This window comes from Lepeophtheirus salmonis, chromosome 5, assembly GCF_016086655.4.
Source record: "Lepeophtheirus salmonis chromosome 5, UVic_Lsal_1.4, whole genome shotgun sequence".
NCBI classification, from domain to species: Eukaryota; Metazoa; Arthropoda; class Copepoda; order Siphonostomatoida; family Caligidae; genus Lepeophtheirus; species Lepeophtheirus salmonis.
The window spans coordinates 31,454,899-31,586,982 of NC_052135.2; the positions used below are offsets into that span (position 1 = coordinate 31,454,899).

General features: G+C 32.9%; 4 protein-coding genes and 3 long non-coding RNA genes across 8 annotated transcripts in view; 3 read left to right on the forward strand and 4 right to left on the reverse strand.

Moving 5' to 3' along the window:
• LOC121118922 (uncharacterized) overlaps window positions 1-9,716 on the reverse strand; it is a 10,488-nt gene extending 772 nt beyond the window's left edge. Inside the window, exons 1-5 of the mRNA XM_040713522.2 lie at window positions 9,492-9,716; window positions 7,825-7,910; window positions 4,243-4,427; window positions 1,239-1,559; window positions 1-1,179 (exon numbers count right to left, since the gene is read on the reverse strand). The exon at window positions 1-1,179 is cut by the window's left edge and continues 772 nt beyond it. Coding sequence (XP_040569456.1) covers window positions 1,413-1,559; window positions 4,243-4,427; window positions 7,825-7,910; window positions 9,492-9,565 — 492 coding nt within the window. The 5' untranslated portion in view covers window positions 9,566-9,716 and the 3' untranslated portion in view covers window positions 1-1,179; window positions 1,239-1,412. The remainder of the gene's footprint in view (window positions 1,180-1,238; window positions 1,560-4,242; window positions 4,428-7,824; window positions 7,911-9,491) is intronic.
• Window positions 9,717-19,726: 10,010 nt separating this feature from the next.
• LOC121118710 (uncharacterized) lies at window positions 19,727-20,809 on the forward strand. Its single transcript, XM_040713300.2, has one exon. It carries the CDS (start codon window positions 19,727-19,729, stop codon window positions 20,807-20,809), a length of 1,083 nt encoding a protein of 360 aa, XP_040569234.2.
• A 5,408-nt stretch (window positions 20,810-26,217) lies between these two features.
• Window positions 26,218-35,314, reverse strand: LOC121118679 (NPC intracellular cholesterol transporter 1-like). Its single transcript, XM_040713268.2, is given in 12 exon segments — window positions 26,218-26,589; window positions 26,650-26,812; window positions 27,423-29,360; window positions 29,469-29,919; window positions 30,615-30,823; window positions 30,825-30,914; window positions 30,972-31,321; window positions 33,634-33,720; window positions 34,024-34,219; window positions 34,287-34,475; window positions 34,539-34,660; window positions 34,714-35,314. Coding segments are annotated over 12 exon segments (4,278 nt in total). The 5' UTR covers window positions 35,105-35,314; the 3' UTR covers window positions 26,218-26,497.
• A 10,045-nt stretch (window positions 35,315-45,359) lies between these two features.
• LOC139905571 (uncharacterized) lies at window positions 45,360-47,396 on the forward strand. Its single transcript, XR_011780441.1, has 3 exons — window positions 45,360-46,669; window positions 46,883-47,156; window positions 47,229-47,396. It is a non-coding gene; the product is annotated as an uncharacterized lncRNA (long non-coding RNA).
• A 14,593-nt stretch (window positions 47,397-61,989) lies between these two features.
• LOC121118923 (uncharacterized) lies at window positions 61,990-63,523 on the forward strand. 2 transcript variants are annotated; one of them, XR_005864614.2, is made up of 3 exons: window positions 61,990-62,442; window positions 62,804-62,929; window positions 62,982-63,523. It is a non-coding gene; the product is annotated as an uncharacterized lncRNA (long non-coding RNA). The 2 variants fall into 2 exon arrangements; XR_005864613.2 differs by having other exon boundaries at window positions 62,004-62,442; window positions 62,818-62,929.
• A 10,498-nt stretch (window positions 63,524-74,021) lies between these two features.
• On the reverse strand, window positions 74,022-99,829 carry LOC121117241 (potassium voltage-gated channel protein Shab). Its single transcript, XM_040711614.2, has 4 exons — window positions 98,165-99,829; window positions 89,177-89,357; window positions 74,487-83,290; window positions 74,022-74,417 (listed from the first exon to the last, which is right to left on the reverse strand). Exons 1-3 carry the CDS (start codon window positions 99,200-99,202, stop codon window positions 82,404-82,406), a joined length of 2,106 nt encoding a protein of 701 aa, XP_040567548.1. The 5' UTR covers window positions 99,203-99,829; the 3' UTR covers window positions 74,022-74,417; window positions 74,487-82,403.
• Window positions 99,830-115,275: 15,446 nt separating this feature from the next.
• LOC121118593 (uncharacterized) lies at window positions 115,276-118,300 on the reverse strand. Its single transcript, XR_005864505.2, has 2 exons — window positions 117,467-118,300; window positions 115,276-117,386 (listed from the first exon to the last, which is right to left on the reverse strand). It is a non-coding gene; the product is annotated as an uncharacterized lncRNA (long non-coding RNA).
• Between the last annotated feature and the right edge of the window lie 13,784 nt (window positions 118,301-132,084).

A 132,084-nucleotide genomic window follows, 5' to 3' on the forward strand; every position in this document is an offset into this window, starting at 1 on the left:
ATGTTTTGCTATTGAAAAACAGGGAAATTAAGTACTCTAAAAAACTTGACATGTTGACAGTGGTGGGGGGGAACTGTTCTCAGTAAAAAAATGAAATGTTTACAAATGGTACAAACTCTTTCAAGTTGGGCGCCGTGAAGATGAAAATGATGAGCCTCACTCTGGACGCCCAAGCACGTCAATAACAGATTAAAACGTTTAAGCAGTGAAGAAAATTGTTTTTGAAAACCGTCGAATTACTATCAGGGAAGTTGCTGAGGATATTGACATAATGGTTGCCTCGTCCTATAATTTTTTCAAACTTTTTGGACATGAGACGAGTGTACGCAAAGTTTTTTCTGAAACTGCTTAAGTTTGACCAAAAGAATCGTATCACTTTTTGACAAAAAAACAAAACAAAAAAAAAACACCACAATAATGCCTCCACCCCTATATTCACCGAATTTAGCCCAATATGACTTTTTTCTCTTCCTAATATTGAAGAGACCTATAAAAGGATGGAGAATTGCAACGATTGAAGAGATAAGGACTGCATAGCTAGAAGAGCTCAAGGCTATACCAAAAAGTACTTATGAGAAGTGCTTCGAGGATTGGAAAAAGCTTTGGCTTAAGTGTATTGCATCTGAGGGAGAATACTTTGAAGGGAACAACATAAATATTGATGAATAAATAAATATTTTTTCCTACAGAAATATACAGTCACCTTACTTTTTGAACACACTTCGCATATATACTCCTTCAACAATTGGTCCCTAAATTCATTGTATAAAATAACCTATTAAACTGATTGTTTAGCCACATTTTTGTCATTGTGTTATATGGAAATATTTATTAGATGTAAGACAGGAGTAAAAACAATCAGTGTAGGAATCTATTTTAATTGAAAACTATTAAAATTTTGAAAATTTGGTGGAGATACACATTATAACAAGTGACATATAAATATAGAACGCCAGAATGATGTATTGAAGAATCAAATAAATTACACATTCGATATGATGGATTATTCATATTGTGAAAGGATTCATGCATTGAAGAAGAATCATAATATTTCCACTTCGTGATGATCCAGGATGTGTCAGAAGAAGAGTCTGTGGTGAGACAAACTACATTCGAACCACATGCTGCTGTATTGTATAATGATCATTAAGGTATATAGTCAATAAAAAAAATATTTGTCTGCAAAAAAAAACAATAATTAAATTACCTATATGACATATATAGAATATGAACAATACCTATTGATCATAAGATCATTATAAATTGAGTTAAAATATGCATACGCATATATCAATATACTAAATATATTTTTTCGCCCAAATGGCTCAAATAGTCCTTTGGCGAAATGTCCTTCGGTAAAATGTATTCGGGCATGTGTCGTAGAACCTTCTTAACTACGAAGAAAGAGCTTTTTAGAAATTAGGCTCACTCTTCATTTCCTTTTTTTGAGGTTCAGATACTTTTATTCTAGCAAGTGGAATTTGGGTTGATCCAAGTTCGAATTTAAAGCTGGATTCTCTCTTTTCTCCATGACAAGACACATAACTAAGAACGGATTCCTATAAATAAATTATAAAAATATTACAATTACGTTTTCACATTAATATGAATTGAATATGAATGAAACGGCGAGTGAATTATTATATTGCCCATATCCTGCCATAACACTTATTAAAATTATAAAAATACTCTAAGCTTTAGTAGCCAAAATTGGGTTGCATATAAAATGGTCATTCATTTAGATGACTATATATTTATTTTTCCAAAAGAAGAGAACACTTGAGCAGGACAGTATTAGGATCTTGAGAGAAGTGTGTTTATTTTGAATTATGTTAGAAGGAAGACATTTTGATTAAATTATTATTTATTATATTTTTTTTGATGGACTATTTTTATGCGGGCATTTTACATTTGACATTTCCTACATTATAAAAAGTACCCAGACTGCCAGAAAAAAAGGATAAAAAAGAGAACATGTCTGGGCAAAAGAAAATGGCTGGTCACTTACTTTGCATTATATTTATAGGTATCATGTGTATTTTGAGCATAAGAAACCGAAAATAAGCATGGACACCCATAAAATTTGAAGAACGTTTTAGAGGAGAGCAGGTTAGCAGTACAAACGTTTATTTAGATTAGCTACTAGCAGCTGTAACGAGGGGAATGGGAAGAAGGAAATCAAGAAAGACAAAAGGAAAGAATGACTCCACTGTCGATCTTCAATTCTACTCTGAGTCCAACTAGACGTACAATTAATACTCCTCAACAAATTTTTAAGGTTACATTAACAATTTTTTATGAGGACACAGGAATGTTCAATCTAGTTTTGAATATAATAGAATGTAGTAGAAAAGGAAGTTCACTCCTCAGGAATGAAATTATAATGAAAACTGGTCCGAATAAGGAAATTTACTCTTCAGTTTCCCATCTCCAAAAAGCTAAAGGAAGCTAAAAAATAAACCCGATTTTTATGACTATTTATGTGTATCTTAGGTAAACTTGCCATAAATCTTAATACATATGGGAAAAACCACGGAATATAAAGAATGATTGCAGATAAGAAGTAACCGGTGGGATAGAAGTTGCCGTCCCTGTTTTATATGTAGTATACAGCTAAGCAGAGAAAACATCCTTTTTTTGGGAAATAATTTGCGTTCTACCCGTTTTGATAAAAATTACTACATTAAATGAGGATGAGTAGTGGACAATGAACCTGTTTAATACCCGGTACGATTTGCGTACCGATGCAAAACTCAAATGGATTTTAAACAATAATTAGGACAGAAAACATTATAAAATATGGAAAATCACAGCTTAAAGCAAAGATGACATCCCAAGCAAATGAAGCCGCGGAGTAATTTGAATTTTTGACAGAATTTCAACTGTCTCTTAATACTTATAATTTGAGATCTTGTTAGATGTTGACTGGGCGCTCTCTATCTACCATGTCTATTATAGTAGCAACACCTTGTTATCTATATTGTATCTCAAAAACCTTTCTTCATAAAGAAACATACAAATCCATAAAGATAAAATACATTATTAAATTTTTTATCTGTATTGACAAATCAAACCAAAATCAAATGGATGTTAGTATTGTTTCCACGGTTCTTATTTAGGACCGAGGACTGTGTCCCAGTCAAGTCCCTCTTGTAAATCCTAAAAGAAAAGAAAATCAATCACTTGTGACGTCATCAACAATTATACTATTATATAACTAAGTAAAAATATAATATGTTAGGATTATAATACAAGCAATAAATATTTTTTGGAAGATAGTTGCAATGCTCTTAGTACATATATCATTATATCTTATTTGGCGTAATAAACAATTGATATTTATTCGAAAAATTTAAGGAGTGCCAGTTAAGGACCGGTTCCAAGGACTGACGGTCCTAAGTAGTGTTGTATCGGTCCTTATTTATTCGGTCCATTCCAGTCTTAAGACCGGTCCTTAGGTCTGTCAATCATTGGCACCGGTCCTTGGAATTTTTCTTAAAAATATCGATGTTTTTTTAAGTCAAATAAGATATATGAAATATGTATTAATATTAATACTCATATCTTCCAAAAAATAATATATTTTTTTCATTATAATACAATATCCCTACAATAATACGAACATATTATTTTGATACTTAGTTATTTAATTGATTCTATAATATAACAAAATAATTAAAAAAATGAAAAAATCCCTCATTGACGTCACGAGGGGGGATCAATTTGATCTTCTTTAAGGACCGACAAGTGGGACTGGATTGGACCTTGGTCCTAAATAAGGACCGACGTAACACTAGTCCTAAGGATCGATAGAACCACTGCTAAGACTTGATTGCACCGAATAAATAAAGACCGACCCGACACTAGTTGTTAGTAACTTCATTCCAACTATGTTATAATTATTAAAGTATTGTTGGGAATTGTTCACAGATTAACAAGAACTAATTAAATATTCAACAAATCAACGTTCAGAATACAGATAATGGGAAAGGAAGTAGATAACTCGACCATTAATAACAAAATACAATGTAAATTTCTCGATCATAAAGAACAAAAACAATGAATAATTAATTGGTATATTAATTGATTAACAATTCCTAGAATTATCTCGAAAAAGCCAGTAAAACTAGATATTAGGGAATAATAAAGACAAATAAGGGATTTTTGTACATGGAGAATAAGTAAAAAATAACATTTCCCCCAGAAAAGTAATGGAGAATTAAAAGTATTTTTGGGACCTACCTCTGGAATGCTGATGGATTCATTTTTGATATTACATAGGGAGATGATGAGATTGGTGTGAAGAGATTTGAGGATAGCCTCCTCAATATCCGCTGTTAAATTTAAGTCCAAGCATTTTTCTCGTATAATTTGTCCATCACAAAAGCTTCTCAACTCTCTTGTTCTATGTTTTTTTTCTACCTCAACTGTAAGTGCATATTAATTTGGGTGTTAGATCGTTTGATCGATATGTCAAGTTCATATTTATAGTAGAGGGGGTCCACAGAGAGGACTGGAGGGGCTGTAGCGCACCCCTCCAAATAAAGTAATTTTTGATTTGGCCAAGAAAAAATTATCGCTTTTTAAGGAAAAAAAAAATATTGGAAAAACAAAGATAAGGATTTATTTTCTAAAAAAAGGTCATTTTAATAAATTCTGGGCCGTAAAAAATTGTTAATAATAAATAAAAAAAAGCCCGCCCCCCTGAAAAAAAAAAAAGAATCATGTGGATACCCTTGTAGTGCAAGAAAATAAACTTCCTTTTAAGGCCTAAAAGTTCTCCGATTGTACAGGTCTATAGAGCGTTTTCATGTGACGTCATCATTGTTGACATGGGCCATATTGAAAGAGGCATAGATAACCATTTTATTATATAGTTTTGTGACTGTTTAACTAATTATTGTTTTAGCGATCGTCAAAGATGGACACCAGCCATATTTTACAGTTTTCCTTCAATACAGGGTGTTCAGGTAAATTTGGACCACCTTTAACTGTATTCTGATCAATAAGGGAAGTAAGTAGTGGTTTGAAATTTTATATAAATGTTTTTAATGATACAAAAGAAAAAAAATCAATGAATGTATCCGCCATTTTCGCCAATCATTCGCTCGATACGAGGCCTAAGGGATTTGCAGGGCTTGTCCACGTCCTCGGAGGTGACTTTGTCTAAGTACACGATGACGAGGCTTTAAAGGAGTCGATGCTGTTGTGTGAATTTGCAGAGACCTTTCTTCCTAACTCCCCTATAAGAAGTTACCCATGAGATTCATATCGGGGGATTTAGAGGGACAGATGTGAGGGTCCCGAATCTAGCACCTTCTCTTCTTTCAACAAGTTTTGGATGTTACAAGCCTTATGAGAGGGGGCTGAGTCTTGGCCAAAAAGGAACTCGACACTTCAGCTTTTATTCAAGGTACCACTTGGTCAGACAGGAATTCTTAGTACCTGTCAGCATCATTGGGTTAATTCATTAATCGAATAGTGAATGTCTCCGAATATTAATAATAATCTGAATTCTTTAAATATAAACTAAGAGGGATTGCCCCCTAAATAGGCCAAACCACCTAACTACATAACATTATTTTACCGTATGTACAATCATATTTGCATTTTATTAGTTTCTATAGATTAGGACAGGTGTAGTTATTTGTACTTGGTTTCGGTCTGAGATCGTTATAACCTTTGTTGGACTTGAAATTGGTCTTGATCGCTTTATTTTTAAAGTTTCAGTCTACAAGGTCGTTCGGGTAAATCTGAACCAACTTTAACTGCATCCTGATCAATAAGGGAAGCAAGTAGAGTTTTGAAACTTTATTTCCAAGTTCTAATAATATCAAAGAAAAAATTATTGGTTCTGTAAGGTATAAAGGATTTGCAGGCTTTGACCACGTCTGCGGGGAAACTTTCCCCCAGTACTTGATGATGGAGTCCTTCGAGGAGTCTATGCTGTTGTGTAAATTGGCAGAGATCTCCCCTCCCTAACTCCCGCTAACAGAAGTAATCCATGGGATTCATATCGGGGAAGTTAGAAGGTCAGGTCTGGGTGTCCCAAAATGGCACCTTCTCTTCTTTCTACAAGTTTTGGGTCTTACAAGCCTGTGAGAGAGGAATGAGTCTTGTTGAAAAAGGAACTCAACACCATTGGCCTCAGCTTTCATCTAAGGTATCACTTGGTCGGACAAGAATTCACAGTACCTGTACCTGTTGGGATCCACCAAAGGAAGATTTCGGTGGATGACACTGCCATTAGTCCCAATGAACACCAGGGATCGTGATACTAGCCAGAAACTTGGTATTAAAGTCGTGGGGACATTAGCTCTCTCTGATGTTTTTGTTTCGTCAATTCTATTCCAGTAATTTTGATATCAAAATTGCACCCCCCTCTGGAAGGCTAAGTGTCGAAAATATAGATAAAATATGGAAATTGTCGAGTCCATCACTCATGTAACCAATTTCAATTGCTTAGATTATAAACATGAATTAAATCCATTAAAAATAATGGATTTCTTTTTACTCACCTTATATACCTTAAAATATGGCGTTACATCGTCATACAATCTTTTTTTAAATAGTGTAGGCAATAAATTAAGCATTATATTTGCACGGATCAGCAGATATGTATTTCTCTAATGATCTAACTTTCATCATGTCTAATCTATTCAAAGCAAAATTAACTGTACAAATCTAGCCATTTCACAGGGATTTTCATTAATATTACTTTGATTTAATTCAAATATCGCACTCCTTATTTTTAAAGACATTTGATGTACATCGTTACCTTTATTGTATCAAGTAATCTTTCCCTGAAAGTTTACAGAAAAAAGACCAAAATCATTTGGTGGTAAGTTAATTTGTCCCACCTATGAAATTTTTATTTTATAATTATTTTGAACTGTAATACTGGGTGGTCCATTGCAATCTAAACACTTACTAATTCAATGATGAATGAAGGGTGAGTGATTGAAATTAAATCGTATTTCGATATATTAAAGCATAAACAATTAGTTACAAAACAAGCCAAACTTGAGCTTTATAGCTTATGTTCAAGTCGAGAAAATGACACTTGTACACTCTTTTTTTGACCCTTTTGGGCCCCATACAACCCGGATGACAACCCCCTCGACATTATCTTTTGAGTGTATGATAAGAGGAAGGCCTGCAGTGTCCTTCATCCAAACACTGACCCTTCAAAGCCACTGTCAGCCAGTACTGGAACGCCATGAGAGAGGACTACATCAACAGGTAGCTGCCGGGCCTTTCGTGGTCGCCTGGCAGCCATAATTACTGCTAAGGGTGGCTGCATTAGTGATTAAAACAGCTCAGGCACATATTTATTTATAGTTTTAATTTTGTTGAAATTCTTTTGTTAAATAATAAATTATATCTTGTTGAAGTTTAAAACTCAAAGTGCTCCAATTTTAATGGACAACTCAGTAGCTTAAAATGAGCTAGTTCTAATATAAGCAATCAACATTCAGAACACTGAGTAAGATAAAAGAAGAAGAAAAACGACAGCTGCAAACAAAATACACTATATTTTTGTGTTGGACCTATATCTCTATGAATAATTGTAATCAAGATTTATTTCTTAAAATATTAACTTTGATCTCCTAAGAGGGCTTCACCACCAATTATGAGGCAATTTATGACGTCAGTGAAAACGCTCTATATGACTCTGAGAGTATATATAGTTTTTTTTTCCAAAATTTGCGTTTAATAATATTATTACTTTATTAACCATTACAGTCCTGCTACTTTTTGTCTACATGGAAAAAGTTTGGTAATTAATGTAAATAGATCTTGAGCATTTTCGATCGAATGAACCTCTTTTGAGCCGAAGATGGTTTTTATAGCAGACACTCAGGAGTAATAAAAAAAGCATAGAAAATATGATAGTAATAAGAACCAATCTGAAAAGAAAACAAAACGATTCTGAATTTTAAAATAAAAAAATGAATAGACCTGATATTTAAAATCAGAGGTGGAATAAAAGTCGATATTTCGGTCCTACTGTCTAAAGTACTAAGGTGTATGAAAAGTTTCTGACTTTGACGTGAAGATGGCAGCACTCGTAAATAAATGCTGATCACATCTATTTAGTATCTCTTGACAGTTACTTAGCAAGGTTTCCGCCATTTTTGAGGCACAGTTGTTATATAACATGTGTTTGAGTGGATTGGTGTGAGTGTTTTAGAGAAAATGGACAAAATCGAGTATCAAGCTGTCATCAAATATTCAGCTGCACAAATTCCTCTGTGGTAAATGAGTGTACAAAGCCCCCATAAAAAGCCCCCAACTCAACTTTGATTTGCGTATGTGTATTGCCTTTCAAAAATAAATATTTAAATACAGCTTGATACACAATTTTGTGCATTTTCACAAAAAAAAAAACCACTCACACTAACTCAGTCAAACGACAGTTACATAAGAACTGTGCGTCTGTTCACAAGTAGAAGTCCTTGAAACTTTTAATCAAGCTTAGTTGGAGTTCTCAGATTTTCAGTTCATAGAGTAAAGGCTTTCTTTCAGTAAACATAAATTATTTATCTATATTATTAAAAACAAAGTTTGTCTTGATGTCTCCCATAAAGCCATTTTTATCGATTTTACCTTCTTTAAGGACCAACAAAAGGGACTGGACTTCGTATGTACCTCTCATGAATAGCTAAAACCAATAAATTCTCTATTGTGAGGAAATATTTTATAAATTGGTTTGAAATCTAATACAGTCTCGAGTCTTAACTTTCCACTCTAAATTGAGTCTCAAGTCTTTGATTATGAGATTGAGTAGCGGACTCAATTCCGAGTCGAGAAGGTAGTCAGTCCTGAGTCCTTTGTTTCATTGGGGTAAAGGAATTAAAAAGGACTTTATTTAAAAGGCAAATGGTGTTCTGAGATTACTCAGGATCATGAGGGGAAAATTAAATTAACTATATTTTGAAAAAAAAATATATAGATTAATGTAAGATATTTTGAAACAGTTTTTTATTTTACTTTCTTCGTAAGTACATTTTCAACACGTATTTTTTGTTTCACTTACAACTGAAATATTTTATGAATTTATAAAAGGTCCCAGGACTTATAGTATTTAAAAAGATAATAATATCTCCTGGCGGCAAAAGAGTCACCTTATATGAAATGATCAAAAACATTTGATTGCGTTATTTACAAATTATATTTTACCCTTTGAGAAATTTAGTGAAACCCATTAATGTTGCGTCAGTCCTTATTTAGGACTGGACTGAAAGTTAACTGGGAGTTACTTCCAGTTCACTCTCAGCAGTCCGGTTCAGTTCAATCCTGCAGTTCAGTCCTAAAAACTTATAAAGTTCGGTCCTTAATGGCATCACTCAACTTTATTTCTTCTAATTTTAATCAGTTCAAGTACTGAGAGTCCGAGGACCAACAGTCTTTAAGGACCAGTCCTAAAACTGGACCGAATAAATAAGGACTGACAAAATGCTAGGGGGGGGGGGCAAATTAATACTTACGCGGAGTAGCCCAGAGATATTTCATTTTCGGATGTATCTCCTGATATGATCACTTCGTCCATAGAAGAAGTCATTCCATTTTCTTGATTCTATATATCCACGATTGACAGCTCTCTAAACCGTTATAATAATTAATGTTGCCTTCCCGTACAATATTGGATTGGAAGGTGTAATAATATACAAATATATTATTAAATATTCCAATGAGAGGCTAGTCCTAAGACTGAGAGAGGCATTGCAATTATACTCTCTTTACTCTTCTCTTGGTGTTTTTTTCTTTTTTTTTTACATACTTGTTCTCATTCGGTGGCCACTGTTTAACCTTATGAATAAGATATTAGTATTATTGAACATTCTAAAAAAGGCACTAACGCAATGAAGGCTTTGTAGGATTTGTATTTCATTAAATAATTAATTAATTTTAAGTATTTACAGTTGAAAACAATTTTCTGAGTATTAATTCGAATGTTTCAAAAAAACAAATACATGTTGATCTCTACTGTGAGGGATTATGAATGTATACATATTTGTAAGGGCTATGTCAGGACATCATAAAAAATCAAGACTTAGAAAAAAATCCCCCAGAAACTTTAAATCTGCCCCCTCCCAACATGGTACACCTTAAATCCGTAAAATTTAAATTTTTTTCACCCCATAAAGGTACATGGATAAAACTTGCATTAATTCATAGTACTATGTTAAAACATCCTAAAATACCAAGAGGGAAATTATTTGTCAACCCCCCTCCTTAAAAGCCCTCAAAAATATTGAATTTACGGTTTATTTCACACCATAAAGTAGATAGACAAAATTTGCATTAATATAGAGTACTATCTCAGGGCATTATAAAAAAACAAGACTAATGACAAATTTCCGTCTTTAAAAATAAAGACCAACCCCCAAAAAGTACCAATCCCTCACCCCTGCTTTGTTTTTTCTTTAGGTGCATGTTGACGAAGATGACGATACTTGCAGGAAAAGTGATGACAGTAACGAAGAGAGTTTAAATCCACACTATCCCTCGCAAATGTCTTTGTAATTTTTAGTTAATTTGTATCGATATAGTAGTTTATAATACAATGTGTAACTTAAAATATGGTGAGATTGGGATTGCTATAATCACCTGAGAATGCATTATCAACATATTGATTTAATTTAAAGGGAGTACTTTTTGGGGGGTCTGACATAATTTTACAAAACCGAAATTTGTGGTCACTCTTGGTTTTTTAAATTCCCTGTGATAGTATTAAACATAAATGTAAGTTTTGTCTATGCAATTTATGGGTAAAATATCCGTAAATTCAACGTTGTTGTTGTGTTGTGTTTTTTTTTGGGGGGGAGGGTCTGACCTCACTTTTCCGACGGAAATATTTTATCAGTCTTGGTTTTTTACTATGTCCAAGTACATTGATGCAAGTTTTGTCCATGTTCCTTTATGGGCTGAAAAAATGTAAATTTAATGGTTTTTCGATGGACCTTGTGTAGGATCTGACCTGAAGCTTCCAACCGAATTTGTTTGTCAGTCTTGGTTTTTAATGATTTACTAACATAGTACTATACATTGGAGCAAGTTTTGTCAATGTACCTTATGGTTAAAAAAGCATCCAGAGAGGTTCTGGAGGCCAGATCCTACAGAGGGGTCAGATGACAAAAAAAAAAAAAAAAATCAATCAATGTTCTAGGTGGCATAAATAATTTCAGGTGGTCAAACCTTCTGTACCTTATGGGCTGAAATAATCCGTGGCAGGCTCTCAGACTATAAACCGTTCCATATAAAACTGTAATATACAGGCACAAACTTTAAAATTTCAAATGATTTTAGAGTTGTAGATTGTAAATATTTTCTAGCTTTTTTTTTTTGTAGTTTGCAATCTGAGCAGTAACTTTTTATTTTCCAAAGCTGCTGTCATTATTCTTTTATTCCTGAAGAGGAGAACATTTAACTAATAAGTTCATCTACTCATGAAGATTTGTTAGGGACTTATAGGTTTAAGTCCTTTTTGAACTTAGAGTAGATTTGAGGATCGACATTGTAAAAAATTCTGGCTATGTCCTTGCTAACAACGTAATGGAATTAGTGTTGATTTCCTTCCTGCAAACCGGCTTTAATACAAATACACTCAAATGGAGAGTAAGTCAGGTACGAATGTTATACTATCACATCAGTTGCTAAATATTAGCGATGGAAATCGTGTGTAATATGGGCATGGTAAAAAAAACAACCGAAAATCAACCTGGACACCCTGAATATTTGAAGAATGTTTTGGAGAAGATTATCTACAATCAGCTGTGACAAGGGAAGAGGGGGAGAAAGAAATAAACTAATTTTTTTTGGCAAGAATAGCTCTGATGTCAATTCCTAGTTGTACTCTTATTCCAACAAGGACATGTAATTATAACTCGGCAAACAATACTCAAGTTTACTCTCCATCTTTTATGAGCACACACGAATGTTCAACAAGGTTTTGAATATGATTGCACGTAGTAGGAAAGAAACTTCACTATTCGGGAGTTAAATAATAATGACAACAGCTAAAAGAAAAAAAATCATTCTCCAGATTACGAGAATTGAGGATTGATATTGAAATAATTCCAGCCTATATGTCCTTGCTGTATAGGGAGTGGGATCTGTATTTATTTTCTTGTTGTCATGGCTACTTATAGCTGATCTAATTAAACATCATGACAGCAAAGCCGCTCTTCTCCCAAACATTTTTCAGATTTATCAGGATTACCATTTTTATTTAGTCATTTCTGGATAAGTGAAACTTGCATTTTTCAGATGAAATTTGACTATATCTGGATTTTTCTTTTATTTAAAAGTATATCATAAAGCAACCATTTTTGGATACTTATGTAAATAAGTAATTTTGAAACTCCCTATTTCGAGGCAACCAGTGTTTGATTATATCCTGTTTTTGACAAATCATCGATGATTTTACCTTACCTTTCGGAGAAAATATTTTTTTGTGGGGCCCTCATTATATTGACTGAAAAATAAATGTTATTAATTAATTTTAAAAACAAGCAAACATACAAAACACAGATTTTGGCCTCGCCTTGCGATTTGTATTTTTAAAAGGGAATTCACTTGAATTCCTATGAATTGTTTATTTTATCATGCATTTTAAAATCAATTTATACCAAATATAGTTGATAATTCTTCTTTTAGAGTGATATTTTAACACACACAAACGCGCGAATGATTGACTAATGAACAAAAAAGAAGAAAGAGCACACGCATCAACCGTTTTTCCTTTTTTATTAGCTATATTTAGTTTTTGGTTTCAAACATCCCCTCTTAACTCATCAATATTGAGTAACTACGTGAGTGTACTCATGAAAAATGACGAGTAACACTGAGGTGTTTTTGGGCAGTTTATGGGCAAAGTTTGTCCGTTTGACGACGCCTAACAAATCCGAGGAATGCTGGGTACTACGGCTAGTAATATATTTAATATGTTTGTTCGGATATTTATTAAGAAATTATTCTTGTTTTAGATGTTTGCATACATATATCTCTATAAAAATTAGTGATAGGACGATTCCAAAAAAATCAGGATGCCGATACCTATGCCATTCTAGTACAAATTACCGATGACAATCTTTTAATATTGTATTGTAAATAATAGTAAAAAATACCATTTTGTTATCAGGATTTTTTTTGCAGGGGCTTGATTTTTGAATATTTTTGAAAAAAAATCCAAAAATTAAAATTTGTTTCTATAATTTCTAAAAATAAATTTTTTAGAAATTTTTTTCAAATATTAAATTTTAGGAGAAAAATTTAAAAAATATATAGTTATTCACATAAAAATAATTTTTTTTAATAAATAGTTAAATATCAGTAATAAATAAGAATTGGAATTTCAAATTCAACATTATTTTCCCGATGCCGATTCTCTGATTCAATTAATCGTCCCATCACTAATAAAAAAACAAAAAAAAACAAAACGAATTAAAGAGTTGGTTGCTATCATTTGAACGAGGGTATAAAACTAAGATATACTTTACAGTTGAATGACTATACACTTGCACGTAACATAGTGCATTTGAGGGTATATCTATTGCAATGACTAATCATACCATTTATAAAAAACTATGACCTTGACTGACCTTATCATGTATTATCGATGGAGGTTTTGTGGTTTTACTTTCTAGTGTTGGTTACAGGTACAAACATAATTTAGTGCTGGGGTTCGGTCCGGAAATCCTAAACTGTTCTGATTTTTGTTGAACCGAAAAATTTAGTGTTTTAAAGAAGTTCAGTCTAGATCGGCCCAAAGAAAAAAATTAGAATGATTTTATTCAGTCTCGACACGATAATTCACAACTGAACCGGCTAAGTTTAATAATGTCTGAAATGCGTTTGTAGTATACACTCACACCTTTAAAACTCTACATAGCATGATCCGATGTGATAAATAATGAACCAGATATACTTATGTAAAATAAAAAGCGGAAAATACGAAATTAATTTTTGCCCTGGTCTTTTGAAAAGTCCGTGCAAAATCCTAGGAATGACATTTCTGGCGCATATTGAGGTCATGTTTAGATAGTAGTATCTCTTTAAAAGAACATACAGCAACTTTCAGCCAAATCAGTCAATTTCTTTCAGTTTGGTATTCGTTTGAATCGAGAAATCGACCGGAAAGATTAGAGTGACTGTTTTTGGAATTTGCAAGGAATAATCCTCATTTACTATCTGGAAAAGGGTAAAATTATTTCAGGTGTATATTACCTTAGACCATTTGAAAACTGAGTTGTAAGAAAAACTCCTACAATTGCCCCACAGTTATTTCCACCAAGACAACACACCAGCTCACACCTCAGTAATTGTGGTCGCAAAATTAATAGAAATAGGGTTCCAACTCGAGATGCACTATCAATCTCATGCACCTTCACTATTCTGTCATCCATCCCCATATCATGGATTTTAACAATCATTTATGGAGTAATAACCTCCACAGGGCGTCCAGAACGTTAAGCGCATATGCCAACTCCTAAAATTTGGAAACAACTTTACAAATTGTTCTAATTGAATGTGAAGAGTCCCCATAATGTCTATCAAGTTTATTTTTAGTCTCTGGAAGCGTTTTGCATTTGATAAAGTAATGTATAATCAACACACGAAATTATTTTTGAAAATTACTCCACTTCCTCGAGTTAAACTAATGCCAAACAGAAAGAAATTGACCGATCTGGTGAAAAGTTGGTGTTTGATCTTTAGAGAAATGCGACTAACTAAACATAACCTCGATACTCGCCAGTAGTGCCAACTCTCGGACATTGCCGGACTTTTCAAACGACCCTCGTATATGTGTCAGAAAATGCAAAAAAAATACATCTTTCGTTTTCAACAATATGAATTTTATTCAAAAATCACTTATAATAATAACACTTTGCTTTAGAGACGAAGCATCTTTATTAAACCTACATAATAACACCAATTTAAAGCTCTGTACCCCAATATGTTCAAAAGTTATTGTCGATTATGTATTTTTAACATTTTGTGCTACATTGACCTTTACCTCTAAAAATTTAATAGCCTTTTACTATGACCATATTATGTAATCTTCTTACTAAGTTAGATCAAAATCGACCTTTAAATTTTTGCCATAATCCTTGTGATCAAAAGACAAAAAAACAAAGGAAGAAACATAACCTCCGTTCAACTTCGCTGCCAGAGGTAAATAGGAAAAATCTAAAATCTAAGCTCAAATTAAAGTTAATATCAAAAGAAATTGATGGTACGGAGTAATTTGGATTTTTCGACAGAAATATAACTTCCTCTTAGTTTTTAAAATTTGAAATCCTTTCAGGTTTTGAGTTCATAGAGAGCGCCCTAGTCTTTATTTGTGTACATCAAACAGTTCTTATTTGCAGACTTGCAGTTTTAATATATCTTTCTTTTTCTTGATCTAGAACAAAGCAAATTGTCTAATCAATTTTTTTCCCTTTGCAATTCCTTAATTTTACACACAATATAATATCGATTAATTTATTAATAGAATAGTGAATGTCTCCGAATATTAATAATAACCTGAATTCTTTCAATATAAACAAAGAATACCCCTATATAGGTCAAACCACCTAGATATATATTAAGTCCATTATTTCACTGTATGTACAATCATATTTGCACTTTATTACTTACTATAGATTAGGACAGGTGTAGTTATTTGTACTTGGCCTCAGCCTGAGACCCTTATAACTTTTGTTGGACCAAACTACCTCTGCGTCTCCTCTAGCGTAAATACTTGTTTTGAAGAGGATTCACCCATTCAAATGAGGGTCTAGAGGATCTTCTATCTGGTTAGATTCTTAAGCAGCAATTGGAACATTGCTATGGATAGAGACGACAAAGAGTTCTCTTGTCTGAGATACAAAAAATCTTTTGAGGTCGTTAGCTAATGAGGTTCTTCACTCACTCTGCTGGGTAAGAGGTCACAGTAATATCACTGGAAATGAGGTGACTGAAAACTGGAACTCTGGATCAACCTCTTACCCAAATTATTGGAATCCCGCGTTCATATCTTAAGGAGAAGGTCTCTGCCTATTATATAGACAAATGGCAGACATTTTGGTCGAACCTTGACTATTGCCGTCAAAGACGTGCAATGCTCCCAAGAGTTAGATTTGGGAGGTGGAAGCATCTCTTGGATTTTCTAAAGGAAAACTGATCTCCTTGATTTAGTTTATCACTGGGCATTGTCTCTTTGGCCGACACTATCATCTCATAAACCATTAAGTTAGGCCACTATGTCGTGGGCGTGGTTTAAGAGATGAAGAATCCCATCATCCTGTTTATGAGTCCTCTAAATTTATGATTGAGAGAACAGAGCTTTTAGACGATATTCAACCTTTTCAAAGACATTCCGTCTCCAGCCTTTGCACTTTTTAATGAATTCTGATATCGGCGGCTGGCTGAACAATACACCATCCCTAGAACTCGTTCAGGACGGACCGCAGTAGGATACTTAGTCCAGCAAACTATTGCAAGGACACCAAATGTTAAAATTTGTTTTACATGTGCCCGTACTGATTGTACGTATTATTTGAAGTGTAGCAATAAAGTTTTTTTTATTATCCTACTTGTTTTGAATTAAAATTTGTGTAACTAACTTAGAGATAACGCTCAACCTCTCACTTAAAAACTACAATAACTAATTAATTTTTTTTTCTTATTGTTGGGGATTTAGTTAAAAATAGTCTGTATTTACCTAAACAGACCTGTAGACTAATTTTATTAATTGATTTTTTTATGAAGTAATGCTTGTTTTTGAATTTTGACCATAAGTTCAATTACATAATATTTAATTTAAAGTGTTTCAAATGTGTACAATAGGTCAATCAGGGATGGGGAGAAAATTGGTCCACGATTTGAAAACGATTAAATTTTGATCTATGGTCTAGACCAAAGTATCGCTCCAAATCCGGTTAGTAAAAATTACTCAAGGCCAAAAAAAGAAAAAAAAATCGGTGAGGGACTGAAATTTGACTAGTTTTGTATCAAGTTCAAAGGTAAATTAATTTGCAAAATGTGTTTGTATGGTTTTTTTAATTGGGAACCCAATACATGCAGTAGTATAACTCAATTACAAACAACGTGATGTTTATGGCATCAAGAAAAGACAACACAGAACCTGACATGTTTTGTAAAATATTTAGATATATGTTCAGATTGATAGCTTTTGACGATGAAGGTCGTGTACATGACACACAACACAGTCATTGTTGCATCTCAGAGCGAATCCAAATTTGGATGAGAGGTGCGGCAGAAATTCTTCTCCATGACGGTTTAAACTGCAAAATCCAGGGGATTGAAGTCAGGGCTGGATAAGGAAGACATGGAATTATGCCAGATGTCTCCCATATTGTTGCTGCAGAAGTTTTGGTTTTTCTTGGCTGTACGGGGATATAATTGACTTCTTGATGCTGTAGGCAGTCTGGATAGAGATGTCAATGATCTCTGCAGTCTTCTTGGCACTGAAATCTGCGCGGAGGAGATCGGACCCGTGTTTTTGTTTTGTTTTTTTCTCCGACATTTTTACACTTAGAGACATTGTATAAAAACAAAACTGATTAATTTTTGTTTCAGCTGTTGTTTGGTGCGTAATGAAGCCTCGTAATTAAAAATATCTAGGATACAGTCTTAATTAAATGTTACTGCAAGCTTTGGGCTATCTTCTGTACTATTTTTGTGTTTGCTTATAAATGAATGACTTTGAAAAGGGCCCCTGTAATGGATAGAAGGAGAAACTGAAGAGGGGGGATCATAACTTTCTTGGAAATAAATAAATAAATTTATTTTTTAGGGAAATACATACTACTCAGGTATTAAAGAGGGAGGAGGGGGTTCATTATATGTACAAGAAAAAGGGAACGAGACAAGTAGGAAATGCTCATGTCACATAAAACTACATAACTAGTCCTACTTGCGTTTCTTGATAGTTGAGTAAGGTGGAGGAAGAAGGAAGAAGAAGACAGTGCTTAATTCATCGCTGTTTCCCCGGAGCGAAAAACATATTCTATTAAATTGTATAATAAAAGAGAAAGGCATTAACAAATAAGAATAACAATAAAAGGTGGAAAGTGTCCTTCCTACAAATTATATTATCTAGTGAAATGCTATCTGAATCCGTACTTCAATCCAACAACAGCAACAATAACTTCCATTCTATCAAGGGGATTGGGAAAAAAAGGAATCAGGCAATTGGAAAAATATATAGCTCTGTCTTTCCAGAAATACCATATCGATCACGCAAAAAGGCAGAAACTAATTGGTCACGCTATCATCCATCAAATTCCCGGAAATACAAGACATCCTCTCTCAACATCCTCGTTTCAGTAACTCCAGAAGAAGGGGATGCAGTTCAAGAATCATCTAGAAGAATAGAGGACATTTCTGGTGGGGATCAAATACTCTATAATGAAGGAACACAGTCAGAGTTGAATAGAATTGAAATAACGGATTTCGATTCCGTGATTGATGAAAAAGAGGGAGAAGGGTTTACCTCGGAGGAGGTTGAAGAAGAACTCTCACTTAAAAGCGGATACCGAGCCCCTCCAATTACTCCCATAGTTACTGTGAAGGAATATTTTGAGGAAGAGGATCAGGACTCTGGGTTAGGCAGAAATGAGGAAATCCAAAAGTCCGATGAGGAGAGTGAAGGAAAATCAGAGGAAAAGTCCCAAGAAGAAAGTTGCAGGAAAGTGATTGAGAGTCTTTTGAGAGGTTCAAATCTAAATTTACCTATTCTTTAATAAAGAAAAAACCAATGGAAATGATAATTAGGATAAAGGCATATTAATTATAGGTTAAAATCAAATAGGAAATAAATCAAACACTTTATTTACTCCCCGTCGTACTTATTTATAGTATGTCTGTATGTTCATTAGAGCGGTTTGATTTTCAACCTTTTTTGCATTTCGATAACGGATAGCTCAGAAAAGTTGTCATAGGTTATAAAAACTACTCATGAAAAATTGCATTGTCCTACAAGGCAATTTTTAGGTCGCACATCTCTATCAAATCATGAAAATTCTGAAAACCCTTTATTTTGTGAGTATAGATACTAAATAGACATTTTTAGTGTTTTTTTGTATAAAATAATTTTGATAGACATTTTTCAAACCTATGAAAGTATTTTTCCTTTAATTGTCCTATGGAATAAAAAAAGAGAAAAAAATTAGAAAAATTTGATGATTGACGTATTCGCGCATCCTTTTTTTACTTTTTTAGAAAGGAAAGATCAAAATTTTCTTATCATATTCTCTCTCTTACCTCAATAGGCTAGCTTTGGAAAAAAAAACACTTCCTAAATGTTTTTTATAGGTTTGAATAATGTCTATCATAGGTTATCAATGAAACACAATGATTAATGCTGTGATTCATTCTTCATTGACGAATTTTTGTCTCCTTTCAAACTTTGAGCCAGATGTGCTACCTATAATAGATGGCATCGTGGAGCTATAAATTTTGCATAGATTATTATCTTATTACATGACAACTTTTCCGAACTAGCCGTAATGAAAATTCGAAAAAGGTAGAAAAACCAACCACCCTAATGTTCGTACACACATATTTCATGCAAAGAAACCATTTTTCATTGCTTTGATGAGGCAAAGACATACTTATATTTAAAGTATTCATATCTATTGCAATTCAAAATTTGGATTTGAACGTCGAACACAACTAACAAACTATTATTCATTTATTCCTCACCTCCACGATGAAACGAACAGTCCATCATCATCATCACCCCGCGACAGCCACTTTAAGAAAATCTTCAAGCGTTCCTACTGTTGCTGGTAAAGATTCTTCCTTCTTTCCAAACTTTGATTGGAAGGACTCGGATATCAAAATCGAGGATGATATCATTCTCCGCCAGCTGACAGCTCTTCATTGGGCTATCACAAATCACGATAAAACTCTTTTGACGCATCTCTTCGATCACAATGTTGACTTTACTCCCCACCTGAGAGGGGTTACCGGTCTATCTCTGGGAGTGTACCTCCATAACCAGGACATGGTCCTCGAAATCCTCACTTGTATGTCTAAGTCACGTCAATTAACACGAGGTATTAATGTCCTCTCAACGGATAACGCATGTCGAAAAGAGAGTCCACTCATCACAGCAGCCAGAACTGGACAGCTAGAAGTCGTCATGGATCTGGTTAAATTTGGAGCAGATACAGAAGTGAGGGATGGTGAAGGAAGAACTGCGTTGTGGCATGCTATAAGGGAAGAACATGAGTCTGTTTTTTATTATTTGACCAAAGTTGCCAAGGTGTATTACACAAGTGGAGACTTCCTCTCTTGCCCTCTCCAACTAGCCTGCAAAACATCTCTTCTAAAAAAGTCTGGACTTCTTATGGCGCAACATTTGATCCGACATGGTGCAAATGTGGAATATGCAGACATGGCACTTCGAAACGCGTTATACTGGTCCATTTATAATTGTTCAGGTGATATGATTGTCTTCCTTCTTAATGCAGGTGCTATAGTGAAACCCTGGTCCTGGTTAGAGGATGAGTCCCTCCCTGAATCTGTTCTGAATGACAGATATTATCATTGGAGGATAAGAAGAGCTAGAACGAATCCCCGCTCTCTCAAAGTCATCTGTAAAACATCCATCAGAAGTTACTTATCCTCACTACACAAAGGACATTCCATTATCTCGGCAATTCAGTCACTCAATGTGACAAAGGAGCTTAAGAAATGTCTTTCCTTAATCAATTTTGAAATTGATAGTACGTCTGGACAGCGTAGGGCCAGAGAAAAGCTTGAAAAACTCTCTATTGAGCTAAAATAGTTTACCATAAATGTATTTTACTTGTCAACTCATGTATTAAAAATAAAAATTAATTAAGTACATTGTCATTTGAATTTGAAAAAAACAAAAGCTACAATATACATATATTCCAAATTTGAAAAAATAGTACATATATATAACAAAAGAAATTACTAGGTGGAGCAAAAGTTTAATCGATATAGGAAGTTTAAGACTCTCTTGCATTAATGTACACATAGTTACCTACATGGGGTATGTACCTCTACTCTGTTTTGTGTTCATAGAATATTGATTTTACTATCCATGTAGATAGCTTGACGTTATTAAGAAGTATGCATTCTTACTTGTTTTTTTTCTTTTTTTCAACTCCTTATAATCCATGTAATTAAAATAACTTGTAGTTAAACGGTACTAATCATTAGATAGTGTGGACTAAAGATAAGATTGATTCACATTTTCTCAGATCCGTGTCGGTACCAATCTCATCTTGCTTCGATTTTCAGAAGCATTTTAATCAAAATACGGACTTTAATGAAATGGGATCTGGAGTACGGTTACATTTTTACTGATTAAGGATTTCGAAATAATAAATAATCCAATTTTATTACTATTTGAACATAATTCCTTCCACAACGAAGTTGAATTATGGTATTCCCTGTTCGTTAATTAGTTTGGTACTAGGTAATTTTGCCTGCAATTATATTTTCCTCCCTATATTTTTTCCACTTATAATTTTGCCTCGTGGAGATTTTACCGTGTGGCGTATTTGCCGCTTCTTTATATTATCGGTTCGAACTTAAGTGTTGTATCTTGATCAGATGAATTACATAGCTAGGAGAATAAGAAAAAATATGATTGTTTATAAACCATTGATTAATGAATTTTATAGTCAGTGCTGTTCTTCTTTGATTTTGAATTGTATCAATTTTGACAATCCATCATTTTTTGGGGATTTCAAACATTATACCAAAATTGAAGATTTGCTTAAATACCACGTAATGTTGATATAAAATTACAACTACGACAAATATTATGGCTTTACAAAGTTCATGTAAGTTGACCAACGGGAATTTTTCATCAAAAATGATGTTCTTCACTACATTAGGTTGCATGATTAGAGCTTGTTCTCCTCCAAATAATAATAGCTAAAGCTGGGCTACATAGTCAAATATATTGTTTGAGATTAGAAAAAGAAAAATGTTTTCTTTTTTTTATTATTATTTATTCATTCTTTATGAAATCGTTGTTGTGATCACATCTCCTTCTAAAAAAAGTTTCCGCGTACCTTTGTGCAATATTATTAGTAAAATGCTTTAAAAAAATTATTCATTCGTCAAGATTGAAATAAATGGAAGATATTAAATTTTTGAGCTGCCTTTGGGATGACAAAAAAATGTTTAGTCAAATATGTCATTTTAAGTACTCTTACAGCCCCATATCTAGAGTCAAACGAAACTTAATGTCCTTATACCACATCAAGAATATGAGCACAGACGAATAACATCTGATTCATGATGATTCTGACAACTCTAACTTTAACAACGACCTCTGAAGGATTCTTGATTCATGTAATATACCTTTTTCACCATGGAGAACCCTAATTTATCGAAATTTATGGAGAAATATGCCGATAGAACCTTCTCACTAAGAAGGACACTACATAGATTAATGAACATTGTCAGCAAGAATGTAATCTCCAAAATGAAAGGGAAAATTCGAGATAATAATATTTTCATAGCTGTTGATGAGACTAAAGACAATCGGGGACGATCAATGACAGCTATGTTGAAGGGTACATTGAAAAGAAAAATTAGAAAAGGAAGTTCATTCTTTAGGAAGTAAATAATAATGACAATAGCTTAGGAAAATAAAATTTACTATTCAGTTTACCAACTCAAAAAAACAAAACGTGCGAGCCAAAAAATACTCCCGATTTTCATCACTATTTTTGTGTATCGTAGGTAAACTTGGCATAAATCTTAATACAAATGGGAAAACCCCGGAATTCAAAAAATGATTGCGGGTAAGAAGTAGCCCGTGGGCTGGAAGTTGCCGTCCCTTAGTTTATAGTATACAGCTATGTAGTAGAACTTTTTCTGTAAAAACTTTTCTTTACCAAGTGTTTATTCATTTAAAAACGACCGTGCCATTTGTATCACATCCTACTATTGATCAAATGAATGCAATTTCACCAATATTCATCAACAAAGATTTACACCGATAAAAAAACATTATGGTTATTGATCAATCAATATTATGCAGCAAGTTCTAATAGGAATTTTTTTATTAACCCCCATATTACATTATGTCGATCCTCAACTCTACTCTCAAACCAGCAAGAACTTACAATTACAAGTCAGCAACAAATCTTCAGGGTTACGCCCCGTCTTTTATGAGCAGTAAAGTTTATGTACATATCTACTGGGTATAGAAAAAGTACTGAGACCTGTCTCTAAGCAGTCATTAGAATATTCATCAGCCTCATTGACAGCCTATAACCGCCTCCGGAACCCCATGCACACATTGACAACGTAGTACTTTTTCATGATCCTCCACTGCAGGTTAACGGAGGTCTTTAGGGTATCAATATTCGGGTGGCAGACTTTACAGGCCTTCTTCTGAATTTTCCACCAAATGGAGTAATCCAGTGGATTCAGGTCTGGGCTCTAAGGGGGCCAAAGGATATTAACCAGAAGCTCATGTTGCTACCCATCCACTCTAGTACAATATTAGCTGTAGAAGATAGAGTCCTGTCCTGCTGAAATACGTACGTGGCCTTGTTGGACTTCTTCATGGTCTTGGTGATCTATGGGACCATATTTTCCTTCAACACTCTCAAATAGCTGGCCATGGGTAACCGGCATCCAACAAGAAACCCAAATTGGAGGCACTTTTTCTACAATTGATGCCACAACCCCCAATATCATCACACATGCCGGATGTTTGGTCTTGGTGATTGTCCTGATGTTGTTGTCAGCCTTGCCGAAGTATACCATCCAATCATTTTTGCATTAAAAGTATTTTCATCAGAGGAAAAAATTACCCGGTTGATACTGTGCTTCAGATCACTCAAGAGTTGTTGACATTGGTGAAGAATTCTTGTTGAAGTTGGTTAGGAGGGGGCACTCAATTCTTCTAAGCAACCTTCATCTAGCGTTTGGGATGGCCTTGCCCACAGGAGACCGATGTACCTTCTTCTTCTCGGTGTACTCTGACATATTCATCGTTGGGTAGACCTTAAAGGCCTCCATGATGTCTTCAGGCTTCACTTAGGTCGGTCTTCCACTCTTGGGTTTGTCCTTGAGGTCTATCCCATAAGCCAAACGATTTCTGATCCCGCAGACTGTGACCTTACTGACGTTTAAGGCTTTCATGATTAATTTGTTTATGATGGCTCTTCTTGCCTCCATCGTAACATATTCAGAACTTTTGTTTACAACATGTACATCAATCAAAGGCTTAGAGTCTAAGCTATTCAAAAATAATCGGCACTTAAAGATTTAATTAAGAACACCTATTCAAAACTGTATTTTTAGAACATCTCATTAGTTTTTCTACACCCGGTATTCGACACTAGCATCCTCAAGTAATCTATACTTATTTATATTTGATCTGTCTAAAAAACTAGAATGATGAAATCCTATCAGTTTGGTTCTATTAAAATTTGTCAGTACAATGACCATTGCTTATCGGTCTTTTATGGTAACTACAACAGCTGAAATAACATAGTTAATAATTATGTTATTTCAGTTCTTGAATTTTTATCATAACCTCTTTCAAAGAAATATGTTACCTGAAGTTTATAGTAGGAGGTGTGGGGCTAGAACGTATAATACTCAAGTATTATAATTTATATTTTCTATTTAAATCATTCATTTTTTTCTTGGTTTTTTATATGAATTTTCAATTATAGCTAGTAGTGAACCTGATCGACATAAAAATAATAAGGAGGGGGGAAGAATGATTAGGAAATCAGTTCTAGGACCGATCCAATACTAATACTTCTCTATACCGGCTCAAGGAATATTAGATAGAGTCTTCTATGCCCTGCTACCGGATGAACGATTGAAATACAACACATGCAAATTCAATAATTCATGAGTGCTTGAAATTAATTTTATATTTCGATAAATTAAGGCATAAGTAATTAGTTACAAAACAAATCTCAGCTCTCTATCTTACGTTTACAAGTCGAGAAATTGACACTTGAACATAATCGGCGAATTTCCATTCGTTGGGTATCTCCAGTACTACCGTCTACGCCGTCAGCAAGTCCGAAACGTTGGAGAGGAGGAGAATGAGAGGAAGGCCAAACTGGATACGGAGGAGTTAAAGAAAAAAGCCCAGGCCAATTCCCTCAAGTCCATGAGGGCCCATCAAAGATATCTTGGGTTTTTTGCATCGGTTTGTCCAGAGAGCTATAAAAAAAGTGGGGGGAAAGAGTCTTGTGAGGGTGGAGAGGCCACTTTTGACACCAACAATGCAAGAGTCTCATCTTCTCCGTTACAATACACTTTTTTAAGAGTCTTTTTGTAACTTTTGAACTCTTTTTTTGATACGTTTGGCTATATACAGCCCTGATGCAAAACCCTTTAACTACACCTTTTGTGTGCATGTCGAAGGGAAGATCTGCAGTGTGCGTCATCCGAACACCAAGGCCCTCAAAGCCACTGTCAGGCAGTATTGGGACACCATGATAGAGCACTATATCCACATTGGGTGGCAGGCCTTCCACCACCGCCTGGAAGCCATAATTGCCGCTAAAGGCGGCTACATTTATGATTACGAGAGTTCAGACACACGTCTATTTTTAGTATTAATTTTGTTGAAATAATATTGTTAATTAATGAATTATATCTTGTTGAAGTTTAAAATTCAAAATGTTGAGATTGTTAATGGACCACTCCGTATATACCAAGATGTAAATCGTCTGTATTTTTTAGCTGGCCCTCTTTTTCGTAATTAATAATGTGAATCATAAATTTTCTTTCCCTGAGATATTGTCATTAATATTTAACTCCTGACTTCCTTCCTACTACATTAAATTTTATTCAAAACCTGATAGAATATTCGTGTTTGCTCATAAAAGACTGAGTCATCCTCAGAATTTGTTGCGAAGTTATAATTGTAAGAATAACAATTATAAATCCGCAATAACTTGCTGCACTCAGAGTAGAATTGTGGATCGTCATCGGAGTAATACTTGCATATGTCCGTATTTATTTGCTTCTCCGCTCCTCCCTCATCATAGTTGATTGTAGAGGATCTAATGAACCTTCATGACATTTAAGCTGCTCTACTCCTTAACTTTCATGATATTGTCAGGTTTAACATGTTGATTTTCGGTTTTTTGTTTAACATTCCCGAAATACACAAGATTTTCGGGTTTTCCTCGCTAGTGATAACGACAGAAATAAGTAGACATGACATTGGATATATAAAAAATATATTTAAATGCAGATCCCAATGTTCCTAAACATTTAAATGAGCTCAAAAATGGTTGAAGACGATAGAGTATTTTTTGGTTTAATGTGTTTGGACTATATAGATATATATTTAATTGTTGCTATTTCTTCAGATTTAAATAAAAGTATGTATGTATGTATGTGTATTGCGTATGGATCGATGCAGACTTTCAACACATCTGCAAATATTTGTTTTAAATCGTTTTTGGTTGAACAAGGAATGAATATGGTGTAGAAGCAGAATTCATTTGAAAATATCCGCTTTTGATTGCGATAATCCTGTTTTTCGTTTTCTTAGTTGCATCATTTCCATCTTGGGTTGACTGATGGGAGGTCCTGTTTATTGGAATAACAAGTTAACCATGAATTTCATTTAATAAGGTGTGTTTAACTTACCAATATAGCTCAAGAGAACAGGTAGAAATATGAGGCCATGCGCAGCCCCAATAAGTACAATTCCCAGATACATTCGAAAGTAAAAAATAGAAAATATTTGGGAATTAGCAAATGCGAGGACAATAATACCACCAAATTTTGTGAGGGTGATTCCTGAGAGAACCTATAGGACAAAACAAGTAAGGAAAAAAAAATGAGGAAGGACAACAATAATAACTATTACTAATGTTGTGTTGGTCCTTACTTAGGACTGCAGTCCCGTCTCGTTTCGGTCAAGTTCAGTCCAAAAAACTTATTAAGTTAGGTACTTGTCAATTTATTATTTTCAATCAGTTTTGGTATAGCCCGAAGGACTGAAAGAACTGGACCTAAGACTGAACGGAACTCAGGAGCGTCCGGAGGTGGTGAGCTCAAGGGCTGTACCCCACCCCAAATTAAAGATTTATTACTAATTATTAAATTTTTCTTTTGGTCAGAATGAAATTTTTTAAAGGAAAATAGGTGCAAATTAAAAAAAAAGAAAAAGAAAAAAAAGAAGATAATTCGAAGTAGCAGAGCATAATATTTGAAATTATTTTCAAAAAAATTTAATATTTTGTAAATATGTATGGATTTTTGAATTTTTTTCAAAAGATTTTAATATTATAGAAAAATTTCAAAAAAATCCAAAAACCAAGAATCACCAAATAGTATATATATAATCCTGTGGACGCCCCTAGGGCTTGATCAAACAGTTAATGACCAACACAACACTAACTGGTAATACTACTTACAGAACTACCCATGTTAATAATGGTAGACTTAGCTCGAAGAATTTTCGTTTCTTCCATGCTATGAGTAAATGCCTTTGCAATATGTGAGCAAAATTCAACAGAAATACCAACTGCCATGACTAAATTTACGAGACTGACAGCATTTAGAGAAATGTTCCAAAAATACATCATTCCCATTAAATTGATCAGAATCATGGCTATGACAACAACGATGATAATCGAAGTTAGGAAATCAAAACCAGTGAGAATGAAAGTAACAATGGAAATGGATAAGAATGAGACCAAAAGAGAATTAATGGTATCCGACCACATAGTTAGATACTGCTCATAAAATACATAAAATATAGAATATGGAAACACTTTGACACCCTGACTCTTATCCGTTAAATTTCCATTAATTGAATTCTCTATTTCTGAAGAAAGTCGCCGAGCCCATCTGAGAGCTTCATAATAGTCCTTGGGAGTTTTTAAAATTGTATGAAATGTCATGAAATTGCTTGCTATAACGTTGTACTGAAAGAAACTCTCATTATCCTTTTGCGGATGTGCTTTAAGTCGCACAGACTGACTATAAGCAGCATGTCCAGCTTTGGGACATCTTTCCCCAGGATTATCTTCCAAAAACCATTTCATATATCTGCGAAATGCTTTTGGTCCTGGCCTCTTAAGGTCTATTGCATCATCAGAGTTTGGGCACTTTATGCAGGAATCCGTGGCTCTCTTTGATCTACCTTTCTTTGTTTGAACACTGTTTTGGTTGTCATCCTCATCTTCATAGTAGTAGAACTGATCATATTTCGAAAACATGGATTCAGGAAGAACCCCATTTTTGCTACTGTTGCTTTCCTCCTTTTCTTCTTCCTCATGATCATAGTCATCAAAATCATTAACACTATTTCCACCGAAAAAGTCATCATTTTCAAAGAATTTATCAATAAAACTGAGTGCACTTTGTGCTTTAGCCTTACTTTCTCCATTAGACTGACATACACTCATATCCACCGCTCGATATTTACAACAACTATCATCAATTGTCCAGGCTAAATAATCATCTATCCATGACTGCGCCGGAGCAGCAATATATGTTTTTTCAGGTTGTTTCGACCAAAGATTGATTAGAGAATTGAGAGATTCATCAGAGCAACCCGCACCACCGCAAAATTTGTTTTGTATTCCAGGTAATGATAGATCCACATTGGAGGAATCAACTACAAAATAAACGGGTGGTCCAACTGATAGATATTTCTCAATGAAAGTAAAATATTTCAAGACAAAGGAATCGTCTGGCATAGAGAGTTTTTGATCAAGACCTACTTCTATTCTTGGCGTTACAGCCAGAGATGTACAAAACCAACCAAAGAATATGATAACAACTGCAGCCCTAACCCATTCTTTCATGACAAATGGGGCATAAAAGTGCTTAAAGAGTTTATAGACGACTCCTTCTCCTCCATTTTGTCGAACATTTTTCTTTGATCCTCGAACACAACAAATTATGTCATAGTAATTATCATTTTGTCGAGCCATATCCAATGATATCAGAGAAATGAAGCAAGTCACTTGCATCAGAAAGTCGATGAGTAAAGCCATTCCTGCATATAAGGCAAATGCTCTGACAGCTGGCATGTCTGAAATGGCTCCAAGAAAGAAACATGTTGATTCTGTGACGCTGGTTAGTAACATAGACGGAGCAACCTCTCCAACAATTCTTCCAACATGCTCCACATGAGTTTCCGTAGCGCCTCTTGGATCTCTTTGACAAGTTTGCACCATTATAAAAATGTTATCAACTCCCACCGCCAACACTAGAAATGGAATTATTTCAAAAATAATGAGAGTAGCTGGTACATCAATAAATCCAAAAATTCCAATTGATGCAGCAACAGACAATAAAACAATGATAACTCCTCCAAGACCAAGAGTAATTTTACTTTCGACCTGCAAGAAAGAAGAAATTACATGAGTTTTCAATATACTTTAAAAACATGCAATGTAACAAGTGAATAAAAAAGATTCCTTTGCTCAAGCAAGTGAATGAATAAGTACCATAAATCTTTTCCACGTTGTATTTTCTCCCAAAGAAAAGGTAATATAAATAAACATAATTATGTAGGACACAGCAATAGTCGATATGTCGCCATAGGTTTCTTTTGCAAGCTCATCTTCTATAGACCTTTCTGATGTGAATGCAATATCCATATACTTTGTATTCTCAGGATTTTTAGTCCACTCAAGCATAAATTCAACGTACGCCTTTTCCCACTCTAAAGCCTTTTCCAATTTTTTGATTTCTTCAGGATTTGGACTATTATGATCATAATTATTAATCATAATTGACATTACGACAGCTGAGGCTTCGTGATAAGATGGATTCTGTGGAAAAGGCTCATTTTCTGGAATAAACCCTCCTAACATGTAGTAAGGCTGAACTGGAATTCCACCCTTCGACATACAAGATTGTTTCATCTGTGTTTCTGCTTGAGAAGTCGTTGGATTTCTATTAAAGAAGAAGAAAAACTAAGTATTTGACAGTTTTGGGTCATTTTGCTTAGAACTATTTCGCCTTAAAGCCATTTTATCTCAAGGATATTTCGCCTTAATAAATAAATAAATAAGGTTTTTACATCATTATTGTTTATTTTTGGTTGAAATTGATGTTCCCTCAGAATTTTCTAAATCAAAATATTTAAAACTATAAAATGCATTAAATATTTCTTTTCTGTCGGAATAATTATGGAATTATCCTCTTGCCTCATATTATGCTTGTTCGTCAATCCATGAGTGTTTTCTATTTTGAATAATCAATCATGTCTAATGATAATTAATAAAAGAGAAGTGATTATCACTTCTTCTATTCGAATTGTTGCCCTGTTTGTATATTTTTCTTTTTCTTATTATACTAATTTTATTACTTATTTTGTTTCTGGTTCGAATTCATTAAATATTGAGATTTTGTAGGTGTATACATTGAAATTTTGGGTCATGATTCCATCATTTTTCCAACAGACAATAACCATTTCATTTGTTTTATATTTTGATTAAAAAATTCCAAAGGAACATCAATTTTAACCAAAAATTAAAAAAATGACCTAGAAATCTCATTTATTTATACCAATATTAAGGTGAAATATCCTTGAGGCAAAATTACCTAACGCCGTATATTACATATAATTGACAATTAAATTAGAATACCTGGAGCAAACAATAAAATGATCCAAATATGTGTCATTATGGTTAGTATCAGAGTTAAACTCAATTTTTTCCAGCTCATTTTGGTTATCTTGCCAGTACGACCAAATATTTTGTATATTACATACATCAGATATTGGTTCTAATGGAGCATGACATATATCCTTCAGAGTAATACCATTTTCCTTCGTTTTTATGTTTTCAATGTTTTTTTTGAAGTTCCAGAAGAGGAAAAAGGAACTCTTCCTTATGAAAAATAGGCCCAAAACTCTTAGTCTCACCCAAAAAATCATCATACTTAAACTAAAAAAAAGTGATTATATTTTAGATAGAGAGAAAACGGAAGGGCATTATTCTTACAGAGGATAAATTCTTAGCCTTGACAATCACTTGAGTTATACGATAAAACGGTCGAAATGTTTTATCAAAGAAATCCCTTTCAACACGACTTCTTGAGCTTGGAGAAGCCCAAAGTTCGATTGGATCCGTAGTTACATTGAGCCAAAATATTCCAGTACATAGTCCAATGGCAATGCTTAAGCTTACTATGATAACAGGAATGGGATATTTGGCACAAAAAGTTCCCCAAAAGGTAAAGAAATTCACCAACCATAGCTCAAGATCTGCCCCTGCACGTTGAATTAAATTCAGAGATTGCATAACTTGCACATGACCTTTAGCATCAACTTCATGATTAGAGGATCCATTTGCTGCAGGTAATGAAAATGGTATTATTGAGTATAATTACAAAAATGAATAAAAAGGGGAATGGGAAAATCGAATAAACTCGGCAAACATACTAACAATTACATTAAAGTGAAAAAAGTAGGGCTTAATAAAGAAAAGAAAGAAGAAGACGGAATTGATAAAGGACATGCATGTAAGAGTATATGATCAAATGACTGAATTTTGAAGATAGACGTGTATTGATCTAAAATAAACTTCTATAAAAGGGGGAAAATGAAATGTAAATTTGTGAATTATGGAAATATAGAAAACTATAATGACTCACTACACTATCATACATATGCAATGTATAGCTTGTACTAGTCTAATAATGATACAATAATAAGATATGTATATTAGGGTGGTTTGTTTTTCAACTTTTTTCGAACTTCGATTACGGCTATTGCAGAAAGGTTGTGATGTGGCATGAAAATGACCTATGCAAAATTGCATTGTCCTAAGAAGTCATCTTTAGGTGGCACATCTCGAACAAATTATGAAAAAAGACAAAAACTCTTTACTTAATAAATATAAATACTAAGAAGACATTTTTATTTATTCTACAAAAAAATATTTTCGATACGACATTTTTCAAACCTATAAAAAATATTAAAAAGTTTTTTTTTTTAAATTGATCTATGGAGCAAAAAAAGAGAAAAAAAGTAAGGAAAATTTATGATCGTGTATAACGTGTTTCATTTTTTTATATTTTCAGAAAATAAAGATAAAAGTTTTTGGTCCATACAATAGCTAAAGAAAAAAAAAACTTTATTAATACTTTTAATGTGCTAGAATAATGCCTACCATAATTAATTGATGCAAAATAATGAATGATCCTGTACTTTGACGAAATAAAGAACTTTTGTCTCTTTCCCTATTTTGAACTAGATGTGCTACCTAAAGATGTAATAGTAGGAAAAGGTTATTTTGACAACTTTTCGTAACTACCCCCCGCCCCCTAATCAAAAGTCGAAAAAAGTTGCAAATCAAACCGCGCTAATGTATACTCCTAAATAATGATGGATACAATAAGATATAAAAGGATTGTATTGTATTTTAATTAGGCTAAGCAAAGAAGTCTCCACATCGCAGTTTACAAGTATTTGCATACAAACTACAAAGCTATATATTAATATAAATAGAAATGCGTAGATCATAAAAACACACATTCCTTTTCATCTATGCAGCATGATTACAGGGCTGGGCAGTAAAACGTGGACATTTAATGAATGTTAATTTTCTATTAATATAGGAAAGTTTAGTAATTGTTTTTTGACATTCTGGTACAGCCATCCTTTGTTCATAAACAATCTATAATAAACATTTCGTTATCAAAGTGAACAAAAAACCAAAAGGCCTAGATGAGCTCTTAGATGCTGAAATTGAGGTGGCGAGGACTAAGGTCAGTGTGAAGTGCTCTAAGAGCCTGGTTTTCAAGGAAACCAAGATGAAGAATAATGGAGAAGAACTTTCTGGGAAAGCAGAAAGTACACAATTTAAAGAAGGATCCAAAGTTCCTGTTTAGCTTGGAGAAGACGATCAAGGAATGCCCCACCAAATAGATGAATCGCTTAGAAAATGACTTCTCCGTGGCTGATAGGATCGTAAAGAGGCCCGGGTAGGACGAATTGGGATTCTCCTCATACACAAGGACCCCACGTCACCTTCTTACAGAGATCATGATGGTCAGGAGGCTCGAGAGGTAAAAATACAGAAAAATTTGGCCACTTCCTCGCCATATTTGAACCCGATGGACTTCGCTATGTAAGGCACTTTGAGGAGGAAAACCAACAAGACCTCACACCTAAATGTGGACTCATTGAAGTCCTCCATAGTGGCTGCATGGAACAACTTGTCAGAGGAGTTTGTCATAAACTCTTACAAGGCCTTCGGGAGACATGTAAAGGCTGTGATTGGTATTGAAGGTGGCCATATTGAGTGACCAAGTTTGCAAAGGCTTCTTTTTTTTATTACAAGTTTTGTTTTAAAAAAAAGAAAATTCTTATATATTATTGAAGTATTTTAAAAGAAATCTCTCGAGTCGACGTTTTGCAGCCCAACCTTGTATATAAATGAGTACGGAGATATTGAACTACCAATAAATATCGAAGGTGTTTATAAGGGATCATGCTCAAGGGAGTAATACGAGAGGAATGCACTCAAAATTTGCATAAGGTCCACTAAAAAAAAGAGTCAACAGCGTGTGTCGTAATTTGTAAGAAAGGTATATGAAAAAAACATAAAACAACCAATATCAAAGTGCAATCGAAACAGGCGTTAATAAATGGATTTGTACTTTGTTGTGAAGTTGTACTTTCCTCCGATCCATTAGGAGTCACTGGAGTACCGTCATAAATACTATCATCCCCATCGGGTAGCATGACTGAAATATATTTTTTATAAATAATAATCCAGTGATTATTGATTTTAATGACTTTAGATGGCATCATCAATATAGACAGAGTAATTTAATCAAATAAGGATTAGAAAATAGGGGAAATTATTCATAATTACGTCGATGTTAAGTCAAATAGATAAGATAAGGAACTAGTTTCTCCTTCTTCGTTCTACAGTAATAACTATTAAGTAAATAATTTCTATATATTATTTAAAACTTCAAAGAAGAAGAAGAAGAAAGAAGGTCATTTTGATAATTATAATTTAAATAATAAATCAATAGACTTACAAAGATTAGACTGTGTCTTTAAAATCTTGGATGCAATGACAATAGCCAAGAAAATGATGGACCCTACCACAAAAATGATGGCCATAATAAAAATCGTACCATCCACTCCAGGAACGATGTAAAACCCCACCTGAGTTTCCTCAAAATGTGGAGGCTCACAAGCCGACTCACAATCTGCACAAGAGCAAGGCTCACTCTAAGATATAAAGTGAATAATAACGCCTCATTTTAAATGAGTTAAATATCCCTATAATCATTATTACCCCATTCACTCCTACATCACAGGATTCAACAACGGTGTTATAAAATTGAATCCCTTCTGGAATGGGATGATGACGAGTCTCCCCGGAGAAGACATAGTCTATTTGGAAGGGAGTGAATCCGTTGGATAGACTTCCCAAATAACGGAACCATCTGTAGGGAGAACACAGCTTATCTCCCCATTTACCACACTGTAAATAAATAGAAATAGGGTTATAGTATCCGAGGCTATAAATCCTTTATAAAAGTACTACCATGAGTTTGAGGGCTGTTCCAGAGACGGATGGAGTGACTACATTTTTGCAGGAGTCGTAGACTCTTTGTACAAATTCATCTGCTACGTAATAAGTCACATTACTGATGACGGACACTTCCTCTGCAAGATAAAAGTAAAATAAAGGATTCAAGGATTAGAGTATCCAGTTCTACCCTGGGTCTCAAAGTGATTGGATGTCATGACTTGTCCCTGGAGGAAGTAGCTCTGCTGAGGATGGCAAGTCATGGCACAAAAGTTCTTCTTAAAATTATGGAGGCACGTTGGACATCGGCCTAAGATACTTGCAGAGATGTTAAAGTTCTTCTCCATCACGTCCAGCTGCTTCTCAGAGCAGCACACCCCTTCACTAGGATCCAAATGAGGGCATATCCTTTCCAGTTTCAAGAGTGGAGCCTCCTTCGCCTCTCCGTCATAGGCACAGTTCAGCCATTTATCAGCATTATTCTCCAAATATGGGCTCTGTGAGCAGTTCTCAAACCAAATGCACCTACCACAAGCAACCTTCAAGAGGGCCCCTACTATAAATAACACAAATCCATACATTTCCAAGTCAAGTCCGTCTCTTATTTTCTTAGAACATCACTCAATAATTTTGTTTCTTCTACAAATTAATAGAAATTGTTAATTTATATGTAATAATATAAGATGTCAAGACAATCTGATTGAATATCAATAAATAGGCAGCTCTAGCCAGTATCTATATGTACACTTCAACTGCGATCTCCAGCAATTTTTTCCCTCTCTCTCTCTCTCTCTCTCTCTTTAGTTCTTATCTCCCTCTCTCTCTCTCTACAGATAAATGGAGGGCGTGGAGTCAGAGAAGTAAGTCCATCTGGGGGAGTGTGTACAACTTTCATACTTGACATGCGGCATGCCATCCTCCTTACTAGAGCTGTATAAAATATCACATGTAGCAGTGTGATATATTTTTCAACTTGCCAATCTGAAGCGCGTTTCTTATTTTCTAAAACTTTAGCATTATCAACGTTGAAAATAATATTATCCACCAGTATGTTGCAAAAAAGAAACCGAAAATGAACGTGGTCATCCTGATAATTAGAAGAATGCATGGGAGAAGAACAGTCATGACGTTTCATTAAATTTGCTGCCAGCAGCTATCTGATGAAGGAAATAAGCCCAAACCCCACTCCATATCCAGCAATGACATGGGCAAGACTTACTCTGACGTCAATCCTCAATTTTTCTCCAACAAGGACTCAATTCAATCAGACTATTGTCTATAGTCTACCTGTAGATATTATGTATAAATCTATAGTCTACTTGTAGATATTATGCATAAATCAAATCAGCCGATTAAATTGATGGTTGTTTCTGTGCAATAGCAACCCTTAAGTATACCGAGGTTAACAACTTAAGGCACTGGAACGGTATTTCGCATACCATAGCTGTTCTTCTCTCAAACATTCTGCCAATCGTAAGGGTCACCATGTTATTTTTCGCTTTCTTTTATTTTTACATCCCGTTAAGTCATATATTATATATCTCTACTTCTTACCCTCTTCTATCATGGAATTGATGATACCAAATAACATCCTTAAAAATTGTACATTAGTCCACCATGCCTACTCACTCATTGATTCATGGTGTGTATATATAATATACTTAACGATTTTCTAAGTAGTATGCGTCATTGGATAATTTTCTGTTTGCACACTAGAATATTATTATTACAAAAATATCTACAGTTTCCCTGTTTTTGAATTATATTCTTTCGACATTATGTATGTTTCATTTTAATAGAATTGTCTGTGCCAGACTCAATTGATTGGGGTTATGTTTTGTGTAGAAATGAGTATATTTGATTGGATTATGCTTGTATCATTTAGCTAATAGTAATATGTATTTTGAACCAACCTTGCTCAAAAAGCACAAGAACTCCGTAATTCTATTAAATAGGATAGTTTGGAACACCTCGACAGGCATATTCTATATTACATAAACAAATATACTCATAGCTACATAGATAGGTTTAATGAAGGGATCATCTTTTGGCACTGTTTCTATTTTCATATTATTAAATGTTTCTAATTATTTTCCTTGTAATATTCAAGGCTTTGACTTTCCTTGAGGCCATACTAAGCAATTTACCCCCGCTTTTTCAAATAATCTAAAAAGTATAATACTTGCATATTTGATATTTTATACCTATATAAATAGACATTCCATAATAAGAGTATATATATTAAATTTTAATTTGTTGGGGTGGTTCTTTTCAATCAATGATTTCCACCCGTTAAATACTAAAATAAAACATACACTTTACAGTCAATAAAAAGTAGAAGAAACATACTCTAAATTTAAAAATTTAGTTTATTGACTGTAATATGATAATTAGAAGTTGTTGATGACGTCAAATATTATATATATATATGTACACTTCGCACTACTTACAATTGGATATTTTCATATTGATAATATGTAAATGAAACTTTGCTCTTTTTGTTAGACCGACACTTCCGAACTCAGTGTTTTCCTCCCTGTCTATGATGGCCATGAGTATGAATGACTCCCTTCAATCTTTCGTTGAATAAACTGTACAAATACTGAAATGACATAATATAAGGGGATTAAACGTCACCGGCGCTCGATTGTATAAGAATGTTCACTGATTTCATAAATTACATCATAATTTGAAGGAAACGCCATTTTGGGGGCTCAATGTTGATATTTTTAGTAGAAGAAATGTACACATTTCAAATAAACCTTGATAAAACTCAAACATCTAATGGCTTGATGAATAAAAAAAAAATTTAACAATTGCATTAAATTCTACTTGATGTCTATAATAAAGAGTGATATTTGAATTAAATCCAAGTAAGATGTACTGAAAATCCCTAAAATACATTAATTTTTTGGGGGATTAATTAGGGAAGACAATAGTAGAATAATTTGCAGAAAATTCATTTTTCTTTCCATAATAATAGTTAATTTTTATCTACAAAACGGAAATATGATTGCTTAACGATGTATTAACATAATTTATAAATGCATTTCAGGGTCAAATATACAATAAAACAATGCAATTGAGCGATAAATTTTTTATAGACCGTAGAGTTTAAATTCTTCCATTTGCTGGTCCCGTTTTTGACATAAAGAAGTTCAATATTTTTTTTAATATTATCAAAAAAAAGGTTTTCATTTTGTTAAACATTATTGTTTATTCTGGTGGACATCAAAATTTGTGACATCACGTGTAAACGTTCTATTTCAATTTGTGTGTGTGGAGGGGGGATAGTGTAATGGTTACGTCATGGTCTTAATATTTTTTTTTTTTTTTGGGGGAAGAGGCGTTGTGGCTGGGATTTTTTTAGGTGTTGACTTTTTTGAAAATTTTGAAATAATATTTTTTTCTATAAAAGGCAGATTTGCCAAATAAATTATTATTAGAAAAGACAAAAACTTTTGAAAATTTTGACATTACAATTTTTTTAGAATAGAGGATTATTTCTTCCGATAACTGTAAAAATTACGCAAAAGGGGGGTTGGGGGTTGATGGCAGCTGCCCTACAGTTTTGGTATACCGTTCTTTTTATTACGCACATGTTCTCTTTTTACATTATGGTCTTGGCGGCGGGTGACTGATTGGGATAAATGGTCAAAGAGCGACTTAAACTATAAGTAAAATTTAAAATACGGAAAGACCATAATCAAATTAAAATATAATTTCAAAATATAAAGTCTGACACAGTTGTGGCAACTTCTCCTTTTTTTCTTTTTTTTATGGAAATGTAAATATTATGGTCACCCTGGGAAGTTGTAATCATAATTTAAGAGGGAATGAGCATAAAGCAAAACTAAGTATAGCGATTAGATAAGGAAAAACGGTGGTTTTGTATGCTCATTTCTCTCTTGTTTATTATTTAATTAGTCGTGGGGGTATTAACTTCTCATTAAAAAAGAAGAATTTGCGCCTATCTTTGCTTTAAATTGTTTAAAAATACATAATAAAATAAGTATATATGGATTTAAAAATAATAATATTTTCCCTGCACTAATGGTATTTTAAATGTGGAAGATTCTCCTCTTTAAGGCAGTAATTCATTTTCTCCCTCCAAAATCCTAAAAGGGGCAGTTGATATTAAAAAAGGTCGTAATTTAGGTGTACTGTTTGTCTATCTCCCGCTTTCTCTTCGCGCTCTTACAAAAACCCATGTCGAATCATAATATACGAGGCGTGTTCAAAAAGTAAAGTGACTTTGTATTTTTAGGAAATAATATCTATGGTTTCGGTGTTACTGGAGTGTGTTCATGAATGACAGAGAATAACAGTGAGGAGTTATAATTGTAGGTCCTGTAGAATTGAGATATAAAATGGAGTAATTTCTGTTTTCATGATTGCAGCTAATTTAATGAAACGTCATGACAGCTAAGCTGTACTTCTCCCAAACATTCTTCAATCTGTCAGGATGTTGACTTTCGGTTTTTTTTTTTTTTTTTTAATCATGCTTCAGATTTTCATCATTACATGAACATTACAATCAAGGCCCTCAGTCCTGCCAAATATTTTTGTTAGATGAGGGGTAATAATTTTTTTAAGGATACATTTTAAATAACTTTATCGTTTTTTCTTCTAAACAAAATTTGACACTTTTTCACAAAACTTTGAAAATGTGACATTTTTGACAGAATATTATGCAAACATTTTTGGACAACGGTAAGGATATTTTTTTATTTTGTCAAAATAAATTGACAACCTTCATTTTACATTCTCACATTTTTCTTGAAAGGCTTTACTCTTTTTTTAGCTTGTACCCACATTATTTTGTATTATGTTTAATTCATGTATTACAGATTTAAGTATGTCTTATTGATAAATATTATGATTATTTGTATTCACCAATTGTCCATTAATTACTCGTTATCCGTATACTACATCCCCCTTCTAATTTTAAAGCCTCATTGCCACACATTATAAAAAAGGACGTTATGTTGCTGCACCCTCAATTTCAATTTTTGCAAAATTCTAGGAGTAATTATCCCAATAAGTAAATAAGTGCCCCCTACTAAACCGGCCCTGTAAGGCACTTGATAGACGTGCCTACATTATTCCTTGATTTCCTCCCTTTCATGAATAATTATGTTTATCTTAATAACTATTTATCATCATTTGCATTCTTATCAGCATAAGATAAATAAATAATAGGAAAGATAAAAAGTTATGATCGTTTTTTGCTTTATTTTGACAATAAAATAAATAAATAAAATTAATATATTCGATTATTTCAACTATTTTATCGACATTTTGATAACACTATGCAACAAAATGAAGGTGTTGGAATGCCCGAAGGCTGAAACCCACTATTAAGATTGTTATTTAAGAACACGAAAATGACCATTAAAGCTCTAACCTTTAAAGCCTTTAAAAAAAAAATGATTTAAGGCTATATCTACGATTCAGTGCAATATGATATATGTCATTATTGATCATAGTCTGAACTTTTTGGATGATTTCGCTTGTCCTAACATTCCTGGCATATTTCAGTTCGACTTTTTTTTTTTTGCAGCTAAAGACGGATCTTGGATCATCAGTCTCCAGAAGAGCACCTTCAGAATATTTTACACAGTCCAAATTGGGACACCAGTTACATTTGAGACCCTCCATGTTGTTGTGTACAAAAATAATCGTCATCGTCTGGAGCAGCTGTCACCATGATACCCAAAAATTCACTAAAATTTGTTGATTCAACAAGGTTTTTGCCGGGGATTAAAAGACAAGCCATAGGAATGCCGTATCATTAAAAAAATTGCTGATGCTGGGCCCTCATTTAAGTTTCTTTTCTAAAACCGGCCTTGTACGGACATTGAATGTTTTGGAGTAGATCAGCTACAATCAGATGTGACAAGGAAGGAGGGGAAAAGGAAATAAACAAGGACATTTGAAAGAATTAATTCAATGTCAGTTCTCAATTCACCTCAGAGTCCAACAGTTGGAGCAATCTGAAGTTGCAATAGAATAATGGTCTTCGTCTCTTTATAAACTTTCTTTCTTGCCCAGGTTGCATTACCTAGTTACTCAAAGGCAGTGCCGTATGTCAAGAAGATTTTTCAGCCCGCTTTACAAGGGTGAACGGTTGATTTTCAGTGGTGAACGTGGGATATTTAAACAGCGCAAATGCTATAGCATAGATTAAATCTTGCAAGAATATCGTCCAATGGACTGTCTGACCATTATTTTCTTCAGGCAAACATTGGGAAAAATAAAATGAAAAGGAAAAACTCTAGACGGAAAGTCAATGCCGACCTATTCATAAAGGAAGGAGTATAATGGAGTATAAAATGCACGGTGCAAGAATGAGAGAAATTTTTTGAACTATACAATTAAGTCAAACAATTTAAACCTCCTTAAATATTTTTAAAATAATAACGGATGAAGATAATGAACGAGATTATAATATACCATGAAACGGTTACATCGACAGAAAATAAATTATGTTCACAAGTCTTGATGTTCTTAACTCGCATGTATACGTGGTGATGTGTTTTAAAAAAATGCATGTGTTCTTTATCATGATTAGAAGAAGAAGTTTTTCCTCTCTTTCCTTGACGCAAAGGTGTCAATCAAACTGCCCATGTCTTCATGGAGCACCTTGTCCACCATCACCACCTGACTTTTCAACCTCGTCATATTCTAGCCACGGGAACTTACGGAACCAATCATATTGAAAGTCTCTGGAGTATTTGTCATCTATCTGAGGACTGTATGTTTGTAACTTGGGCTGTAGAGGATGATCTCTCTCGACTTTAGGCACAGTTTCCCGCTCAGTCTCCACTCTGGTTCTGGTCTGGATGTCCTTCCACTTTGGCTCCCGCCCGGTAAGTATTGGTTACCCAGCTGGCTCGCGAAGACGACAGGGTACTCTGGGCCTCCGTCCACAAACTCCATCTCCTCAGTCTTGCTCTTCTCACCTCCATACATATTGTTGCTAGTCTCAGAGTCCTCTGCAGAGGGAATATTGTTGTTGTTAACTACAGAGAGCTGCTCGGGAGAGAAGATTGGTCCGATATCGAGATTAGAAAGTCTTATTCCATGAGAAATCCGTCCGCTGGGGTAATTTGATGAGTGGCCATTATTTTCTGTGTCTGCAGTAACTTTCTCTTCAGCAGAAACGGACTTTTCAGATCTTGGTTCAGGCAGTAAGGGCTCAACTGGAGCAGGGTCATCGGTACAGAAGGAGGCAGTGATTGAGGATGAGGATGTAGCAGAGAAAGTTTTCTTAACAGCAAAGTTCAATGTTTTCTGCTTCTTATGATCAATTTTCACTTGATACTTGCAGCTGGGGTCATTCTTATGGAGTTTAACTTTGTGATCATTGAAGTTGTCCTTCTGTATTTCCTTCTGACAGATAGAACAAATCACCAACTCTCTGTTAAAATGCGTTTTCCGCTTCCCGTGATACATTTCTGATAGTTAATAAATTACTGCAACAATCCACTCTAAAAAGTACATAACTATTATTTATGCCCCTTTTAAGCAGTAATAATTTAATTTATCTTGTATTCATTGAAACGAATTCTCACGCTCTTAAATATTTCAAGAGTACTCCATACGAAAAATGTTGTGTGCGTCTTTTTTTTTTTTTTTTTTTTTTGGCTGTAAAGTACTTCACATTTGCAACCAGTAACGTTAAACGTAATATCTAACTCAAATATCCACTCAATGTGAAGTACTTTAAATCCATACGAAAAATGTTGTGTGCGTCTTTGTTTTTTTATTTTTGGCTGTAAAGTACTCTTGAAATAATTGCAGTAATTTATTAATTATCAGAAATGTATCACGGGAAGCGGAAAACGGGTTTTATACTCCAAGGTTCAATAATTTATATTTATAAAATGACAGGCAATATTTGAAAGAGATATTACGGTAAATTACAGGATTTGAATTCAAATTTATGCGATGAATTGAGATACCCGAGAGTGTTAACTGTAGTTTAAAACCTCCGTTTTATCTATCTGACATAATTTGGCCCCAATATTGTCTTAGAGATATAATTTATTAATTTACTAATTCTATAAATGTGCCGGTGAATTTTGGCTACTTTAAGTACAATTTGTGGCGCCTCCAAAGGATTAATCAGAATCATTTTTTCATTTAATTGAACTATAATTTGTTGGAAAATGTATTCCATGTGCAATTTTGAGAAAAATTATCTAGCTTCCTTTTGGGGTGGACGTGCTACAAATATCTAATTGTATTATAATGACTCAGTACTATTATGAGTTGGTCATAAGTTACATATATATAATAGATTTTAATAATTAATTATGACTTAATTCATCTATATTTACATACCTATATGATTGGTGGACGGTTGAGTAAGGTTTGTTTTTTTTGGTCCGCTGAAGCGGACAAAGTGCAATACTGACGTACGGCCCTGCTCAAAGGACTCAAATTCTCCAAGTTGTATATCTACGACTGTGAATTAATACTTCCAATGGATATCAAGCCAAGTTATGAGAACCATAAAAAGTGACTGAGTGGCTCAACGAATTTTTATGTGTATTTTTCTAGTAATGCTTAATATATGAAATATTACTATGTATAGCTGAGATATTTTCTTTGTAGAATTGTCTAAATTGTTCAATGGTTACAGTTTCTGTTGGATCTGTTCTTTCCCCAACAATATTTTAAATGCAATATGGTATTCTTCAGCAGTTTTTTCTTTCCTTTTCTTACTGGGCAGTCACTTGTATTCACTTGAGGGGTCAGGTTTGGGTGGGAATTTCAAAGATTCTCTTGCAAATGAAACTTCTATTTTTTAATTTATTTTGCTTCTTTTGTTATTTGATGTAAATATCTATTTCACCAACATTTGTTGTGTATCCAGATCCAAATTTTGTTCTTTTTTTTCAAATAGTTTCTATGTTTTATTGTTAGACAAGTTTCAGATGTAGAGCTATCAAGTCCATTCATATCAGCCAAAGTATCATTTACCTTATCTCTCACTTTTCTTTTTGACACTCACACATGCCGCATAGGAAGTTGAATAATATCTTAGGGTGATTAATGATTAGATTATCATTAATGGGTGTAAATTTCTTCTTTCTTTAAAAATTGGTTCGTTGGTTGTTTTAATTATTGGACGGAGGTTATTCTATGTTATATTAATGTCCAGTTTCTCAATTTTGAAATTTTGTTATTAATTCAGCAATATCTCAAAGTATATAATCAATTTCCTTGGTGCCTGCAAATCTTAATAGGCATTGACGTTTATACAAAGTAAAGGCAAGCTACAGAGAAAACAGCTTACTTTTCAACAAATAAAAAAAATTAGACTCCAACTCACAATCTCATGTGCTCTCAAGAACTTAAGTTAGATGGGAGATCTCTCTGATTATATATTCTTCAAGAACAACTTAAAAACTAGTTGAAACGTAAGTACTCCCTACTGAAGGAAGCTTTTCGTAGTTGCCTACATTGAAGTTTTTAGTCATTAGTCTGTGACGTAGCTTGGTAGGGGCAAATTTGTCTTGAATAACCGCTTTTTATACAGTTTTTTACAGTGGTACAGCATGAAATTGGTACATGCTTGCGTTTTAAAAAGTTGAATTTTGTCACCCCATGCTACTAATGCTTGTTCGTCGATCAATGATTCTTGTCCAATATGGAAAATCCATCATGTCTAATGAAGTTATAATTGATTATGGAGAATTAAGTGAATAACTCTTTTTCCATTCGAACCGCTATCGTGTCTTGTTTATTTTTATTTTATCTAATGATATATTTTATTGGTGATAGGTATTACATCAGTTTAATGTAATCTTGCCATTTTTTCCTTTACATTTTTTCCCTGACCCCAAATATTGGTATACTTAAGAGACCAGTAAAAAAACAGTGTTCTTATTATACATGCACAAACCTGTTATTTTTCATTAATACGACTAGATTGTTATTTCTTAGATCAAAATATGTTTATGATATAATCATGGTGCACTTGGTATATAAATTGCATCCGCTGATTGTTTTTTATACATTCACACAAACAAACTTTGCTGATATCTACGAGTCCAAAATTGATGAAATTGTTAAAAAAGGATTCAAATATTAAATGACGTAATTTTTATACCCGTTCAACTGTGCATCATATCATGGAATACGTTTCATGATTTTTGGGGCTTCTTTTTTTTCAGTTCACTAACCCCTATTTTTTATTCTTTTTTTGTATTGTAAAAGCGATTTTCACTAACGGAGGATTAAAAAAACAATCATCATTCGAAAAATAAAAATATTTTCAAAAAAAAGGCCACTCGATTTTTTTTTTCCCCAAAAGAAAAATGATAAATAAACGTCAGGAAATGTCTTTGTAAAAAAAATAGTCCAAAGTATTGGGTAAAATTTGAATACACCCCGAAAATTCTACTCCCCTATATACATAGTTGAAAATAATATGATCTCCCAGTATGTTTAAAAAAATCCTACAATTAACATTTTAACTCTAACAATTTAAAAAAATGTTTAGTAAACCCTGTTTTGAAGTTTCATTAGATGAAGGAAATAAACACAAACTCACTCCGTATCTAGTAATGATAAAGGGAGGAATTACTCAATTGTCGATCCTCAATTCTACTCGGAGTGAAACAAGGACTTACAATTGTAAATTGTGATTAAAATCGGGTGCATTTTGTAGCTCGTCCGTTTTTTTTGTTTTAGTTGACAAACTGATGAATGAATTTTCTCTTTTCCTACGCTAATGTAATTATTATTTGATTAATTCCAAAAGAACTAACTTTCTTTTCTATTACATATAAGATATCATTGATGTATACGAAATCTTTTTTTAACTCCTTTTTGGACTCAAAGTAGAATGATGATCGACATATGAGTGTCCTTGTTTAGTTTTATCTTATATAGCTGTTTTAAATGATCTAATGAGTTGTAATGAACACAAAGTTGCTTTACTCCAAAACATTTTCAAAATGCTCCCAATTAGTATCACTATTTCTTTAGTCCAACAAATTTTCATGGCAACCTTTCGTCTTTCACGCGCTTGTGATTACTCTATACCTATATTTGCTTTCCTCAAGAATTATAAGAACAAGGATAACAACTTAGTAAAATAAAAAAACACATTTTCAGTTTGCAACCACAACTTCGAATATAATTATTATTTTCATTTCTACTTACATTTATTTTTGTATATCAGGGATCTCAATTTTTGTATTTAATTCGGCCTACGATTTTTACCTTGCGTTATAATTACTATGACAGGATTCAATTTGGTTGACTCTCATTAGAAATTTTGTTCCATTTTGTGTCTAAATTAACCATTTAGAAATGCGTGACATCGATAAACGCCATGTGTGGTGTGAGGACGTGAAACTGGTTTCTAATGCGCGAGTGTCACACCAATTCTAAGAGACTTGAGACCCCTCAAAAATAATAACGAGATAATTTTTATAAGTGCACATGAAATGATAACATCAATTAATACTAAGTAATCTAAATGATATCTTTTGTAATCTAAGGCTAAATCCAAGGACACTTTACACCGAAAACTTTATTCTAAAAACAACTTTGCCGAATGACCTCATTGCTGAAAGAAATAATAAATATATTTGATGATGACAACTCCAATAACAAGCATATCTTGATAATCATAGAGTCAAAGACGACCTCGGGATAAGTGAGTGTCGATCAGGGCTTCAACAGGTACATAGAAGCTCCAACATATTTGATCCATACGATTGATTCATTTGCATTGTCCATAGAGTCGTAATCATTGATTGATTGACTCCTTCTCTTCGAAAAAATATATATATATATTTGCTGGTTTTTAATTTCTTTATTGGCGGTGTTCATGGTTTCTGTTACAATGGTTTTAAAAGCGGTTCGAGCCAACTGTTGAAGCATCCTCATGATGAAATAAATGCATAATTAATCAACACTTAATCATTGCAATTCGTGGCAAATAATTAAATATTTGATCTTTTAAAACTGGTGTAACATGAATGGGAATCATAATTACATCGTACTGGAGGATGATAAATATAATTATATTCATTATTTTTACTGCCAAAGTGTCCGTTGAAAAAGTGATAATTCAGCAAAGTATCTGTTCAGCAATATGCCATAATTTAAAGTGGCTTTCGGTAAGTGTCCATGCACGATAATTCAATAAAGAGGAATAAGACGTAGAAATTGTAAAATGTACAATATGTTTATACATTTTGCGACTTGTACAGAAATTGTAACTTGTATACTGCATACATACAGGGTAGTGTTTTTGAATCCCGATATTGTATATTACAATTTATTTCCCAAAATTATTTTTGCAATTAATAAATCTTTTCTTTTAAATGTAGGGAGTCCTAGTGAAGTAAATCCCTGAAACCAACAACCTCCAGCATCAACATGCCTCCAACCTGGCTCTGAACCTAACACAGGTCTTGATGAGGAACTCCTTCTCCATACTGGTCACTGTCTTAAGAATGGAAGCCCGAGAGGAGGCAAAGTGTTATTTGCACGTTACTTGGATACCCTCTTCAAGACACACCATATAGTAGTCCAAGGGATTCAGACCTAGCAAAGCCAGGTGGCCACACTTCCTGAGCTTAAAGCATAAAAGGTCTTTAAAATGTAAAGTTTTTCATAAATAAATCCAGTTTCAATTACTGCATTTTGACAAATCGCACCAATTTAAAATTATAGTATGACACCGGATCTTTTAACATCAATTTAATCTGTCTAGAACCATGGTGTTAGGAAAGCTCGCCTTTGGAAAATTTGCCTTGGGAAAGTTTACTGTGACATTATTCGACCTGAGAAAATTTGCATGGGAAAAAGTTCATCAGGTGGAAGAATCGCCTTCCTTTAATCAATGTAAGTAATAATCTCACTTATGTAATAACTAATGAATTCGAACCAAAGCCAAAATAGGTAATATTAATTAATAATAAATATATGAAAAAGAAAAGTAAACATACATTACAGCAATTGGAATGGGAAAAGTGCTAATCACATAATTATTCGTTGTCTATTATCATTAGACTGTAGACATGATGGATTATTCATATCCGAAAAGACTCATGGATGCACGAATTTGCATTACATCATATTCGGCCAAAGTAGTTATTTATATTCGAGAACATATAAAAGATTTTGTATTTTATATTATGTGAGACAATTTTGTCAACATAATCTGATGAGTACACTTTCATACAATTAGTTCTGAGGCTTACAAGGATATTTAGGTCAAAACTTGTCCGAGATTTAAAATTTCCACCATGTATAAATAAATAAATGATCGGTATTAATAAATTCATGTAACAATCGTAAAATGGACATCAACATTCCATTCAAAATGTTTATCATCAAATTCCATTCAAAATTAATGCATTCGTATAGAATGTACAATACACATATTATGTCTGAACGTCAATGATTCTTAAGAGGCAATTACATACAAGGAGGGGGTAGAAACTCACCTAGTGGCTTTATGCTTTGTAAAAATAGAATTTGATATTCGAAACAACATAACTTAGTCATCCATATACCAATGCGGAAGTGAAGAAAATCATAAGGAGAAGAAAAAAAACCCAAAAAACAAACAAACTAGTTTATGTTAACTAGGATGATATTTGCAACTACAAAATGTATATTGTTTAGAATAATTTATAAAGCTGTCTTTTGTATGAATTCAAAATAATTTCAAAATCCAGATAGAGAGATTTGAAGTGATGTCAACACTGTTAATATTGGTCATCTTAGAGGCCTATACAACCAATATTTATACGAATAGAAATCATTTTTTCATTACGATTAAGAAAAACGTGTTACTGCAGGACGGATAAATAAAAGTACTACACCCTGTATTGTCTATCAAAAATATATCTTTCAAACGTCTATCATTACCTACAGTTTTTGTTGAGAATATTCCGCCTCGGTCAATTTCCCTTTTGGTAAACACGTTCAAGTGTAATTTTCTCGAATTTTACGTCATCTGGAGGGTTCAGGTTTGTTTTGTTTTGTAACTAATTGTTTGCACTTTAATATATCAGGATATTAATTAATATCAATCACTCAACCTTGATTCATTATTGAAATAGTAAGTGTTCAGATTTCAATGGACTTAGAACTATTATATAGTACTAAGAAATTTACCAAAAGGGAAATTGACCGAGGCGGAATATTCTCAACAAAAATCCTAACTTTTAGTTTGCTTTGTACGTACGACTTAACTTACAACTAAACCTATGAAACTCTTGAAATTGCATAAAATCAACGTAGTATGTCTTAAAGACTATTAATTTTTAAAAATGTATTTAATTCATTTCCCTTTTTTATTTTTATATTTTTACATGGCTTAATTTATAATTTTCACATTTCTTATTGGATTGTTGGATTTTTTTTTTTCGTTGTTGAATGCGCTTGATTGAAAATAAAGAAGGGTGGTTAAAATTTATATATATCTTTAACCTTTGACAAAACAATCTCATCTTTATTTTCCTTCGCAAATTCCTAAAGAAGACAAGTTTCACCATTATATTTTGGATTTTGGTTAAAAAAACGCAGAATAAAAATATCTAAGCTGAATATACGTGTGTCTCAATTGTTATTTTGTTCCAGAACCCTCCTTGGATAAAATTTTATGTGCTCCGCCTTTGGCAATTTTCCTCATCGAGCAATTTTCTCCCTTGGGCAATTTCCTAGTACATTATGAAATGTACAGAGTGAAACTTCTATTTAACACCAACACGATTAAAACTTATAGTACTCAAAGTTCAAGGGCTGCACGCTGTACATATCCATGAGTGGACTATGAACCGAAAACTTCTTTGCCGAATGTACATTTTGCCAACCGACTGAAAGATAATTTAGGACATCTGAATATTTTAATTAAATTTTAAATAATAGTATAAAATAGGTTTTCTTCATATACTGTGATGAAAGGATTGCCTTTCTAAGCTTAGCTCTGTAATGTAAATATTTGAGTTACCACAATTTGGCTCTCAATATTACTGGAACCATACATATCATTTGCTAATATGTGCTAAAAATTGTGTGGAGACACTTTGTTGAAAAAAATAATAAATATATTTGATGATTATTAATGTTGTAATTATGATTTCCACTCATTTTACACCAACTTGAAAGGATAAAATATATAATTATTTGGGACTGATTGCAATTATTAAGTGTTGATTAATTAATAGTGAACACATTTCGTTATAAAGATGTTTCAACAGTTGGGTCAAACCGTTATTAGAAAAAAAATAATAACAATTGTCCAATAATTGAAGAAGGAATCTCTGTAAAGAAAAAACTAATTTCACTGATTAGAAAAGGAAAACGGTTGATTCGTGTGCTTTATCTTCTTTTTCGTTCATTAATTGTTCATAAAGTGTATGTTAACATCTCAGTCTTAAAGAAGATTTATCTTCTATCTTTGGTGTAAATTGATTTCAAAATGCTTAATAAAATAAATATTATATATATATAATTAAATATTTTCCCTGGACTAATGCACTTTTAAATGTAGACAGTTATCTTCTTTATAGCAGTAATTCATTTTCTCTCTCTAAAATCATACAACAAGCAGCTGATACTAACAAACGTGTTGGCTCAGTAATATAATATGTCTCGCTCCCACCTTTTCCTCGCGTTATTACACAAATCCTATCCCCACCAATACAAATAAATTAGAAAGAGAAACAATGTTTAAATAAGTTGAATCAGTCTATAAATTAATCAATGTTTGAGATTCAATGGATAATGGGAATAAATGAATCGCTTATATCAAATGCGTTGGAGCACTTATATACTTGGCAAATCCCTGACTGACACTTCCTTACCCTGAGGTTGCCTCTGACTCGATAATTATCAAGATGTATTTGCCATTGTCTAATTTATAATTACATACTATTGCAACATGAATCATTAACAAATAGATGTGTTATTTTTTCAGCAAAATGACAGTTTAGTAAAGTGGTTATTTGTCAATCTGTCTATACGGCAAGATGTTTTTTGGGGAAGTGTCCTAGAGCCAAAGAACATCAAAGATTAATTCTAGAAACCAGTGATTATCTTCAGTGTTTATATGAGAAATCAATAACTTTAAAATCGGGTATTTATTTTTCAAAAAACATTTTCTCCATGTTGAAATTTGCGATTTTTCATTAATGAAAATCCTATTTTATTGTGTATTCTCAAATAAAGGGATCATTTTTCATAAAATACATCTTAAATCTCGTTGGAAATATGCAGATATTAATGTTATCATGTTAATATAATTATCCATTCATAATTATGTAACATTATTCATGAATTACTTAACTTAATGTTAAGTAACTCATGCATTAATTATTGACCTTGTTCCCTCAAAAAAAAATTTCAGATATTTATTTAAAGAAAAATTAAAGACTTGCAGATATCTTGTGTACAATTTATTATATAATTTAATTACCTAATTATGAAACTATTGAATATTAAACTTTTATTTAGTAGGCACCATTATTTTATCTCGCAACCTTCCTTGCAAACACAAACAGAGAAAATTTGCAAAAATCAGCTGGTAGTAAGCTAATTTATCCCAACTATGGTATAATTATTCAAAACGACTTTTGAGCATCAAAGTTAAAGAATAGTCTTCTAAGGTTCACTATAAACAAATTTAACGAAGGAATGTTTATAGCACCACAAGAACTGCTTAAGACCACTGTTAATGTGGGAATTTTGGAAGGAGATGATTTGCTCATGGAATTCTTCCATTGGATAAGTTTACCCTCTCTTAGTATTGGAAAAAACCGCTAAGCTATCATCCCTAGTTTTATACAAAGGAGGTCCAATTTAATAACCTGCATGTTACTTTTGTTCACCAACTGCATAAAGAGTTCGTCAAGAGGTGCTCTAAGACGTTTCTACAATTTAATAGAATTAATAAGATCATAAAAAAATTAATCAGTAGTTCCTTGGGTCTCCAACTCCCTGTTATATTGCTTTGGAGACTGTGCCGTTAAAGCGAGTTTTTATTCATAATAAAGGAAACTCCAGCAAACTTAGTTGAGAGGAGGTTCTAACGTCTTGGATGTCTTGCTAATGGAAATGTCGAAGGTTCGAGCAAACTCTTTGGAAATCCTTTCATACGTCAAAAAAAGAAATGGTTCCACTACAGGATGGCGACCTCTTCATTATTCACCAATAAATCTTTGAAAGAGATGAAAAATTGCTCTTTCTGTGGCAATTTATTTTACAATTGTCTGAAAGTAAACCACGTGGTGAACATGACTGTGCGGCTCTTGGAAGATTTGTTTCAAACATTGATCTCCAAGGTTGATTTGATTGGTTGGTGATATTCCCTTCCATTAAAAACTTTAAAAAAATCGAAGTGATCATTTCAAAAGTCCTACTTGTCCTCTACTCTGCACGTTCAAATAAGGCTATGATTCCTAAAAGCCTGGAAAAGTTGGTCGGAAAAAACTTCATCTTTTGGAGAAGGTTGGAGGGAAAGAGAACCCTTGTTTTGTCCACGGATATAATCAATAATCCCCTGCAGCATAGTCTTTGCTCCTACTTTAATCTAAGGTTTCACAGCTCAACAATAGCTAATTCTAAATCAAGCTATCAACGTTTAAAACACCAATTAGAAGCAAAAAAATCAACAACAGAAAAAGTGTAATTTTTTTTTGAAACTATTCACGCCTCGCTTTTTCAAATGAATGAAGATGTATAATGTATTTGACATTCAGCTGTTTTCATTAATTGTCATAAACTGACTCTATTATGAACTACATCAGCTGACTTTATGAGATATTATGAGCTAAAAAAGGTATAGCTTTATATCAATATATTTTTCGTGGATACTTCTTTTCTAAAAATTATCAATTCCATGTATGTACATAATATTTAATAACTATCTTCTATGTAATAATTAACAGTTGGCAACAAGAAAAATAAAGAAGGTTAGCTACCATATTTTTTTGTTCAAACTTTTCCTTTCTCCTTGATAGTTGACATTAAGAGAGAATAAAAAAGATAGCCGGGGTTAGTGATATACCAATGTATGTTTGATTGAATGTGATAATTTAAAACATCAAACTACTAACAGAACCTTCCGTTATCCGAAACATTAACAAATTTTACTTGTTCCTTGAATGTTGGACATTTAACACTAAGTATGTAGATTCAGGAATAATTTGGCTTGTTTTTATTCTTACCTCAGGTTTTATTCCAACTAATATGTTTTAAATTGATTATGAGTCTTCACTTCTTATAGAATATGTATGTATATTTGAATGTTAATATGACACACGCAGAAATTAATGTTGCTCAAATAAAAGGCCACCAAAAAAAATATATTCAGTAAAATACTTATTGACTTCCGTACAATTGAATAAAACATCCCTCGTATTTTGTTTTGAGGCTCTTACGACGGGATGGACGGATACCATTTTAAACATTGTGGTTCTTAATAAGATATTTTGAAGTGTTTGGATTGATGATGCGTAATAAATGTAATGTGTGGCGTGATATTGGTTTAAAATGGGTTAGTCTTAAACTAATTGATTGAGACTTGGGAGCACTGACTTTATCTCGGTCAAGGAAATATTAGTTGAGTCGTAGAGGACAGGTGTAGTAGAGACACATATGGGAATTGGGAATTCAACATGTATTATATTATTTTGTATATTCCATTACTTAATCTTTTTTGAATTATAGAATTGCATCATTTTTATATTATTAGAGCATAAAGGTGGGTGTATTTCTGGTCTAAAAAGCAGTGCGTATAGAGTATTTTCACTGACATAATAAATTGAAGAAGACGCATCTCGGAGGCTCAAAGTGGTATTTTATTACATAAAATGAACAATTTTCCAATAAATTTTGATAAAACTTCATCAAATGGATTTAAGAATAAAAAAGATTTAATATCTGTATTGAATACTACTTTATGCCAATAATAAACACTGATTTTTGAATTCAACCAATGTTATTTTTACTAAAATCCTAAGAATGTCTCAATTTGTACAATTTTTTTTTTTTGATCAATTAGGGAGGAGAAATATATGATAGTTATAGGAAAATGTGCCATTCTTTCCGTTATAATAGTTAATTTTTATCTACAATATGTAAATAAGATTGTACAACGATCTAATATCATATTTTTAATACATCTTAGGTAATTTCTTTATATATTAAAACAAGGGGATTGAGCAAGAATATCTACCACATCTCTCATCAAAATGTGGATTCACTCCAAACTTCTACCATGAATGTGTAGTATGCCAGGAACACAGCCTTCATCGTCGAGAGCCGCCAATTTTTTCTCCGGCGAGTGTAGGCTATTTTTGCTTGTAGACAATATAGAATACAAAATAGAGCTAAATATAGTATTTGAACAATTAACAAATTAGGGTTGAATTGTTTTTGTAAATTTGTCTTTATAAAATAGATATAGGTATGTCCATGAATTTTAATATAATTATGATATTTTCCCTGGACTATTGCTATTGTAAATGTAGAAGGGTCACTTCTTTATAGCATTAATTCATTTCAATTTTCTCTCTTTACAATCATACAAGAGGCAGGTGATATTAACGAGAGTCTTAATTCACCATATGTCTTGCTCCTGCCTCATCCTTGTGCACTTTTTTCCCTTACTAAAATGTTTACTCTTGTAATTAATATCTTCTCAACATCTCTAAAAATGGTTGGATTTTTGTTCAATTTTTGTTTGTTTGAGAAAAATAGTATAATCCAAGGTTAATAGAAATGCAAGGTTAGATCATCATGTAATCGGCCTTGCTAGAATTTTCAATCTGATGTATTGTACCGACTGCTGGGCAACACAGGCAGATTTTGATAAAACACACACACCAATCATAGTCCATGACGTCACTATTGCTATAATTTTCAATTTGATCTATAGCACCAACTGCTAGGGAAGAAAAACAGAATTTGACCAAACAAGCAACCCCTCATCTACCATAACGTCAATATTAAAAGTGAGGTGGAATTCAAATACCAGTCGTAGACGTGTTATGGTATAACTTTGTATTTCTATTGACCTAGGTACAATAATTTTTTACATTATAATAGATAATTTATATATACGCAATGCAAATACGATTATAGAACGATCTAATAAAATATTTTTAATACATTTAAGGGTCGAATAATATATACATTTTTGATTGACTGTAGGATTTAAATCCTTTTATTTGTTGGTCTCATTTTGACATGTAATAGTTTACTATTTTCATTAATATTAATGAAAAAAGGGTTTATATTCTTATATAATTTTGTTGTTTAGTTTTTTTAAGTTTGTCCCAGATTGGGAGTTATTCTAATTTTGTAATATCTAATGAATTAAATCTGTTGACTTCCTTAGTCACTTGCTCCACAATCTTTTCGTAATTCTCTTTTGAGATATTGAAGAGACCGCAAACTTATAGTTAGAGTTGTGAAGTTTGTAAGGAAAAAAACTACATTTAAAAATTATAAAAGGAAAACCAGTTGTGAATGCGCTGTTTTTTCTTTATGTTTATTATTGAATAGGTCGTTGTAATGTTCGCTTCTCTCTCTGAAAAAAGAATGATTCCTTTCTTTGGTATAAATTAATTTAAAAATGGATACTAAATTATTTAAACATACCGAGTGGTCCATCAAAAAACACTTTGAATTTTAAACTTCAACAAGATATAATTTATTTATAAAAAATATAATTTCAACAAAATTAATAAAAAAATAGATCATTAATGTAGCCGCCCTTAGTGGTAATCTAGGCATTCCCCTCCACAAGAACCCAAAAGATGAAGTCAAGGGGGTGGTATCAGAGCTTTAGGGGGTGGGGGCAAAAGTATCAAAAAAGATTTCAAAGGACTCATTCGAAAGACTTTTGCAACAGAGAAGATGGATTTTTTTCATTGCTGGTATCAAAAGTGGCCTCTACAACCTCACAAAGCTCTTTCCACCAGCTTTTTTTATATTTCTCTGGACAATCTAGTGTAAAACCCCGAGATCTCTTGCATGGGTTCTCATAGACTTGAGGGGATTTGCTTGAGCTATTTTTTTTAACTCCTCCGGATCCAGTTTGTCCTTTTTGACGGAGCCCTTCTTCTTCTACAACGTTTTGGACTTGTTGACGGCGTACACGGTGGCCCTGGAGACGTCAAACTGCTTAGAGTGCGTGAATGAAAACAAGCAACTGATATTGTTTCAATGGTTTTAATTCAGTAATGTTATAAGCTTTGCTCCCGCTTTCCCTGCACACTTGCACATTAGTAATGACATAACTTATAATTAGAGTTGAGTAGTTTGTAATGAAAAAAATATCTTTAAAAAATAGAAATGGAAAAACGGCTGTTGCGTGTACTCTTACTCCTTTTATTTCATTATTTAATAGGTCGTCTGAAAGAAGAATTTTGACTGTCTTTGGTGTTAATTAATTTAAAAAAGCATGATAAAATAAATATACATGTTTTAAATATATATATATAATTACAATATTATAAACGTAGAAGATTCTCTCTCCTCTTTATAGTAATATCTATTTTCTCCTCCCCAATTCATAAACAAACAGTTGATATTTACAAAGGTCTTAATTCAGTTGTATTATACATCTCGCCTCTAACTTTTTCTCACACTCTTACAAAAAAAACCTCTCTAATTATAATTATTTTTCTAATAATACAGCAACATAACCCCCTTCTAACCCCCTTCTTCCAAAACACAATAAAACAAGTTTTATAAAGCCGAAAAGTTTTACTTTTTTACCATAATTATAGTACATATAAAAAGTTTTGTGTAACACAGTTTTGAATATCAAATTAGATAGAAGACATCCATTTAATTGTCTATACGCCAAGTATTTTAATACTAATTGTTTCTCTTTAAATAACTTTTCATTGAGAGGTTGATGAAGGTTAGTTATTTTATTAAAAAAATGCCAAATTTAATTGACAACATATTTTATGTTACGTTGTGAATCATTATTTCACAAAATAATTAGTTTTTGGCGATTCCGTAGTGCTCATAAAAATCTTGGTTTTTCTAGAATAAATCTGGTTTCAATTTTTCCATATTAGAACAAACTACACCCCTTTGAAATTCCAGGATAAATTACTGTAGATGAAACTTGGATACATACACCATTGTACGCCCTAAACAATAATAGAGTCCAAGTAATGGATTCCAAAGATTTTCGTCCGATGAAAAGGCAATCACTTTCGTGAACAATTATTTTGCAGAGAAAAACACCGAGTACTATTTAGAAAGATTACAGAGATAGGATCATACCTGGGATAAGTGTGTAGAGTTAGAAGGAGGGTATGTTGAAAAATAAATAAAATGCATCAGATAAAAATGTGTTGTATCTTTGTTAGGTTGGAAAATTTTCATACCATCCTGGTATATAGGTGTTATATATGTATATATATAACATTTTAACACAATGCCATTCACTAGGTAAAAGGACCTTCCTTCAGAGCTCTAGACTATGGAGGAGGCAAATGCTCCAAATCCTCCAACACAGCCCGTCCCAGATATACAGGTGTCGGTACGATCTCGAATCACCGAGGTACTCCTTCCTCAGTTCGGTGAAGAGGAAATGGGAATCTGGTTCGCTGGATTAGATTTAATCTTCAGGAAATACAGGATTGTAGAGGACGAAGAGAAGGCAAATATAATGATAGCGACGCCACCCTGCCATATCCTCAGAAACTTACCAACAGAAGATTTGAGGAGGTCTCATTGAAGAAATCAAGGATTTTTTTATTAAGAAGTACGGCACTTCTCCCCAAGAACGGATTTGGAGTGTCATGGATCATCTAAATGACGAATCTCTTGCATCGAGTAAGGTAATTGAGATGGTTCGCCGACTATTGGATCTAGCATTCGTGCCTGACTTGAGGGATTCCTTATGCAGGGATATGGTGATACGATCCGCCCTGGAGTCACACAGATCCATGGCCTGGGCTCAGGCAAGTTTGAGTTGGATGAATTTGTCAAGTCTTGTGATGGTTTATAGGAATCTGTTACGGCTCGGATATCATCTTTTTATTCTACTTACTCAAGCCCACGTGAAATATTTGAAGTGTCTATGGTGAGAGGGAAAATAGATGTGAATTGGAAAGAAAAGAAGAAGCAAACTTCAATTAGCTATAAACACAGTACCTACAGGCTTGAGGTAAGCTCCGGACCCAATGTCCCGTCTTCTCTCTCATTTCAAAAAACTAAATAGTCCTTAGTTCTTCGGGGGCTGAGGTATTAAACCCAGACAAGGATCTAATTTACGCGATCGACAGTAAAAACAAAACTAAGCTCCTTATCGATTCAAGACCTCAGGTCCCTATTTTACCCAAAAAATTGGTACTTAAGGTTTTGAAAAAGACTAAGCTATCGTCTTTGATCACCTTCGGAGGAGAAAGAGTTGTTCTTTCGGGGATGTCGTCCCTAGATATTGTCCTTGACGGGAAGAACTCCTCCTTGATTTTTTATGTAGTAGATAGGCTCCTTCTTCAAAAGAACGGCGTGCCTCCACCTCAACAAGCTCACCCATGAGCAAGAGTTCACGGAAAATTTCCCTTTGCTCTTCTCTTCCTGGGATTATCACGCTCCTATTCTGCACTTGGTGAAACACTCGATAGTTACTTAGGGGCTCCCCTGTTTTACTATTGCTCGGAGACTCAGTGCACCCAAATTTACTTTTCTGAAGAAAGAAGAGGGCGATCCCCTGGAACTTGGAGCGAAAGTGTCATAATCCTGCTTCTCATTGGTAGTGCACATCGTCAAGTCAAGTCAAGAGGAGGGTTCTACCCTTAGGGGGGAACTTTTGTCACCTGAATTGCATTTCTGAGCTGGATTACTATCCCTTTCCCAACCTGAGGGACTTTTGTCAAGGCCTTGGGGAATTCAGACTGTTCAGTAAGATGTATTTATGTAAGGCATGCCATCAGATCTCTGTAGATGATCAAGACACTTACAAGACGGCAATCATTACTCCATTTGACCTCTTCGAGTATACTTGCATGCCTTTTGAGATCAAAAATGTAGCTCAGTCTTTCCAAAGGTTCATGGATTCCTTATTCAGAAATGTTCCGGGAGATTTTGTTTACTAGGACAATATCCTAGTACAATATCCTCTTTATAGTGCTGTCGAAGCTCCAAGTAGTAGGTTTCCGTCCCTCGGGAGATAAATGTAAATGGGCAGTCAATTCTTTAGATTTCCTGGTCCGCCACGTCTGATGGGCTTTTCAAGTAGAGTAAAAGCTATTTGAGTCTTAGGGATGGTTCAATGTTATGCAAGGTTCATACCGGGCTACTCTAACTACACAGGAGCCATGCATCCCCTATTACAAAAGCATGTCAAGTTTGAATGGGAAGAAGAACAGCAGGAAACCTTTCAAAAAATTAAAAAGGTTCTTTCTCTTTCTGGGGCTTTTGAGAGGACAGTGTTCCTTTGGGACTGACAACAGACGCGATGTTGATTGGGATGGGAGCTTCGTTAGAGCAATGGACAGTAAATGCTTGGACACCATTGGCTTTTAGGCCAAATCGTTGACTCCTAATCAACAAAAGTACTCGGAATTTGATTGGGAGTTTTTTGAAATCAAGGAGGCCCTGTCACATTTCGGCGGGTCACTGAAAGTGCTTGACTTTACAATATTTTCCGACTGCCAGCCCTTGAGTTCTGCATTGGAATGTAGGAATCCCTCGTGGACAGCAAGACTGTTTAGATGTTTCTCCTATATATCTGAGTTTTATTGTCAGATTAAAAATAAGTCGGGGGGAAGAGAACGTCGTGGCAGACACCACGTAGGGACTGATAGCTCCACTCAGATATGAAGAACTTGAAGAGGTGTTGCAAGACCAGTCTTCAAGCAACCCACGTAGCCTGGATTTTAAAACAAGGTCTTTTGTTACTAGAAGGTTTGGAAGTGGTGTTCTGGTAGGTTTGGACGGAAATAAATTTCAGAGCAATAGTGTAATCAAATCTGGTCTGGTCCTACTCTGTTTTCTTCTGAACATCCAACATTTTGTACACTTAACATAGATATTGTTGGACCCTTACCTCCGCCAAATGGTTACAGGTATCTTTTAACCGTTTTGGATAGGGCCACAAGATGGACTGAAGTTATTCCTATGTGTGATACTAAGGCTGATACCATTGTGGAGTCTTTCTTTTCGGGGTGGATATCAAGATTCGGCGTGCTGGTTTCTGTTCACCCAACAGATGAGTTCAATTTACGGGAGGACTTTGGAAGAGGCTAGGAGAAGTCCTCGGATACACCAGTTTGTTCATTACGACTTATCCTCTCGAGTCGAAACGAATACTGGAAAGATTTCATAGAACTTTTAAGGTAGCCTTGGCTGCAAGGATGGAGCAGGAGGGCGAGTCGTGGTTCAAGGTGTTTCTATTTTTGCTCATGGGGATTAGGGCATCCATCTCATCTTTACCAGGAGCTTCATTTTCGCCAATCCACCATTTGTTGGGATCTTTTCCCTGCTTACCGATGTCGTCGGCCTATTCCTCTGATGCTCCGAAGGACAGGGACCTTTTCATTAAAGGGAGAAATATGAAGCATATTCTGCCGAGAATTATTTCTCAACCTTCAAGCCGAGTCCAGCTCTAGATGCACTCAAAAAGGGGAGTCATGTGTTTATTAAAAACATACAGATCAAACCAGGGTTATCTCCTACGTACCTTTGTCCATTCAATGTATTGTCTAAATCCGACAGGACTTTCGAAATACACATGAGTCATCTGTGCATCATTGTATGGGTCGACTGTTTGAAGCCTGCTTTTGGTGTTTGGGACATTCTCCCTGCTTTTAGAAACTTATTTTAGATCCTCCACCAAGGATTTTATCATTCATTTTTAAAACAACAACAACTCCATTTTACGTTTTTTTTTCTATTTTCTTATTATACGTTTTTATTAGAATGTTCTCATTAATCAATGTTTTTTATTAGCATTTTCTCATTTTTTAATGTTTTTAATTGATTGGTGTATTCTTTAGCTGGCGTAGAGTCTAGGGGAGTGAGTACTAAAGGACCTCTTAGAGTTCTTCTTGTTTATACTAATAATATGTCTCATAGAAGGAATCTAATAAAGATTTGTTGAAGTAAGATAACCAACCTGTGTAAACTTATAATAATAATTCATTATCTCATGGGTGTACTATAATTGAGACCTCGAAGAAAGGTTAGTAATTAATCAATCCCATCAAGTTGTCAAATAATGATATAACTTTATATACCAGAACATTCTGAAAACATTACACTAAATCTTATGTAGTTTTAACTTTTTTATCCTTTCTATACATATTTTTTTGTGACTCTGTCTTGTATTCTTATTAAGGGAGGAAGTAGATGTTACGGAATTCCCTTTTAGATATATTTGGGATTTGTGGTAGTGCCCGGCATTACTATGAGTGATTGAGCGTCACTTTATGAAATAATGTTACATTTTCGTCTCGATAAATTACATGGCTGGATAAGAAAGTGCAACCTTGGGCCATAGAAAAGTTCGGGGACAACTTTGTTTTCACTCAAGATAGAGCTTTGTATCATTGCACCGCGAAGACCTAGGCCTTCCTGAGAGACAACTTTCCGGATTTTAGGACCTTGACATGTAACCGCCCTCCTCTCTAGACGCAATCTAGAGGGCTCACATATTGAATAAAAGTTGTGTCGAGCACTATTTTTAGATGATTTTGTCAAATAAATGTTATCGCAAAACCTATTGTTTAAATTTTACTTTTGAAAAATGGAAAAAAATAAAATGTGTACCAATAGGTAAGCTCGACCCTGTATAAGGAAACATTTATAATATGTCTAAATTTTGGGGTGTAAATTGATACTAAGCCTCTTTTTTAGTCTAGTAATATTTTTTTTTCTAATTATAGAAATATAATTTATTGCAAATGGGTAGTAAACTCCCAAACTTGTTTATCCTTTCTATACATACACTTTGAAATACTTGTATGGTACTAGGGAAATCAAATCACATTTTATAATTTAAAGAGCATTTTTGTTGGGGAAACAATTTGTAATACAGAACCAAAAAAAACAAACAATAGTCAGGGATATTTTGATGCAAATATGGTCCTTTTTTAAATCTGATGTCTCTATTGCTAATTTCTGCTGTTTGTATGTGTGAACATATCGAAATTGATTATGATTTCTGTTACTAACCTTATTACTTAGCAGTGAGGTGGCTCCTATTTCGTTTTTAAATCCTCCAAAAAGAAATATATGTTTTTCTCACCGAAAAAGATTGAGCTGATCCACAGCTATCAGACACTACCTAGCAGTCAAATTTTTCATTTTTGGGCGAAATTACATTCCACATGAATAAACTGAACTTGAAACTTTAGGTAAATGATAACTTTGTCTGTCATCTTCATAGAATCAAAATTAAAAACTTTTCTCATTTTTACTTTTTCAAAGAGTTTTGTGCAACAGTCGCCGAAGACATCATCCTCGATTATCCGAACAAGGTTATTCGTGACTTGAAGGAACATTTCTTGAAGATATTTTCAGAGTTTGACAGAATTGAGATTGGCATTCTTCTGTTCCAAAATTCTTTTGATTGTAAGCTCGATGATGTGCCAGTTGAACTACAGTTGGAATTCATTGACTTGCAAGCGAATGCCATGTTGAAAGAGAAGCACAGAGAAGGAAAACAAATGCACTTTACAACTGCGTGCCTGATGATGACTCTCAGACACGGAAGCATTTTGCCGCTTGTATGGTATTTGTGTTTGGAACAACTTATGTGTGTGAGCAAACATATTCACAAATGAATTATGTGAAGTCAGTACATCGAACGCAATTGACTGATGAACATTTGCAAACAATTCTCCAGATTGAATCCAGCAATTCCAAACCAAACATAGATGATATCTTGGAAAACTAAAAAAAGGTTAGTGAGATTAGTTTGTAAGAATAGGATCTGTGCAAACTATATCTGATGTAACTATATTTTTGCTAACGACGATTCTTTCATAATTTTTTCGAAAATAAACATGTTGGTTGTTTTTTATTCATTGCACACCACTCACCCAGGATTAAACTGGAATGAAAACTTTGTTGTTCGTGTTCTTTCCCAGAGCTTTCGTTCTAGCTTTCAAGTATTGAACAGAGCGATTATACGGTCATTGCTCGTTATTCTTTCAGTTATCAGGCCTGCAGTAAAAAAAAGTTTTGTGACCCATGCTATAGAGAGTCGAGGTTGCAAGCGAATAAGAAAGCCTATACGTTATTACTTTCTCATAAAATTTCAGAAACTTTATTTCAGATTCCCAACCTATGCATATTCAAAGGAAACTACAACATGTATTGATAACGTTCCCCAGGAATCCTGTTTATTTACATAACAATACTATATAGAACAGTAAAACATTAAATCGGTATTCATTCTATATTTAATTATCGCTAATGCACACTTTTAATATACAATAGTAATAAAAATCTGGCACTGATGGAGACATAGAGAGTTTGGACATCCACAACAATGGGTAAAGCTTCAAATAATAGGATCTGTATGTATAGTAAATAAAAATTAACAGGGACAATGGGTTACCCCAATTTTCTTTGAGCAGAAGGAAATAGTGGTTGTCGCCATGTACTGTGAACTCCTGTCTGACCAAGTGATACCTTGGATGAAAGCTAAATCCAATAATATTGAGTTCATGTTGCAACAAGGCTTAGACCCCTCCCACAAGGCTTGCAACACCCAAAACTTGCTTAAGGAAGAGAAGGTCCCATTTTGAACTCCCCCTATATGAATACCATGGATTACTTTTTTTAGGAAGAGTTAGAGAAGAAGGTCTCTGCCAATTCCCATAACATCATTGGCTCCTTGAAGGCCTCATCATTAAGTACTGGAACAAGTTCTTCCCATGGACGTTTTCAAGGCCTGCAGATTCTTTTAATTCACCTCATTTATAGCTACTACAAAAATTTTATGGTAATCTGTTTTTTTGTTTGTTAGTTATCGTGCTATGTGTGGACGCTACTTTTGTTATTTCCAAAACAATAGATCAAAAACAATTTCGTGTTTTAATTTTATACTTCTTCTTGATGAGAAAAAATACCGTTCAAGTAAAGAAATGGCTTGAAAGTGTTATTGGGACTCCACTTTATAAAGCGAATAATAATAAAATAATAATTTAAATAAAGCCAATTTTGAACGAAAAAGAACGAGTTTTCTTTGGTAAGCCTGGGACTTTTTAGCACATATCTTGTTCCTTGAAAGAGTGCCGCAACATTACTTTCTAATTTATAATTCATCACAATCAAGCTGTAGAAGTACTATCCGTTTGTAGGCGTGGTTTAATTCTAGAGGCGAAATTCTAAAGTTGTTTTGGAAATACATCCAGTTGCTATTATGCCTTGGAGTAGTCAGGCACGTGTATTTGTAAATGCGTTCAAAAATATAAATTACCAAAAATAGTTTGACACAATATTTTATAAATTAAACTAACTACAATTTAGCTTTCGAGTTTTTATTGATGAAATTTATGAAAATCAGTTGATTGCTTCAATTTCTAATATGCAAAAAGCGATTTTTGCAAATCACTTTTATAATTTAAAAAGCTATTTGAACACAAACAACTCCAAGTATTATGATGTTAAAGAGCTGTAATTAGTTTTATCAGATTTGCTGTAATGCAAGATTTTTAAATTGGGGCAATTTGTCCAAATCGGATAATTGAAACTGGATTTATTCCCGAAAAATGACATTTTAAAGGTTCTAGCAAATCATCAATAACTAATTGGTAAATTAACTTATCATCAAAAATTATAATATAAATTGTGTTGCCTATTAAATGCTGCATCTTTTTATATAAAAAAGCTATCCCTCTCTAACCATTTTAGAAAAAAGTTATTAAAATAGAACTAAAATAAGAAAAAATCACCGGCAATTAAAATACAGAATTTCAATTTATTTCGTCTCAAGACAACGACGGACGTCCTCCATCTAATATTGTACACAAAATTTAAATGCCTACTATCATTATGAAACTTTTTGGATGCATAAAACTTGCTTTATTGCCCATTAGAAAAAGAAAAAAATATATCAGGAGTGTCTGTAGGGTTGAGCTGGTAGGGTGGTAGCTCTCCCAAAATTGAGCATTTTTGCATTTTACTAGAAAATTTAATATTTGAAATTGTTATCCTAAAAATTTAATATTTGAATTTCTTTTCAAAAAATTTAATTTTTGAATTTTGTTTCTAAAACAAAAAAAAAAAAAAAAAAAAAAAAATGATAATACAATACAAATTTATGTAGATATATAATCCAGTGGACGCCCCTGTATATTGCCACACCCTGTTTGAACGGTTCATTATTTAATTCATGCATTTGGGATAAGTTTAAATATTTAGGAATATTAGCTCCAAACTGGCCCTTTATTTGATTTACATTTATGACTTTGTTTAGTTCCGATATCACCACAATTACATAATAAAGTATGCTGCCAATTAAATGTTGCTTTTTTTTTTTTAAATAAAAATCCATCTAAAATCACTTAATTAAAAGTTATTTAAAGATAAATAAAAGATAAAGTAATCACCGGGAATTAAAATACAAAAGTTGGGTTGAATAAGTGTTTGGACAATGGGGAACGTCACCTATTTTTCAAAACTGTTTTAAACAAAACATTGAATGTGTACCTGTACATTGGGAAATGTTGTTGTACCCTGTACAAACCCTAATTTTGTGAGTAATTTAATTCGCTTTGTTTATTATATATTATTTAAGTATGTCAATATAAAGCCCATATTTTTGCTTCTTGTCATTTAATTCATTATCTTGTTATAAATCTGATGCCGCCTAGATATATGTAGATGGGCAATATATATAAAGTATATTCTATTTATTTAAAAAGGGTATTTTATGACATTGCAGAGAAATAAATTTTTATAGAAACGAGTCGTAGTACTATAAAAAACATAAATGAAATTAAATTTCAGGGAAGAAGCGCAAGAGTTATATTTTTCATTTTACGCTCCGTTAGTAAATTGTATTAAAGAAAGAGAGAGAAGTGAATGGATTCTTGGCTTTGAAGTTTGAATAATATAAACATTAGAGCGGTCTGATTTTTAACTTTTTTTCGAATTTTGATTAGATAGTGTGTGGAAAAGTTGTAATATGGTATGAAAATTGCCTATACAAAATTTCATTGCTCTACGAGTTCATCTTTAGGTTGCATATCTCGAATCAATTATAAAAAAAGACAAAAACCCTTTAAATAGTAAATATAGATAATAAGAAAACTTTTTAAGTACTTTTTGTATAATATATTTTTCATATTCTCACCTACAAAAAATGTTTATAAAGTTTGTTTTTTCTAAAATTAACCTATGGAACAAAAAATGTGAGGAAAATTTTATTATTTTTTTTTTACATTTTCAGAAAGGAAATATCAAAAATTTTCTATGTTATGCTTTCTTTATGGGTAGCTTTAGAAAAAACTTTATTAATATTTTTTTTGACTTAAAATAATATATTTTATAATTAATTTATGTATAATATGGACTATTTTAATCTTCATTGAGGAAATAAAGAACTTTTGTCTCCTTTGAAATTTTGAACTAGATGTGCTGCATAAAGATGAAATCGTAGGAAATCGTAGATAATTTATTTTCTTACCAGATCCCACTTCTCCAAAAATGCCGTAATCGAAAGTCAAAAATAGTTGAAAAACAAAGCGGCCTAATATACATATATGTTACTTATGGAAGATAGAAAGGTCGTCCATAGTAGAAGTGTTACAACATTTACACACAATATGAAGTTGTCAACTATTCAATGAAATTTAAAGTTGTGGAATATGGGCTTAGACAAGACTAACATCATCTAGGAACCTTTTTGGAACTAGTTTTTTTTGTTTTGTTTTTTTAAGCAATAATTAGTCACGCTCAAGATTAATGAGATCGAACGGTCAAGCTTTCATAAAATGGGTTAATAAGCGGGAGAGTCCACGTAATTTATTTAGCAGCATTAATAGGAATTGGCATATTGCAAAGCGAGAGGAGAAGTCTTATGGTACTACAGTGTGTCCCAGCAAATGGCAAATGAAGCTTTGGAAAGGTGTCATTGACCTACTGAATAATTTACTGATTTTTTTCCCATGTTATCAACTGGTAGAGAAATAAAAACAAATAATTCTTGTGAAACAAATTTCACTTTTTGATAGTCAGTCTCTGGACAGTCTGGTGTGAAACCACAAGATATTTTACAACATGGACTGTCATTGACTTGAGGGGATTAGTCTGGGCTGTTTTCTTTAGCTCCTTCGGGTCCAGTCTAGCCTTTTGACAAAACCTTACTTTTTCTCCAACGTTTCAGACTTGCTGATGGCCTAGACGATGGTCCTGAAGACGCTCAATCCCTTGGAGTACACTTATGGTAATTTGTCGATCATGTTCAAGTGTCATTTTCTCAACTTGTATCTAAGCTAGAGAGCTCAAGTTTGTATTGTTTTGTAAGTAATTATTTATGATTTAATATATCGAAATATGAATTGATTTCAATCACTCAACCTTCATTGAATTAGTAAGTGTTCAGATTTCAATGGACCCCTCGGTATAGGATGTGTGAGTACAGCTTATAAATAAATAAATCAGCAAAAACTAAACAAAAACAACAAACAAGCAAAAGTAATCGCATAACATGCATAAACCCTTATAATCAACTGAAATTATTATAAAGAGTGATATTAACAGAGTCTAAAAATCTCCGTTGTAGAAGGAAGAGTGTCAAGCAGGCTTCAGGTGGTCCATTGATACGAAGTCTAAAGCATTTTTTAAGTTATCATTGGTGAAGTGCCTGGAATTGTACTCCAAGCTACATGGATTTGTAGAGAATTGGTATGTTACGGCAAATTCTAAGAAAGGAATGTGTTCAGCTTCAACTGAACCTAACAGTCTTGATAACGATTCCGCCACGGAATTTGATTTCCCTAGTGATCTTTTAATGAAATTCTGATATAAACACAAGGACAGCCTTGCTGTTCATACTCCAAAGCCCAGCTCAAAAGTCTTGTAATCCGAATAAGTTATAAATTCAAATCCTTCGAGTGATCAATGAAAATGTGAAACGCAATCCTAAATGACAGGAAGCTCCTTATCACAAGCAGAGTATTTCTGCTGAGGGAGAGTCAAAGATCTTGAACCAAAAACCAATGGTGTCCATGCACTTCCTGTCCACTATTAAAGAACTTTGTCTATTCTGATTAAAGAAGCACCCGTCGTAAGTACCACAAGTGTCATCCCGTGGAAAGATCAACATGTCTGTTTGGAAAGCACTTTAATAATTTCATGTAAAGACTTTTGTAGTGTCTCATAAAATTCCGTATGTTTACGTAGGGGAGATTCAGTCTCCTTGTATGTCTGGTGAGGTTAGGTATTAATCTAATAGTCTAAAGTTCCTTAAGGGATTTGCGTGGAAGTTTGTCTTAGATGGGTTTAATTCTAAGAAGATGTATGCCTTACTGGACACATGTGAGATTATTAAGTTTTAATCCTAATTCGAATTCCTGTCGGAAGGGATTGGTCCAGTAGGAAAGTTTGTTTTGTCTTTCCATGAACCAATATACATATTATATAAAAGAAACCTATATTCTATGTTAAATTTATATATTTTCGTTATATTGTTATGACAATCACATTGAAAAAGGCATTCGATACCACATCATAGGACAATACATAGTAGCTTCGAAATGGATACTATTTCAATAAATATATCAATTGAATAATATCATATATTGAAAGTTATGTAGGTATTTTAGGCTTGTAGGAATATTGCTAGTAGTGGCGTAGTTTTTAACATGTTTGGTGTCTGCCGTAGTCTGAATCCCAAGGGCTCCATGGAAGGGGGTTTAAATGCTTAGTGAAGTCCCAGCGGTGGTTTTAGGCAATTTTCTCAAGTTCAATTTTCTCCTTTTCAATTTTACCCAATGGGAATTTTCTCAATGATAATTTTCCACTGCCAGTTTTCTCCATTTTTTTACCAATATTAGTTTATACGCCAAATACACATTTTGTTCTCCACTTCTATGCATAATCGTAAGTGCCAACCCTGTTTTTAATTTTACAGTCTGATTGTCACGCTTTTATAAAATTGTCCTTATGAAGCTGATTCCTTGCATGATTTAATAGGTGTTTTTAAATGATGACTATACTTAGAGGTAGCTGAGTTTTATCCTCCGAGAGATTTCATTTTTTTCGTAAGTACTGACATATGTTGATAAGTCCATTTTAAGGAAATCTACAAAAATTATTATTAATATATAAATGATGATATGGTGGACGGAGGTTATGTCGATTAATTTAAAAAAAATAATATAGTTCATAAACCGACTACGCCATGAAGTGTAACTATCTTTGACATCTAAAAGATGAAATATTAACCTCTTGTATGAATATGATCAGTGATGAAAATCCGGCGATTTTTTTAGCTGGGCTATTTTTTTTGTACTTGGTAATATGAAGAATGAATTTTATTTTTCCTTAGCAGTTCTCATTATTATTTAATTCCTGAGTAGTGAACATTTTTCCACAAATAGATTCAATTATACTCAAAACCAGATTGAACATTAGTGTGTGTTCATAAAAGATTGAACGTGGCATGAGGATCTGTTTTAGAGTTATAATTGTAAGTCCTTGTTGTACTCAGACTATAATTGGAGATCTAGATATGTGTAATTTCAGCAAAAATCCTTATTTATTTCCTTTTCTCCATCCTCCCTTGCCGTAGCTAATTTTAGTGGATCTAATGAAATGTCATGAGCCTTATTCTTTCTCTCTTCCAAAACATTCTTCAAATTGTCAGGGTTACCAAGTTGATTCTCGGTGTTTTTTAAACAAATCCAACTACGAGAAAAAACACATTTTCTAAATTTATTCAAAACAAAAAAAGTTAGGGAGAAAAAAATAAATCTGTAAAATTGCATTTGGATTTCGAATTAAATATAATTTGTAGAATTATGTCTGAAAATTCGTTTGCATATAAATTTGACACATGAAAATTGATGTTCAACCCATTTTCATATTTTTTTTCATTAAACGTTAATTTTCAAATTTTAAGAAGAAATTACAGAAAATGATGGTATTACTATTTTTTTTTTTGTAAAATTGGTGCGAAAGAGTTTTTTGCAAATTTTTTGCCAATTTCTATTTGGCATATTCTATTTTTGACAAAAATAAAAGATAAACTTCTTATCTAGAATTTTTTTTTAATCCATTCATGTTGGTATGTTATTTGAAGTTTATAACAAAAAACATTAAGAACATTAAGAAAAAATGACATTGAAAAGTTATTTCCAGCTCCCTCCTTGGTCTGAGCATCATTGGGTCCCCATATGCTAGTATATATATATAGGTCTTTTGTTTATTATTACTTTACTAAAATAGTAAAGTTTTCTAATATATAACTCAAAACTGAATGCTTTTTAAAACGTCCATATACTTTTATCTATAAGTTGAACAACTTTTGAGGAAATTTAAAAAGGCCCTGCAGAGCCTTCATATGCTCTGCACCAATAGCTTTAGCATGGAAACAAGCTTTTACTTTAGATAAAAAAACTTGAAATGAATTGAAGCAAATGACTTGAAACAATAATTATTTTGCATTGAAATTAAAACTTATCCAAAAAATCATTTTATTGAGGGATTATAAGTTACGTGTAAAACATGAACGGGCAGACATAGGAAGAAAAAAAATATTGTGATATATAGTTGATTTAATTATTACAGATCTGCAATTAGGTATATATATATATTCATTTATTTTGTTTTTACTCAGATTTTAAATTCAATTTTTCAAGAGTAAAATTTAAACAAGAAGTTAATTGAGGACATTTATTTAACAAAATCATCTAAAAATAAAGGTGGACACAACTTTTATTCAACATTTGAGACCCACCTCTAATGATTGCCTCAATACGAGGCCGTAATCCCTTGCAGGCCTTGACTATGTAGTCAGACTCAAGCTTGGTCCACTCCTTCATGATGAAAGCGCCTCAAGAGATATGCCACTCCTGGAACGAGTAGTACTAATCCTGGAGACGATGCTGGAGATCCCGTCATAACTGGTTACGGCGTAAAGAAGTGCTGAAATACAATTTATTTTGGTCCCTATCTCAGTTGTCCTTGGTCTCATGAAGAAATATGTTTCACTATATTTTTTTTGGTTTTTTTATTTATCGACCGTTATGGGATGAAATTGGTAAATTATTTCTCAATCGGCTGGGACATCCTGTATATGAATACCAAAATAAGGGCAAGAAAAAAAAATATTGAGTAAATACTTGTTAGTTGATACTTATTATTACAAATACATAAGCACTAAATAATCCTTAAATATTATAAAATAAAATACGTCTTGTTACTTTAATAGTCTATATAAGAATAAGTCTGTATTCATTTACCCGTTTGTAATACACACTGGGTACTATGAATACATGAATAATAATACAAACAATCACACAACATCTCCCCTTTTAAAGAGAATTAAACTACAAATAATTATTTCAATATATTAAAACGAGGACTCGTCTCAGTTCGGTTGGAGATTGAGATAGATCTGAAATTAGTTCCATTTGTATATAATCTCGCTTTATATGAACCCCATTTTTTCGCTTTCTGGACCCGTCTTCCATTTTGACCTCGTAGGAATTTCCATGCCTATGCCCACATATAATGACGGCCTTGTGTTTCTATCCCTTTGATGTTTCATATTGCAAACAAAGTCTCTCCCCTTTTTTTAAAGTAATTTGCTCTTTATATTTATCATTCTAGTACATTGGTAATTCTCCCCTTAGTTTTCTTCTGAATCTATAATGTTTCCTATCTTTAACTGATGATTCAGTATGTCCATTTGACTCAACATAGTAAGGTGATTAAATTTAATTTAGATAATCCTTTAAATTCTTCACTTTTAAATTGAGGGCCACCATCACATCTTACATGTTTTGGGAACCCAAAGTCATCAAACCAACAGAGGTAGAATATTAGTTACCTCTGTTGTTGTAGTCTTTTTCAATGGTTCAACCTAAGGAAATCTAGTAAACCTATCGACCATAAATAAAAAATCCTTCTTATTTTGGTAACTTATAAGATTAAATCCCAATTGGACTCAAAGTATAATTGAGGATCGAGATTGGAGTAACTCTACTAAGTGTACTTGTTAATTTCCTTTTCTGATTCTTCCCTTATCACACCTCATTGTAGCTGACCTAATGAAACGTCATGAACATAATTCTTTCTCTCCTCCAAAACATTTTTCAAATTGTCAGGATTACCAAGTTGATCGGGAGCCTTTTGGGCATGTTAAAAAAACGGAAATCAACATTAAGAATTTGAAGCATGTTTCAGAATAGAGCATTGCGTTTCATTAGATCAGCTACAAGCCACTGTGACAAGGGAGGAGGGGGAGAAGGAAATAAACAAGGACATTGGCAAGAATATTTCCGATGTCGAACCTCAATTCTAATTTGAGTCCAATCAGGTCTTAGAATTATAACTATGCAGCAAGTTCTGTCGTCTTTTATGATCACACTCAACTTTTCAATCCCATTTCGTAAAGATCAATGGTGTATAGCTGAATAGAGGGGAATAAAAAACAAAGAATGAAGGTAGAGGAAAAGAGAGAGAGAGAGGTACATAGAAAGAGACAGAGGGAGTAGAAAACAGGGGAGAAATAGAGATAGTTGATTTTTGTTCTTTCATTTTCGGTAAAAACATACTTTTAATGACTTCAAAGTCTAAAAAACAAAAATCAATGGGCTTAGTTATTTTATACGTCAACTTGCTAAATTTCAGACTAATTTGTTCGAACGTTTTAAATTCCATGCAAATGTAGTAGAAAAGTAAGCTCACTCCTCCGGAATAGAATAATAATGGTAACAGCTTAGGAAAAGAAAATTCATTCTTTAGTTTGTCAACTTTAAAAAAAAATAAAAAAAGGGCGAGCTAAAAAATACAACCAACTTTAATCACTAGCCATAATCATTGTTAACAATGGAATGATTAGAGGAATTGAAAAATTCATCCCCCTATTTAAGTCAGAATTAGGAGAGAGGATTTTGTTTTCTATTTGATTGAATCTACAAGGTAAACACAATATATGTATGAAAGCAGATGCTATTAAAATGATCACATTATTATGGTTCAAAAGGGACTGCAGAGGTCCTTATCAAAATGGGACGTGTATTATTTTTTGCCTGTCCTCCAATATATTGTATATTAGAGGGGTTTGTTTCTCAATTTTTTTTCAAATTTTGATTCCAGCTATTTCGAAAAAGTTGTCAAGTGGTACGATAATAATCTATGCAGAATTTCATCTTCCAAAGATTTCATATTTAGGTAGCAGATCTAGTTCTAAGTTTGAAAGGAGACAAAAGCTCTTTACTTCGTCAATAAGAATTAAAATACGGCATTTGTCATTATTTTGCTTATATTAATAATCATAGACATTATTCCAATCTATTAAAAACATTCATACAGCTTTTTTCTGAAGCTACATTATGGAGCAAAAAGTGAGAGTACCATAGGGAAATTTTGATCTTCCCTTTCTGTAAATGTAAAATTAAGATTATCAATTTTTCCAAACTTTTTTCTCCTTTTTTTTGGTTTTGAAAAAAACAACTTTTGAAATACGTCTTATAGATTAAAGAAAATGTTGATCAAAAATGTTTTATACAAAAAACTAAAATATCATCTGAGTATCTATGTTTACTAAGTAAAGAGCCATTTTTCATAGTTTGATCGAGATGTGCGACCTATAGAATACCTCATAGGACAACGCAATTTTGCATAGGTAATTTTCGTTCCATACAACTTTTCCACACTAGTCGTAATCAAAATTCGAAAAAAAATTGAAAGTCAAACCACTCTATTGTAAACGTCATTTTTCCTTATTTAGATTTTTTTTTATTAGAGGGATTAAGGGATTGCTGTTGTGTAATTGAAATAAAGTAGGCAAAAGTCGGAACGGTGTCAAATGCCCTTTATCTACATCTATTAATAACCATTGTACAAGTACATTGCTTATATGTAGGGAAAGGCACTCAATTAATTAGTGTAGGAGCTCACTTCATTTTTTAAGTAAAATGTGTTCCTGAAGGACCACGCCTCGAACATTCGAAATGCTAGATATATTGTTCATACTATTTATAGAATATGTCATCTCCGAACTTTTATTGTATCTGGCAACCTTTCATCTAAAAAGAACACAAAAAAAGGCACAAAGTCTGTTGATTAATAGCCCATTCTTCAACACAACTATGGAATTATAGGGACCATTTGAAGTACAGTAATAGCCACAAGAGAACCCTCTATACAATCAAAACCTGATAGGATCTCAAATTTTAAGCACTAAGAGGAAGTCAAATATCCGTCAAAAAATCCAAATGACTCTCTAGCATTATTTTCTTATTTCATTATTACCGGGTGGTCCATTGAAATCTAAACTCTTAATAACTCAATAATCAATTAAGTTTGAGTGATTGAAATTAACTCATATTTCGATATATTAAAACATACACATCTTGGTACAAAACAAAACAAACTGGAGCTCTCAGGGCTTACGTAGAAGTAGAGAAAATAACACTTGAACATGATGGATGAATTTTCATTAGTGCACTCCTAGCAGTTAGGAGTCTCCAGGACCACTGACTACGCCGTCAGCAACTCCCCAACGTTGGAGAGGAAGAAACACTCTAAAAAAGAGTTAAACTGGACCCAAAGGAGTTAGACATAAACTAAGCCAGGTCAATCCCCTCCAGTCCATGAGGGCCCAGGCAATAGATCTCAGGTTTTCACACCAGACTGTCCAGGAAGCTCTAAAAAAAGTGGGTAGAAGGAGCCTTGTTTTCCAGTATATTCCAACTATATATTGGTCATGAAAATAAAAATGGATTCATTTAATATTTATAGGTAAAAATGGATAATAAAAACCTCTTCGGCAGTAAGATGGATAGGATAAACAAGAGTCAGAGCTCTCTTGTTTTGGAGGGGAAAACTTAGAGAGTTCGTAATCAGGGCTGTTACTATGGAACGATTAAACTAATACACATTTTCGACCTAAGAATGCAAATAATGGTCGAAAATATAAAAAATACAAATAAATCTTTACATAATAACTTATGGACATCACTAGTAGTAATTAATCGTTATGACTCATAATGGTAGCGGGGACCAAATTCAAATTTGGATGAGAGGTGTGGCAGACATTCTTCTCCAAGGCTCTCTAAACAGCAAAGTCTAGGGGGGTTGAGATCAGGGCTGGGGGAGGTCTACATGGAGGAAGGGTAAAATTCACCCATACTGTTGCTCCAGAAATGTTGGTTCTTTTAGGTTGTATGGGCCTGTAATAGACTTATTTATATTGTAATCAATGAGGATGGAGATGCTAACGGTCTCTGTTGCTTTACCGGTAATGACACCAGCGCAGATAAGATCGCAAAGATATTCTCCTTAAAAAACTTAAAACATGGGAGGAAAGTTCCTGAGCTTCAAACATAGATGGCGCTATTTTTTTACAATTCAACTCTTTTTCAGTTAGTTCCAGCCTCCAAAAGACAGCTCTCAAAATTTTATGACAGTCTGTTCCTTAGTTTGTGAGTTATTATGCTAGCGTGACACTATTTTTGTTATTTCTAAAACAATGAATCAAAAATAATTTCGTGTTTTAATTTTACATTGCTGATTAATGGGAACAAATACTGTTCAAGCTAAGCAATGACTTGAAAAGTGTTAAAGGGAATCCACTCCATAAAGTGAATAAAAAAATATATTAATAATCATTATTATTTATATAAAGCCAATTTTAAACAAAAAAAAATATTTCTTTGTTAAGCCCGGGACTTTTCACTCCATGAGTTATAACTGTAATAGCGATTTGAAAAAGTAAGTATCTCCCACCCATGAATCTTAATGCTTTGGTGTTTGATGACAGCCGGTGTCGTTGTTAAAAAGAAATAACGTTGAACCTATGATTTTTTTTTAAATAAATAAATCTGTGCAATTTTTAGAAGCATATATGTTGATATGGTATTTGAAGTTTATAACACATGATTTTTTTAATATTTATAATACTACTACTAAGGTTACAAGAGACAACACTAAGATTTTTATAAAAGGGGGGGGGAGGAGTTGCTATGATTGAAACTTGATTGCTTATCCAGATTGATATAGAGTAAAGAATCCAAGAGAATTTTCTGAATATTTTTTTAAATTTTCTTAATTCATTTGACAATTTTCAATTTGATCTCCCTCTTCCTCCTTAGCCATAGCAACGCCTGGTAATTCTTAGCTAGTTATTCATATGTATGAATATTCAAAAGCTAATTATTACTATCGGATTGTAGGATCTGTTTCAAGTGTGTAATATTACAATACATGCAAATTAATATTTCTATTTGCTATGAGCTGTGCTTAGTTGCAAATAAGGTGGAATGCATTTTGTTAAATTTTAATTTTTATTGTATACTCCATAGGGTTCAATGAATCATATCTTAAAGGAACATATACAATATATATACTTTTAGGGTGCGGCAACACAACTGACTTATTTATCATGGGTGGCAATCAGGCTATAGTGTAGGAACAGAAGGAACGTTGCATGATTCTAAAGTTGTCTTACAGTAAGTTGTGTTCTAAGTCACATTGCCGCTAGTAATTTTGCCTCGAGGAGATTTTCCCGTATGGGCATTCGCCGCCTTTTTATATTTTTATGTATATTATCGGTTCGAACTTTACTGTTGTATCTCTATCAGATTAGGAGCAAAAGGGGAAGGAAAATAATATAAATATGATTGATGTATCATTAATTAATGATTTGATTTTTAGATTGAATATATTCAGTGGATCTATTGTTGTTTTTTTTGGGGGGGATTTTAAATACTTTCTCAAAAATGACTTGAAATGCCACTTGATGTGATATAAAATGACCACTACGACAAATATAATAGCTCTATAACTGTACAAAGTTCATATGAGTTGACCAAGTGGAATTTCTCATCAAAAAATAAATTTTTGATTAATATTTCAAAACTAAGTCAAACGAAACTTTTAATATGCACAAGCATTATAAAATAATAAAAAAACCTTTTTTGATTTATAAAACTTGTTTTATTTCCTTTTAGGAAAAGGAAGTTATGTTGTCACACACATTATACTTAATTTTATAGTTACCAAATTACATATATGGGAAAGGCTTTCTCCAATGCCTTAAATAATTATTCAATTCCTTAAGTAAGTTATGTTTGTAAAAAAAAAAAAAAAAAACACACTTCTGAAAAAGTACTTAATTTGAACTTTGACCTCTCAAACAAAGGAAGACTTATATTTATCTTTTTGATTTAAAAACTAATAACAAAGTAAATGACGGCATACAAGATGAGGTAATTTTTTAACTATCTTTACATACATTGGGTAATAGAGAGTTCAACACAGACTTGATATGTAATATACTATTATAGGTAGCACAAAGGGAGCACGTGACGTGATGAGTAAGGACAGAACACTTCTAGGAATGAAAGCAAATCATTCCTCATTATGTATACCTCATATGCGTTATTTTAGTAAGTAGATGGAGAGAAAGCCCCATCTATGAAAATACTCACCTTCCTTAGAAGGCAAATACTGTGTTAAGAAACTTATAATCATCGTTTTTAGTTCAATAATTTGAAGCAACATGTTTGCATTTCCAAATCAAAGTATGAATCCACCCGGACTCTCATCCGGATTAGGGGCTGGTGGAGGTGATAAACAGTTCAATCGACAGATCCTACTCGAATCCATACGAGAGTTTGATAGAAATAAAGGACTCAAAAGAGGTATACGAACCAACGATCGAAGCCATCCCATGATACATTTACCAAAGTCTGTGGAGAACGTTCCAGGGATCCAAGTCTCTAGAGGAGGAGGATCCAAAGGACCCAAGGCATTGGGGGATTTATTTTCAGGAGGACTCATGCCCTCAATACAATCTTTGGGAAAAGGGTCCAACTTCAAAAAATGAATGTTTTGGGGTGTCTGTGTTTATGTTAAGAGTATCATGATTATAGTTGTAAATCCTTAACTGTTGTTGTTTTTTGCAGTTGGAAACCTGAAAAATGTATTATACTTTCCTATTCTTAACTCTTGAGAGGACAATTAATTATTCATCAACATATCCATGAAGTGACCACAGTTTTTCTACATTTAAGTATTTGTCCTTCCTGGACTCAGAGTAGAATTGAGTAATTCTTCCGACACCCTTATGGTGTATTTGTGTCTTTTCCCCTCTCTCCTTCTTAGCTGCGTGTATGTGATCTAATGAAACGTCATGACAGCTAAGCTGCTCTTCTCCAAAACATGATGTAATTTGGGTTTTTTTATATAGCGAAAATCTTTAGGATTAACAATTCAAATCATGTATTATATTATATGTACAAAATATCAAATGTGTCTCATTCAATTTGTAATAATAATCAGTTATAATTCATTCATCATTAATAATAATTTTAATAATAATCTCAATAATAGTAATGTAATAATGAACAATTTATTAAATGTATATTCAGTAGAAGATATAGGTAATTATGTTGTAATGATTGTTCTTTTGCATAATATTATACGTAATTATAATAATTAATTATGAGTGTTGTGGATTCATGGGTCTGTGTGGTGTTTAGAGATTGACTGTCTATTTGTGAGTCTTGAATTGTGCAAGCGAGGAGGGGAAGATGAGAATGATGACATAACATTTACAAACATAAACTGTTTGATTCTACATATTATGTAAGTACCAGGTGTTTCAAAAGTCATGGAATGTTATTTAAATGACAATTTAAGAGGTTTTGTTGTTGTTGTTTTTGTAAAATTCCCTTTTTGAACTTTTGACCATAGTATTTAGAATGTGGTCAGATTAAATTATCGTAAGTGAAAAATGCAACTTCCAAAGAAAGGAGGTTGCCCTTTTAATCCTCACCGGTTATACCAACATCAAGGTCATCTTAGTCAGCAATCAAACTGTCTGGAGGGACAGAAAACGATTTGAAGCTAGAGATAACATTAAAAACAAACCTCAAAGTGTTCGACCATCCAAACTAACTCCAAAAGCTGCCCGAGTTGCCTTGGAAGCCAATCCAAGAATGAAAATGACGAAATTGGCTGACAAAGGCGCCATTACCAAGTTAACAGTGTCAAGAGGCTTCAGAAGCTACCTTTATTTAGACAAGTCCAAAAAATACTAGTTTTCAGCATTGTAAACACATTCTGAATTATCTTAAACATCATGGAAATAATTTCATTTATTTTAGTAATGAAAAAAACCTTCCCTGCTGATCCTGTTATTAATAGGTAAAATGATGGATGTAAAACCCTTGATAAATCTCGGTATAACAGAATACCGAGAGATAAATTCGTTTCCTGGCCCACCAGACCGTCTGGTTGCTGACTGAGACCGTGTTCATGTGTTGAGGTAACCGGCGTGGACTAAAAGGGAAACTTTTTTTCTTTTGGGTTGCATCTTCCACGTAAGAGTATTGAATGTGACCCAAACAGCAAATCTAACTTATAAGAATATATACTCAAAAAGTTCGGATCAATAGTTACAAAAAAAAAAAAAAAAAAAAAAAACTCTACAAAACCACTTAAATATCATTCCAAGACTTTTCCAAAACCCAGCATATATATATATATATATAATATAATAGGGCTGATTGAGTAATAATGATTAACAAGAGAGATGGAGAGATTTAAGAACTTACATATGGAAAAATGCTCCATTCACATATTATTTAGCGATAAAAAGTTTTTAACAAGTTTTTAACTGAGGTGGGCCCTTCGTATAGAAAGAGTTAATTATAATACGTTATATGAATGTATGTAGTGTGGGAGATACATAAATAAAGAAAAAATATTAATATTGAATTGATTGTGCAGTAGTTCAGGATTTGTTGATTTTTTTAAATTTGTTTGTACATATTTATATCAGCATCATGATAACAACATGATATTATGTAAATGTCAAATGAAGAAGAATGAAGAAAGTAAGAAAGGAAAGGAGAATGATTTGTTTTCATTTAAGCAAGGAGTACTCTATACATGAAATGCGAACTCACTTTTATATATATATTTTTTTTTTGACCAACTTAAGGCTATTTTTCTATAGAGTAGTTGTCAAATGAAAGAGATATTTCAATTAAAATAATATTGATACGATTCATTTAGGAATAAGAAGAATTTAATTAACTTTTCTGATAATATCAATTTAGTGGATTTAAATATATTGTAATAATTCCTTTAAATATTGATTACACGGGGGCGTAATCAGTTGGGTTGTACCGGAGGGGCTTTAAACTTCTTTCAAATAAAGATGTTTATTTTTGTGTTTTTTCGTTACAACCGAAAAATCCTTGCTTTGGAAAAACTTTTGTAAAATGAAAACTTATTAAAAAAATCAGAATAAATCGAGTTTTTTTTTTAGTTTTAAATTCAGGGCTGACCCAAAAATGTTAACATAATTTGTAAGAGCAAATCTAATAAAAACAATTAAGTGTAATGAATTTTGTAACACTCTCTTTGGACCCTTCGAAAGAATCAGGTCCAATATTTTTTATATAATAAAATGCTATAATTATGCAGTAATTATAGCATTTTGATTCTTAACTGTTTTTGAAATTTACAACAAAACCATTTTTGTCAAGGTAGAAATGATAAGGATATTTTTATTTGAGAATTCAATCGTTCAAAAAACAAAATTTGACAAAAGTTTTAATTTGATTCCAACTTTCATTTAATTACCTTTCGACTATATTTGAAAGAGCAAATCCAATAAAAAGCAATCGTGTAATGAATGTTGTAACTCTTTCCAAACCATTGGATGTAATTTCAGCCAATAATTTTTCGCAAAACAATGTCTTAAATATGCGACATTTATGATTTTTTTGATTCATAACTGTTTTGAAATGTACAATAAAAGTATCTCTCAAATTTGACAATTCAATTATTTAAAAAATTATCCTTAGGGTATGGTTTTAAATACTTTCTCCCTTTCATTTCATGGCTAGTTTAATAGTTAATAATAGAAGAGAAATAGCCTGAAGTTGGTAAAAGAAAAATGAAGTCTATAGTGTACTCCTTGATGTATCTAGTTAAGGTATATAATTAATTAAATTGTAATTTACATGTATTGCTTCAGTTTTATGTGTAAATTCAATATATGTATGGAGTATGAATGAATATATATATATATATAGGTATATAAGGAAGGAAATATGAATATAATATAATATGACTGTAGTAGTAAGTAGCTTTCTATAAATGAATATAAGAAAAATTAATAGATGATTGTACATAACTAATTAAAGGGTAACATACCCCTGTAATAATAATGTAAAAACAAAAAAGACAAACTTAAAATTCTTATTTTTTTGTAACTTCTAAATAGATAATAATAATATGTAATAAAAAGTCTAAATTCATTTTGAGCAAATGATTTTTTTTTCATTGAATATATTTTACACCGTGCGTCAGCAAATTGTGGAAAGATCTTTAAATCCAATTTTCGAATTAAAAAAAAGTTATTTTTTGAGGTTTTGTAGAAGATGGATTTTAAAGTTTTGAATTTCAGTTTTCCAAACATATTTGTTTTGATCAAATCAGACAACAACAACAAGTGTTTGAAATGGAAGCAAAAAGACAAGTAGTTGCTGACTTGCTCCGCGCCGTAATACCATAGTGAGATTATTCTTTTGTAAAGACAATTGTTGTTGAGGTGAAGAAGAAGATCAAGGATGGGGAAAGTTTGGAGAGGAAGCCGGGGAGTGGAGGGCAGAACAAAGTGAGGACTGATGAGTTTTTGAAGAAATTGGGGGACACCACCGAGGACAAGCCAACGAGGGGAGTTGAATGTCTCGGAGGCCTCAGTACGCAGAGCAGTAGGGGACCAGGGTATGCTCTCATACGTTGGAAATAAACGTCAGCTCCTTACTGAATCTGCCAAAATCAGAAGACTGGATAGGGGAAATGGGTTATCAATTGAGCATCCAACTTTTGCCCTCCCCTAAATTTTGGAATCCGGGGTTATGTGGAAAGTAGAGCGAGCCTGTACCAATTCCACTCGTATGTCAACGGCCTTAAAGCCGCTGTGGATGAGCTATGAGCCGGACGACTATATTGACTGCAGTGCCTTCAGAGGCAGACTTGATGCCATGGTTGAGGCTTAAGGTAGACATTTTGAATAAGTAAATCTACCTTAGTTACAAAAAGGTAGGTTTTTTCTACCAACACCTCTGCTGCCTCCACGAGGCATTTGACTTGGCTAAGTGTTTTCCCTACAAATTCGCTGACGCACGTTATATGTATATATACAAACTTCTGTTTCTTATCCTATGCGCAGTAATAAAATAAAAGTATTCTCTCTTCTTCGTCTGTTTTTCCTTTATGAAAGATAGTTTAGCATATATTTACAACATTATATTTCTGGCGTTGAAAGGAGTCTTGACAAGGGGGATATTATAAATAGGTAGGTAATGAATGATGATGATGATACGAAGTTACTGATTATCATTGAACGGTAGGAGAAAGAAAGAAACTAACATACAATAAGGATTAATGAGTAATTGTTCTAATTCCTGACGTATGTAAATTGTATATATGTAGTAAGGACACCCCTTGAAGAAAAAACTACACTTGAATTACAGAGAGTTACGAGATAATAAAGAGGGCGAAGATGAAAGGAGATGAGTATTGAGTGTTGTATATTATATATAAGTGTAAGTCTGATGATGAAAAAAGGCAGGTTGATATGCATATGAGCCAAGGCAAATCTGTCTTAGGAAGAGTGTTTCTATTACAGTTGTTATATATCCAATGACATCCAATCTATCGGATGCTATGCCGATCCGATATGCTGTTGTTCAGTATTGTTGCTGTGTTGTTATGCCGAATGCTATTCTCTCGAATAGAGCCAGGAGGCTCACTCTTGAGATGAGTATTAGCTTGTCGGATCGTCATTCCATCCGGAGGAGAGAGAGGAGGACTCTTAAAAGGACCGGGTTCCTTTTGGAGAAGGTCAACAAGGCCTTCCACCTCTGCAAGTCGAACCTCTTCCTCTGATGCTCTGGCAGCCTCAAGAGCCTCTTTCCGTTTGATGGCTTTCTCTCGCTTGATTTGCTCATTATAAAACTCTGCAAAGTTATTTACAATGATTGGAATTGGAAGAGCCATGACGAGTACCCCAGAAATGGCACAGCACGTTCCAATGATCTTGCCTAGTCCTGTTTCTGGACTGATATCTCCATATCCAACCGTGGTCATAGTAATGATGGCCCACCAAAAGGAGGCAGGGATACTTGAAAACTTAGTCTCTGGCTCCTCCTTTTCTGCAAAGTAGCAGAGACTCGAGAAGATGAGGACTCCCATTGCTAAGAACAACATAAGGAGACCCAGTTCCTTGTAGGAGTTTTTGAGAGTGAAGGCAATGGATTGTAGGCCCGTGGAGTGTCGGGCGAGCTTAAAGATTCTCATTATACGCATAATCCTAAAGACTTGAATGATACGCCGTACATCATCAAAGGAGGCACCTCCTTCCCCACCCCCACCAGAACTGGCAGGAGCAATCGTTGTCGTGGTGGTAGCAGAGGTTATTCTAGTGTCGGAGCTTGCATTATCCGGTTCCATTAAAAATAGGGAGACGTAGTATGGGAGGATAGCAAGAACGTCAATCACGTTCATGGCTCCCTTTACAAATTCCCATTTTTGAGGTGAACCTGATTGCATAATAAAAAAGAAGTAGTATAATAATTGTATACATATAACTAGTGTAGTGTCAGTCCATATCAGTCCTTTTCAGTTTAGTATCGATTCGGTCCAGTTCAGTTCCGCATATTAGTCCTAACACTTATTTCTTCTTTTTTTTAATCAGTTCTATTTTACTGACAGTCCGACCGGAGATCCTTTTTTTCGAATTTCGATTACAACTAGTTCGAAAAAGATGTGATATGGTAAGAAAAAAAACCTTGCAAAATTTCATTGTCCTACGATGTCATCTTTACGTGGGACATTTAGTTCAGAGTTTGAAAGGAGACAAAAGTTCTTTACTTCGTCAATAAAAGTTAAAATATATATTATTAATCCTTATTTTACATCATTAAAAATCAAAAACATTATTTTAACCTATCAAAAAAGATTAATAAAGTATTTTCTAATGCTACCCGATGGAGCAAAAAAAGAGAATAACAAAAGATAATTGAGATCCTTCCTTTTTGAAAATTTAGAAAAAGGATGCACACTATACGCTGATCACCAAAATCTTTTGTCCAATGGAACAAATAAAAATAGATACACTTTTTATAGTTTAAAAAAATGTCTATCTAAATTATTTTATGTAAAATAATTCAAAATGTCTCCTTTGTATCTTTATTTACTAAGTAAAGAGTTTTTTCTTTTTTTCATAAACTGATTGAGATGTGTGACCTAAAGATGAGCACGTAGGACAAAGCAATTTTGCAAAAGTTATCACAACTTTTCCGCACTAGCTATAATCGAAATTCGAAAAAAAAAACAACCGCTCTAACCAACAGTCTCAAGAACCATGCCCAAGACTAGACTGAATAAATAAGGACTGCCACAACACTACATTTAACATTAAACTTCTTCTAACTTGTCTTTTTTAATGATACATATGCAAACTGATATATTTGCCATTCTCCAAGGTCTATACTAAATAACTATAAAAATAACTTTGATTTTGGGCATTGGATATGATTGCCGCAAGAGCCATTTAGCTTTATTGTTGAAATTTTAAAAAATGCTGCAAAAATTGAGTAATTTTGTCTTTGTTTTCATTGTGGATAATTATCTTTCATTTTGTAGTACTTTCAAGGCTAGAGCATCAACCTCTGTGAAGCTACAATGAAAATCAATTTAAAGCATCTCAAATTTTGTAGAATTACTAATAAGCTTCAACTACAAGAAAAAATGGATCTTGCATTAGGTATATCTTATTTCCAAAATAAAAGTTATTTTATGGCGCCGGTAATTTTTTCCTGAGGATATTTCTTATGGTTTTACATTATCAGTTCGAACTTAATTCTTGTATCTCGATCAGATTGATTATATATCTAGGAGAAAAAGAAAAAAGGAAAATAATGATAAAAAATGAATGGTCAATGAGTTCTAATACTATCTAGAGGAGCTCAAGCTCCAATCGGGCAACCTGTTATAGTGAAAAACATCATTCCTGATGAGAAATTTCTGTTGGCCAACTCATTCGAACTTTCTAAAGTTAGCTACAATTACTCCTAGCTATAAAATTATTATGATTGAGATACAACAGTATAGTAAAACCAATAATATAAAAACATAAAAGGCAGCAATATGACATGCAGCAAAATCTCATCAAGGCAAAATTACCGGCGGAGAAAGTGTAGGTGGAAAAATTACCTGAGGAGACAATGTTTACGGTCAAATTACCAAGAATAATTTTTACAGTTCGTTAGTTTCAACCTTGGAGAATGGGAGTAATATCAGTTTGAATACATATGCTTGATAAAAAATAAAAAAGTCAAATTTGAAGAGGTCTAAATTACAACATATTGAATTTCTGAGTGAATAAATAGTAGGGCACCTAGCTCATAAAAATTAAAATATAAATTTTTTTTATTTATATTTGTTTTTGTCGCAATTTTTTCATAATGTGCAGTTATTGTATGGAATGTATTATTATGCAAATATATATGTATGTATAAAATACGAGGTGATAGCTTTAAAAAAAAAGTCTGTATACATACATATATACACTGGTAAAAAAACTAAGAAAATACAAGCCAGCAGAGGGTCTTCCTCTCTCTTTTTTAACTACTACTACTACTACTCCCTGTCCTCAATTTATGTATACATATATATGTACAACTAAACGACTATAAGAAAGAAATACTTTGCAGTGTTGGTCTTTTATGGTCCTTATTGTTCAATGTTCATTATAGTATGTACTATATATATAGTGTACGTAACCAAAATCGGAGCAAATATTAGAACAGCAATATTTGATCAAATATCTCAAGAACAATAAGAAATAGAAAATGGAAATTGTATTAATTAAATCATTTTAATATTATATAATATAGTAAACTGGGATTTTCTGCACCCCAAATTTGATAAAACTACTTTTATTCTGTTTAAAATAGATTTTAATGATGTTTTTAGCATTAAAACCCTCCTAAAACATCTTTCCGAATGAATACAACTTTTTTTTGTGTTGCAAAATATATTTTTTTTGAACTATTTGCAATTTTTAATAAAGGTTTCGTGAATTATTAAGTCGTTCTTTTGCTTTAATTATTTTCTTTTTTTCTGTTAAGGTATTGGCGTTTATACGAATATAATATCAAATGTTATCCCAATGTGTCACACTCAAACTTATCAAAGTTCATGAGTACATTTTTAGTACCAAAAGTTTGTTATAAGTAATTAGTATTTTATGGAAGTTTTTGTCGAAAATGAAATTATAATATTTAAACTATATTAATGACAAACTATATCTTGTTGATGTTCAAATCTAATATTGTTATGATTAATTAGCGTAATTTTGAGTCTATGTTAATTGCGTATCATCAAATAAAATTCACTTAATATTTGGGTTAACGTATAACTACATTAAAAAAAAAGGATTTTCACTAACAAAGAGTTAAATGATTTTTGTTGCACGTACGAGGTTGGTATGAAAAGTTTCTGACCTTACAAAGATACAAAACATTTTTCTCAATTTTTATTCCTCAATATGTTTCTTTCTAACTCTACCCACTTCTCCCAGGTATGTTCCCATCTTTGCATCTCGTCAAAATAATTGTCTACGAGACATCTTATATTCTTGACTCAATAAATTCGAGCTGCATTGACTTAAACGCATTAAATTTTAACACAACGTGCCTTTTCATGTCTTCCATTTTTTCTAATCTATTTAAAGGTCACACATTCAAAAAAAAATATTTCATGACAGTTCGAACCTCAATTTACACTCACATCAACTCACTCAAACGACTATTAAATAACAAGTGCACGTCCAAAATGGTGAGTAACTGTCAAAATATGCTGTATAGATAAAACTAGAATTTATTTGCCAATACAACCATCTTCACGTTGACGTTGGAAACTTTTCAGACTACCCTCGTTTGCAACATATCAAAAAACAAACATATTTCTATAATATTTCCATAAAATGTGTAAAATTGCAGCTTGTTTTTTGATCTGAAACAACCCTGTTGGAAAGTTTGAGAAGATATTAGTATAATTTTTTATCAAAAAATACTCTAAGTAAGTTATTATATATTATTTAGTAATTTTTTTAATTTTTTTTTTTGTTCTATGTAACGTTTTTCATCTGATAATATTATTATTTCCAGGACAAAACAAAAAAAGAAGTAAATAATTTAAGAGTTAAGTTATAATTTATTTAATATAATTCCCATTAGCTGCCATAACAGCCTTCAAACAGGTTCTAAAGGCTTGATCTGGGCCTCATCCATTTTGTCCCCGGATACAATGATGGAATCCTTCAGTTCATTCATATTCCTATGGGAGATTTGACAGGCTTCCCTCTCTACAACACTATATTGGCTGTAATCCAATGGATTCAGATCTGGTGAACATGGGGGCCACATGGATGCAAGCCAAAAATCCCATAAATATGGCATAAAACAAACATTGCACTTTAAGCCTTAATGTTTACCAAGATGCCTCAAATCTGTCCGTAACTGCGGATTAAACTGTTCAGCAAAGTTATTGGGTTTTATTCCCGTGCAGAGCAAAATCAGGATATTGTTTTGTTTTGTTTGTATCATGATTTAAATTAAAAAAAAGAAAATTTTAAAAATTTACACGCAAATGTTCTTCATAAAATTATAAAAGTTTTGTGGAAATTTAAAAATTGTAAATCTAATCCTTACTCTCCATTTCAAACCTTTTATGCTTGTTCAGATTTCGGTTACACACACTGTTGTAAAAGTAAAAGTTTTAGTGGTGATTGCTTTAGGGGACAAATTTGTGTCTTCTATGATTCATACATACATATATATAAAGGGAGATAACATTACAATATTTATGTACAAGGTACGTCATTACCTTTATTGCATAACGCAACCTTTAATACAAAAAATAGAAAAAAGGCACAACATCCGATAGTAGTTGTTAGGCAATTCTTCCCAAACATAGAATTGATGGTTCTAGGATAATTTACTCTTGGAAATTTTGACCTCATATATATGTATGTATAATATGGCAAAAATATATCTTCTCACATATAATTTAATGTTTAAAATCCACATGAAGTCGTTTGTAATGCATTTTTGCATTCATTAGCGTAAAACAGGTGCATTTAATTCTGTTTTAATATATTTAAAATAAAAAATATCACTTTTTATAATGAATTTAAACAGACCTTTTTTACTATCGTTATACTTGACAGGTCAATGACAGACTTACCGGTTTACAGGTTTGTGAAGTTTTGACCGAGAATTTGAGTCAGCACTGACTGTTTTTATTCAAATTTATTTGTTTATGTTATTTCTTCCTCTTAGAAAAAGGTGCACTGGTAAAAGAAAAACCCGTTCGAATTCATCATAATAAGAAACAAAATTCATTTAAATTAAAATATCCACATTTCAAGTTATCTGTAATCAAGTTTTATGTAACAAAAATAATTAAAAACAACTTCAATTGAAGGAAGACTTAATTCAATCCCAAAAAAATATGGGTCAAGATACATTTATACTATAATATATACGAGTATGGAAACAGTTCAAAGGGCAAATCTTCTGGTAACTGGAATTGATGTTCAATAACACTATACAACATACGCCTGCCTCCTTAAATCTAGATTTATGTTTGTTATGGAAGCCAAAAAATGACAATTAAAATTGTAAATTCCTGTAGGTTTGTTCTTTAAAACTATATTTTTAAATCGTGTTTTTAGAGTATAATTTCGATTCAGAGCTACATTTCGAAATTGAATAACTATATATATGAAAATTAAAGGTAATAACAATTGATAACTAGAATGTGCACTCGGTAGAGCACAAAATCTCCCCTTAAAATCAAATTGAGTTGGAATTCCCATTTGTTCCAAAGTTATATCATAATGACCTCTTACCATGACCACAAGTAGATCAAAATCGATCAGTAACTTTTACCATAATGACTTTGTTAAATAAATGTCCTCAATAAACCTCTTGTTTAAATTTACTCTTGAAATATTGTAAAAAATAAAATATGTACCACTACATAAGATCAACCTAGTATATAGTTATTTTAATTTTTAAATGGCTTTAAATCGAAATTATACTCAAAAATATGATAAAAAAAGGCTCTAAAGGCCAAACCTACACTAATTGAAAATTTTAAAAGTCATTTTTGTGTTCTATGGCTTCAATAACAATGATAATTTGTTGGGCAAAAATGTGTTACATAGTGTAATTATTGTTGGGGGAATGGTTTGCCACTAAAAAAGAGGGGGATCTAATTCAATCTATCAACGTTGAAAACGCTGATTAGGGGGAGGGGGAGCAGAAAAATTCACAGTTGACAACAAAATTCAGTCCAAATACTTTTTGTGTGTTTGAAGTAAGGCCTTGAGAGATGAGAAAAAGAGACAAACTTACCAGCAAATCTCAAAAGGTATTCAATGGTGAACCAGGAAATGCAGACGGCTTCAATTAGTGCCAATTTTGGATTGTCAATGGGCTCATTTTGAGGATTCCGATGTTGAATTGAAGGGATCGTATTCAGGGTCATTCCCACTGTAGAAACGACAACGAATGCAATCGATATCACAGAAATCACCTGCATTATAATAAATAATAATTATTATTATTATACGAATCATAGGTTAGTTAGAAGAATGTTATGTATGTATAAGTAAGAGAGGACTCTTTTGGTTCCCCCTTTACTTCCTATCTTTGAAATATAAAGATAATACATGCGTTGGCACATGCATATGCATAGTATTATGAGTGTATCTCTGTATAATCTTGTTTATAATTATATGTTATATATTTTTATTTCAAGTCACTCTCAAAATAAATTGATATATACGTACATTAGGCCAGAATGTTTTTTCAACTTTTTCGAATTTTGATTACAGATAGTTCGTAAAAGTTGTCACATGGAATGAAAATTACCAATGCAAAATATCGTTATTCTACGATGTCATCTTTACACATTCGCACATTTCGATCAAAGTTGGAAAGGACACAAAAGTTATTTACCTTGCCAATAAAGATTATGATACAACATTAATCGTTTTTTTACATTTATCGTTTTCGAGTTGTATAACGGAATGTAGTAGGAGAATAAGTTCACTACTCAGGAGTTAAATAGTGATGACAACAGCTAAGAAGAAGAAAAATCATTCTTTAGATTACCAATTCCAAAAATACACAGTATTTACATCACAACATAGAGCTAGTTGTTTAGATATCAAGACAAACTGATTCTTATTGTGGGCAATCCTTTGAAATGATCCATATTTTAAATTCTACTCTGAGTCCAACAAATCGTCATTGTTACTTTCCTTCTTTCATAAGCACGATCACTAGTGATTACTTCATACTAAGATGTTCTCTCTTGAAGAATTAAGTAATTATGATAAATAATGTAGTGCCAGTCCTTATTTATTTGGTCAAGTCCAGTCCAGTCTTAGGATGTGCCCCCCCCCATTCATTGTTACCGGTCCTTAAGATTGTCAGTCCTTGGAACTGTCAGTACTAGAACAAATAATAAAAGAAGAAATAAAGATGATTGACGTTATCAAGGATCGAACTTTAAAATTTTTAGGACTGATATGCAGGACTGAATTGGACCGGACCGAAACTGAACTGGACGAGGCTGCATTCTTCAGTCCTAAAAAGAACTGATACAACACAAATGATAACAGCTATGCAAATAAAAAACACTCTTCATATTATCAACTAGGAAAAAATGTTACTTGCGTAAAAGTAATATCTTATAGACTCTGCCGATACCCATACCATGGATATATATAATGATGAAAATTATGTGTACTTTGGATTTATTAAAAAAAATCGCAAATCATCATTGATACCCTGACAATTTGAGGAATACTTGAGAAGAGAGCAGCTTAGCCGTCATGATGTTTCATTAGATCTCCTACGAGCAGATGTGACGAGGGGAGAAGGAAATAAACAAGGTCATAGGGAAGAATGACTCCGATGTCGATACTCAATTCTACTCTGAGTTCAATAAGGACTTACAATTATATATAAAGTATGCATACACTTTTAATCCGGTTTTGAAAACAAAAACAATAATAAAAAGGGGGGCAATAGAAAAATACACACGAATTACGTCACTACATATAGATATATATTGATTCTTATTGAGGTCAATCCTTTGCTTTTTCCTAGTATGTAGGTATTCCCTCACTTCTTGTTCACTCTTCAACCTATACTGCATTAATGTATTATTAAATGTTATTGTTTTTCCTACAAACAAACAAAATACTGAGTAGTACTACTAATTATGATCTCAGACATACATTTATTGTTCCTGTTTTGTTCTGTGTCGCAATAAAATAATTCTTATTGATTAGTATTATGACTATTGCGTCTTGACCATCATTGAGTTTCGAGGTATGATTATCGACTTTGGTTATAAAAATATGACAATGGAAGATCGGCCTCTTTTTTTGATTGCTACCTGAAAAGAATCTTCTATTTACAAAAGCTGTCATCATTATTCTTTTATTCTTGAAAATATAACGTTTAAGTATAATAATCCCCAGTGCGGGGAAGACAAAGAATAAGACTGAGGATTCGCTGCGGACTTATAATTGTAAATCCTTGTGGGACTCAAAGTAGAATTGAGGATCAACATTGGAGTAATTCCAACCTATATCATTCCTGGTACTAAAAATCCGCTGTATTATTTAGGCTGTACGTTTTGTTTTTGTTTTCTTTTAAATTGGTAATCTGAAGAAGGAATTTTTTTGGCTGCAGATGTTTTAATTATTATTGAACTCCTTGAGTAGTAAACTTTCCTTTTTAATACATTCAATTATAATTATAAGCTGATAGAAAATTCGTGTGTGCACATGAAAGACAGAGTAACCATGAGGATTGGTTCCGGAGTTATAATTGTAAGTCCTTGTTGGACTCTGAGTAGAATTGAGTAAATAACTGGGAGTAATTTTTCCTAATATGTTTGTTTATTTACTTTTCTCCCGTGTTCTCTTGTCACAGCTTCTTGTAGCTGTTCTAATGAAACGTCATGAAAGCAAAGCTGCTCTCTTTCAAACCGTTCTTCAAATTTTTAGGTGTCCATGTTGATTTTCAGGTTTTTTGTTTTTTTAAAGTCCCCAAAATACACATGATTTTTATAATTATAAAAATAAGGGATAGGATTTTGTGTTTATTTCCATACTCTGACAGCTGCTTGCATCTGATCTAATAAAATGTAATGACAGCTAAGCTGCTCTAATCCCAAATATTTTTCAAATTGTGAAGGTAAGCACTTTCATTTTCGTTTTTTTTACTATGCAACTATTAATTTTTAGCAATAGTAGTAGAGAGGGGTGTTAATCTATGAAAATGAGCAAATTCAATTTTAGCCCATCTTTTCTAATGACCATATATCTTGGAAGTATTTTAGTGAGGAAAAATTAAAACAAGTCGCCAATCCTTGCCCCTGATAAGTTATAGTTTTAATGTTATACTAAAGTTCAAATTTCAACTTCCATCAACTTTTTATTCTAGTGTGTGTACTACTAAAACATAAGTAGATATCATTGATATCACTGATTTTCATTTGAACAAACTCAGTGGGCTATTGGAACTTGAACTTGGGGCTTGCCATTGGGTTGTGTATTTTACTCGTGTGTCATTTTGCTTTTATTATTATAATTTTGTATTTTATATCAATAAATAATGTTGAGGGGTGTGAAAATTGTCTAAATCACAGTGAGCATGGCTTTTAAAAAAGTACCTGCAAGATATAAGTGTTCATTGGAACAAGGAACATTGAGTATAAAGAAAAAAATCATCTGAGCAAACATTTCCTGGGCAAGTAGAACATAGTAGTCTATTAGGTAATTTGTTTGCAGAGTGGTTTACCAGTTACATGCAGGCGTTATTCAGTTATTAGTTGATTATTATTAACTCAAATATTTTTGTATATATATTGTATATTTGAGATTCAAAAATGTCACAAAAAATATGTTAACTTTGAGAAACGACCTATCTGCTGAAAGATATCACGAAGGATGTGAAAATTGTCTAAATCCTTGTGAGTATAAATCAAAAAGAAAAAATATGTTGGGAACTTTGATAGACGACATATTTGCTGGCGGAAGTATTGGATCGGTCCTAAAACGGATTTCCACATCTTTTTATTTTCTTCACTCTTACTAGGATTGAGGAATATAAGAAGGTAATGAATGATAGCTAAAATGTATAATAATCAGTTCTAGCCATACACTTCCTATTTTAATTTCAGGTATCTGGTCTCTTTGAAAGAGATTATTAATGATGATGAAACTTCAGTGGCTCAAATGACGTAGTTAGTAGTAAGTAACTACGTAATTTAAGCTAGAGTAGTTTCGATAAAATACTGATAAGGACTAGTCCTAGGACTGACAAATTTGATTAGGACCACAGTCTTTTTAGTTTCTTTAGACCGACCAAACACTAGCTTACAGAGATCACTATTGAAATTATAGAGCTTCTTGTTTACTTATTATATATTTGAACTTTCAAAAAACATTTTGCATCTCTAATTTTTTTTAAATATACGCTCACAGAATTTTAGCTAATATTCACATCCCTAGATATTGCTACTAGTTTTTCCTCAACGTTTCAGCACACACGATTAGATATCAACAATCTATCCTTCAAAAGCTCAGCATAACTAACTAGCTATATGCCAACGTTGAGCATTGAAATGTTTGTTTGTTTGGATCATTTACTTTCCAGGCCTTTCTAATGCTTTCTTATTTCTCTATGTACATGTTGTTGTATTTTCTAAAGCCCAAAATTCACTCAGGAAGAACATGATGCTTAGTAATGATGTTGTTACTCTTATAAAAAAACGCATACACTAAGGATATAATATTGCATATCTACACAACAAGAGAAAATACTCACTAAACTTGTTGATATCTCATTAATATTCAGGACTGCGAGTTGTATACTTTTGTATATTCATATTTATGTATATATAAATGTATATTTTATGTTCATACCGGGTGGCCCATTGAAATCTGAACACTTTATAATTCAATAATAAATCAAAGTTGAGTCATTAAGTATATTCATATTTCGATATATTAAAGCATAAAAAGTTAGTTACAAAACAAACAAAAAAACTGAGCCCTCGAGCTTATATACAATTCGAGAAAATAACACTTGAACGTGATCGACGAATTTCCATTCCCATACTTTAAGTAATTGGGCGTCTCTAGGACCACCGTATATCCCGTCAACAAGTCCGAAACGATGGAGAAGAAGAAGGGATCTTTCAAAAAAGGCAAAACTAGACCCGGAGGAGTGAAAGAAAACATCCCAGTCCAATTTCCTTAAGTCCATGAGGGCCCATGCTAGAGATATCGGGGGTCACACCAGACTATTCGATAGTTCGAATATTATTATTATTGAGTTAGTAGGTGTTCAGATTTCAATGGACCACCGGGTATGAGTCATCATGCAAAATCTCATTTTTGTTTTATTTCAAGAAGTGAGGTAACAATGAGTCCCTGATTCGTTGTTAATGGGTTGCAACTAGTCATTTATTTCTAGAAGGGATGGGGCTCAAACTCCAACACTTCTTTTAAAATCCCTGATTCTAAAAAATAACTTTGTTTTCCTTTCTTTTTATCCTTCCAGAATGTAAAAAAATAAAATTTCCTGAACTTTTCTTTGCATCCTAATTAGGAGTTTGTCTTAGTAACAACAAATATGTTAATTTCCCCGTACTTCACAAATGCTTCTCACTTGAAGAATAAATATATCCATGCTTTACTTATTTATTATAATGTACCTATATATATATATTTATATAAATCATTTCTCCTTTTTGTAAAAAAGTAAAGTTTTTATGTTATCATTTATCAGTTTCTTGTGTTTCGGCTATGAAAAGAAAAGTCATAATTTATGTCCAAGGAGGAGATAGATGAGGATATTTTTTCTCCCAAAATACGTACCAAAAGTGAGTTTATTACAAACTTACCGAGTGGCCTATTAAAATCTGAACATTTTAAATTCTAAACTTCAACAAGATATAATTTATTAATTAACAATAAAATTTCAACAAAATTATATCTATAAATAGATGTGTGTCTGAGCTCTCTTAAACATTAATATGACTGCCCTTAGTGGAAATTATGGCATCTAGGTGGTGGAGGAAGGCCTGGCACCCACTGTGGATATTGTCCTCTGTCGTGGTGTCTCAGTGCTGGCTGAGAGTGGTTTTGACGGCTTCGGTTTTTGGATGACGTTCATTGCAGTCCTTCTCCTCGACATGCACCCAAAAGGTGTAGTCAAGGGGGTTGGCATCAGGGCTATAGGGGCCAAAATGTAAACAGAAGAGTTCAATAGACTCATTCAAAACGAGTCTTGCAACGGAGGAGATTAATTACCGGTGCCAAAAGTGGTCTCTCCTCCATCGCAACACTCTTTCTACAGTCTTTTTTTTATACCTTTGAGCTCGACTCTATGACTATAATGACTTTATACAACCGACTGCAGACGATTTTCCAAAAATATTTTATTTTTGGAAAGCCTCGTAATGTGCACTCTGCCACTAGATTATTTCACTTGTTATACATTTTTGCTTCGTAATTATTGTAAAAAAATCCTTTAAGGGTTAACTTTGTTGGTTAACATATACAAAAATTTTAATCTGGATTGGCACATCCCAGTTTGAAAATTGCTTACCGAACGAATTGATAGGTTTGCAAGAAGAAAAAATGAATCCCGGACATAGCTAATGTGTATTTTTTTATGTACATTATTTTGGATCCTTTAATACGGTAAATAATCATCATTAGACTCAACTCATTAACTTTTTCTTTCTTTCTTTTACATAGGACATAATATTAGATATTATTGTTACCATCAACAGAGAAACATGAAATCCCCCTTGCTTTTCAAATCCATTTAAAAGGGGTTTTTTTACGATTATGAGGCCGTAGGAGTAGAAATGCAAGACCATAATTCTACATTTCATTAACTACTAGGTAGATTTAAGGTACGTTGATGCTCTATACAAGGTGTATGCACATATATACTACATCAATAATTCCTTTCTTCATACATGATTTAATATATATTGATTATTATCATAATCAATCAGGTAGGTATTCTATAAACTATCTAAAATCATCCATGTTTAAATTATGTAGATAAAGTAAATATAACGTATATTTTTCTCTTTTTCTATAGATAAACATTATTTAAGTAAAGGAATTCGGTAAGTGGAGTTTTATGATGCATGAAAAGGCTCCCTTTTATTCCAACAATCTTCTCACTTTACAGGCTGAATGAACAAAAGAATAAGAAAAGTAGAATTGCGAGATAGGTAGATAGTGTTGTGTCGGTCCTTATTTATTCCATCCAGTCCAGTCTTAGTAACTTAGTTGTCATTCCTCAGGACTGGTCTTTAAGACTCACGGTCCTTCAGAGTGTAAGTACTAAAACTGATTTAAAAAAAATAATAATAAGGAGTGACGGTATCAAGGACCGAACTTTATAAGGTTTTAGGACTTATATGCCGGGCTGAACTGTACCGCGCTAACTCTGAACTGGACAGGACTACAGTCTTCAGTCCTTATGTATTCGGTCCACTCAATTCCAGTCTTAGTACCGGTCCTATCAGTCCCCGGGGCCGTCCGTTAAGACTGTCGGTTCTTTGGCCTATCATTACTAGAACTGATTTTAAAAAAATAATAATAAAGTTGAGTGACATTATCAAGGAACGAACTTAATAAGCTTTTGGAATGAACCATAATGGGATCGACGTTCGTTAAAATTAGTCAGTTGCCAATAGAGCTAGTCATTTTTTTTTTTTTTTTTTTTGCTAGCCCTTTCAAAAATTAACTAACCCATAATACCACAAAATATAAACTACCTATGTGCTCGGAATATATACAGAGATATTTTATTATTTGATTGGCTTAGATTCGAAGGAAAAACTCTATACAATACAGTTTTGTCGAATCAGAAACAAGGACACAAAGCGCTTTACAGAATATGTTTAATAGACCGGTTGGTTCTGGAATAGGGCATGATCGTTGTTTACTTATATTATTTTTTATATATTAGTATTATTGGTAAAATAATATAACTTCCTGAATGATAATTATCGTTATCACATAGAAGAGATACCAGCACCCTCAAGCAAACTATACTTCTATTAGCTCATGCAACAGAAAAAAATAAGTCACATCACCTTTTGGATTATATATATTTTTTAGTTTGTTCATGCCCAATTGAAATTGTGTTCCAGACCTTAAATATGTAAGTCTTGTTTTAAAAAAACAACAATTTTGAACTACACATTTGCAACATTTGTCGTTAATAAATAACTCTTACTTCAAAATCACCCCTAGTATTTGTTTTCAATGTCTATTCCACATATGAGACGTTGACAAAAAGTAATAATCATTATTTGAACCCAAAATTGCCTGTGTATATGCGGTTTTTAAGGTACGGCAATACGTAGCCCTGCACTATCCCGACTGGCGTTTTACTAGCCGCGGACTACTATGTCTGTCGAGCCCTGGGTAAGATGATCACTCTGCCTTTACTTGCTTCTTTTTTTTTTAGTTGTCTCCCTCGAGGGAGTTGTCCATGCATGATATTATCATCTGGTTTTAGTTCATTCGGCCTTCCTCTTTCGCTTTACAAAGGATTCAAAAGTGATTGACCACATCAGTTAGAAGTGAAATTAGTGAACTTCAGGTAAGTTACTTCGTTTTTTATGTGTTTGTGTTTATATGAAACTGAAATACATTTTAGAATACTATATCTATTTTGTCACGATCCTATTACATTAATATGCTTGAAAAATGTGGAATTTTAGAACACCATAGGCAGAGATTAAACATGGCATGGGTGGGACAAGTTGATCACCTAAATTTAATCTGGATATCGGAAAACCCATTTTTTATCCTTAACAATAATGAAGCTACGTTCCAGAAACAAGAAATATTAACAAAACTTCCTTTCCCTTGTGTTGTGGGTTAATCAGGAGGACGTGAAGGTCAGATGACTTTTTCTTGTAATTTGGAACAATTGAAATAGCAAAAGCATTCACCTTTTTAATGTATTATTATACTGCGGGTTATATATATTTTTTTAAGTGATCATAAGCCCAGCATGGTGATCAACTTACCTCAGTAATGGGACAAGTTGAACATTTTTACATCGGTACGGAGATCTTATATTGTGCGAAAATGTTTCTTGGGATATTGATTTGAACAGGGTAGATATGACAATTAATGTTTTAATAAATTTGGGGGGAAAATGATAGAAAAAAAAAAAAATTATAAGCACTGTCATCGTGCTTGTAAAAACTTGATTAACTTACACCAGTCTTCACTACATTAAAGAAACAAAAATATAAAAAAACATCTTTACCTTAGCAGCTGTGGAAGTATGTGGCTTTTCAATCAGATCCCAAAGACATCTTTGATATTTAGCAAACTTTCCGTCCCCGAAATCTTCTTCAACTTCTTTCTTTATGTTCATAGCTTCCTTCTTCATTTCATCTAGAACATGTTCTTTTCGAGTGTTGAACTTATTTTGACAGCAAGCCTCTAGATACACCTCTTCAATGCCCCAGTAGTTCAAGTCATCTGCAAAGGCCATGACACACATTTCATCCACGACATGGAGTCTTCCTGTTCTATAAAAGTTCAATACAGAGTTGAAGGATCGCGGATGTCTATCAAAAAAGTATTCATTGTCTACGAGGTTATAAGCATCACATAAGTCCAGGATTAAATCATGTGTGGTGGCTTGAAGAGCGAGTCTACCAAGTCGAGAACGAGGAATCCCCTCCAACATTTTCCACATGACTTCATGCCGAATCCCACCAACGTTGAGAGTGACCCTACTATTGAGTTGACGAGATTTTGTTATTATAAAAGAATCCGGAGCTTGCTCCCGAGGAGTATCTCCAGCCATACTTCCAACACCTCCTCCTAACAATGGTGTATTACTATGAGGAGAGCCTGGATCACCTAAGAGGATCTCATCTTCAAATGGTGGTCTATGCCGGAAGACTCTGGATCCCTGTTTCCCCATTTCTATATCTGTAATTCGATGCAAGGCCCCATTGAGGGAAGCCTTGAGGCCCGAGATATCTAATGCAAAAGGACGGAGTATAGAGAGTAGTTTGAATAACTCCTCTGTTTGGCTATCAACAGGGAGTGTTTTAAACTCCTCCAGGTTCATTAACCCACTGGACTCCATGTTGTTATAGTGATGATTGCTATTGTTGGAATTTCCGAAGCATGGAGGAGCTAGTCTTAGTCCCTCCTGAGTATCAAAGAACTCGGCTCCAATAACCATATCGACATTGTCTTCTGATCGTGGAGTAGATTTGGCCTCGTAGCTCAATAGGCTCTCTATTGAGGCCAGGGGTGGACCCCCTCTATTATGACCCAGGGACATATCATATATTGCATATCCGGAGTAGGGTAATTATTGAAACTGAACTCTGGGAATTTAAAAAACATACAGTCAAATGAACATTTTTTTGTAGTTGTTCTTTCGGCCTTATATCTACGTATACAATTTGATTGTATGTAGTCTGTCAATTAACTTTCGTTAGTTCCTTCGTCCGTTCGTTCTCTCACTTGCTGGCTCTTGTTTTTCGCTCTCTTTCTTTTTCTTCTTGGTTGCAGCTCTAGTTGTTCCTATTTCGATTAAATTATGTATAATAATATTTAGGTTGTCAACCATAAGCCATTTGATCCAAGAAGCAAACACTGAGGGAATGATGGTCCTCACTTCATAACATCCTCTTCACTTCCTGTCTTCCTCCTTTTACTCACAACATCCCTTCCAGAAAAAAATCTACAACTAAATTAATTTCCTTCTTCTAACAATTTCCCGTTTTCTTTTATGTTTTTATGATCTTTTTTATGTGACTAGAGTATTAGTACACATTGTAGATGGGAGCTCAACAATGGCCGGGGTTCTTCTTTTGCTTTCAGAGGGGAATTTACTTCTTCACCAGTTGCAAAATAAAGAGAACTACAGACAAAAATTTCCTCCCCTTCTTCTTCTCCATCTATCTAACTGAATCGGGCCAGCGTCTCAAACAAGTAACTTGATTGTAAACTATGAAAAAAAGCCTTTCAATATGTGTAAGGGAATATTCATTCCCGCGTCACCCTGTCATTCTCCTCCACAGTTACTACTACTATATACACTAATAAAATAAAGGCCGAGGTGCTTCAAAGTCCCGGTGAGCCTTTTTTTTTTATATATAGTCTATGGCCGGGCGAAAGTAAAAACAACAACATTACCTCCCTTCTCCTTCCTAATAATAAGTAATAGCTTATTTATACTATATGCGCTTTTTATTTTGACAATTTCACATTTGAATTAATCCCTTTAGTTAACTAACTAAGAAGAATCCCTCCATTTTGAAAGAAACTCTTAGAGAGGGCTATATGTAACTCCGTGGATGTGTTGTATAATGTACAATGTATATCCATATATTATGATAAGGATCGGGCCTCCTTCTCCTCTGCAGTGAGTGAGTGATTGAATGAGGGTATGGTGGTTGTTAGGTAAGTAGAAATAAGTATGTCTTTGACCATGAGACTAAGAGAAGGCAAAAAGAACTTTCAAGGAGAGGGCTTTTCTTCAACTGCTTCCTACTTTCACCTGACAAAAACAACATAACTAACAGGGTACAAGGCGAGAAACTTCTTCTGAATCCCTTTCTATATAGAGTATTATTAATATAAAAAATAATAATAATCTAATAGCACAATTAAAAATGTTAGTATCAACATGTGAGTGGTAAACAGAATACTAATTTGGAAAAAGGGAGCTCAATATAATTCATTAGGGATAAGGATATTATTTACAAATATAGTTTACATATTTGAGGCAAACAGAGAGTATACATATAGAGTGAACAAAATAAGTATTTGATCTTTGGCCTATTTTATAAGTTTGACACAATAAAAATACTATATGGGATTTAGGTCCAGGGACTGGCAAGGTCGCTCCATGACCGTAGCATCCTTGTTCTTGAGCCACTCTTTTGTGATGTTGGTCGTATTTTTTGGGTCATTGTCGTGCTGTAAGACCCATTTTTAGTCTTTTGCCCTTAGGGAAGAAGGTTGTTGCCCCAAAATTTCCTGGAGATAGTGTTTTGAGTCTATATTAGGCATTCTTCTCCCTCTAAACACATTGATTAATGCTATATCCACGATAACAATGGATTAAATAAGCGTTTGATCGCTAGCCGATTAATGACAAACTCAGTGACAAAGGTTTTCCAAGGGATTTAGATCTGGAGACTGGCTAGGCCATAGTGAACATCTTTTACGTAGTTATTGAGCCATGGTTGAAAGTTAATTTTTGAGCGAATTTTACTACATGAACAGAGGAGAAATAAACTCAAAATAATGCAATTTAAATTTGTAATATTTTCCTAAACATTTCATCCAATTTGCACTTGTAAATATCTAACCAAATGACTCAGTAATACTTATTTGATTTTTAAGACGAAGAGAGAAATAAACAATATTTTTTTTAATTAATCTTAAAAATATTACATATGGGCATTAAAAAAATATAATTTGTTACTATTTTATTTAAAACATTATTATTTCCCTTTCGATAAGAACTTGTATGTAATATTTATTACTTTTAACTACTTTTAGTTATTATGAATCTACTCATTAATTTTGATTAGATGGAGTGTGATATATAGAATAGCAGATGATATTACATTAGTAACGACCCCAATAATTTAAAATGAAAAGAGGGAAATAGGAAAAACAAACAAATTTACCAAAGGTTGAATAACACATGCTAGAAAGGGGAATTGTAATTTAGCGGGCTATACTCAGTATTTTTCTTCCTCCAAACACACTGTCATATTAAATATCAAAGCTCACAAAAAAGGTCAACTTTTCTAAATTTTTATTTAGTATGCCTATGTCTACTAGTATGTATACGTACAGTGGAAGAAATAAGTATTTGAACCCTTACCTATTAGGTAGGTTGGCTCAGTGACGAAGATTTTCTATGGGACTGAGTTCAAGACACTGGCTAGGCCACTCAATTACCTTAATGTGTTTCTTCTTTAGCTACTACATTTCTGCTTTGGCTCTATGTTTTGGGTCAGTGTTCTGCTGGAGACCCATTACACGATCAATTTTCAGAGCCCTTCCACGAGGGAAGGAGGTTGTCACCCAAGGTTTTCGATTAAAGGAAGTCGTTTTTCTCCTTAGCAGAGAAAAACCTCAAAAACAGAACGTCCCCATACTTCAAGGCGAGGAGGGTGTTATTGGAGTTATCCTCATCCATTTTCTTACTTCAAAGACTATTTTTTGGTTTGTTCATATAATGTATCTCACTATCAAAATAAACTCACCATTAAAATCATAGATCGTTCTTTTCTTTGGTAGTGGGAAACTGAACAAAAATGACAATGGATCAAATACTTATTTTCTCTGCCAAAGGGTTGCATAATCTTTGTAAAGGATTATATCTATGGGTTTTATACATAGGCATTAGAGGAATTAATTAATTAATTCCCTAAATAAAGGCTTAAAACTAACTATAAATAGAAAAAAATGTCCTTGTTTTTGTACATCCTAAGCCTAAAAAATACACATTTATCACATTTAAACTTTGACATAAATTGAGACATTATTGGAGATGCAAAGCTCTATTCAACTTTTCATACAAACCAAATATTTATTTTCAATTTACCATTTCAAATCTGTTCCAAACTTTATGATGATTTGTGAAATCAATGTGTCTTGTTTTGTAGACAAAACAGGAGGCTTTATGCATATAACGTTATAGTTGGAAATGTTTGAAATGGTTCAAACAAGGTGTAGAAAAAAGGAGAGTAGAGGATGGATGGGTGGGGCTATTCAAATATTAATAATAAGGCAAATTTATATGGTATATTTGGGTAATTGTCTTGCCAATAAAAAGAAAACTAACCAATTGGTACATTCGTGCAATATTTGACTCTTTCAAAAAAAAATCATCAAAAATATCAGTCCCAAATATTGGGACAAAATGTGTTGCCTCCCGCAAACAAAAGAGACAAATCCCTAGCCCTTTCTGTGCCTTTTTACTGACATCATAAATTGCATAATAATGAGGCATGAGCGTTGCTTACTTTTATTAGTTTTACAACAAGGGGCGTGAGAGTTGAGCCGCCTTGCAGCAAAAAAGTACAACTCCTTGAAGGATATTATTAGGTCGATTAAAAAGTTCTGAACGGTTTTTGCAAAATGTCTTTAGTGAGCTGTATCTCACGATTAATGCAATACATTAAAAAATCTTGAAATATACATAAAGGTTAAGTGTAGACTTAAAAAAGTTAATTTACAGTCTCATGTTTGTTGAAGCCAGTTGTGTGTTGCAGCGTTCCAAAATGGAAGTAAAAAAAGAGAAAATTTGATACATTCTTCAGTATCACAAGTACCAAGGTGAAAAGGCGCAGCAGGCAGCCAAAAAATGTTGCGCTGTTAATTGACCCGATACAGTATTGAATGCAACAGCAAAGTAGGGGTTTCAAAAAATTCCGTTTTGGTGCCATCAAAGATGAGGCCCGATCTGGTGTGGGCCCATCATCGAAAATGTCGATAAAATAATGGAAATCGTCGATCTGGCCATGTATGTTAATTTTTTTAATGTATATTTTAATTTCATTCTCAAAATAAAGCGAAAAACGCTTATAACTATTTACTTCACTTAACATTATTTAATAAGAAATAACATAACATATGTTACTCACGTAGAGATCGCTCTGAAAATTCTTCTAAGCATGCCATATTTTTTTTAACGAGCTATAGACTGTCACACAACCTTGCAGTAGATTATATAATCTCCAAGTTTCTGAACTATCCCCTCCCTCAACAAAATTGTCCTTTATATAAATAAGCAAGAATAAAAGATTTATCTTATTGAGTTATAGAGTGTTTTAACTGACGTCATAAATTGTACCACCATCTTGGGGATTCAAAGTTGATATTTTTACTTCATAAAATGAACAAATTTTCAATAAATCTTGATTAAACACAAGCAAATGGCATTAATAATAAATAAAAAATTAACACTTGCATTGAATAATAATTGATGCCAATGATAAACAGGGGGTTTAGAGTTAAATACAAAGTAATATTTAATGAAAATCACTATGAAGTGTCTAAATTTGGACAGCCTTTTTGGTTTTATTTTGGACGATAAGAGTTGGATAATTTGAGAAACACATCATATTATTTCCATTCTAATAGTTTATTTATTGTATACAATATGGAAATAAGATTCCATAACGATGTAATGACATATTTTTAAAACATTTAAGAGTATGGTATATAATACAATTAGGCATTAGAGAGATGCCTTTTTGATAGGCAGTAAGGTTCGAGTTATTTTTTTTTTTTTTTTTCATTTTGACATTCAAGAGCTCAAAATTTTACTTTATATAAATGAAAAAGTTTTTTATTCTTATAATGTTTTGGTTGGTTAGACCCCAAAATGGATTATATCAACAATACAAACGTCACAGTATACCACACTATTCATAAAGAACATTTTGTTTTGACCTTTACAAAACAAAACTTAAAAAACGGAACAATTCGATGTTTTCTTTTATTTTTTATAAAATGATTCATTTGGATCATAATATTCTATAAATATAGTATAAATTCCTTATTATCGAATATGCTTTCATTTATTCTGAAAAAAAAATATATAAATAATAATTTAAAACATATTATTTGCTTAAAAGTGATTGAATGAATTTAAGAACATAATATCCAAAACGACAGTAGAAACTTGTTAAAACGTACTTAAATCAATTCTTCATATTGTATTTGATCTACTGCATTGAGTTCTGACTTGTATGAAGTCAATTTATTGCTTAATCTCAAAGCAAGGCTTTACATGAAGGAAGGCTAGTCTTGAAGAATCTGTTACTTGATCTTTTTTTTTTTTTTAATATATATTATTAAATATAAATTTATCTAAAATTACTCTTTTTTGCAGCCTAATAAGGTGTGTTATTAATGAAAAAATATTTACACTTTATATTACACTTGATATTTTGTTTGTGAATACAAAGTTTAAATTCAGTTAACACCAGAGAATTGAAAATATGGATGTTGCTATTCCAGATCCCTGATAGAGTCAAAATCAATAGATCTGTTAACTTGGACTTCTTGAAGACAAAGCTATTGCCTTGGATCATGCAGGAATTTAAGAGAGTCCCTATCTGCTTTCAGCTAGAGGGGGCTCCAGTACACACAACAAAAGTTATTCAATAGTGGTTTTTAGCCAAGCTTGACCACTTCTGGCCAAAAAATTGTTTTCCCCTTCCTCATTGGGCTGCAATTCCTTGGATTTTGCAATGTAGAGTATGGTGCGGAGGGAGGCTATTACCATTCATAGAACCAATAAGGATAAGTTGAGGACTGCAGCTGAGGCATCATAGAAGGATATTCTAGAAGAAATGGTAAATGCCAGCTGCACTACTACTTTTACGAAAAGCAGAGGGCTGTTGTTCGGACAAAATTTAAAGCAATATTCTGAAATGTCAACAGTATAGGATATAAGACCTGTTCAAAAATATGCATTTTTCCCCATGCTTTAAGATATCAGAAGCTCGAAAAGCATTTATTTAGGGATCTAAGTATGTCTTATACCCTACCTCATTACCCTTAAAGTTTTTCCAAAATGTAATTTTTGATGATTTCGTGTAGTTTTTGAACAAAAAGCTTAGATAAAACACACAATTGAATGGCAAAAAAGACATTAAACTAAAATATTAGTATTTTTGAATAATATTTTTTTTCATATTTTATTATCTAAGTATCAAAATTACCCAGTACAATGAAGATTAAGAAAATAATCTAGGTGCGCGCCACCGCAGTACTAAAATTGTATACTCCCATCTATCAATGTTATTTTCTTTTCTTTTAAGCCATTTCTTAGGAAAAAGATATTCATATTTTCGAAAGATTGTACAATTACCTCAATTTCTTTTTTAAAAAGATTTGAAGTAGTTGTATTATCTTTCGAGAATAATATTGATAGATGGGAGTATACAATTTTAGTGCAGTGGTCCATGCACCTACATTTTTCTTCTTAACTTCATTTCACTAGTTAATCTTAATACTTAGATAATAAGATAAATAAAGAATATTATTCAAAAGTACTATCATTTTAGTTTAATGCCTTTTTTGGAATTATATTGTGTGTTTCATCTAAGTTTTTGTTCAAAAACTATGCAAAATCATAAAAAAAGGCATTTTGGAAATTTTTCAAGGCCGATGAGGCAGGGTATAGGACATACTTAGATCCCTAAAAATATATCTTTGACCTTCTCACATCTTAAAAAATGGGAAAAAATGAAGAAACATATCAAAACTCAGAAAGTATATTTTTGAATAGGTCTAATAAGATACAGTGTAGTAAAAATGAATTTATTATTTTTATTATTTGATTTTCTTTTTTCATTAATGTTTGTCTACTTCACAATCAAAACAGTGCTTACATGACGGTTGGACTTGACTATTTCCATGATTTTATCCAAATTTTTGACAAATGGCCTTCGTGAGCGTGGTGAATCATTGACATCAAATTACTGAAACAGAATTAACAAGACAAAAATTGCACGTGGTCGTCTGTAAATATCAATAAACACTATTCCAATTCTCATCCACCTGGCTTGTGTTACACCCCTGTTCGAAGATCACTGTAAAATATGGCGTATTTTCTTTTTGCTGGTGTCCATATATGACGTGCGCTCATACAACCACAAAAATGTCAAAGAAGTATTTAGATCGAGATCTTATCTTGATAACACCATCTAGCTTAAACTGATCGGACTTAGACTACGAGAAATACACAATACTAAAGCCATCGTTTGAAAAAATAGTTGATTTTGTTTACTACACCTATTAGTATTATATGTTTATTTCCATGTTTTACTAATTAAGCTGGACCCTGTGTATAAAGATCTTTGTAACCATGATTGGAAGAATTCTTTTAAATACCTTCGTCGGAAAGTATCAAATACAAATTTTCAGTGATTCGGCTAGCGATTATCAAATCAGAGTCCGAGTAACTCTTTTGAATTTGAGGACTGTTGGGAAGCTCTTTAGCATTGAGGGACAACAGGTTTTTTTTTTCTTTTTGGAAAAAAAAATAAATAGGGGGTATAAAATATTTTTATTATCAAATTTTAAATTTTAATAGGGCAAGGCAAAAACAGCCCCCTCCCCCTATTGTTCTTTTCTTCTTCCAATTCCATTGGCCTTTAATTTGTATAATGAGGAACGTCTTGTTTCATTGCTTTAGAGTCATATATTAATAAAGTTAACTATATCTCTCTGTCCTTCTTTGTTCATGTATGTCTGGACAAAGTCCTTTCTGAACTGAGAATGTCAATGTAGTCATATTAATGAAATATGGCAGGAGTTTTAAATGTAGCATCGAACGTTTATACAGAGTGCATGTATGTTGTGCTCCTTCGTCTATATCATGTACAGTGTGCTCTGTATATTGTGATCCCTGATGTATATTACATATATATTTATACCAATTAAGTAAAACTTGTTTATATCTTTGCTACCCGTAAGTCATTTTAGTATGTAGATACTTAATCTAAGAAATAATAGAATTGAGCATGTACGTCACATCAACAAAAAAAACGCTTTGTAAAAATGAATTAAGTTTTGCAAACGTGTAGCTCAATTCCTATTAAAAAGGAACAAAAATGGAATTCAAAAAAATTAATGAGACTATAGATGAGGTTTAGCAGCGAGCTTAATTACTGTCGGGCCATGATGTTATTTTTTTCCACTCAAGCTGATTTATATATAGTTGTATTGTTGAGGAGAGAATATCTAAGTATTGAGTAACTACGAGTCATTGTGCTCATGAACAACGGAGGCTAACACTGAGTATTTGTTGAGGAGTTTATCATTTATATTATAAAAGTAAAGTTTGTCTGTTTGTTGATTCCTTAAAGCTCCCGGAAATGCCAGCTAATATAATATTTAGAAACCCACTACCTCAGACTTTATCCAATAAAAACAAGTATTTTTCTGTTGATTGCACGTCGTTTTGATTCCAATTTTTAATTGTTAAATTCAAAATCTCCCTTTAATCAAATTTAACACTAGATTTTTTATTGATTTAAAATATATAGGTAACTATTTTTTCTTAAACATTAATAACCGGACTATCGTTACCGCCAAACAAACGTAAACTATAAATAGTCATACCCTTATAACCTTTGAAGAACTTAATATTATCGTAATTCTACATATTTCGATAAAAATAATATTTCATGTAAATATAATCAAAAGGATTTATGACTTCCCTTGTAAATCATAAGCATTGTCGATAAGTAAAAAAAAATATCCATTATTAACATGGTAGCCCTCATTTACAATTTGAAGAATAATTAACAGAAGAACAGCTTAGTTGTAATGACGTTTCATAATAATATCCGCTGCAAGCAGTTGTGTAATGAAAGAAAGAAACACAAGTCCCACATAGGCAGGAATTACTCCAATATCGATCCTCAATTTAACTCTGATTCAAACAAGGGGGTTCAGATATAGCTCCTCGGCGTTAATTTCCGTCATTCATGAGCAGACAGATACACTCGTGTTTCCACTTTATACTTGGATGTTCTCTCTACAAGAATGAAAGAATAATGATAAACGCTTTAAAAAATACTGTTCTGATTGCCAACAACAACAAAACTCGCACACTAATAAATCCTTTGGATTTAAACTCCGGCGCATTTATGTCCCAAGTTTATATAGAATCAGTCTTTAGTAGTGTTGGATCGGTCCTAGGACTGAATCAGTCGCCTCCAACCTTCCGTCTTTTTTTATCAGTGCTGTCTACTCTATTATTCAACGAGCCTTACGTACCGATTAGTCGGTTATTCAGTCCTACGGTCCTAGTTATCGTTTGATTGTATTTCCTAGCTAAGATTGATAGCTACAACATATAACACTTATGTGGTATACGTTCTAGCCACACACATCCTATTTTAAACATTCGGTATCTTTTCTCTTTGAAGAAGTTAAGCTATTATTTGTAACTACGTCAGTCCAGCCGTTGTAGTTACCATAAAATACCCATAAAAAAGGGTACTACAACTGAAAAAATTTATTATGATAGGATTGCATTCTTTTGAGTATTTTTAGACCGATCCAATATTACCATTTATTCATTCTTCTAAAAATACAAACATCTCATTTCATGAAATATATATGCAAAAACCCTTCGGCTTCTTGTAATTGCATGTTAGCCTCAGATAATTACCACTGAATAGTAGTCAATTTTGGCTTATGCTCACTTGCTCACAATTTTTTCATGTTAAAATTAATTATACTTAATACATACATTTGTAAGGTATTCATTTAGTTTAATGTGACGCCATAACAACTGATGTGAGTACAGCATCCTGTGTATGTTGGTGGACATTTGGCAGTTTATGAAGTGTTATTTTGTAGGATGGGTAATATTTCATTAAGGGTATACTTTTGTAAGGGTCAGATATAATCTACTCATGCGCAAAGGACAGGGGCACATTGTGTTGTGCATAGTTTTTGTTGATTTATTTAATTAAATAACACATATGCTTGTAAAGTTCTCTTACATTGAGGTGTTGAGGAAAATATAATATGCATAGTTTTATACCACGGAGGCTTAATTTAGTACATAGTATCTCATGGAAAAAATGAAATAGAAACACTAAAAACTGGCGCATCGGACAGGCTCAATCAGGGATATTATGTTAATGACTTAATTTTAATTTGTGCATAGGTTCAAGGTTACCACATTTATTCATAAATTATTTTATTAAATATATACATTTAAGGGATGTCCAAGGGCAATAAAACAAGTTTTATAATTCAAAAAAGTTTTATTTTTGTTTCATAATTTTCAATATTTCGGTATCTCAATACACCGTGATTTTTTCATTTTGTTTTGTTTTTTGTTTCTCTATAAATAACTTTTTATTTAGAGGGATAGTTATTTTATACAACAAAAAAATAGATATTCTAATTGGGAACATATCTTATTTTATAAATGGGGATAATTAGGTAAAAAAAAATGGTTGGATGTCTTCCTTATTGTTTACAAAAGAAACATACTCTCTTTTCCGATGTTCTAGCATATACACTACGCAAGGTTAGTAAGTTGTAACTCGAAAACTTGGAACCGTTTTGGTGCCCGTTACATAACGAGGCATTCTATTTACATGTCTCTGTTTTTAGGCAAGTAGTTGAAATAAAGACCTCAAGAAAGGAAGATATATATACAATAGCTAAGACAATATTTATTTAGAGCGTTACAAGCTAATGGGCCTTTTTGTATTGTGATGGATAATTTAAAAATAAGAGACGTAATCCCCAAATTTAATGTAGGAGGAGACGTGAACACCTGGTTGAAGCAGGCGTCCTTAGAGAAGGATCTGCTGGGGCTCAAGGACATGAGCAAAATAATCCCTCTTCTCCTAGAGGGCGACGCGTTAGCAGTGTACGATCAATTATCGAACGTCTACAAGAACAACGAAAGTCGAATAGCGAAAGCCCTAACAAATGCATTCTCCATAACTTGTTTTGAAGCTTACGCGGAGCTATGGAAGAAAATGTGGGATCCCGGGACGTCAAAAGACGTCTACCTAACCCAAATTAAGACTGTGTTTGATAGAATCGTTACAGGGAACAAAGACAATCTAGCCAGAGTGCCTTTCGTGGTGGGGCTACCCCCCACCGATATTTCTACACAACTCCAAGCTACTCCTATTATAGAGTCCATGCCAATGTCAGAAGGGGTTGGTGTCGCTAGAGGGATTCTTGCAAATACGAACGTGAACGACGAGTGCAATCAGTATGGGCTCATTACGAGAGGAGTGAAGCTTCGTCATAATTGGGACGGATGTACTTAGGGAACACCGAGTGGTAATGAACAAAGGAGCAGTAACGTTGAGTGCAGTGGCAGCTACATGTGAAAAAGTATGCCGGAATATTATAGGTAGGAATATTTCTGGAGCAGGCGATGGTAAAGAACGGGTGGTCAAGTGGGATTGGAAAGAAGAACCCAACCTTCGCAACACAATCGCAGAATACAAGATGAAGGAGGGAACTAAGGAGCGTTTTGATGATGAAATTATTCCGTGGATATCAAACGGATGGCTGAAACCCTGTAGTCAAAGCAATAAAGGTGTGATGCCGCTGTTAGCAGTTTCACAAAAGAAGAAAAACTAAGTTAGAGCCGTCCATAATTTTGTAGAATTGAATGATTATGTAGAATGTAGTGGAGCCGACGCTGATATGTGCAATGAAAAATTAAGATCGTGGAGAAGGTGATCCTTATTGCTGGCATTGTTAGACCTAAAGGACACCTACATACAGATAAGAGTTGACCCTTCGTGTGGAAAATATCTCGTAGTTCGAGTAAAGGACAAGCAGTATGAACTTACTAGGCTTAGTTTCGGATTAAATTGTGCTCCAGAAATTATGAAGGCGGTGGTTGGTAAGGAGCTGCTAAGCAACGTAGTTGTAAACAGTGCAACAGACAGTTACTTTAATTATATTATTGTCGATGTGGGCAAAGTAAGACTTACTCGGACTTAAAATCGATAAGGGAAGAAACGGACTTTACTGGAGAAGATCTGAAGGAGGTGAGTTCGCCATTTGTGAACGAAACGTGAACTTTTTTTTCAATGTGGCGGAAGTTAGTTGGCCCTTACCCAGTTGCTGGGGGGTTGAGGACTACTGCAAGCTTTATCAAGAGGTGTTGTCAAACAGAAGCTTGGGAAGATTATTCAGGGTCCCTACCAGTGAAACCGGTTGAGGAGGTTTTCAGTCGCGTTAAGGGAGATGATCTGGCCAAAGGAAAGTGGACTGTGGTTCGCAAAGGAGAGTTTGAGTTGTGGTGTGACGCAAATTTCCTTGTATACGGAGTGGTTTTGACGAAGGATGTCAGTACTATTGAAGACGGAGCATGGCTTCGAGTGTTGGAAGATGTGAACATGGCGCTTAAACGGGATGTAAGCGACTAAAGATTAATAGGGATTCAGCCTATGTGTTTGCCTGGTCTTCTTGCCCTTCTTCAGGGTAACGTCCCTGAAGAAGGACAAGAAGATAAGTGTATCTGGTCTGTCAGAGATGCTTGTGAAAAGGCGGCTTGCTATTTTAATGGAAACCTTCTATTCCTACAACGTGTCTTCGGAAGTGCAACTCGTATATACAACCAAGAACCGAGCCGACATGTTAACGAGAGTGCCATGTTCAATCTCGTAAACCATATGATGCATCTGCATATACAGAAAAGCTGAAGAAAATCCACGCTAAGCATCACCAATGAGCAAAAGTAACTCTACATTTTGCGAGGAAGGTTGATCCAAAAGTTACGAAGCAGCAAGCGTCCTGAAGGAATGCAAGAACTACCAAATCATATATCCACACCCAATACAACATTCAGAGGGTCTCTTCGTGTTGACGGGGACTGGAAACGTTTGGCTATGGACATTACTCATTGGGAAGCGAAGAAGTTTCTCACTGTTATTGATTGTGGACCGAGTCGTTTTGCCGTGTGGAGGGAGGTACTGAGAGAAAGTGAGGAGGAGATAACGAGAATTATAAACCAGATATTTAGTGAATTAAGCCCACCTAACCACCACCTTGATAACGGCCGCAGTTTCAGATCGGCAATGCTTACAAACTTATGTTCAAAATGGTCTGTGAAAGTTATCTTCCGCTGCACTTATCGCCCGTCCGGTAATGGAATTATTGAGAGGCACCATTGATCCGCAAAAACAATGATGGCAAGGACAAAGGCAACCATTGAGGAGTATCTGTTTTGGTACAATATGATACCAGTGAGTGGGAACAAAGACACGCCAGCGGAATGCCTATTTAAGATGAAATGACGGACCCATACTTGGAGGAAAGTAGTCACAGAGACGTTGAAAGAGCACAGCACCCTATAACACCTAGTCGAAAGGTGATGAGGTATGGGTTAAGCCTCCTAGAGCTCGATGTTCGACTAGATGGAATAGAGGGTAATAACAAAAATACATTCTAAATTCAGTTTAGACGTGAATGGAGTACCAAGGCACATTTACGGCATGAGAAAGGTGGTTGAGTCATCACCTTAATTCCAAGGAGCCACAGAAGTGGACAAGATCGGGCAGATGAGCCCAAATAACGCCTTTGAAAGTAGGCCCAGCCGTAATCGAAGATTGTCTAGTCATTTCAAGAATTTTGTACCATGACATGATATTTTTGGTGTTTGAAATTTTCTGTCTATTTGTGTATTATTAGTTTGGTTATTTGTTATTATAATAGTAATTTATAAATTTGATTTTTAACAGTAATATTGAGATCACGGGGGCATGTGGCTCGAAAGCTTCGAACTGGTTCGGTGACCGTTGGATAACGAGGCGTTCTATTAACATGTCTCTGTTTTGGCGGGTAGTTGAAATAAAGACCTCAAGAGAGGAACATATATATACGATAGCTAAGAAAATATTTATTCATAGCGTTACATAAGTTAGTACTAACTCTGTACTTCAACCAAATAAGGAATAGTTTACCATCCTATTATTAATCCTTTTGATAATATCCCGACTGAAGCTTTAAAGACAACCCTGTATTTCTTCTTCTCTGTCTGAGATTGATAGTTATTGGCGTTTTTACAAAGGACTTAAGAATGTTGTTTTTTCCAAAACAAATCTAGTTCCAATTGCCTGATTGGAACAAATTGACCCATTTTTAGTTTTGGCATGATACTGGATCTAATGGTTTCAATTTTAGCTCTTTATCACCATAATCTGTGGAGTTATTCGCATTCAAATAATTTTGCAAATTTCTAATTATGGAAATGAATAGAAAAAATCGTTTTTTATATGTTTATAATATATTGAAGCAATTATCTGATTTTCCTAAATCGCAACAATAAAAGCTCAGGATCTTAATTTTATAAAATATTATATCAAGCCATTTTATGACAATATCAATTTTCGACGCCAAACACACTTTCCTCACTACTCTAACGTAACAGGGTACGGATTTGCAATATTTAAATAAAGTTAACCTTCGTGACATTTATTTCAAAAAGTCTGAAATACAAAGGATTTATTTATTAATCAGCTGCAGTGTTTATTATTTTCATTTTCTTCTACAGTATAAGATGAACACAGAGAGGGACAATATAATTAAGATCTTGGCACTCCTTTGTGCGAGGATGATTGTGGCAGAGACTGCTAACCAAGTGTACCCACTGTGTACGCAGTCCGTATGAGGATGGAGGGCGATAACAGCATTAAGAAGTGTCCAGGAGGTGATTGGAAGAAAATTCTTGATCAAGACTTGACAAAGAGCCTTTGTTTTGTTTAATACTTTTTATTTAGATAGAAAATAATATATAATCATTATCTAAAATTTTCTTGTGAAGATGCATTTGAAGAAATATAATTAAAAATTATAGTTTTAAATTTATAACCAGATTAAGGCTTAAAAACATAAATACCTATTCATCAGTCCAATTTAAAACCATTAAACAACAAAATATGTATAAAATATTACCTAAATAAAAATCAATAAAATACAACAATAGGAGTTAGATCAAATTCATATCAATTCTTGTCAACATAGAAAGAAAGAAATAACGAATAAGCCACAAAAATCGTTAAAATATAATTAAGTACAAAATTGTTTTAAGGCAACAACTAGTTCTTTTTCTTCAAGGTATTTCTGTATAGTTTGATGGATGATATCTAATAATATCATATGCCCAGTCCCAAGCACCTTTGATCATCGTTGGAATCTTATATTCGAATGCTCCGTATCTTGAAATCTGCAAGAATATCTTCGACAAATATGGATCCTCCTATAGTTATACTTTTTGTTGGTAACTTTTAACATTAAATAAAGCATTTTTTATCGATTTAGTTTTAAGAGTATGATCTTTATTTTTCGATGACACGTCGAATACTATTATCTTTGTAATTACATCAACATTATGGTCCTCCAGACCCCCCGCGTTGAAACTAATGAATGGTCTCAGAATATGTAATTGAGGACATCCCAAAAAAGCGGGTCTAATGGTGATGAATAATTTACCACAATCTTTATATGGAGACCAAAAAAAAAACATAATACCTCTGACGATTTGAAATTGAGCTGTGAGTTTTCTTTTATCAGTTGTTCGGGAATCCTATATTAAATATATATATTTGAAATCAGAGTCTTCCTTTGATTTGAAAAAAAATCATTTTCAAATGCCAAGGAACAGGCTGGGCACATTGTGTAGTTTGGCATGTCTTATTAGACGTAAAGTAAACTTCCCGGTAAAAAAAAACAAAAAAACAGAGTGAACAGAAATACTTTTTTTTATTTAATGGTGATGCAAGTACTGGTTCAATTATCAGTTTAGTATATTATCGTTTTCAATGCATAAGTAACCCTGTGAAATATGACCGGCACACCGAACAGTACTAATTTATAAAGCAAAGTTTATTTCTATGAATAAAATAAAATATGTATGTTAAAATAAAAATATTCATTTTTGATATAAAAGAAATAATAATTTAGTCATATAAAATAAAATTTCTCTGGTGTTTTGAATGTAGAATTAAACGTGTAAACAGGGTACACTGTATAAAATGTTCCATGATCTATTTCATCAGTGATAATAATCGGAAATATTCAGGGCATGTAAAAAAAAAAAAAAAAAAATTAGCTACAATCAGATGTGACAAAGGAGGACGGGGAGAAGGACATAAACAAGGACATACTCAATTATTACTCCGATGGCGATCCTCAATTCTTCTTTGAGTCCAACAGGGACTTACAATTATAACTCAGCAACCAATTCTCCGTCTTACATGAGCAAACACGAATGTTCAATCTGTTTTTTGAATATAATTGAATGTAGTAGAAAGGTAAGTTTACTACTCAAAAAATTAAACACTAATTCCACAACACCTGAGGAAAATATAATTCATTCTTCAGAATGCCAATTCCAAAAAAAACAAAAACGGTGGGGCTCATTTTTTATATAATTAGTTATCTTCTATAGTCTTAAACTAAAATTACTCATTCAGTCGACGCCTAATATGCCGGATACTACCATTGGTAGGTACATAAATATATCCGTGATTTAATATGTAAGTAGGAGTACCTATACAGAAGTGTTAGGGACTCTGAGTTTTAATAGTTAGACATGATTGTGAATTGAATGTGTACATATAATAAATAATAAAGAATAGAATGTGTTTAGCCAGGGCAACACATTCTCTCTAAATAATAACTCAGCCAGATACAAGATTTATTTTGCTGGAAGAAAGGAATAAAACAGGAAAGAGAGAAATGAAAGAATGTTGAAAGTTCAGGGCATTTATAGTACAATTATATTTATAGAGTTGCTTTACTATTTCTTCATTGTTCTTATATTATGTTCTAAAGTACAACAAGCATATTTGACTAATGGCACATCTCCTTCTTTCAAGAATCTTTCAAAACATGATTCTTTTAATGGGTTGAACAAAAAGGGAATCAAATATTATATTATGTAACTTGTACATTAAGTTTAATTCTGAAGGCAAAATGGTTGTATCTTATCTATGTATCTAGTTGTTATTAATTTAACCAACTAGAAATTATATCCCGAATAATCATTTCTATTATTATATATTAGAGTTTCATAAATTCCTGGGGTGAGATAATAAATAATTAGTATCTTAAAATTCAAGTAATTTATTTCTAAGAGACAAATTTTACTCTAATAACATAAAAGATAACTCCCCAAGATATCATCCGTTTTTCATGAGCTCACTCAGACGTAACTATTCAATACTTATATGAATTCATATAACATGTTCTTGCTTGAAGAATGAAAGAATAATTATAAGAGTTTGAGGGAAACAAATATTTGGGGATGACTTACGAGTACTTTAATCTTAAGAAGGGACATTAATAAAAACAAATGAAATTAATTTTTACATACTACGTACTACTATTTAATTAAAATCTTAGAATATGCTGAAAATGCACATTAATTGTGATATAAATACATAATAGACAAATAAGAAAAAAAAGGGAAACACTGCTCTTGGTATATGTACATGCACACGCCTGCAATATTTCATTATCCGACTACATTATTATTTCTTATATCATAAATATTTATACGACTTACATACAATTCATCTGTCGATACTATTTACGCAAAAAATTAATTGAATGTGTTTGCCATTTTCGCCAATCATTCACTCAATACAATGTCTAAAGGATTTGCAGTCCTTGACCACATCCTTGAGAGATACCTTTTTCCAGTACTTGATGATGGAGGTCTTCAAGGAGTCAAATCTGATGTGTGAATTGGCAGAAACCTTTCTCTCTAACTCTCCCTAAAAAAAAGTAATCCATCCAATTCATATGGGGGAGTTAAAGGGTCAAGTGTGGGGTGTCAAAATGACACCTTTTCGTCTTTAAACAAGTTTTGGGTCTTGCATGAATTGTGAGAGGGAAAAAATCTTGTTGAAACAGGAACTCCACCCCATTGGCCTCAGCTTTTATCCACTTGGTCTGACAGGAATTCACAGTACCTGTAAGAATATAAAAACAAAGAAAACAGTGAATGATATCTATAATGTATAATAGTATGTTCTAGTCATAGACCTCTTACTTCAAACATCAGGTAACTTGTCTCTTTGAATAATGAAATGACGCAGTCAGTAACTACATCATTTCAGCTGTTGTAGTTACCATAAAAGACCAATAAGGACCAGTCCTAGGACTTTCAAATTTTATTAGAGACGGACTGATAGGACTGCAGTCTGTTTAGTTTTTTAAACCGATACAACACTCGTTCCCAACAACTTTATTATTCATTTATGTCTTTGGCCCTCTATCGTTTATTCGCTGTAATTCTCAATAATAATGATAAAAGGGGGGTGAAATGTTCTGCGGGTGGATGAATAGGAGAGTGAAATGCGGATAGGGAAAGGACGGAGGTACTCGCTCGCTCTATTCGGTGCATCGAATTTCAAAACATCTTCATAACAACGCATACTTATTAATGGTAAATAATTTACATTAAGACTGTTGCAATTCAGTATAGCATGATAAAATTTGGCCACTTAATAGATAAAAGACTATAGTTTATCTATAGTATAGATATTTTGAAATATTCCTCCGATCAACCAGAGCGACTCGGATGTAGAAAAATGTAAGAAATGAGTGACTAAATGATAAAACATTAACTGAATAACTGCTTAGAAAAATAATCATACGGTAGAGCTACTTAATCCCACTGTGATTATTTTTAGTAGGGCCCTCTACGTTTTAAATATACCTAACTGATAAGTGATATGTAAGACTTAACTGGACATTATTATGACTGAGCATGATGGACTGTAGCAGGCCTGTGAGCAGAACACTGAACGGAACTGATTATTTTTTTACGCTGAACGCTAAAAATGAGATTTTAGCGTTCCTTAATTTCGGAAGGGGTGTAGTTGTCAACGGGATAAGTATCCTAGAAACACGACTATGCAAATTCAGGTGCAATTTTTGAAAGCGAAGAGGGACCTAAAGCCTCCCCCCTGCGTACGCCCTAATATTAATATTCATGTAAATGTGAATTAACCTCTCTAAAAAGTACAGAAGTATTATTTATGTCCCTTTTACGCAGTAATAATTTAATTTATCTTGTACTCAATGAAAAACATTATCACACTCTTAATTATTTCAAGAGTACTTTACACCCGAAAACAAAGAAGCACACAACCTTTTTCGTATGGATTTAAAATATTTAAAATACACATTGAGTGGATATTTGAGTTAGATGTTATGTTTAACGTTAATAGCTCTATTCAAGATCAATAAACAATTGTATTTCTATTAATCTTGACTGCAATATATTTTTCAATGTCGCTTAAATGTCCGGGTTTATTTATTTTTATGAAAAATACATGAATCATATATTCAAATGTTCAATCATTTATATTAATAAATTGACTTTCAATATTTAAAAGAGATAATACGGCCATTTATAGGCATTGAATTCCAATTTCTGGGATGAATTGAAATACCCGAGGGAGTTAACTTCTAAAACCTCCGTTTTATCTATCTGACTTAATTTGGCCCTAATATTGTCTTAGAAATATAATTTCCTAATTCGATAAGTATGACAGAAAATTTTGTGTACTTTAAATACACTTTGCAATGCCTCCAAAGAATTTATCAGAATCATTTGTTCATTGAAATTAATTATAATTGGTTGGAAAATTTATTCTATGTTCAAATTTGAGAAAAAAATTTCTAGCTTCCTTTTGGGTTGACGTGCTGCAATTATGTAATTTTATTACAATGACTCAGTACTATTAAGAGTTGGTCATAAGTTATATATAATAGATTTTCATAATTAATTATGACTTAATGGATCTATATTTATATATGGGATTAAGAGAAGATCGATATGAATCTCAATGGCTATTCTACTTCTTTGAAAATAAAAGATTGTTATTTTTAGTCAGTTATTAGTGTTTTTAACTTTAGCTTGATTAATTTTAATCAGACAAAAAGTGCTTAGGGGCGCCAGACATACAATAAAGCGTTCTCATTTTTCTACGTTCACTCTAATTTAGTAATCTCATTTGGAGTATCCGACTTAATTATGGCTCAAAAACTGTACAACTTCATTTAAAGAGCACACTAATGTATATATGTATACTGTACAAGCCTGGTACTACCTTATGATTAGAACACGGAACGGAACGCAGAACAGAACGAAAATAATAATGGCTGAACGATGAACATTTTTTTTCTTAACGGAACGCCTGGACAGCAGTCTTCAGTCCTAAATAAGAACTGACACAACACTACTAACGAGATCTTGATACTTCATGGGATCGCTTAATTTGAAAATATGTTTACCGGAATCCTTTTCAGAGACACTTTCCCGGGAAATGAGGAACACGAGTACAAATATATATTCATAAATGTTATTTCGTAAGTTTTAAAATGTGTACTTACAAATACGCAATTATTTAAAACATCAAAATTGAATTTTTTGCATGAATATATACGGAGCGATATTAAGATATGTATATTATACATTGCACATTACAACATTACATATTTGCAAATTTGCGGATTATGTGCATTGACTTTGATTACACTTTGTTGTCTCATATACATATACGAGTATAGTACACACATGGTAACCGCAATTTGTATTTTAATTCAATTAACCATTTTAGTATACAGACTGCAAACCCAGAATTAGCAGTACCATACCAAAACTAAAATGGGTTTGGTAGAGTGCAGCTATGGTCATTTTCCAAAATTTGATTTTTTGGTATATAAAGCATACTTTTTAAACCTACATTAGGACACCAATTTGAGCTCTTCCACAATATGTTCCAGAGCTATAGTCGATGATAGATAATTAATTAGTTTTTTGTTAATTTAATGGTCTCTTACTGTGACTCGACAAGATAACAAATGGATTCTGCACCTGCGTGCTTGGTTGAACGACAATGTGGCGTTACTGATTGTCACAAACTATAAGGTCAATTAATATAACGCTTATAAGTCAAAATGCAAATTCATGCCTTTTTCATCAATCATCGATCCATGGTGCTCAACAATGAGTTATAGTATTGCTTTTATTGTCTTAAAATTACCCTCATACATCATTCTGAATGATGTCAATTTTTGATCATGAAATATACATATACGTATACATTGTATATTAGGGTGTCCCTAGAAATATAACATAAAGATTTTTTCTCAAAAATTTGAAATACATACTCCTCATTTTTTTTCTATTTCATCTCAGCTACTCAAGTATGAAAAAAAATCTATAAGACAACGATAACAGGTACCAACCAGAGCCCTATAAGAAGAATTACGTTACGAGATTTCAGCGCCCCTTGTGACCGATACCAAATAGTCCAAAGAGAACTTAATTCAAAAAATGAATACTTAGAAAATAATTTGATTGAGCTTAATTATTATGAAAAAATGGAATAATTACATACTTTAATAATAGTTACTTTATCTTATTTAATTTCGCATACACATTCTTTGTCTTCCGAAAGTAGAAGAAGCTATTCTATTTTCTTTGATAATTGCAGTTTGCACTCATAAATGTATGTGCATTAATATAATAACATACTTAAACACAGTAAAAAATAAAAATTTATGAAATTTGGCTACATTTATAGACTACTAAATTAATGGATCCGCAACTTTAGTTATTGTGTTTACAATTTTTTTCATTATTTTGAATTGATTTACATAAGATTTGAATAAAGCCTCTATTTTTACGAATTGATCTAAACAGTTCTTGGCGCAATAGACAACATATAGTTCCTCAACGAATCTTAACTGAAGTGAATTCTTGATGGTTTTATTAGACCAAACAAACATTTATATTTACAAAAATATTTGTATTACCTCCGCCAACGAAGTTATGTTTTTGCCTCTGTGTGTTTGTTTATTAGTCACCATGATTTTGGCAAAAGTTAAAAAATCGATTTTGATCAAACTTGGTACGAAAATTATATATGGTCACAGTAAGATGCCATTAAATTTTGAGAAGTCAAGGTAGCACAAAACTTAAAAATGCGTAATTGACCATAACTTTGGAAAAATTGAGATACATAACTCATTTTGATTTGAGGTGGAGGATTTGCACTCTACTGAATGGTCATTCTAGTTTTAATCTTGCATTAAGAAGCTTTAATCGCCTATGAATGTAACAATTCCTATATCTCAAATACAAGTGTATTAAATATTTATTGTAGATAAATATTTTTCTATCTTAAGATCCATAGAATAGAAAGCCTTGGCCAGACTGAGAAAAAGAGATACCATAATATGATTTCCCTTTAAAATTATTTTACTTCAAAAAATAAAAATAAGTCAAAGAAGTAATTAGTGGTGTAAAGCAAAATTATGCAGAATAATGGACAATTTAATGACTTTTCTTTTTGTTCCATTTGAAACATTTATACATTATATTATATTCATAATTAAAAGTCTGCATAATTTTTACTTTAATATTCTTTAAATACCGTTTCAGAATAGTTAATTTTGATTTAGTATATAGATATATATTAGAAATGGTACATTTCATATGTATTTATTATTTTCATTTCAAATAAGGTTAGTTAAATTTAAAAAGATAGTTAGATATTGAAGTTGAATTCTCAGCAATCAATTTCTCAAAATATTGAGGAACACTTTGCAGCGGCGTAGGGGTCCGGCCACTTTATATCCATATGTTTTTGCCTCTGTTTGTAAATTAGTTAGTTAGTCAACAGGATTACGGCATAAGTTACTGAAAAAACTGAAAATTATCTCCTCATCTGTCCCATTTTGTCACGGCGTTAAATTTACATCGTATTTTGTTGGCATCTATCGATTTTTCAGCTTCTGGAAAGCATTTAACTCGGTTATTTCCATTTTAAAGTGAGAGATGGAGCATTAACTTTAATTTAGTTGCACAACTTTTAATTCAAAACAATTATTTACGATGGTGAATGAAGAACTATATAACTATAACTGGGAGTTGAGTTCTGTTTAAAGGAGACTTCATGTGGAGTCTTTGTTCACATAATTATTTTTTTATTATTAGTAAGTGTATTTATTATTTAATTAATTGCAAGTGAAATTTAACTGTAAATCTCTTATAGAATGTAATCATCTTGAAATATATTGGTTGTTCAAGAGGATTTTTATTCAGTGGAGACCCGTAGGAACAACATTATCGAACACATCCAAGCGTACATCAAGAAGATGCTCAGGTATCCAAAGAGCACAGTCTATAAGGTCTACAATAACTGGAAGAAGGAAAGGCATATAAGAGAAAAGTCCACAAGTCTTTGAGTAATAAAAAACGCACCTTGATATTCCTCATGGGCTGAAACGTTCTTTGAAGTCATCTCCTGGTACTCCGATATACGCTCTCTCCAAAAAGTGCCAAGTAAGCTGTAAATCAGTCTCCTAGCCATATATACTATATGGATAACCATCTGTCGTTCTGGATGCTGTGGGATCTGTCGAAAGTCCATTGTCCTTACAGACAAAATGAAGGCCACCCGGCTGCCCATGGAAGGAAATTGCTGAACTATTTGAAATCCCATGGTAAACCGAATGATATTTTATTTGTAGGAAGAACAATGGACTTTCGACAGATCCCACAGCATCCAGAACGACAGATGGTTATCCATAGAGATAACAAATGTCTCCCACGTCTTTAAAACCAAGTTTTCATCTATCATCATGAACCTTGAGGTTATTGGGAGCAACGGCAAAGTCATGCCTCCATCTTCTTTGAGGCAAAGAAACGGGTGGGTGCCCACAGGTACTGTGAACTCCTGTCTGACCAAGTGATACTTTGGATGAAAGCTGAGGCCAATGGTGTCAAGTTTCTGTTTCAACAAGACTCGGCCCCCTTTCACAAGGCCCACAAGACCCAAAACTTGTTGAAAGAAGAGAAGGTGTTATTTTGACACCCCCACACCTGGCCCTCTAACTCCCTCTATCTGAATCCCATGGATTTCTTCTTTTCGGGGGGGAGTTAGAAAAGAAGGTATCTGCCAATTACACCTCACAATATACACAAGCTTTAAAACTGGAAGCTTCTTATTATTTAGGTTAGGATACAAAGTCAGCTCTTTCTCTAAAAACAATCTTAATTGGATATCTGACAAATTATTGAGTTGATCGAAGGAGTAAAACGAGTCTATTTGTTCATTTAATAATTTCAATTGTTTCCTGTGTCTTGCTTCTGAAGATACCCAATTCTTATTTCACCTTCAGGAAGATTAAGGAGTGTGTTTCGGGTACAAATATTGATGGAACTACAAATAACTTTTTTACTTTGCTTCTTTTTATTAGTCCATGACATGTAAAACGATAAGATTTGTTATCCGATAGGTTCTTCTTCAAAGTCCTTATTCAAAAATGTAATGAGTAGTAGGTGTCTTATCATTTATACCTATATATTTAACCTTAGCTTCCAAATATTTCGGAATGTTGTTTCCACTCCTAAAGCTTACGCCACGACATTAATCACAGTAGGGACAAAAGTCCTTATACTGCAAGTCCAAGTAAAATATCAAGTCATGGCCAAGTCCTTCATCGAATCCTCAGATTTCATTCAAGCTCATTTCAAGTTCATAACTATAATACGGGATCCATACTGTTGAGGCTTTTCTCGAGAGCACAATATACTACCTTTGGAGTTCAGTCTAGTTGCAAGACTATCTATAGACTCTAAGTCAAGTCTCGAGTCTTTGATTGTGAGATCGTCTTCAAAATATGGACTCAATTTCATTTCAAGTTGCACACCTTGAATCCAAGTTCCCACCTCTAGCAATAATTAACCATTGTATTTTAAATTATATATTTATTATTATACTATTAATTGTTATAATAACAATTAATAAATCATAAATAAATGTATAGTTCATTGAAACTTCTCTTCAATTTTCAAGAGGTGACAGGGGATCAGGTCAAGAGAAGTCTGAAATATCACTATTACTTTCGTCATTAAGTTAAATCAATGAATTAAATTAATAATTACGTTTTGTTTTGTTGTTAAAAGATTGAATGTTGGATCGAATGGTTGCTATTTATTGTATAGGGGGTAAGATGGCTTGGGGGTAAAAGGAGGTAATTGGTGAGGGGTTAAAGATCCCTACTACCAACACAGTACAGTGGTTCGAATCTTTAGTAGTACTTTAAATAAATTAAATAATAAACAAACACGACAGCGATTCTCATGGAATAAGTGCACTTAAGGAAAACGAATCTTTGGCGTGTGAGTGTGCTCATGAAAAACGGAGAGTAACACCAAGGGGGGGAATTGGTAATCTGAAGAATAAATATTCTTAAACATACCCAAAATTCAAATGATTTTCATCACTAACTATTTGTTCTTCGTAAAACCAAACATTTCTTGAATTTAAAATACACTATGGACGCCATAGACAGTATTTAAAACGATAACTGTTCAGGAGAATGACAACAGTTGGTCAGTCCAAAGCTCTAACCCGAACGGCAAAACAAATATAGGTGACTACCCAGGAATTCCAGCAACTTATTTTAATTTCAAACCAGTATAGCTTGGGCAGAAATCGCTACTAGATTACTATGAACATTTATCTATAACTAACAACACAACCCCTGTGAATACAACCTTTTGAATGAATGAAAATTGTATATGTTCCAATCAAAAATGATAAATTTTACGTAATCTGTGCTATCGAACAATGTTACTAGAACATCCTAAAATTAAAAGATAATGTTCTAAGAGTAAATATCTCTTTAGTTGTCCTTGGTGCTAAAGTTTTCATGTAGACAAGTAGGGCCCCGTCCACACGGCACACGGTGTTACCTCACTAATATAAAAATCAAATTGTATTTTGTTGCCAGCTGTCGATCTCAACATATTCAATATGTCAGGGCTATTTCTTTATTGATTCTTTTTCATAAATAAACGAAGTAATCAGTTCTACTTAAAAAAGGGATGTATGTAAAGAGAAAACTAAGTTTATCAATTAGAAAAGAGAAAATTGTAGTTGGTTGTACTCTTTCTTCTTTTTTGATCATTATTTTATATGTCGTTGTCGTGCAAACTTCTCCCTCTGAAGTAAGCATTATTGTATATCTGTGGTGCAAATTGTTTTAAAAATACTTCATAAAATAAATACGTATGAATTTAAATATAATTAATATTTTACTTACAGTAATGCTATTTTTATTATAAGGGATTATTATTTCTATAGCAATAATTCATTTTCTCCCATTAAAATCATATAACAGGCAGCTTATATTATCAAGGGTCTTCATTTAGTGGGGCCATATATCTCGCACCAGCCTTCCCCTTGCTTTCTTACAAAAACCATAACTCTATTAACTTATGCTCCACTTCCAAATGGGCAGGAATACAATTTCTTGTTGAAGTAAAATTATACGAGGATTTTATATATTGATTGAATTAATAGCTTAGAAAACGTCTAATTTCATAGTTAAAAAGTCCCTCTGATAATGTGCAAGAAAATAGAAAAAGCAAGGGACATAGTGATCCTGGAGCAAATAGAAGAGTGAATAAACTGTCAAATGTATCTTGAATTTTTTTTTTTTTTGTCTAAATTAAAAATATTATATTTAATATTGTAATTGTATCTATAATATTTTATTAAGTAAATGTGCCTTTCATTTCTGTTTTCAGCGTGAAGTATTATTTTTACTGAAATAAATTATTGAATTAATTATTCTAACTGATGAATTTGTCCATCAAAAATAAAACTTATTAACTTCCTTTTCTGTTTGTACAAGATCATTATGTAGTAAGTTTCATTCAAATAACTAATTAATATGAAATATTATTCCTGGATTGATCTTTCAATACCAATTTGATTATTTCATAAAGTCAGTATATTTACAAAATTAGTCAAATGGATTTAGAGTCGCATAATTGAAATTTAGGGATTCAAAATAAAGATCATAAAATATTATTACAAACTATAAATTAAGAATAATTACTTATTAGCTGAGTGTATTTTTAATAAACTGGTTTAAATTGATTTATTATTTTAGGGACTGAAAAGTTTAATTTAATATCTAGAGTATGATTCCAATAGTTTCTTGAGGTTGAATTTATAATATTTAGAGATCCCGGCTCTAAATATGCAGGTATTTTAAAATTTGCGACTAAAAAGCATAAATAAATATGCATATTTTTTGTGTTCCAAACCAACTCCGTGCGTAAATAACTCATCAGCCCTAATTATTGATTCATTGGAATTAGATATAAAAAAATGGAATAGTTGCTGAAAATACGATGTGATGTTGAGAAAAAATAACAACTACGACAAATGTTATAATTGTACAAAATTCATATGAGTTTACCAAGTAGAATCTATCATCAAAAATTATATACATCTAAGTCAGTATTTTGAAATTTTTCATTACAAATATGCCGTTGATATTACTTGAGAAAATTTGGGATGATTCTATTAGACTTTTGTAATGTTGAAACACATATATTAAAAATTAAATATAATTAACCTATTTATCTTGGATATGCATTACTCTATTTCACCGTATTTAAGGAGTTATCTGAAAATCCTTTCTCAGACATTTATGATAGCATCATGTACATACTACTCGTTTAATATAATATATCCCTAAATTCATCTTGAAACTCAATGTTTTGCCAATTTTTTGTCATGGGATTAAAGAAACTAGATTCGTCATTATTCGAAATATTTATTGTATCTAATATCATGCCTATAGTGAAATAATCAGGGTAGGTATTTATATTAATTAAAAAATGTTTATATTTTAGTATTAAAATTTTGATGATTTAAGGAACTCCTAATTACTTTCTAGTTATCTCAACAAAAAATCAAAACAGTATGTTTTGTATTTTTTATATAATATCAATTTCGCAATTTACCAAAATTTTGGTTTATTACATTCGTCTGAGAATCTTGACATCGTATTTTTATTCGAAAGTTTCTTGAATTTTTTATATATCGTTAAGACAATCCGTTTAACAGCAAAGTAAAACAAAAAAATCTCTAGTTATTTCATATCTGGATTCGCATATTTCCTTCAACTTTCGTGAAGATTTCATTGCATTTAGTTTCCGGTTGTTACATAGACATAAAGTATGTGTCCATTTCTGAGATCCTCCCTTGACTCTGGAAATGTGTTAAAATGCTGAAAAATAAACGGTTTAGCGATTCCAGTCTTTCGAATTGCACTTTCCGGGGTTTGCCTCTTCTTAGAATGAGAACTCGTTCAATTATATCAAAGCATTTGTAATAAACAAAAAAAAAATCAACTTAAATAATTATGACCCTAGTATGCAGACGACCTGGAGAACAATAACTTCTTCGTACCGAAAATAATATGCTCTTTATTTTTTGTTAAATTTATTTGTTCGTTTAATTTATTAGCGCCAATCTAATATTCATACTTATATCGTTATTTCTAAACTCTTAGGTTATGGTTCGAACAGCATCATGGTTTATATATTTTTTGGCCATTGGTGATTTTCTTGCAGGAATTTCTTATTAGAAAGATATTTAAAATTTGATATCCATTTTCTTCTTCTCACGACTTATTTTGCATTTATGGGAAACCCAAAAAACTCAACGTTTCCTAAAAGTTTTTGGAACTTTGACTCAGTTATACTTTTATATTTTCGGATGATAAAATAGCTCATCATTTTGAAGAGTTATTACTAACTTGATTCAATATAAATTATGAACTATTAAATGTTAACAAAATTCAGTTATTTAAATGTACGAAGATTGGGAGCATAACTTGATAAATAATTGACAAAATAAAGCCTATAAGAATCGAATTTTCTACGACTCTAAATTAATTGATTTAACTCTTATCTACCCAGATATTATTGTATCACTTCAAGCTAACGGTCGCGTTTTGTTACGTGGTTTTAAAACATTACACTGAAGGGTTTAACGTCCTGCACGACTTGTCTGCAGATGCACAGCGCTAGTATCCCGGCAAAACCTTATAGGATTTGAAACGATAATTATGACTCGAAACTTGATGAAATTTAATAAATCCAAATTCAATCTAAAGTTTATACGTATCACAAGTAAATTATGCTAGTTACAAAATAGTTAACCTGAAGATTCATGTTAAAAGATATTCAAGGATGGATTTTTTCAAATTGCTGAAAAACTTTAATGATCAAAAAAGTTGATAAAATTATTATAATTATTGCAAATGCAGTAAACTATTTTTCTCTCCTTATAAATATACAAAAATTGAAACAGACAAGAGTTATGACAAGTTTTAAGAATGCTTTCATAAATTTAATATATTATTTCTGAAATTTCTTTAGTAAGTATTGAAAGGTTAGAAATTACAGATGTCCTGGAAGAATTACAGTGAAATAGTGATTTCCAATTACTTCTATAGAGTCTAAACATTCTGTTCAACAAGTTGTAAAATAAGTTTTGAAACCATTTGACGGGTTTTGCACTATATTTTATTAGATTTGTGATTAATAAAAAATCAGGATTGATCTTTTTAAGAGATTATTTTAATGTAAGGTAAATAAATTATAAAGCTAACTTCTTGAAGATTGGAAAGATGGTTCCCTGCTATGAGTTTTTCCTATTTGTTGATGATCTCGGATCATACCCTGGCCATTTTATGGCAGAAAATCGATTGAAAAGCACTGACATTCTATATATATATTTAATACTTTCATATTAGGTATGTTAACAATTCCAAAGTAATTAGATTTGAAATCAATAATTAACTATATTTGTTGTAACTTTTTCTCTTTCAGATTTCAGTGATACAAATATTTCCTTTGCATATTCGACAGTGACGGAGTAATTCGAATTTTTCGACAAAATATCGACTTCCTCTTGTACTCCAGGGTGAAGCAACATAACTTTCTTTTTCCAAAAGATAATATACAAGTTTTATAAATCAAAAAAGTCTATCTTTTGTTTCATAATGATAGTACACATTTAAAAAAATTTTTACACAGTTTTAAAAATCATATCAGAGAGGTGACGTCCATCATTGTCTATACACTGAATAAACCGATTTCTGGCGTTGGCCATGACCCTCGCCAGCGTATCAGCGGGTATATTGCCAATTTCTTCTCGTATTTTAGTCTTCAAGTCTTCTAGACTCTTTGGAGAGTTGACATAAACACGGGATTTCAAATATCCCCATAAATAAAAATCGCAAGGGGTCAAATCGGGTGAACGTGGGGGCCACTCCAAATTGCCTCTTACTGAAATGAGGCGCTCCGGAAAATGTTCCTTCAAAAGGGACATCGATGCTCTTGAAGTGTGAGCTGTTGCTCCGTCCTGTTGAAACCAAATATCCCCCAACCCCAATTCATCAATTCGTGGAATAAAAAATTCCTTCAGCATGTTCACATACCGATCTGAATTAACTGTCACTGTAGTCTCATTTTCTTCAAAAAACCAAGGACCAACAATTCCAGTGGAGGAAATTGCACACCACACTGTGACTTTAGATGCATGCAAAGAGCTTTGCTCCACTTCTGGGATATCGGTGTCAGCCAAGTAGCGCATGTTTTGTTTGTTGACGCATCCAGACAAATGAAAATGTGCTTCATCACTGAAATAAACAATCGCGTCTTCGGGAACGCTATCGAGAAGCGCCGCACATGCCTTACTTCGTAACGTGAAATCACGTTCGGAGAGTTCTTGCATAATTGCCATCTTGTAAGGATGAGAATGAAGATCCTCTTGAAGTATTCGCCTCACTGAACGATCGGAAAGTCCAAGAACAGAGGCATGTTGACGTGCGGAACGTTGCGGGAATTCCAGGACTGCAGCTCGCACTGCCTCAATGTTCGCAGGTGATCTGATGGGCCGAGGTACTCCACTTCTTCGTCGAGTCGTAGTCCCGGTTTGCCTGAACGTTGTGACCCAGGTAACAATTGATTTCCGGTCTGGAACACGGCCACCCGGGGATACATTGAAATGTTTTCGAAATGCGCGCTGGGTTGCAATCACTGACAGTCGATTCGAAATGTAGGCTGCCACAGCAAAATCGCGCTCCTCACTACCCCAACGCATCATAGTCACTGGCTGTATTATCAAATAACCTTTCGAATCTCGCCTCTAGAATCAAACTACTTCTACAACCTAATTACAACGCACTATCATAGAGGAAGTGTTGTTGCCGCACTCTATATGAGATACTAATTTCTAATTATTATGAGGCAAGGAATATAGAATTAGTCAGATCTACTAATATCTGGAGTGAACCAAGGGTCAATCACTTAACCTCAATTGTATTTTTTATGACTAAAATACAAATGGCAAAACCTATTAGACTTTGTACAATATTAGTACATTTACATTTCAACAGCATCAGAAAATCTATGAAAAGTCACATGCTACAATTAATATATCTTCCGCCAAGATGACATTTTTGAACTGAAATAAAAATGTTGTTGATAAAAAAAAAACTTGCTTAGAGTATATTTTTCATCCTGTAATTGCTACAGATATTGCCTTTGACAGTTTTCCACAAGACAACTACAAAAAAATTACCAAAGTAAAGTTTAGATCGAACATATCACCCTTTAAAGTTAGGAGTCATATTTTTTTTGTCAAAGAACGTACAATATCTATAAAGTAAATCTTAAAAGATAATTAAGAAAGAGAGAAAGCGAGGATCCCAGGTTTGAATGGTGATTAATAATATTATACTAGACAGTATTGTGAGCGTACCATTGTCATTTTTTCGATGAATTTTATGAATTAATTTTCCCTTATAGCATATTTACCAAGTGTTCTTGAAGGGCTTACTCTAAGATATTTATCGTTATAATTATTTTTAATATTTTATTTTAAATTGTACACATCATAGTATTTTTTAAATATATAATAAACCGAAATTAAAAAACTAAATAATAGTAATGCAATTATTTGTTGGATATATATCCCGGAAAATTTATGATTTTTTATAGGTGCAACTCCATTTTGCATAGAATTTAATATAAGAAGTTATTTTATTAAGTATTATTACACAAACTATGATTTTAAAAGATTATATTAAGTGTTTCAAAATTGTTTGTTGTTTATATACATAAAACAATAGCAATTCAATTACTGCTTACAAAATGATAGGGAACATCTTCTAACAAAAATACTTTCCAGGATTTACTTATTAAAATTTTATTTTCTATTCAAACATTTCAATGATTATTACATAAAAAAATTATTAGTGTATTAATGAATTTCTTAACAGTTGAGAAATCTATGATGTATTAGAAGAAAATAACAAAATAATAATTTAAGAACCTAGGTTACTAATTCCTATTAACCTCAGCAAGATAAGTGAATGTGAAGTCATTAAACTAGCTACATCTTAGTTTGAAGGTGAAGAGGTAATTATAAATTACTTCTTCACATTTATCACAGATAGAGTGTCTTTTTACATCTACACTACTAATTATGCTTTTATTATATAAAGCAAATTAATAATAATTTTCAGGGATTAATTGAAAATGGTAACAACACTGTCTAATTTAATATTAATATTATTCATCATCATTCAAACCTTAGGTCTTCGCTTTCTTTCCTTCTTAATTCTCTTATAAATATATTGTACATCCTTTGCCAAAAAAAAATATTACCTTGGTGGAAGATATATTAATTGTAGCACGTGACTTGACAAAGATTTTCACATGCTGTTGAAATATAAATGAAGTAATATTGTACATGTCAATTAGGTTTTGCC

What these genes read in the sequence shown, in the direction of transcription:
- LOC121118710 (XM_040713300.2), top strand. Translation starts at nt 19,727, where the DNA reads ATGAAACGAACAGTCCATCATCATCATCACCCCGCGACAGCCACTTTA.
- LOC121117241 (XM_040711614.2), bottom strand. Translation starts at nt 99,202, where the DNA reads ATGTCCCTGGGTCATAATAGAGGGGGTCCACCCCTGGCCTCAATAGAG. An exon ending in ATACTTCCACAGCTGCTAAG is followed by an intron (nt 89,358 to 98,164) that starts GTAAAGATGTTT and finishes ATTATAATGCAG; the next exon opens with GTGATTTCTGTGATATCGAT. An exon ending in ATACCTTTTGAGATTTGCTG is followed by an intron (nt 83,291 to 89,176) that starts GTAAGTTTGTCT and finishes TTATGCAATCAG; the next exon opens with GTTCACCTCAAAAATGGGAA.